At 35.3% G+C, this 101,514-nt stretch overlaps 2 protein-coding genes and 1 pseudogene across 3 annotated transcripts; 2 read left to right on the forward strand and 1 right to left on the reverse strand.

The window, feature by feature from the left end:
- Positions 1–9,862: 9,862 nt before the first annotated feature.
- On the forward strand, positions 9,863–73,941 carry LOC149782872 (RNA cytosine-C(5)-methyltransferase NSUN2-like). 2 transcript variants are annotated; one of them, XM_089934407.1, is made up of 22 exons: positions 9,863–10,051; positions 14,497–14,568; positions 16,459–16,553; positions 18,150–18,251; positions 19,441–19,546; positions 24,882–24,953; positions 28,881–28,965; positions 30,534–30,673; positions 31,636–31,691; positions 35,035–35,109; positions 41,815–41,942; positions 44,969–45,045; positions 45,789–45,916; positions 50,820–50,923; positions 53,031–53,292; positions 53,735–53,827; positions 55,469–55,604; positions 57,375–57,455; positions 62,763–62,901; positions 68,474–68,513; positions 69,083–69,210; positions 73,494–73,941. In XM_089934407.1, the coding sequence occupies exons 1-22, from the start codon at positions 9,995–9,997 to the stop codon at positions 73,697–73,699; spliced, it is 2,382 nt and encodes a 793-aa protein (XP_089790533.1). In that variant the 5' UTR covers positions 9,863–9,994; the 3' UTR covers positions 73,700–73,941. The 2 variants fall into 2 exon arrangements, with proteins under 2 accessions (XP_089790533.1, XP_089790534.1); XM_089934408.1 differs by having other exon boundaries at positions 53,034–53,292.
- A 1,971-nt stretch (positions 73,942–75,912) lies between these two features.
- On the forward strand, positions 75,913–79,908 carry LOC149782873 (uncharacterized). Its single transcript, XM_089934940.1, has 3 exons — positions 75,913–76,501; positions 77,283–77,424; positions 78,577–79,908. Exons 1-3 carry the CDS (start codon positions 76,416–76,418, stop codon positions 78,733–78,735), a joined length of 387 nt encoding a protein of 128 aa, XP_089791066.1. The 5' UTR covers positions 75,913–76,415; the 3' UTR covers positions 78,736–79,908.
- Positions 77,447–78,526, reverse strand: LOC149782874 (uncharacterized; annotated as a pseudogene).
- Positions 79,909–101,514: the final 21,606 nt, after the last annotated feature.

Here is a 101,514-nt window from a genome sequence, read left to right on the forward strand (position 1 = left end):
CTTTATTCTGATTGAGAATATCTGAACAAGATCTCACATGGGATATGTACTTGCAAATAAGTAATCTTGAATTTGATTGGCTGAACTTGTTGACAACATTTGAGACTTTCTGATCTAAGTTTGGGTAAGCTTAGTTAAAATCAGCAAGGTCTTGGATGGGTACAATTATGAGATCAATGTATGTTGATGAGATGTTTTTGCATCTAATTGGCTGAAATTGTCAACACTTTAGTTACTTTTTTTATCAGATTTTTTTTTATCAAACTTTAGTAAATAGGTTAATATCAGGAATATATCCAAGTTTTATTATGTACAAGAATAAAGAATATAAATGTATACTTATAAAATTCAGTGCATCAGGAAATAGTTTGTGATTTGTATGCTGTATAATACATTTTGTTTCAGTCTTTAAGCATCTGACACTCTCTCTCTCTCCGAATGCAGGGGAAGCTGACTGTTGAGAAGTACAGGTTCTCCACTTTGCCCAAATATTCAACTAGATAAGAAAAAAATTAAAAGATGAAAGGCACACAAGCACAATTCAATAGAATAGTTTATACAGATGAGAGTAATAGCACATAATCTTTATAAAATTAATAATTTGTAATTTATAGATAAAGAAGAGGCATTTTAGAAATTAACAGAAAAAGGTAAAGTTGTATGTTAGCATGAACTAATTCAGGATCATTGTTTCTTTGCACAATTGTACATTTTTGTTTGCAAGTAGCTGTTTTTTTCTTAAATATTTGATTTGTTCCATTAAGAACCATGGCTAATTTAAAATGTATACATATATTTGTGGAAAAAATTATTTTTAAAAGATATTATCACATTTGAAATTTTTGGATATTTGAAAGCAATTTTTATAGGTTTGAAATATGTAGAGTTTGACAGTATAGCCATGTAAAAAAGTTCCAGAAACATTTGTCATTTATAAGTAGTCATATGCATTTTGCAATAATTTATTACATTTAATATATTAAATACTCACAAATGCAAACTTATATTTTTCATTGTTGGATTTTACATTAACAGCAAAGCTTTTTATCTGAAACACTTCCAAATTATCAAAAGTAAAGAAGGCAACAGCTTTTAAAAGGACAAACAGTTCAAATTCATGAGAAAGCATGTGACCCTGTAGGCAACAAATTAAAACTTCATCTGTAAATGTAACTTGTAAAGATTTAGGATAATCTCAGTAATTAGGTACACCTTATCTTAGGATTTTTTATATATCAGACTATAGGGAACTGGATGTAAAGTCATCAGTGGTGCCCCAATGACCTCTTGGGTTAAGGGATTGATGATGATGATGATAGTAAAACAGGAAAAATCAACATGATATAAATGTTTCATTTGTTATATAAACTAGGTGAGCAATATTAGGCCCATTTTGACTACTTGTTACACCATTAATACTGGCCGCCATGTATAGCCTATCGTGTGCTGAAAAATGGCGTTAAACCCCACAACAACAACAACAACAACAACTACTTGTTAATTACAATAATAATAATGATGATAACTGTTGTTATCATAGAGGATATTTTGTGTTGCTCATTTCGCTTGACAAACTTTATGAAGATATATAAAAATAGTCATTTTATTAATTTGTTAAGAATTAATTTACTGTAACCAATGTTATTAAAAAATGTGGCATTGGATGAAATTATTATGGGAAAGTATTCTTTCTAATTATTTTACTGTGGTCGAAAATATTGTTGAAATATTTAATAATGTTCATTCAACTGTTTTATTTTTAATTAATTTAAAGTATAACAAAATAAGCATTTAAATTGTGGGGAACATAGCACCCATTCTTCTGTTTGTATACTTGTACATCATCACTAGAAAGTGTGTCAGATCCCACATTGGTGTACTATCATCAAGGTTAAGGCCACAGTTCAATATTTTACTTTTTTTTTAATCACATTTTCCTTCTGCTTGAGCAAAGGGATGAATCTTAGTCTACTTGCATATCATCACTCAGAGGTGTGTCACATACCACAATTTATTTTAAAGTTCACAACTCTGTTTACTATGTTTTCTGTCACACTTTCCCATCTGCTCTTTTAGTTTTTAGCTATTTGAGATGTAGGGATGAAATTTGGTATACTTTTACATCATCATGAAGAACTGCATTATGTACCAGATTGGGGTTTCTGTCTTTAAGGTCAAGGTCACAGCTCAGTATTTTATGTTTTCCATCACACTTTCCCCTCCCTCTATAACTTTAAATCCATTTGAAATGAGGGGTGAAACATGAGAAACTTTTACATAATTACTAAAAGGCGTATCACATGCTACATTGGTGGTCTAGTCTTCAAGGTTATGGTTACAACTCAGTATTTTATGTTTTCCACCACAATTTTTAAAAAATATTTTGTAACTTCTTAGTTATTTGATGGGGCCCCAAGTGGCCGAGTATTCTAAAGCGCTTTCCGCTACAGATCACTGCCATCTCACCTCTGTGTGGGTTCGAGTCTCGGATTCGGCCAATGTGGGTTTGTAAGAAAGCTTGCCAGTAGCTTCTCGTGGGTCGGTGGTTCTTTCCGGGATTTTCCCGGGTTCTTCCTCCACCATTAATACTGGCCACCATGTATAGCCTATAGTGTGCTGAAAAATGGCGTTAAACCCCACAACAACAACAACAAGTTATTTGATATTAAGTGTTGCAACTCTAGTATACATAAATATGTCATAATTAGCAGGTGTGTTGTGTACCAGTTGTGGTCTTTTTGCAGCCAGAGTCATGGTGTTTTTTTGCTGAATTTTTCTGTTACACTTTCATTTCCACTTTATAAATTTAGTGCTAATTGAGATGAAGGGATGAAACGTACCACATGATGGTTCTACCACTAAGGTCAGAGATCAATAGTAAAGTTCAGGGTTACATTGCCCATTGGTGTCTGTTTTAACAGCTGTTTAATATAAATGGATAAAGCTTGGTATACTTTATATTCATATCAAACATTGCATATTTGAGGTTTTATCTTCAAAGATGAGGTCACATGTCAATATTATCAGCTTTCTTTTGGTTCTGCATTATGTCATAAAATCTGAGGTACAGGGATAAACCATGGTATACATATGCTTCTGAGTTTGCTGGTATCTCGTGTATCACATTCATTATCTCCAAGGATATAATCACCAAAGAATTTTTAAAAACCTTTTTCTGCAGTTCCTTTAGTGCTCTTTAGGATAGGGCAGCAAAACTTAGTTATTTTTAATGCCTGCCTGATAACTTGACAGCTCTGCCTCAAAAGTTTAATTTTATAATTGTAAACTTAAGCAGAGGATAAAAGTCACTGAATTTGCTTGTTGGTTTCTTGTTTGGAAATCTTGGTTAACACAAAATATGCTCAGAAATGTAATAAAATTTGTCAAACCCTGACATAGGTGGAAAGCAAGACAAAGATGTAAGTTTTCCAATGACTACATTAGTAGCGGCATCAACAGTTTGTTAATGTTTTTAGCTTTTGCTTATATTTCATAAACCCCTTGATAGGTTCTCATTATCCTTTGCATAAATCATTATGAAGTTGCAGTATAATTAAAATCAGATCTCCAGTGTCCTACGTGCAAATCTAACAGCAACTGCTTAGGGGTCATGTTCTGGTGACTTATATTATTGCCATAATTGCTAATTATATCTGCCAATTAGATGAAGTCTTATATCTTTGAATTTGGAGACTGAGCAGTGTCACTGAAGAGTATAATCTGTGCCACATGATTTGATTCGCTTTAATATTTTTGAAAGATTCATCTTGATTACTGAATTCGAAGGTCACCAGAACATAACCTCAAAGCAGTCATTGTCAGATCTTCATGTAGGACAGTGGAAATCCATTCCAATTTTAATTAGTTTTTTATGAAGCTGACATTTAACTCTACATACTGTTTGCTTGCTCCTTTAACTTTGGGATCAGGGTCATGTTTATATAAATTTTGTTTATGGTTTTGGTTACAGCTTTTTAATTTGCAAATATTTCCTAATCCCATGAAAGGTTTTGCTTATACCTGGGATGAATCTTTATGAAGCTAACACAATTCATTCTGCAACAGACTGACCCACCCATTTTCCTTGGAGTCGAGGTCAGTTATAGAAAATTTACATCACACTCATAGCAACATGTTCACTTAGCCTTTGACCTTTTACTGTAATGCTTTGATCATGATCTTTACATAAAGGTTTTGGACTTCTTGGTATTTAATACAAGTATTGACAAGCAAAGTTTCATGGTAATAAAGAGATATTTAAATGCTGTGAATTTCCAAGGTTCTTCACAAATTTTACGTAAAGTAAATGGTACTATGAAGAAGTGTAGAGTTCTGTGTTAGCAGCACATTGCAACTATATGAAATTAAAATTTAGCACAGTTACACGTAAAGAAAATGAAATGTCTCAGATTACATTGTTCATGACAGCAAAAATGTATTGTAATCAGGCAGGATTGTTGCTGACATGTCATGAAACCCCATGCATACATGCATGCACACACACACGCACACACGCTTAATTGCAAAATTGTACATTGAATTACAGGCAAAGTGAAAATAAATTAAGTGCCACTTTAAAATTAGCAATAGGATTAGAGAGTATCTGAATGACAAATATCAAATTTAAAGGCTGTTATCCAAAGTCATTTAGTAGCAATTATAAAAAATGATTATCAGAGATGCCAACCATTCAAGATTTGCAGAATAATTACAAACATTTAGTGAATTTCTACAATTCAGATATCCTGAAGAAATTACTAAAATCAAAATATTATGGTATAAAATCTTGAACAGGAGTTTCTTTGTTTTTTCATGGACAGGTAAAAATGTAACTAATCACCTGTATGTTTGACCGCTACATAAAGTTCCATCATGCAAAAAACAATGTACAAACTGGAAATCAGACTATAAATAGGTGAAAAATGGGAGCAGACATGAAGAGTAAGAAAGATGGAGATAATTTGTGATGAAAACTAATGTTCATGGTTATTATTTTGCCAAACTTTTTATAGGCTTATATAAAGATGCAATGATATTATGTGGAAGTTTGCCCGTTTCTTTTTACTGGTCTGGATGGGCTGCCTCAGTTCAGAAAAGTTGATGCTATGATTTAATTTGTAGTTCTGATAAGCATGTCCATGTGTTAGCATCTCAGGACATTCCAGTTCATCAAACTTGCTTTATTTTAGTTTTTGAAAAACCATATCAATTCAACAATTTTTTAAATTCAGGCACAGAAAAATTATTTCATTGAATATTTGATTTTCTTGTGTTAAATTCAGTTAAGTAATTCTAGAAAAATGTACAATGCTTGTTCCAGTAATAGTGATTTTTATTGTCATTTGCAAAGACAGTGACGTAAAATTATGAATGTTACAATTCTATACTGTAGATAGTAACATTAAATTATCAATGTTAGTATTATGTCAGTAACATAAAATTATCAGTGTTACTATTATGTACTGTAGTCAGTAACATAAAATTATCAGTGTTACTATTATGTACTGTAGACAGTGACATAAAATTATCAGTCTTACTATTATGTACACTAGACAATGACATAAAATTATCAATGTTGCTATTATGTACTGTAGACAGTGACATAAAATTATCAGTGTTAATATTATGTACAGTAAACAGTGACATAAAATTATCAGTGTTACTATTATGTACAGTAGATTGTGACATACAATTATCAAGGTTACAGTATTATACTGTAGATGTTCAGTTAGAACAAAATGTGAATCAATATTAAAAACAAACACTATCACCAGCAAACAGACACCATTACTTTTGTATTTTGTGTAATTGAAGAAGAAAATAAAGTTATCCCGAATAACTTTATAGTGAATGAAATTGACAAATTATCGAGGTAATATAAAGGTTAAATACGGATTAACAGATTGTCAATAGTTTTCATTTCATTGAAAGAATATCCACTATATCTTACCTTTTTCAGGTCAGGTGTGAAATAAGATATAGTCACCTATTGATTTGGGGATCAGGTGTGAAATAAGATATAGTCACCTATTGATTTGGGGGTCAGAAATAGAAAATATGGTTGCATTCACCCAAACAAGTAAAATGGATTCCACATGGTAACTTCAGTTCTACTAAACATACTGACCTTAACTAAAATTTATATATATGTTGCCTTTTGATTAATTTTCCATTGAAAATACCAAGGGACCTGTTTATGGATTAATTTACATTAATGATACCATGGGAGCGGAAATTGGATGAATTTTAAATTGAAAATACCACTGGACTTGTCTGTTTATTACTTTTACTCTGAAGATACCATGGGAGCTGTATATTGATTAAGTTTGCATTAATGGTACCATGGGACATGTATATTGATTAAGTATGCATTAATGATACCATGGGACCTGCCTGTTAATTAATTTTACATTGAAAATACCATGGGACTTGTTTATTGATTACTTTTACACTGAATATAAAATGGGACCTGTATATTGATTAATTTTACATTAATGATACCATGGGACCTGTCCACTGATTAATTTTACATTAATGATACCATGGGACCTGCCTATTGATTAGTTTTACACTGAAGATACCATAGGAACCTTTCCTTAGATTAATTTTATGTTAATGATACCATGGGACCTGCCTATTGATTACTTTTACACTGAAGATACCATAGGGACCTCTCCATAGATTAATTTTATGTTCATGATACCATAGAACATGCCTATTGATTAATTTTACATTAATAATACCATGGAACCTGCCTATTTATTACTTTTAGATTGATGATTCCATGGGACCTGCCTATTGATTAATTTTACATTCATTATACCATGGAAACTGCCTTTGATTAATTTTACAATAATGATAACATGAAACCTGCCTATTGATTAATTTTACAATAATGATACCATAGGACCTGCCTATTGATTAATTTTACATCAATGATACCATTGAATCTGTCTATTGATTAATTTTACGTTAATAATAATAATGAGGACTTTGTATAGCGCCTAATCTTTAGAAGCTCTAAGTGCTTTACAACATTAGACAACACATATAAGGTAAAAAAACATATAATGATTACAAAAACAAACACCATGAAATTGGAAAACATAATTTAAAAAAACATGCTGAAAATATTTAAGGCAGGAAACATTATTAGGTCTTTAAGTTTGTTCTTGCAGTCGAAATAAGTGAGTTTTGAGAGCACTCTTGAATGGGACCACTGTGTCTTTGTGTCTAAGTTCAGTGGGCAATTCATTCCACGTTGCTGGGCCCTGGTATGCAAAAGAACACTGTCCATATGACTTTGTCTTCATAGTGGGAATAATGAGTATACAATTGTCAGAAGAGGAGCATAAGTATCTTGCTGGTGTGTACACATGGGTGAGGTCGGATAGGTATGTTCAACTAGAGTCCAACAGTGAAATGTTACACAGAGAATAAATTTTGTGTTTGATTCTGGATCGAATGGATAGCCAGTTTAGGGTACAGAGGAGCAGGTAGGTGTGCTCTGATCGTGGTACTCATAGTATGATCTGAGCAGCTGTGTTTTGAACTTTTTGAAGTTTCTGGAGCAGATATTGAGATGAACCAGACAGAATTGAGTTACAATAGTCCAGTCTTGAAAGTACTAGTGAACACACAAGTGTTAAAAATGATATCATGGATCCTGCCTATTGATTAATTTTACATTAATCATACCATGGAACCTGCCTATTGATTCATTTTACATTAATCATACCAGCCCATTGATTCATTTTATATTAACGATACAGTGGGACCTGCCTATTGATTAATTTTATATTAACGATACAGTGGGACCTGCCTGTTGATTAATTTTGCATTAACGATACAGTGGGACCTGTCTGTTGATTAATTTTACATTAACAATACAGTGGGACCTGCTTGTTGATTAATTTTACATTAATGATACCATGAAATCTACCCATTGATTAATTTCATATTAATGATACCATGGGACTTCCCTATAGATTAACTTTACATTCATGATACATGAAACATACCTATGATTAATTTTACATTAATCATACCATGGAACCTACCCACTGATTCATTTTACATGAATGATTCCATGGGACCTGTCTATTGATTAATTCTATATTGATGATACCATGAAACCTGCCCATTGATTAATTTTACATTCATGATACCATGGGACCTGCCTATTGATTAATTATACATTCGTGATACAATGGGACCTGCCTATTGATTAATTGTTTCATCAATGATACTATTGGACCTGCCTATTGATTAATTTTACATTCATGATGCATGGAGCCTGCCTATTGATTAATTATACATTCATGATGCCATGGGACCTGCCTATTGATTAATTTTACATTAATGATACCATGGGACCTGCCTATTGATTAATTATTCATTAATGATGCAATGGGATCTGCTTATTGATAAATTTTACATTAATGATACAGTGGGACCTGCCTATTGATTAATTTTTTCATTAATGATACCATGAAACCTGCCTTTTGTTTACTTTTATATTAATTATTCCATTGAACATGCCCATTGATTAGTTTTACATTAATGATACCATGGGACCTGCCTATTGATTAATTTTACATTAATGATACCATGGGACCTGCCTATTGATTAATTTTGCATTAATGATACCATGGAACCTGTCTATTGATTAATTTTACATTAATGATACCATGGGACCTGCCTATTGATTAATTTTACATTAATGATACCATGGAACCTGCCTGTTGATTAATTTTACATTAATGATACTATTGGACCTGCCTATTGATTAATTATACATTCATGATACATGGAACCTGCCCTTTGATTACTTTTATATTAATTATTCCATGGGACCTGCCTGTTAGCTAATTTTAAAATAATCATACCATGGAACCTGCCTATTGATTACTTTTACAATGATGTTACCATAGAACCTGTAATGATTTCATGGAACTGCCTATTGATTAATTTTGCATTAATGATTCCATGGGACCTGCCCATTGATTAATTTTACATTAATGATACTATTGGACCTGCCTATTGATTAATGGTACATTCATGATACATGGAACCTGTCTATTGATTAATTTTACATTAATGATTCCATGGGACCTGCCTGTTGATTAATTTTACATTAATGATTCAATGGGACCTCCCTGTTGATTAAGTTTTTCATTAATGATACCATGGAACCTGCCTTTTGATTACTTTTACAATGATATTACCATGGTACCTGTAATGATTCCATGGGACCTTCCTGTTAATTAATTTTACATTAGTGATTCCATGAAACCTGCCTAGTGGTTAATTTTACATTAATGATACAATGGGACCTGCCTATTGATTAATTTTAGATTGAAGATACCATAGGAGTGCCTATTGATTACTTTTATATTCAAAGTCTAAAGATCAAGTCAACTGCAATAAAAAAAACAAAAATATTTTTGTGTAATAATTTTGATTCGACTATTTGGTTCTAATATTCACCAGACTTCATGGGTTGGTTGCCCTTGATGAGATCCAAAAAATCTGATAATTTCATTGTTGAAAGATCAAAACCAAAGTCACAATTGCCTTTAGCAAGAAAGGTGGTTGGCATACATATTGTGTATAGTTGATGGTACTCGTCGTGTTCAGTAACAAATAAAAACAATGTTTGGTTTTACTTGCATTGAGTGTTGATATGTATAAATTATCACATATAATTTTATAAATCCTCTAGAGTATTCGTCCTGGATAAATTCCATGATGTCTGGTATGAGCAGCTTTTAGGAAGGAAAATGTGGACATTTTACCGGGGGGGGGGGGGAGCAGGCGGTTTGCGACTTAATAATCCGGATCGGGGCCGTAATTTATTTTTTTACAACGTTTTTATGTTTCCAAAATGGTAGCCACCATGCAGTCAAATTATTTGTGTTAAAGTTTTAGGAGTTGTATTAAATGCTTAGTACCAACAACATATCAGTCAGCTTTTATTAACTTTTTGATCATAATGGGAAGACACAGAAAACGAGTTAGACCACAAAAATTGAAAAGAGGTCCCCGACAGGTAATGTTGTCACTTTATCTTTGGATAATTGGTCGGCGTCATCATCTTTCTTAATTAATTATAACTAAGTATAATTGCATTTGGGAGTAATACTACGTCAGTTTAAAATTCAGATTTATAATGAGTAAAAACAACAATAAAGGAAAGAGTCTATGACATTAAAAACTGAAGGTGGCAAGGACCAGTTGGACTGGCTGATCATGGGTTAGATCACAGGGGCTCGTTACAAAGAAAACTTGTAACATTTGTTACAGGTTAGAACCCCCATCCCTTGATTCAAGGACGGATACTCCAAATTTTCTTTGTAACGAGCCCCTGTGGGTTAGATAGTCCTACAATGTAAGAAGTAGCCTTGAACGCTGTATTATCGCGGTACTTAATGTTGTTATCGGTACATATTTAAACCGATCTCTTATTGCTGCATTGTTACAAATTTTAAATTTTCTCTGACTTTCTCTCTATCTTTTCCCATAAAAATATCTTTGTCAATCCAATCGCATAAGGGGCCATCCATTTAGTACGTATGCAAAAAATCTGGCAAAGCTTGATCCCTTTCTGTACATGTGTCCATTTTTACACACAAAAACCTGCGTATGTACGCTTGATGCCCCCCCCCCCCCCCGAATTCTGTAGAATGGCCTATATTTAATTCACCAGAAACTATAAAGGATTAATAATATTAACGTGTTTAATGAAACAGTCCACCGATGATGAATGTCTGGCTGCATCAAAGAAATAAGTTGTTTAACTTTAAACAGTTTGTGTAGTGTCTGATAAAATTCAAATGCTGACTGAACTCAGGCAAACAGGTTACGTATTAAATTATTATTTAGGTTTCACCCTCCCCATTTCCTATGCATATGTACATTATCAGTATCCCCCCCCCCCATATGCAAGTGTATGCATTTGGGTTACCCCCCTCCCTGCGTACGTACTAAATGGATGGCCCCTAAATAAATAAAACTGCACATGGCAAATGACCCAGATTGCCCTGCTATGTGGGAACAACTATATTATTTTGGTATTTACCTAATTTGAGTATGGTAGCACACACATATTACAATTAAAATAGATTTCAACTTAGTGATAAGATTATGTCCACGCTTTCACTAGCTGAATATTGCTACCAAAATAAAGGATCCAATGACTAAATTGAATACACTAATGCCAGATAAGTTTTAATCCATGATAGCAACAATAGAAATTAAACATAAAAAATACATATTAATTAACTGATCTTTCATTATAATGTGGACCCAATTTTTTTATATGTATACAAATGAATTTATTATTAATATTATTATTAATACAGAAATATTACTGATTTAAAAAACTATTATTGCTTTCCTATTTATGTAGGATAAGTAGAACCATAAGCAATGCAGGTATAGCAAGTTCGACTGGAGTTTTGTATATGAGGATTAATGTAATTGCATGTACTTTGCAAAAAAATTATGTTCTTTCTTTTTCATTGTAAACTATTAAAAAAAAGTTGACATTTTAGAGGAGATTGTGCTACGAGATATTTGTGTCCTTGCTGGTCACACTTTGTGATCCCTGAACACCTCATAGGTCTGGATTGAAAACCTTCTGCCATTTGGACTAGCACTCCTGGAGATTGTCTTGGTTCTTCTGTGGTTTTGTACAGTCCTTTATGGAACAAATGGATATGTACAAGAAGCAATAATCCACAAAGAGTCTGATTGTATAAATAATTTACACTCTGGCAGGTCATTGCTTGGAACAGGATGTGACCTAAAACAGTGAGCAGAGAGACACCTGATATATTGCTCATCGAAAACGGTAGATAGGACCTGGAAATTTTGTTGTTGTTGTGGGGTTTAACACCATTTTTCAGCACATGTTAGGCTATACATGGCATCCAGTATTAATGGTGGAGGAAGAACCCGGGAAAACCCCAGAAAGAACCATCGACATATGAAGCTACTGGCAAGCTTTCTCACATACCCATGTTGGCCGAATCCGAGACTCGAACCAACACAGACAGAGGTGAGATGGCATTGATCCATAACGGAGAGCGCTGTAGACCACTCAGCCACTCAGGGCCCCTCCTGGAAATTTTAATCAACACTATGAAATATCAAATTTAAAAATAGATCATACAATTTTTTACATTTTCTTTCCAAACGACATTCCTAGTACACCGCATTTAACGATATGTAAGGAAAGTTTGATCAATGAAAATGTCACGCCAAGTGGAGGCAGTAATAAATAAATACAAATTTAATAATTTTTTTATCACTTGAAATTTGTGTTTAAAGAAAAGTTAAAAGGACACAACTAGAGCTGATTCTTGCACAAAAAACAATGATGTGTTTAAAAATTATTTCAGTGTATTTAATCAGTGTTTAGTGAACATATAAAAGAAATGAATAACAAGATTTTTTCTTGTTATGGGAATAATTATACAATGAATTTGGCCCATGATACAAGAAATGTTTGTTTTGCAAGCATGGGCTAACTTTGGTATTTTTCATTTCATTTAAATGTGTGTGATACTGTCATGATGCACATCACAATAGAAATGGCTGGCAATACTCAGCTTCACTGCTTGGTCTGAGACTAAATCCCATTATTTCTATATTCAAGTCCAATATACGAATAACTGAACAGCCTTGCCTCACTAAACATGATGTATGCTAATGAAATTTTGTGTACATGTCCTTATGCATCAGCAGATGACCTGATTAGATTTTGAGGCCACTTTTATAGCATTTTTTTCCCTCTTTAATTAGCTTTTTAACATTGTTATTGTGAAAACCTTGTTAGCAGCATTGCATAAAAACCACATGATTAGTAGATTTGATGGGCATGTTGTTATGTTTATTCATAAGACCTAGTTATATTTCATATCACAAAGACAATTATCCTATTTTTTTCATAGATTTTTTCAACTTTTGACTATTTTTTAATGCAGTTTCAGGCATGTTTGTTCTACAAACACAGATACAGTTATAATACAACAGCTTCCAAAGATAACATGTCTGATGTGCCTTCCATCTTTCTACAGCATATGTACCAGTGGACCAACAAGTTTCTCTGCCATTTTATTTTATTATCTGACATTACCAGCCATGATATAGAACAAATGCACTTGGCAGTTTCTTGTTCCTTAAAAGATATCATGACTTGGTACATTTACATTGCCATTATGAAAGGTGGTTCAAAAGGTGTACAACTCTTTGACTTAATAAATATTTCCTGGCATGAGGTTTAACAGAAGGTTTACACATTTTAATGGAATAGCCTTATGATTGTCTTTTAGAACATCTGATAAAGTAACTATAACATGCTTTGTTATAACATCAATTCAGATATAACACTCATGGCTCCATTTTTTTTGTCTTAGAGGTCCCGTCTATCAGATGCTACTCAAAACATTAGCCAGAATGACAAACAAGAGAAGAAAAAACAGTTATGTTTTAGAAAAATATAGCTTACATATCAGAATTAATGTTTAATGATGGCAATGATTATTTTAACTTTCATTGAGCTTTGGGTTATCTTGATATTGATTATTATGTAAATTGGCAAGAAAGTATATGACTGGCATTTTGTTCATTTCCTCCCTCCCCCTTGTCAATGACACTCAGATATGCTTTCACTTAATTTTTGGTGATTCTTACTTTGATGCAGTGCTGTATTTATTTTGTGTTAAGTAGTTATAAACCCCACTACCACATTATAGCAGGGTTCCCATGTATCAGATTTTGTTTTGTAAATGTTTTTGAAAAATGTATACAGTTCATGCAAGTAAAGTTTTCTAAGCAAACATTTTAACATCAATGCTGCGCCTTCTCAATAACTGATTTTTTTCTCCCTTGGATTCCATGTTACATGCATATTTTCTTTGATTCCATGTTACATGCATATTTCCTTGGATTCCATGTTACTTGCATATTTCCTTGGATTCCATGTTACATGCATATTTCCTTAGATTCCTTGTTACTTGCATATTTCCTTGGATTCCATGTTACATGCATATTTCCTTGGATTCCATGTTACTTGCATATTTCATTGGATTCCATGTTATATGTTATTTTAACATCAGTTTAAAGAACCTTCTATAGTACAAAGTGACTTCAGATTTCGCATGGTTCAGATTGTAAATAGATTGTTTGATCATGACAATATGCTGGTTTGTTTTTTTGTGATATTTGGGATATATTTCTTGTAGAATTTAAATTGTCTAATATCAGTATGCCAAGATCTCTTTTCAGTTTTATATGTTTCCAGGTAAGTTCCCTTGCTGAAAGTAATTTGACCCCAGAGAAGCCGTGAGTTTAGACTTTAGATATTTTGTTGCATTGAAATTTAGTATCACTGATTTAATCAAGCTGATGAAATACATGTTGGTCACAGTATTCTCTGGTATGGCTTCATGTCATCTCATTTGCGGATCTTCATTGTGTTATTTTTTGCAGGGAAGGGATAACCGAGATGGTGGATACAAAATGAAACCTTTGGAGAATGCTATGTTTGATAAGTATTATAAGGTAAAATGACATTGTGTTTGAAAATTAGACATAATTTTCTTTCCATTTTCTGTTATTCTCTTTTGTTTTTGTAACTTACTGCTTTTAACTTTACAGAAATTCAGCATGCTTGATCTTTTAATGTAGATAATAATGAAGAATAGTCCCTTAAAGATGTGAACAAAACCAAATACAGTTTCAAATTTGACTTCAGACCTGCATCTTTTATATTTTATTTTGAACTTGACAGGTTGCTGCAAAGATTTGCATTAACATGATTTTATACACATTTTAATTTTTTTTTTTAATGAAGACTAAAACTTAATACCATTATTTGTCTAAAACGAAACAAAATTATGATTTGTAATCGGCTCAAATGAATGGTATTAAAGTTAATTGAATTACATATTTCGAGTTATTTTAACTCCATGATCTTGCTGACAATTGACACCTGTTTGGTTGCATTCTTTGATAGATTTCACAGATAGTGTGATCAAAATTTCACTTACAGAGCCCAAGGTCAGTCTCCACATAAGCACCTGTACATGACAGTAAAAATGAGTAATTGGGGTCTCACAATATCTACTTTGACTAGACGATGGAGGAGGATTTTGTAATTGAACCAGATGACATTAGATTGTGACATTTATAGGATAGTGTGCATGACTTTCAAGGTTTGTAAGACATGTGGAATTAATATATTATGAGATATTGTGAATTGGATCATTATGACCTACTATTTTTATACTGGTATATGATGTATAATAAAATTCATGGATTTATCATATAAATGAATTTAAAATGTCTATATATCAATCATTATGTATGTTGTCAATTTATTTGTGATATTTTCCACTCAATAATATAATTATATTGCACACTGGTTTTGTCATTATGTTCCTGTTTATCTACCTATCTTGTCTGGTCTGTTAATTTTTATAAAGTGCAACTCTTGAGTCACTGATGACAGGTCAAACCTGATCTGACTTGCAAAATACACCCCAATTTGTCGGAGGGTTAATGAGAAATTAGCTTTTCAATCCTAAAAAGTGGGATCTCTTCATAACTGAGTATATATGGTATATTGGTAGCCACCAGTTGGTGGAAAGGGGAGGTAGTTTAGAAGAGTTTCTTCCCTTTTCTTCATGGGTTGTATTGACAGGAAGACAATATTTTGTCTTTCTGTGAGAACTGGATTAGAGAGGTCACAAAATTTGTTTTTCCTCATGTTAGTGTGATCAGGTAAGTATTCTCAGAAAACTTTACTACAGAATGTGTATTTTCTCATCTTTATTAATGATCTCAGTTTTTGCCCTGACTATGCTAATATTTATTTTATTGCAAATGATAACACACTACCAACCTTTAGCTATAAATTATAATGCTAAAACCATAGAAGGAAAACTCAGTGCTGATTTTAAATAATATGCAACAATGATTAAGCAGAATAAAATGATAACTCACAATTGGGGTTAGGAAAAAGCTTGCAGTATCTATTTTTGAATGAAAATGTTCAAGTTTAAAGTCTCTGACTGAAAGAAGAAAATGGTGTGTTCACAAAAATTTTTGTTCTCAATGTAGATTACACATTCATGATATTCTTGTTTCTGATATTTATAATAAATTATTCACATGCAGTGTGAAAATTTTGTTAAAATGCCCTTGATTGATTGATGTCCCATTACTCTAGATTACAGAAAAGAAAAAGATAAATTTTGCACTTATGGTGAACAAACAAATCTCTCTCTCTATCTCTCTCTGTGTCGCTCTCTCTCTCTATGTCTCTCTCTCTCTCTCTCTCTTAAAGAATAAAGAAAAAATAGGCACAGAAAATTACAGAATATTTTCAGACCTCACCATCTTGGATCATGACAATGTCACACTGTTCACATGCAGTATTTTTCCTTTCAGTGCCAAGGTATTATACCGGAGGGTGAATGGGAACTTTTTCACAAGACCCTGAAGAGCTCTCTCCCAGTTACTTTCAGAATTACAGGCACACGAAGGTATGTGAATCAAGATACAAAATCAGCTGAAACAAATAAAATAATTTGAACTTGTCATTCATAAATGAGAGACACATAAGGAAGCCACACAAATGTATATCTTTAATGGCTTATGATAAAAGATGCATTATGGTATTGTGTCATCTGTACACGTGAGTGTCAAGCCATGTCCTACACATCTGTACATGTGTGTGTAAAGTCATGTCTGCACATTCGTGTGGATCAAGTCTTATCCTGCACATCTGCGGATGTGTATAAAGTCCTGTCCTGTCCATTTGTGCATGTGTTTGTGTGTGTAAGGTCATATCCTACCCATCTGCATTTGTGTTTATGTGTATAAAGTTGTGTCCTGCCCCTCATTGCATGTATGAGTGCATGTTAAATTATCTGTACATTTGTGTGTATTTATGTCCTGCCCATCTGTACATGTGTGTTTGTGTTGAAGCATGTCCTGTCCAATTTGTGCATGTGTTTGTTAAGTCATGCAACTGCTTTTACACAATTTAAGGGCACTTTTCCATATTTGTAATTGTATATCAGATGTGTAACGACTTAGAGAATTATGTAATGTCATTTAACTCCTCTTTTACTGTTCAAGATAGAGAATTGAAACTGAAATATGATTGGGGGCCATCTGTAGATGTGTGTAGTGGTTTCAGAATTTTGATCTTTTACGTGGGGATGGCATATGGTGGTGTATAAAATGTGCACTGAGTTCATGAGTTGTGTAATGTCACAGGACTCCCCCATATAAGATGAGATTTGATAGTTGACACCTATTCAGATTTATACGATTGGTAGGTAATGATAAGTAAGTGATTGTGGGAATATGGACACCTATTTGTGTATGTATGATTTGTAGGTGTTGATAAGTAAGTAAATGGGAATGTGGACACCTATTTCATGTATGTATGATTTGTATGTGTTGATAAGTAAGTAAATGGGAATGTGGACACCGATTCATGTATGTATGATTTGTAGGTGTTGATAAGTAAATGGGAATGTGGACACCTATTCATGTATGTATGATTGGTTGGTAATATAAAGTGATTGTGGGAATGTGGACACCTGATCCAGTATTTATGATTGAAAGGTAATGATAAGTAAGTAAGTGGGGGAATGTGGACACCCGATCCTGTATTTATGATTGATGGGTAATGATGGCAACAAAAAAAATCAAGAGGCTCAGACTGCAAATATGAGGATGCTGACTTGCATATATAACCTGTTGAATTTATAAGGGAGAAATGATACTGAGAAAGGTAAACTATTTTTTCAAATCAGAGAAATGAAATTTCAGAGCCACATTTCTTCTAAGAAGTGAGAGTCTGTTGTACCAATACCTTCAGACCAAATTTACAGAACTGTCCAGGAACTGTAGGAAGTATTGACTATCACAGCTACGAGTTCTGAACATGTGTAGTTTGTAGGGCTCTTTGTCACAAAAGACCTACTTAATATTGTGTTGTATTTCCAGCTTTTTTTTGTATATTGATATTAATTTTCTGTTAACAGCCAAGCACAAGAGCTACTCAATACTGTGTAGCAGTTCCAGCTTTTTGGTTGTGTATGTTCATGTTGATTTTATATTTTCAGCCAAGCTCAAGAGCTACTTAAAATCATCAAAGGACAGTATTTCAGTAACCTTGTGGATACTAAAGTTGATGGAAAGTTGATTGAGCCGAAATGTTTGCATTGGTAAAAACAAAATCTCATCCTCTCAATCTCTCTCTCTCAAATTGAATAGTTTTTGGCAAGTAAAGTTTCTAGATCAATCTGTATTTACATGCCTAATTATTTGTTAATCTAAATAAAATATTTGTAAAAGTTATATGCATTTCCAGTTTGCCATTATAGTCCTTCAAATCATAAAATTATTACTTGAAATAATTCTCCTTTGCACAGGAAGTGAAAATTAAATGTCAGTCTTTGGCTTATTGCATCCTGTGAAACAGACATTTTGATGTCAGCTGTAATAAGAAGTATATAGCGATGTACCACTTGAGAAAATCAAGTATTTTTTAGGGAATGTGGTTATTATAACATATTTTGACCATGTTTTTAAAGGATTTTTCATGAATTACCATACCTTTATTTTATGCATATTTTACAGAATTTTAAAATTGTTACCATTTATATTTTATCTTTTTGTGGTTACATTTATATTTATTTGGAAGAGTCTATCTTCCTTGAGTTCTCTGCTATTTATTTTTACATTTTTTAAACATTTACCTTTAAGTGGCACCATAATGTCACCATTGTACTGAATGGCCATTAAGTGCTACCCCACTACACACACACACTGGTGGCCTAAGTGGTTAGAGCACCTGCCTCAGATGCAAGAGGTCACAGGTTCAAACCAAGGCCGAGTCATACCAAAGACTTATAAAAATGGTATGAACTGCTGCCTCACTGTGCGCTCAGCATTAAGAGGTTAGTGTTAGGACTGGTAGGCCTGGTGTCAGGATAATGTGACTGGGTGGGACACGATTCTGTGGCATGATGACCCAGTGCTAGACATCACTTTAAACTGCCACACTGCAGACATTAAAGTGATATGACTGAAAAATTGTTAAAGCTATATTAAAAATCCAAATCTCACAGAACACACACACACACATCAAGCTGATGGGAACTCAACTTGAATTGTAGAAAAGAGAGAATTTAAAAACCATAGAAGAATATGTTTCCCTTTTCTGGAAAATGATGTAAGTTATGCCAATGGGATCTTTGCACATTCTGATCCCATATATGTTTGTCACTTAAAATGGTGAAAGTTCTCAGGTGTAAAATAATTAAGATACCAAAGGTAATTTGCTTGTTTAATTAAGTTAACTCAATGGTACAGCTTTTTACTTTTCCTGTGTTGTTTCTTTACCATTGACAGGTACCCTGATGAACTGGCCTGGGAGGTAGACTTGTCTAGGAAGGAGATCAGACACAATGATACTTTAAAGAGATTGCATGAGTTTCTTATCTCAGAAACAGAAAGTGTAAGTAATATACGCCCTTAGATAGTTTAAATTAGAAATTATTTTCTGAAATAGTTGGATTAGTTTCAAGAGAGTGTAATGTTGTAACTTGTACAGATGCTGTTGTTATAAAACATGTTAGCTAAATTCATTTTTGCGGTATAAATGGGTTTTAGTAACATTTTTGATGTAAGAATTTTTAAAAATCTTTTATCTCCCATTTAAGACATTATGTTAAAGTTGGATAAACAACCAGAATTAACAATTAACAGACTTCTCCATAGGTGGTTAGAGCGTCCACTTGGGTGTGGGAGGTCATGGGCTCGAACCCAGCCAAGTCATACCAAAGACTTGTAAAAATAGTATGAACTGCTGCCTCACTAGGCACTCAGTATCAAGAGGTTAGTGTTAGAACTGGTCAGTCTGGTGTCAGGATAATGTGACTGTCTGGGACATGATGCTATATGTCTGAAGCATGATGCCCCAGTGCTAGACATCACTATAGACTGCCACACTGCAGACATTGTAGCAATATGACTGAACAAATGTTAAAGCTATGTTAAAAATCCAAATCACACACAGAGAAATTTACAACTGTAAATACCATATATATTCATAAGACAAGTCTGGCTGCAAACTATACTGACCCAGATCTGCCATCACATACTGTGCCAGCAAATCTGGGTCTGAGCAGTTTGTTAGGAGTAATCAATAGAAGAAACAATATAGACCCTGATCTGTATGTGCGATGTGATGTGGCAGATAAGGATCTGTTGTTAGTATGTGGTGAATTTGCATATCTAATCAAGCATTTATATATATCTGCTTGTTCATAACAATGATATAATTAAAGACATCTTGTATTAATTTTGGGGTTCCTTAAAGATGAACTTAATGTATTTCTTTGTGAGATTTGTATTTTCTTATGAAGCTTACCATTTACTGATCAAGGAAATAGGCTTTTATACATAAAAAATGTGTGAGCCAAATGTGATACTTAAAATGTCCCAGGCATTGTATTTCTTACCTCTCTTGACTTTGGAGTTAAAGTAGTTTTGTACCTTTTAAGCTTAAATTACAACTATGTAAATTGCTTTTAAAACTTTACAAATAGTATTCATATTATACAATTTCATAACTGTAGAGGGGCCCCGAGTGGTCTAAAGCGCTCTCCATTACAGATCACTGCCATCTCACCTCTGTCTGTGTGTTTTTGAGTCTAGGATTTGGCCAGTGTAGGTATATGAGAAAGCTTGCTAGTAGCTTCTCGTGAGTCAGTGGTTCTTCCCGGGGTTTTCCCGGGTTCTTCCTCCACCATTAATACTGGCCGCCATGCATAGCCTATCGTGTGCTGAAAAATGGCATTAAACCCTACAATAACAACAACATAACTAGATTTATTTTATTGTTTGCATTGGATACAGTATACATGTAGTTTGACTCCTGATTGTTTAAAGTGAATGTTGTTCACTTTTCATACATCCACCATAAGCCAGAGTGTATTGTGAACTGTTTTTGTCTGTCTGTCCATCTGTGTGTTGCCAGTTTAATTTCTACACAAAAATGTGAGTCGTTCACATCTTCAGTTTGCTTGCATTTGGGATAATGAAGATTTCTATTGTTGTTGGGTTCAGAAGCATAAAGGTCAAAGTCACTATGGCTAAAAGATGACATATGATTTCCACACAATAACTCATGTTCTCCATCAACAGTTACAAAACTTTGTTAATGACTTACACAATAAGTGATGAAGAAGGCTAGCAATTCCAAGGTGAAAAGCTCAAGGGTCACAGTCACTGTGACTGAAAGAAGAATTTTTTTTCCACAAAATAACATTAGTTCTACATCATGTACCTTAAATGATGGTATTAATCCATTTTACTTGACTAGGAATGTCGTGTAATGATAATGAATGACACATGCATAACTAATATACACACACAGGGAAGACGTAATCTTGGTTAAGTTAAACAAAAGGATTTAAGCAGACCAGAGTATCTGCAGGTTTTTCATTTTTTTAGAAGGTAATCTTAATAATGAAATGTTATCCAGGTCTTCAGACTGTTGTTGACATGTTAGGTAGACAGGGATACAGGGAAAGTGGGTTTAGGGAAAATTGATTGTGGAAAATGGAAATGCTGGATGAAAGCTCAATATCACTTTTGAAAGTTACACATCTGCCAAAAGCAATATTGAGACTGTTAGAAAAGAAATGCCATGTGGAAAAAGTTTCAAAATGTTTGGTAGTCCCTGGGGAACCAGCTTTGAAAATCTGGTTTCCTAGTATATATTTCCTGTTGGCCAGCAAATTACTGCAGTTACCCCCCAAGATCGCAGTAGTTGCAATTAATTAACAACGTTTGTGTCGTATATATATAATGCTCATTTTTGTCTCCAATAACTTTACATTGTCAGAATAGTGCAGTATTTTATGATACTGAACACCATGATATTTCACGCACATGTACAAAACTTGTGCCTAAAAATAGTATATTGTATTAGAAACTACTTTGTAAACAAACCATGTGCACAAATTTAGTAGATGCTTTAGGTTTTGGTTGATTAGATTTGTTTGTGAATGAACTAAACAAGCTTCTTTGTCCATTTGAAAGTATAGATGATAAAGTTAACCATGTGGATAAGTTCACTGAGTTTAGAAACAAAACTTTTAAACAAGCAAATGAATGAAAATGCTCTTTATCATTGTCAGCAACAAACATGAGAGATGCAATAATAAAATACTGTTCTGATCATTGAAACATTTATTTTGAAGAATATTCATATCTTTTTGCAAATACAATGGTTCATACTTTGACCAGTGCTCTCTAGGGACTATACAAATATAGCATAGAAAAGCATATTGAGGTCAAATTCTACCACGTATCTATCAAGGATGTACCAAAGTACAGGTCTGTCAAAATACTAGATTAAAAAGAAAATGCAGCTGAAGGTTTTGTTAGGAAACTAAGAGTCTCAGAGCCAGTAAGCCAAGATGATGAAAAAGTGTAATTTCCGCTGGTTAAATGGACTGTCACACAATAGCTGCTTTTCAATTTTCCCAGTGTAACTATTTTCACACAGTGTTAAGCTAGTGATAGAAGACACACACTGTATGATAAAGGTCTTAGCTGGGATCCCTCCAACAGTGAGATGCAAGTGACAGGGCATAAACATATTTTCTTTAGCTGGTAATAAGAATGGTAATAAATATACTGACATTTATGCATCTTGAATTTCCTCAAATGTACTTTCTTTGTTAGTTCTTCAAATCAAACCAGCATGTCATGCAAAATCTGATACACACCAAAACTACTGGAATTTCGAGTACATTTCTGGCTGAAATCCATTCTCCTTACTTTACCTAATTGACCCAATAATCCAGTCCATCATAATCAGAAAAGCATACTTTAGTTGGATCAACGTAAAAACAAAATCCATAATCATTCATTCACAATATGATTCTAAATTTCAATTTTAAGTAGTCCAAAATGACAATTATTTTTTAAACTACTATAGAACATGTGATGAAGTTCAGAGGTCAATGGGCGGTGCTATGTATGCATATTGACAAATCTATGGCTGTGTATTTATTTTTTAATGCAGCATAAATTCAATTACTTTTTGTTTCCTGTAGTATTTTTTATACTTAAGCAATAGGTAGAATAAGAAAATGAGCATATAATAAAAAGGTTACTGTATTTGTATGGGAAAATACTGAATACCTCACTCCCAGAGGTCTTGCATTATTAATCTGAAAAACTTGTTCCTATTATCCCATACAGATGTAGTAACATATATATATATATATATATATATATATATATATATATATATATATATATATATATTGTTTGTCCTAATTGCATCTAATTGAATCTATTTGAGATGACCAAGTAAAAGATAAGCAGTTTCCTGTTTTGTTTTTTAACCTAGTCTTGTTGCCTGTCAGCTTTCAGGTATTTTAACACCTCGTCCAAGAAACCTATTATTATTTGATATTTATCTGCAGTAAAATCATTATGGTTAAATTATCAGAAATCAAACCTATGAATCCATGGACTAATCTGTTACTGTACACTTTCCTTACGGGATTTTTGTTTAGCCTTATCCCACAAGCCAGTATAGTAGATTTGCCATATTCCTTTAGATAAAGTTGGCCTGAAGAAACAACTGTTACATGCTCTACAGCAAGTTCTGTTTATTCAACTGGCCAGTGAGAAAGCATAATACAAGATGATAGGCATTCTGTGTATCAGGTCGCTGATGAAAGATTCTGCTACCATATGGTGACAAGAGATTAATATTCTCAAATCATGTTTCTTTAAGGTTTCATCCTGAGGGGCAGGTTGTTTAGACTTGTACTACTTAGATAATGAGTGTGACTTCTTGCCAGTAACTATTACCCAACACTTAATTACAGAAATTATATGGAGTTCATTTTGGGCACCCTGCTGTAGGTTCCCTAAGGGGACAGTTTAATGAGCAAATGTTTGTTGTTGGAAAATATATAAAATATCATTTTAATTTTTAAAAGAATTATTTTTTAAGGCTCATGACATTTAGTTTTTTTACCTCTTGACAGGATTTTGAAAGTAATCCACTAGCCTTGATTTTTGTCAAATTTTGTTGGTTGTATACTGGAAAATTCCCTTTCAATTTCTGCTTTAATATAACCAATACATTAGCAAAATGTTGATGTATAAACAAAGTAAGATAAGAGCAATTGTACTGTCTTATTGGCTTAAATAAAAGACAAAATACTTCTTTCTGTTTATTAGATTTAGCAAATTAACAATATTAAATAAACCACCTCAAACCAATTAGGCTCCAGTGATTGTCACAGCAAGGGGAAGTGAGTAAAATATTTAATTTCAGTGTGAAATCATTTGTTTAGGGCAATTTTAAATCCCCTTTTTAGTATTTAATTGGTTATTAGGTGGTCAAATAACAGTCATGATATGAAAGGAGAAACAAAATTATACTAGTTTATGATAGTGGGATATACTATTTGGAGACCATATTGTAATTTTTTTAAAAACCTGTTGTATATGCATAACTAATAGTGATTTTTTATGTAATTATGAAAAAATTCCATGGAGGCATGGTTTTACTGTTGCAGATATTAGCTTTATTAGCAATGTATCATGACAGTTGGTAATGTGGATATTTGAGTTTTACTAGCAACTCATAAGCAGACCTGGTAAAGGGGATATTTACAACTATTTATGTAATTAAATCATCCAACATGGGACTGTTGTGTAAGATCATCTCATCCCTTATAATAATAATAATAATAATAATAATAATAATAATGATGATGATGAAAGTGGTTCCTTATGTTTTTGTATATTTGCAGGGGAATATCAGCAGACAGGAAGCTGTCAGCATGCTTCCCCCACTTTTGATGGACATCAAGCCTCATCACAAGGTGCAGTTGAGATAAAGTATTATTTACACAAATTCAAAATTATTCCCACATTTTTGTGTCGTACGTTCCAGGCATGTGTGTGCTTAATGTTACACACATACAGTATTCATGACAAAGACTGAAACGTTATGATTTAGTATTGTCTATACATGTGTGTAGTTTCAGAATTTAATCTGACCACTGTCAACAGAGTCATGAATTGAGTACAATTCTGAGTTTTACATGTATTATGCAGCTATCGTGTTATACTACATAACTTATATCCAAGAAATCACCTGTTTATATTTTGTCTTGTAAGCTCTTTTAAAGTTGAAATCACAACATGCAGAGTTTGGACATAATGTGAGAAATTATCTTTGAGATTCTATGATACCTTGTTTGGTTGTGACTTATGTTTTGTTTTTTATGGCACAGAAACACAAGTTGGTTATTTAGTGTCAAGGCAGTTGGAGAAAAGTGGCTTGCCCAAGGACACGCCATTATACCTGACTCAGGCTTGTCCAATGGTAGGATTCAAACCTGCAACCATTTGGTCACAAGTATGGCGTACCAACAACTGAGCCATCACATATCCTTTCTCCATTATATCTGTCATTAAATTATAGCAAGCTATTAAAATGGGTCAGAGGGGGGATAATCCCAACTTCTTCTGTAAACTCTTTGAGCACAATAAAGTTCAAACTCAGAGCCCATGTGACAGTTGGAGTATATCTACATCCAGATCTATTGATATGTGTTTATTGATATGTAATTAATAAATTTAACTCCTGATTCAGAACTAATTTCTTTATGTTTGATGTGGTCTTTTGTAAACACAGCGAAACATGAAATTTCACTGTGTGACTGAAACTTAACCATCAGGATGTTAATCATGCTTTTGTTAGTGCATCAGTTTGATTATGGTATTTGCCTGCACACTATTAGGGAGGTAGGCAAATACTGCGATGACCATGTCTAGTCCAGGATGTGTTTGTTTTGATTACTCTGTTTGATTGAGTGTTCTAAATGAGAATGGTGCTGATAACACCCTGTGTAATGTTTGCTACAGCAGTCAATTGAAAATGGTATCACTGTAGAATATCAGAGATGGTTTCAGAGCAAAAACTGACTTATCTTGGATTCCTTTAAATTCTTTTCAGCCAGCAGTGTGTCAGTCTCATCAAAGAACTGTTGTTTATATGCCCACATTTTGGCTCAGATTATGCCATAACCCTGTCCATCCGTCTGTTAACATTTTCTTTCCAGCACAATTAACTTAAGTTCTACAGCACTAACTATGCCAAGTTAGGTCTTTCTTGATGATAGATTGAAGACTATCAAATTTGTATGACCTAAAAAAGAAAAACATTTTTCACTCGATAAATTTAGTTCTACAAACCCAGAGCAGACTTTGTGATGGCTTGCATGTAGGATATGGAAAAAGCCTATTAATTTTGCTTTTGAAAGGTCAAGTTTACTGTGACTCAAAGAATACAAATGGTTTCCACACAGTAATATTAGTTATGCATTAGGTTCTGTGTGAAAGTCTATGAAAATCATTTTATCTTCTACATCAGTTGTATTTAATTAAAACTTTGAGATGACATTACTATATACCTAAAGTTTGTACCCTGAAATGTAAGGTTTTCCTGTCTTGCTTGCATAAGCAAAAAGCTGTAAGTATAGCTCCATTTACATTTGAGATGCAGCATTCTGTATTTATAAGCCCATTTATAATTGAGTGTACATAAGCCCACTTACAGCTGAGACACAGCATTTTTTTACATATGGCCATTTAAATTTACGACAGCATTCTGTACATAAGCCCATTTACAATTGAGACACTGCACTCTGTTATAAGCCCATTTACAATTGAGACACTGCACTCTGTTATAAGCCCATTTACAACTGAGACACAGCATTCTGTATTTATAAGCCCATTTACAATTGAGACACTGCACTCTGTTATAAGCCCATTTACAACTGAGACACAGCATTCTGTATTTATAAGCCCATTTACAATTGAGTGTACATAAGCCCACTTACAGTTGCAACAGCATTCTTTACATATGACCATTTAAATTTAAGACAGCATTCTGTACATAAGCCCATTTACAGTTGAGACACAGAACTGTTATAAGCCCATTTACAACTCAGACACGGCATTCTGTATTTATAAGCCCATTTACAATTGAGACACTGCACTATATACATAAGCCCATTTACAATTGAGACACAGCATTCTGTACATAAGCCCATTTACAACTGAAATACTGCACTCTGTACATAAGCCCATTTATAACTGAGACACTGCATTCTGTAATTATAAACCCATTACAATTGAGATATTGCATTCTGTAGTTATATGCCAATTTACAGTTGAGACAGGATGATGTAATTGAGATGCTGCATTCTGTAATTATAAGCCCATCAACAGTTGAGACACTAAATTCTGTATTTTAAGCCTGTTTACAATTGTGATAACCCCAGTTACAACTGAGACAGTGCATTCTGCAGATATGAGACCATTTACAAATGAGACTATGTTCTGTAATTATAAGACCATTTACAATAGAGTCTGTATTTTGTAATTATTAGCCCATTTACAATTGAGACACAGCATTCTGTAATTAGGGTGCTGTATTCTAAAATTATAAGCCCATTGATAATTCAGACATTGCATTCTACTGGACACTTGTATACTAAGGATATATATATATATATATATATATATATACCCCCACATATTCATACAATCATAGAAACACACATACAGGCACATGCATGCATGCATGCAAGCACACAAACTGGTTTCACTGATTTTCATGGAATTACAATTTTTGTAGATTGTGTTGCTGCCCCAAACCTTGAATTTAAAGACCCAGTAAAAGAGTTAGATATGATGCAGAAGCTCCCACCCAGGCATAAAACATTATCGAAGATGATCAAAGCTGTTTGATAAATCAATTTCATTACAGTAATCTGGTAATAACATATACGCTCATGATGACTGGGTCATATGAGGCATTTGCCTTTACAGATTGCCTACAGATCTCAACTCTCAGTATGAGTTCAAGTCTTGGCTTGACTAATGTGGGTATATGAGAAAGCTTGTCAGTAACGTCCTGTGGGTTAGTAATTCTTCAAAGTTGAATTTGACAAGTCTTAAGCCACTTGGATAATGCCATGGTCATTAGAATGTACTGATGGACAGTGTTTTAAGTAAGGGATCACACATGTGCTTTAGTACTGGTTGGCTTAGTGTTGTTGGCTTCATTGGCTCCCATTGACACTGTTGTCACTTGTACATAAATGTGGTGTAAGCAATTGATTTTGACAGGTGTTTGATTTGTGCTCATACATTTGGTAGTTTTGTTTTAACCATTCAAATGAATGATGTTGTCAGTATAGTTTTTCTCTTCTTTATTTTAGGTATATTTAGAGATTAATCCACAAAAATGAATACATGCAAAGATGGAAACCAGTGATAAAATCTACAAATTTGAGTACTAAAATGTCTTTTTTTATTTTTACCAAACCACAGATATTGATACCTGTGAAATTTAATGAAACCACTCTGTGTGTGTGTGTGTACATGTATATGAAAAATGAATCTGTCCACGTGTCAGATAATACATAGAAGAATTAGTTAATGTAACAGAAGATCAGAAAAATATCCATGCTTTATGTCTTCGAGTGCTTTCGCGTCATCTTTATAGATGCTCTTCAGGTGAATACATATTTCTTTTACAATATTTTTATTTACAAAAATATTGTAAAGAAATGATGTATTCATATGAAGAGCATCCATAAAGATGATGCGAAAGTACTCGAAGGAATAAAGCGTGGATATTTTTCTGATCTTCTGTTACATTAAATAATTATATATATATATATATATATATATATATATATATATATATATATATATATGGTTTGAAATTTCAGATCCTTGATATGTGTGCAGCTCCAGGTTCCAAAACAGCCCAGCTGATAGAATATCTTCATGCTGATGAATCTGTTCATATTCCAGGTCAGTGTCAGTCAGAAGAGTTAACGTATTATCTCCTCATTATAATATGGAACACGAAGCATCGTTAATATGACATCTTACAATTAAATTGAATATTTATCATATATTACTTGAAAAATATAATTTCATCACAGTTCACAAAGTGCATGCATAAATCATGGCAAAATAAAGATAAACATAAAGACAGAACTGTCCCATTCACTTAAAAATTTGTATTCTCCTTGTCTAGCTTGCATTACCCAAGAACAAGATTCATGGCAGCAGAACCATTGCCTACCTGTGTTTGTATTAAAGTTTTAGCAAATGAAATACAAGGGGGATGCCATCGCACCTCAGTCTGCATGGGTTCAAGTCCAAGGTTTGGCTAGCGTGGGTACATGGGAAAGCCTGCCAGTAGCTTCTCATGGGTTGGTGGTTCTTCCCTGGGTTTTCCAGGGTTCTTCCTCCACCAGTTATACTGGCCACCATGTATAGCCTATCCTGTGCTGAAAAATGACATTATACCCTAGAACAACAACAACAAGGGGGATACTACTTGGCATAGTGCACACATTGGGACATCATGTTCCATGGAAATCGGTTCAATTTGTCACACATATTCAATGAATTTCTTCACTTAATAAATAAAATTTTATATTTGTGTTTTCTGTCATGAAACTTTTTCAGTTATTTCAATTTTTCAGCTTGTTCCTTAAATGTAGAAAATCCTGTAAGATTTCTGAGTAAATTTAAGTATTATCATTACTGCTCCAGCAATTTTGGTTAATTGATGGCCATTTCCAGTGAAATGACAGATTAAAATGATTATAAATTGATGACTTTAGAATGTCAATTACAATATTGAGTTTAGTCAGAAATCAGTTCTGCACCATTTTCTCTCTTTTTGCATTCAATGTTTTATGCTTATAATATAGTCAGCAGCAAGTGATGATTAATCACAAAACTTTGTCCCAGTTCCAAATAGAGGGTTTTTTATAATGCTGTTAATAAGATAATACATCATATCAGGACTGCATAATGCAATTTTGGATTGTGTAAAAGCATCTGTCTTTTTTATGTACATTTTATCAATACTGCACAATGTGATTTTGGAACGTGTAAAACATGTATTTTTTTTATGTATATCTTGTCAGGACTACATAATGTGATTTTGGATCATGTAAAAGTATCTGTCATTTTTATGTACATCTTGTCAGGACTACATAATGTGATTTTGGATCATGTAAAAGCATGTCATTTTTACGTGCATCTTGTCAGGACTACATAATGTGATTTTGGATCATGTAAAAGCATGACATTTTTACGTACATCTTGTCAGGACAACATAATGTGATTTCAGATCATGTAAAAGCATCTGTCATTTTTACGTACATCTTGTCAGGACAACATAATGTGATTTCAGATCATATAAAAGCATCTGTCATTTTTAGGTACATCTTGTCAGGACTACGTAATGTAATTTTTGGATCATTTAAAATCATCTGTCATTTCTATGTACATCTCGTCACGACTACATAATGCAATTTTGAACTGTTGAAAAACATGTCATTTTTGTGTACATTTTTCAGAGGGTTTTGTTGTAGCCAATGACATGGACAACAAGAGATGTTACCTGATGGTGCATCAGGTGAAGAGAATCAACAGCCCCTGTTGTATAATTGTCAACCATGATGCCAGAACACTTCCAAATCTCATAACATCAACACAGGTAGTGTATTTATAATGATTCCCAACTTTAACATTAACATCAGCTGTACAAGTTTACCACCTTATAGGTGAGATTACATTAAACAGGGGTATGATGTTATCAAGGTTTTGTAATAATGGGTATCTTAATGTAAAAAATGCATATGTGATAAGTCTGTTTAATGAAAAATCACATTATATTGCATTATAATAAGATAGGATCTATATTAGGTGTGTAAGTCTATATATTTGGGTTTAACTATAATGGGATCCATGACCCCAGTTATAATGGGATAGCTTATAATGAGGTACCATATCTGGGTAATAGGAGTAACTGGGTTATACTGGGATACCTTATAATGAGGTACCATATCTGGGTCATATGAGTGACTGGGTTATACTGAGATACCTTATACCATATGGTAAGTTGGCACTCTATTCACCGTCTTTTATGGAGTATATAGTTTTATGGCTTCAATTTTTAATGGAATATATTATGCTTTCCTGATCTGTATCTCCTACCAAATTTTTTTCATTTACCTAACTATTCATGAATATGTATCTCATGATATACATATTGCCTGTTAGCAAGAAAAAAAGTTTTATTGTTTTGTGTATTCTGAATTAGGTGAATTGAAATCTGAATGATGTCAGAATATTAAGATTTATTGTATTCACTACACAAACTCGAGATTTGTACTATTTTCACCGAGACACAATGGTTAAGGCTACTCCAACTTGAGTTTGATGAATGTTCAAGTTGTCCAAGGTTGTGAAACAATCCCAGATTTACTCGTGTGTATTCTGTACCCAACTGTGCTCACCATAAACCCTGATCTGCTAGTTAGATATATCTGGGTCTACTTTGTTTGCAGTCTGATGTGCTTTATAAACTAGAAAATATAGTAATATCTAATTTTAATATTTTTATTCAGGGGAATACCAAGAAAATTAGTAATATCTACTTTTATATCTTTTATTCAGGGGAATACCAAGGAGTTCGTTTTATATGACCGAGTTCTCTGTGATGTGCCATGCAGGTAAGACCAGGTTAAATGCATGAAGCCTCCATAAAGCATCTAGATATGCTTTAATCATTCCTTTCTTCCTGCCTTTCTTTGAGCACATAGTTGAGCAGTCAAGAAGTTTTATAATTATTTGAAATAATGCTTTAGGGACAATTAAGATTCACGTAGATGGAACAAATATATACATTAGTACAATTACTGTGCTGGTATACCAGTGTCTTTAAATTTTTTAATTAAACATATTTTTGTATGATCACAATATTTCATGTTGTATGATTGTACTTGCATAGAGAATTTATGCCTAATAGTCATTTAATATAATTAGTATTCTAGCCAGTGGAAAAGGATCTCTTTCCTTGCCTCATTTTCTGTTTTAGTCTGTCTCCTATTTATTTATCTGATGTTTTTTTTCTTCAAATATGTTACCTGATCGTAATACCTTTGGAAAACAGCTACTACCTTTCAAATCCAGCCCTCCCATGCTAAACATTTTAGCTAATAAAGCTACAAGTTACCTGCCCACATTGGTGACAGAGTGATCTCTCCTTGATAAAGAGACTGGTGCCCAAAAATTCTGTGAATACTTCTGCTCCTGTTGTGTAGCATGTTCTCTCTTGATGAGAGGCTTTACAATCCATTTACAAGAATTTTCGAAGTTATAATAACTAAAAGAAAGTTTCTCTCTTGAAGGGAGTAGACTGTATAATTTGCTAGTTTGTCTTGCTCCTTTTCTTGTCTTTTGTAGAATTATAGCTTTGTTCCTACTCACACACATAGGATTCCTTCATGCATGGGTCACTAATGCATCATCTTATATTGGTATCACTTTATTGTGTGTGCAGTAGGAAACTGAAAGTTTTATAATTTCCACTGTGACATTACTTGTATAGGCAGTCAAATTGGCCTTTCCTACAGGTAAGTTTATATTAGAATTTATTTTAAAGCGTCCATTTCGTACGTATTAATAGCAGTGCTTTAGTACCACACACACACACACTGCTGACCAAAAGAGGACCTGTACACAGAAATTCAAAACTGTTGAAATCTTTGAAAAATTGCTGTAGTGAGTGAATCCAAAAGCTGAATGAGAGCATGACCTGGAGTGCTGCGCATTTCCATGGAATTATATGTTAAGATATGTTGATATTTTCACGAGTTAAGTGAGTACTTTATAAAGCATTGATTACAGTTATGAACATCTGCAACTAAGAGATGATAGTACAGTGCAGTCAAGAAAGTTGTGATGGCATAATTCTCAATTATCTACTATTTTTAGCAATGTTGGTGCATTAAGTAGAATCAAATATTTTATTTGTCCCTGTAAAATGATGTGTGACCCCCAGATATTGGAGAACAGGGTACACAGTGTCCTCTGCCTCTGTGGTCCTAGGTGCAACACTACATTTTTGTCATTAGAGTTTTCTGACTCCATGTGACCGCAGTCACAGAAACTGGAAATACTTTATGACAACAAATGAATGACCCACACCCAAACCGGTTCTTGAAACGTTAACATTAGTCATATATCGACCAATCAAGTGTGTTATTCAAATAATTGTACATAGTATTCAGCAGCAATAAAAGTCTATGTGACTTTATGGCAACATTTAAAAGCATCCTGGACTACCCAACTCTCACATTATCTACTTCCAATTTGAGTACTGACATCAAACATGCTTCACTGTATAACACTTATGAATTAATCTCAACAAAACAAATTGAGGATTCATATTATGGTTCCTGACACCAAGTAAACCACATGTACTCTAATAAGTGAGAATACATATGAGTGTTGTGTATTCAGAAAAAAGACTGAATATCCATATGTACATGATTTGGTGTCTCTCATTTTTCAATAACCTTTGTATGTTATCAGAAGTAGTAATCAGTTCACATAAATCTTTTGGGGGGCCCCGAGTGGCCGAATGGTCTAAAGCGCTCTCCGATACGGATCACTGCCATCTCACCTCTGTCTGCGTGGGATCGAGTCTCAGATTCAGCCAATGTGGGTATGTGAGAAAGCTTGCCAGTAGCTTCTCATGGGTTGGTGGTTCTTTCCGGGGTTTTTCCCGGGTTCTTCCTCCGCCATTAATACTGGCCGCCATGTATAGCCTATCGTGTGCTGAAAAATGGCATTAAACCCTACAACAACAACAACACATAAATCTTTTTAAAGGTGTATAATACTAAAAGCATAGTTATAATAGGTTTGTTGGGAAAGGTGTATCATATCTTATAAATGTGTAACATCAGCGGATGGCAATTGACTCATTGCATCTTTTGAGATCCTGTGTAAATGATTCACCTTAGATAGAGCACTACAGTAATAATGTGTACCTGTGTAAATGACACACCTTAAATAATGCACTATGGTAATAATGTGTACCTGTGTAAACGACATACCTTAAATAATACACTATGGTAATAATGTATACATGTGTAAATGACACGCCTTAAATAATGCACTACAATAATAATGTATACATGTGTAAATGATTCACCTTAAATAATGCACTATGGTAATAATGTGTACCTGTGTAAATGACGTACCTTAAATAATACACTATGGTAATAATGTGTACCTGTGTAAATGACATACCTTAAATAATACACTAAAATGATAATGTATACATGTGTAAATGATTCACCTTAAATAATGCACTACAGTAATAATGTTTACCTGTGTAAATGACACACCTTAAATAATACACTAAAATAATAATGTATACATGTGTAAATGACACACCTTAAATAATGCACTACAATAATAATGTATACATGTGTAAATGATTCACCTTAAATAATGCACTACAGTAATAATGTTTACCTGTGTAAATGACACACCTTAAATAATACACAATGGTAATACTGTGTACCTGTGTAAATGACACCTTAAATAATGCACTATGGTAATAATGTATACATGTGTAAATGACATACCTTAAATAATGCACTACATTAATAATGTGTGTCTGTGTAAATGACACACCTTAGATAATGCACTACAGTAATAATGTGTATCTGTGTAAATGACACACCTTAGATAATGCACGACAGTAATAATGTGTACCTGTGTAGACACATAACCCATATTTATCTATGAACACAGTGAGCTTGTCATGGTCCATAATCCAGTGACAGATAAGATTCTATGCTATTGACTGAAAATTATAGGTAGAATGAACAGAGCAGACCCTGTTATTATGCTGCTATTGACTGCAAATTATAGGCAGAATGAACAGAGTAGACCCTGTTCTGCTGGAACATTATGCACTGCCAGATTTGCATCTGCTATTTTGTATTTGGGTGTTTGTTATACTGGAGGAAATAGACATTTTTAAAATTTTCTTTTTAGTGGCGATGGCACCATGAGGAAGAACCCAGATATCTGGCATAAGTGGAATCCACACCTGGGAATGAATCTCCACAAGTAAGAACTAAACTTGTCATCTCAAACAGTGATGCAAAAAATATTTATTAAAGGAGTACCCCTCAGAGCTTGTTTTTCTACAACCTTTAAAAAGCCTTGAGACTGAGTGGCTGCCTTGAAATCTTCTCAGATTTATTAAAAGTTGATTTTATTAGCTCACCATACGGTATGGCTATCATTGTTTTTAATTACAGAATAATGGCTTCTTGTTAAACTCCACTCAACAAAACCTGATAGAAAGCATCCTGGCTTGAACAGTTTCAAATTTGTTAAAATGATGATGATCTACCATCTGATATTATAACAAAACTAAAAATAGAAACACTTTTTAAAACCTCTTCCTTATAAGCTGCTCAACAAAGTTGACCAAATTGGACAGAAAGGACTCCTTATAAGCTGCTCAACAAAGTTTGGACAGAATGGACTCCTCATAAGCTGCTCGACAGAGTTGACCAAATTGGACAGAAAGTCTTCTGGCATGAAAGGCTGTCATGTTTTGTATACATTACTAAAATAAGAAGAAAATTGGAATATAAGATTGGGAGAGAACTGTGTATATATGTATTTTACAAGTTTGTGGAATAGTACAATAACTTAATCAGTTGATAATGTAATAATAATAATAATAATGATATCTGGTGCATGATATTCATAAACAAAATTGTAAAATTTGAGCCTTTTCCCGGGGATGGCCGCTTTTGACAGGTTTACATAATAGTGACGTGTTGCATTTCATTTAGCTTAATTATATAATCAGAATTTTGTATGGCTTCATTAATAATAATAATAATAATAATAATAATAATATTAAAAATAATTAATGACATATTTTATAGATATTGCTCACTAATAGATTTAAAATAGATCTAACAAACCTTTTGTAATTGCTAATATATTGACTATAATAACACTCACTGACTCAAAAACGGCAATAATATTTTCAGTTATAATGACCAGTTATTTTGAACAAGATTAACTCCATTTCCAGAATATGGTGTTTTTTTAGTTTTTTAAAAATATATCTTATCAAGTTGTGGCATTCAGAGTTCATGGATTTCTGTTGATAACTATTCATTTTCATGGATCTCTGAAAATAGGACATTTTCATGGGTACTTAAATTGATGGATTTGTATCTGTCAAAGTTTACTTAATTATAGGTATTTAATTTTGTGGATTAACAAAAGCAAAAATAAAGGAATACAAAATCTATGCTGACAATATAGGATGTTTGCTGTATTGGTTAAAACATTACTACTGCCAGTATGAGTATTTAAAAAAGCAAGCAATGCTACTAGCTGAACTGAAAGACTGTGATATCATTTGTTTGTTGATACCTGTCACATATACAAACTCCATCCATGAGACTTGGCAGTAAACAGACACTACAAAGAAGAAGTGAAGTTACACTTTCGTGACTCACATATGAAACAAGTCATGGAGGTGATTAGGGAAAAGAAAGATATTACATGTAAAGTTTGATGCATGTTATCAATAGTCTTTAAAACATCAACACTCAAGCTGGTTCATGATAAATCGATAATCATGGCTCATGAGAACATGTCTAAAAAATCAGACCTAAATACCCATGACTTTGAGAAAGCAATATTTTTGTAATTTCATGGCTTTGGATATATATATATATATATATATATATATATATATATATATATATATATATATATATATAGTGTTTAATTAGTTCTTGTGTTTCAAGCATTAGTTCTTGTATTTTAAAATCTATTATTCCATTAGATTATAAATGTGTGGATAAATTAAAATGTGGTTTCAGGGCTTATTGAAATTTTAACTGGAAAGTTTGCTGCTTGTAATAAAAAAATTTCAATTTATTTATGCTATAAATAGATTATCCATTCAGATGGATCAAATCTGTAGTTGAATCTAAAATCACAGAAAATCGCAGAGAATAGAGTGCAGTTTCATTGCCCACATAGTTTTGACAGCAATTCCACCTGAATGAAGGAACAATGTAATTAAGCATTGACTAAGGTAGATTATTTCATTAGTCAGTTTTTCATGTTCATTCATACTAGCACTTAAATGCTTCTTTCTCTTTTTCTTACTGATTACACAACACATGTAGATTTAGACAATAAGTAGAGCGGACAGTTACCATATCCTGTATACATAGATGTGTTGAAACACAATCAAATGCTTAATAATTCTTTTGCAGTAAAATAATACAAACACATGTTACAAAAATATTTTTATTCGAGTAGTAGTTAAGTTGAATTAACCAGCAGCTTAGATTTTTGAGTGAGAAAACAGGGAGAGGGGGTTTCTGCACCACATATGACTCATTTATCATTGCGTCTTTAGATCTATGGTTCACAGCAACCACACAATGCATGAAAACTGGTACCCTACAACATAGCTGCCAACCCTCACGAATTTGGTGTGAATTTCACGACTTTTTCAGTGATTCACAGATTCACACCGCAAGCCAAAAATTCCAGAATTCTACAATCCTCAATTATTTTAAATCTTTAATAAAATAACCGATTTCCTGTTAAGCGCTAGTCGTGATATTCGCAGTTGCTGAAACAGTCCGGTACTGCTGGTCATGATATTAGTAGATCTACAGCCGATTAGTACAGTTGGCCCAGTATCAAGCATTTTAGCCTATTTTAATCTATATGTATAAGAGTAGTTTTACAAATGCTTTTGAGAGAAACTGGGGCCTAACTGGAATTTTGCTCCACACATACGTCACCAACACTGATTTGAGTTACCATTCAGCATTGCATGTAAGATCTTGAAAATGTCTTCCCCACCAAGGAAAAAGAAATGTATTGCTCAAAAAGTGAAGTTTAATTTGGAAGATATCAAAAATTGGCCGTGCATTCTGCCATTAAACATTGATATTCATCGTGCTTTTTGCACTCAGTGTGCCATCACAGAGACGATGTGAGGAAGCACGTCGGTTGCAAAAAACACGTAGAAGTTGGGAAAATTAAGAATTCACAGATTTCAGCTCTGGAATATTTTAAGCCATTGGCGGAAGACCTGCAGGCCACCAACGCTGAAGCATTATATCTGAGTTTTCTTGTCGAACACAATCTACCTTTATCAGCTGGAGACCATGCTAAACATTTGTTCTGACAAATGTTCCCGGACTCGAAAATCGCTTCCAAATTTTCCTGTGGAAGAACCAAAAGTGCTGCAGCTTCTGTGCATTCCTCACAGCAACAGTGACAGCAGAAGAGTATTTTCTTTAGTCACCAAGATCAACCAGCAGGCAAGAAGTCTGAACTGTTTAGAAAACAAATTTATGATCAAGCAGTTGAGGAAGTTCAAGTCTGCCACAGTATCATGTCTTGATAAATAAATATTTCTGCATATATGTAGTGTTTTAGTTTTATATTGCGAACTTGATATAATGTAGTATTGACAGTCAGAGTGGATGAAGTGGTCAGAGTGGATGGAGTTATTGTTATGGTATTTTTCACTAATTCATGTCCAAATTTACGGTTTTTTATCCCTATTTTCACTAATTGTGAGCCTGGAAGGTTGGCAGCTATGCTACAACAAAACATGAATTAACATTATACCCATACACAAGTGAATTAACAGTATACCTGTACCAAAGGGAATTTTCAGTATATCCATACCAAAGGGAATTATCAGTATACCCATACAAAAGGGAATTATCAGTATACCCATACAAAAGGGAATTGACAGTATACCTGTACCAAAGGGAATTGACATTATAACCATACAAAGTGAATTAACAGTATACCCATACTAAAGGGAATTATCAGTATACCCATACTAAAGGGAATTATTAGTATATCCATACCAAAGGGAATTGGCTGTATACCCATACCAAAGGGAATTGACCGTATACCCATACCATAGGGAATTAACAGTATACCCATACCAAAGGGAATTATCGGTATATCCATACCAAAGGGAATCGACTGTATACCCATACCAAAGGGAATTGACCGTATACCCATACCAAAGGGAATTGACAGTATACCCATAGCCAAAAGGAATTTACAGTATACCCATACCAAAGGGAATTTACAGTATACCCATACCAAAGTGACTTATCAGTATACCCATACCAAAGGGAATTGACTATACCCATTCCAAAGGGAATTGACAGTATACCTATACCATAGGGAATTGACAGTATATCCATACCAAAGGGAATTGACAGTATACCCATACAAAAGTCAATTATCACTATACCCATACCAAAGGGAATTGACAGTATACCCATACCAAAGTGACTTATCAGTATACCCATACCAAAGGGAATTGACAGTATACCCATACCAAAGTGACTTATCAGTATACCCATACCAAAGGGAATTATCAGTATACCCATGCCAAAGTGACTTATCAGTATACCCATACCAAAGGGAATTGACAGTATACTCATACCAAAGGGAATTGACAGTATACCCATACCAAAGGGAATTGACAGTATACCCATACCAAAGTGAATTATCAGTATACCCATACCAAAGTGAATTGATATTATACCCATACCAAAGTGAATTGATATTATACCCATACCAACGGGAATTAACTGTTTACCCATACCAAAGTGAATTAACGGTATACCCATACAATATATATATATTGTTTAGTCTTTTGTTCCAATCTTCGACAACTTCATTATTAACATCAGCTGATTCTCCACTAAGGGCAGAACACAATATTGTGTCGCATTTGAAATCTGTGCAACCATCCGTTACCTGCGGTAAAGTTGTCATATACCAATTCAACTGACAAAATTGTTGCTTTTTCTTGTCATTCAAATCAAGATACAAACATCTCCTGGCTCAAGCAATCTTCCTTTCTCCATCCATTTCACCTTCCCACTTCTGCAGAATTGTTTCCTTATCTTTCACGATATTGTTTATCTGAGCCTTTCCGACATTAGTTTTCTGCAAGGATCCTCGACCCCCCCCCCTCGGTCAGTTGAATTACTTTCACTTTCTCTTCTAAACTGAGGATTTTTCTTTTCCTCGACGACATGTGGATCTTTTTGCAGTAAGTTATTCATGTTGCCAACTACAATACTGATAAAACAATTTTTTATGCGTCTAAACAAATTGCCATGTGTTTTTAAAGGATGTGATCTTGTCACATGATTCGTTAGTCGCAGTCTGGTACCTTATTGTTTTTACACATTTCTTTACACTAAGTATGAGAAGCCAAAATGACTTTGATATGTACCATAACATCACGCAGATTTGACCTTGCGGCCATTAGGATTTGTAATCTTGACAGTTATTTTTAGTAGTTGTTGTTGTTGTTGTTCTCGGGTTTAACGCCATTTTTCAGCACAAGATAGGCTGTACATGGCGGCCAGTATAACTGGTGGAAGAAGAACCCTGGAAAACCCAGGAAGAACCTACCGACCCACGAGAAGCTACTGGCAGGCTTTCCCACGTACCCACACTAGCCGAACCTTGGACTCGAACCACGCAAGCAGAGGTGAGATGGCAGTGATCCGTAACAGTGAGTGCTTTAGACCACTTGGCCACTCGGGGCCCCATTTTCAGTAGTAATAGCCACTAATTATCAAAGTGAACAAGCTCAACATCTTACTAAGGGAAGCCATACAGGTTATCAAACCATTTTCCTGCTGACTTGTGTATTGTACATTGATACTGTCACTTCTCAGCTGTTACTACTGTTCAATAATTGTAATCTTAACAATTATCAGAGTGACGAAATGGGACATCTTATGATAACACAGCAGTAAGGCTAATTGGATTACATGTACTTACCCTTTTGTATGGATTAAAATTTGAGTCTTTCTTTTCTTTATGGAATAAATGTGGCTTCTCGTGAGGCATAAATGATATAATATTAACCTTAGTGGTACATGTACTTTAGTCAACACTTCTTCCAGTAACAAAAAACTGACATCGGGAAAGAGAAATCGGATTACTTAACACACGCTATGAATAAAATACTGGTTCTGGATACATATTAAAATAAAATGTGGCTGCTTATGAGGGGTAAGTTTTATATTATTGTACTAATATGCTGGCCGCTGGTCACGTTAGCCGGGTGGTCTTTCGTGAGGGGTACTTTTGAACACAAATTTGTCAGTGCCAACGGATTCTGGATAACCTGCCAAAGATGCTTGAGATCATCTGAGATTCAGTTTAGCACATTACTGCAACAACTTGGCTTTTGTCTGTGACATCATCATTTGAGTATGTACGGAGTTTAATAGCACATCAGCACAATCCTGGCTTTTGATGCAGAGTAAGCTTAGGCATCTCCAAGAGGCTAACCAAACCAAGATAATGCAATAAAACGGTAAAATCCTTCTGATGCAAAGTCTGATTTTTTATGTAAAAGCTCTCTTTTAAAAGTCAAAGACCTTATCTGCAATGTTATCTTGGGATGCATTCCAGAGGAATAAGGTTTCTGCCTTTTTTCACCTCTGGCCTGTTCTACAGCCCAAACCTACAGGGGGGCATCCTGTGAGATCGCTTTTGTTATGTTGTGACATAAAATAATGTACATTCATACATGTGAACATAATGTGATAAATGCAGGATATGACATTAAATTAAAGAAATAAGCTTAATATAAGTTGTGACATTGCTAGTTGTTATATCAAAATATATCACATATTTTATATTAACTTATTACGCTAATAAATAAGAACATCAAAAATAATTACTCGTTTCTTTTGTTACCTCACGTAGATTACAGAAGAAGATTTTGCAACGAGGCCTAGAACTGTTGGCTCCTGGAGGAAAACTGGTCTACTCCACTTGTTCCTTGAATCCTGTGGAGAATGAAGCAGTGATCATATCCATGTTGAAAAAGTGTGGTAAGTTGGTACAACCAATTATTATGAAAAATGGTGTTAAACCCTACAACAACAACATTACAGATCTGTGAGTAAAACCAGTAAGTCGTCTTTGTGATTGTCTTCAATTAATTCTGTATACCATCATTGCTCAGACAATAGCCAGCATGTTTCTTCTTTAACTGCATACACAACCAAGCAGCAGGCAATGCGGTGGTTGATAAAATATTCTCACAATTTAATAAACATCAAAAAATGAAAGCCGCCAACATGTTTGCTGGGGTTGGTGTTATTAGACGCAATCAGTTGACCAGTAAATAATGTCCACTTTATTAGCTGGGAATCGAAAGAGTATGAAATTGTACATGCGTTCAGCTTTAAAAAAAATTAAAAGTGACTCGTGACCATTGCAGGCCTACTGCACTTATTCTCAGATTTTACACGTGTATTATGTTTGTTTATGAACTAGTTATTAATTTCCTATGTTTTATAAAAATATTTTCCATTATGGAAAAGCAAGTTTACAAACACAAGTTGTTCTCTGCACTTTGCGCAGTGATGAGTATAGTAGTTTTCATACGTTTCTTTCAGTATTCACAAAATCTGAAGTAAAAGTTATATGCAAGCTGAAAGCATGTGTTGGTTATTAATTATTCAATCTGTAGTCATTCAAACAGATAGGATACAAGCATTAATTATTGGAAATTTGCAGTGGATAAATGTACACGGAAATGCATATGAGAAAATTTTAACAGTATGAAATTTGTACAGACACTGTTCATAGACCCTGGAACGAAATGAATCATACACATGCTTCGTCTTTCTTAACCTAATTTTGCTGTTAATTTTTACCATTGAATTGAGACACATAATGATCTGTGAAAAAATTATTGAATAGTTTAAATGTCTTCAATTTTTGCAATGGAATTACATGTATTGTGGATTAATTGCAAGCTCTGACGGTACAATATCAGATGGCATGTAAACGGTGTTAATACTCTGTTAATGCTGTATATTAGATGTTGAATTGAGACACAATGATCTGGGACAGAATTACTGAAAATTGTAAATCTGTGTGTAATTTTTCAATGAAAATACATGCATTATGGATGAACTGTATGCCATGATGGCACAATAGTAAACGGTGTTGATACCCTATTCATCATATACATTAGACATGAATACACATTTACTGTAAAACTCCACATTAATGCGATCCAATTTATTTTACCACAATTATCGCGTTTTAGTTTTAATACCTTGCTGTGGGGGAGGATAAATTTAATAGTTATTTGAACATATATTTTTGAACAAACATAATATGCTAAAACATTTACTTTCTCCTTTGAATACATTCCCCAATTGCATTAATGTTAGGAAATGATGGCAGTCGGACCTACAGTATGGAAAACTACTAAAAATAAGAAGATCTCTGAAAAGAATGTGACCAAATTTGACAGAAATTATTCTGGCATGAAAGCCTTTTAAATTTATACAAATGATACTGATGCTATCAGATATGGCCATGGTTACTAAAAAATAGACAAACATTTCACTATTTGTAATGAAAGCATCCTCACAAGAAAGCCTTGTACATTTATTTAAATGATACTTTTCTAATATTAACAATTCAAAAAAAAATTCTTCATGATCCCAATTTTTTGAAATTTTATATAAGTTTTATAAGAGATCTATAAATTATATGGCATATAAGAAAGCTGTATAGCATATATCATATAAGATAGCTGTATAACATATGGCTTATAAGAGAGACAGATTAATACAAAGTTAGCTCTTCAGTGCTTGTACACGCATACTTGCATACACCCACCCATAGATCCTAGTATGATTATTTTTATTGACATCATCAATTGGACTTAACCAATTAGAAGTCACCATTATCTCATTTATTTCAATAATTACATGGTATTTGTCCCATAATTCCCTGTATATTCAGTGGTTATGATGATCATGAAATGGCACTAGATTTTGTGTTTGGAGAAATTCATGCTATATTTATGCATTCATTTCCCTGATTTTCATAACATTATATTCAGTGACTTGAAAATTGAGGACAATCCAATCTATTATGAATACACACACACACAATATATATATATATATATATATATATATATATATATATATATATATATATATATATATATATATATATATATATACACACACACATACATACATATTGTGATTTCTCTTTGTTGTAAGTAGTTTATAATCTCAAACCATTTCACCTGAAATAGCACATGATAAAATGACACTGAAATTTTAATTGATATGGTAACATTTTCATTGTGCCAACATGGAGCTAAGCCTTGAAAAGAATTACACCTCTTTTAATATTGTTAAATTAAAATATGAAGCAGGAAAATTAACAAACTTTCAGCTGTGAACAATTTAAATGAGCCAGCTAATGACAAATAGACAACATTAATCATGTAGGCAATTAGGTGAAATCACGTTATTTTAACAAATGATATGCCTTTCATAAAGCTTCTTTCACTCTTCTCTCTCTCTCCCTCTATCACAAACACACACACATACACACACACACACACACACACACACACACACACATACACACATACATACACACACACACACACACAAGTGGATATAAGTAAAATGGACTTAAGGAGACAATGGAATGATAAATAACTAATGAATCGGTGGAATGATAAATAAGAAATGAGCCAGATAATGTCTGACAGACAACATTCATGCTACAAGCAGCCATGTGAAATAATACAGAATGCTTGTAGTTGTTTTAATCTCCTAATTCAAACCTTTAGATAGATAATGGTTTGAGGTATTCATTAAAAATCTCTGACATGAGAAGAAAAGACAGAAATAAAGAAATAGTACAACAGGAATAAGAATGAATCACTAAGGGAAAAATAAATGGAAGCTTATTTACTTGCATGAAAAAAAATGAAGTTAACTGAGAGCCATTCCTCTTATATTTATTTATAATGAAGTGTTAAATGAAAATTGTACTTATAATGATAAGGGTTTACTTGAAATTTCAGAAGATGCAGTGGAACTTGAAGATGTTAGTGATAAATTAAAGAATCTGAAGTACCAAAAAGGGATTTTTTCATGGAAGGTACGATCCTCACATATAAATCAGTATTTCTCCTGTGATAACTGATGTAGCCGGCTTTGGACATGTGCTAAATAAGGGTGTGGGGATTATTAGACCAAACTTTTCTGTATTAACAATGTGCCAAAATTGTTAAGAAATTGGAGATGGGTTTCTCATTGAATATGAAAAGAAGGCAAACGGCCTTCTTTTTTTAAATAGAAAGGTGTTAGAAGAATGTACCCACATGTTATAACAAATATTAATATGGTTGATAGTGTTTCTGCCATATGAGCCAAACCACAATAAAAACATCATTTTGGTTACATTTCCCATCCATTTTTGCCACTTTACAAATGGTCCATTATACAATGTCTTCCATTCCTTATATCACTCTCTTCTACGTAAATTCTTTTTATAAAAATCCATTTATTTTCATTTTGTAGAATGAATGTGACTGGAATTTACAAAGTCAGGTTACATTTTACATGGGTTTTGGTGATGGTTCTATATTCTAATGTACTAGAACTCATTATTTTTTACATTTGGTGGCAATATAAATATTTGTTAAAAATTCTGACAATAATTTTAAGAAATTGGCATCCCTATAAAGAAAATGCAAAAAATTAAATGATAAACCAAAAGAGACCAACAGGCAGAGAGATTGAGAGAAAAGTAGACAAATATATACAAATGATTCACAAATGAGAGAGACAGAGAAAGTATATATTTCTACTACAGTTGATTAATTTGTGTGTTTGCTGTAGGTGATGTCCAGAGACGGCCATTGTTATGAGAAGAAAGAGGAAGCCCCAGAGCAGTTCCAGAAACAATGGGATGATACCATGTATGCACCGTCTGCAGAGGAGGTCACAGAAAGGCATCTAGAAAGATGGTAACTACCAGGATGTTATGAAGAATTATGACTGTATTTAAATGACTATGCATTTGTTTCAGGAATATTGTGATATATTCCATTGGTCCACATCATTCCTCCCATCAGTCAATAACTCCATTCTGTCATAAAATAAGAAGTGAAGAGTCGGCAAACTTGATACAGTAATTTTCATGATTTAACCATCTGCAACAGGGGTTTATCTTTCTCTTCTGCCCATAGGGTTACTGGGAAGAAGTAAAAGTCAAATGTACATAAATTTCAATTGCAGTGAAATTGTAATCAAACTTTATACCTACATGGATCTCTGGTTATGACCCTTGGTCACTATCCTGGGATGAGGTGTGTGGTTGGTGGTAGATTAGATTTAATCTAATGCATGGCAGTATGCGATTTTGACCTTTGAATTGCTGTAAAATTGAGTGGTTGATACAGTTATTTTCAGAGTGGCTCAGCATTTTGTTCTTCCATTCCCCCTTCTCTTTCCTCATGCCTGATCATGACACAGATTAGCTGACCCCATGAAGGTGGATGCTTATGGAAGGAAATAAAGGCATTACTAGACAAAAGGGCAGTAGGGATCATACAAATATTGGCTTCCTCAGGCTTCTATTCGAGACTTTTCATGCTCAAGAAAGCCAACAGGAAGTTGCATCCAATATTAGCAACCTCGGTAAGTTCTTTTAAGCCCTAAAGTTCAAAATGGAAACAGCAAGTACACACTATGCATGAACCTGTCAGATGCATGCTTCTACATTGCTATTCATGCTTCTACATTGCTATTCATGCTTGCACATTACTATTCATGCTTCTACATTGCTATTCATGTTTCTACATTGCTATTCATGCTTCTACATTACTATTCATGCTTCTACATTGCTATTCATGCATCTACATTGCTATTGCTATTCATGCTTCTACATTGCTATTCATGCTTCTACATTGCTATTTCTATTCATGCTTGTACATTGCTATTCATGCAGCATAAAGAAAATATGTTATGTTTTGCCTATGAAGGAGTAGTGTTCCAGTTTTCTGACCATAACCTGAGTCCTTTGGCATTTGCCAGAACATTGGATTTCAAGCTGACTTCCTCATCTGTGACTACAGAATATCTAGATGACATTCTAGAAAAGCACTTGGTAAGCTCAGTTTTGCTTTACAACATGAACATTCTTCTTTACTTCATTCAGTTTAAGGTGAATGGTCAGTCAGTGTGGAGTTGTCATCACTCTTCCTTTCCCAACATTTTGGTTATCTGTGTGTGGAGTTTCTAACCCATACAAACCTAGTTCATCTTCCTCTCAAATGCATAAACTGTATTGTTCTAGTGTCAGAAAAAGCTTCCTCCAAACAATTTATCATGTCATGGGAGTTTCTTCAGCTCCTCAGGCTGTTCATGGTGACAGCAGATCTCTTTAATCTTGGCTGCATCTGTATGCGCCTTTTGCAGTTGGCTCTTCTCCCTCAGTGGCTACGACTTACCTGTCCATTATATCAGCCGATAGTGATCTCAATTGAAAACAGACATTTTCTGATTCCATGGCAGCACAGATGATGGCATGTGCCAGTAGTTCTGTTGGAAGCCCCGCAACCAGAGGTTACAATTTATTCACAGGTTTATCCGGGGCAGGTGGGGGGGGAGGCACTTGCTGCTGGATCATGTGATTTATCAGCAGCAAGTAGACACATCAAGAGAGAGCCCTTTATATCAACTTCTTGGAAATGAAGGCAATTCTAAAGGTTTGTCATGTTTTGCAGGATGGTCTTTATTCGAAAACAGTCCTGATAAACATTATCCAACATGGACAATTCAGTTGTGGTGATTTATCTCTGGAATCAAAGGGGAACAAAGTTGCCACAACTATTTGTGTTGATATGGGAATACCTTCAATGGTGTTCTCAACATTAGGTTGTTGTTGTTGTTGTAGGGTTTAATCCCATTTTTCAGCACACGATAGGCTGTACATGGCGGCCAGTATTAATGGTAGAGGAAGAACCCGGGAAAACCCCGGAAAGAACCACCGACCCACAAGAAGCTACTGGCAAGCTTTCTCACATACCCACATTGGCAGAATCGGAGACTTGAACCCACGCAGACAGATGTGAGATGGCAATAATCTGTAATGGAGACCACTCAGCCACTCGGAGCCCCCTCTCAACATCAGGTAAACATATAGGTGTTACACATTCCAGGCAGACTCTGTCAGGGATGGGACAGCTATTGCACATGGTGGTCTGTCCATCCATCTATCTACCATTGAGTCTGCAACTGGTGAAGTCAACCAATGGTTGACCTGACTTTGACAAAGTAGATCATCAAGCTGCCCACCTTTATCTCCCCTCCTCATTTCAAAACACAAATGTGTAGGCTGTAGACGCCCTTTCAGTCAACTGGGAGGGAGTCTTGGCCTATATTTTACCTCCATCAATTCTGGTTCTAAAGTTAATTCAGAAAATGAGCACAGATTGCAAGATATACCTGTTTGCCCCTCTCTGTTGGGACAAGTTGTGGGTCATTGATTGCCCATCTCTGTTGGGACAAGTCATGGGTCATTGATTGCCCCTCGCTGTTGGGACAAGTCATGGGTCATTGATCTGCTTGAGTTTCCAACAGATGTACTCAGGAAAATCCTAGTGACCCCAGAGTTTCTCAAACAGCCACATTCAAAAATATTTCATCTGTTCCTGGAGAAATTTCTGTTTCATGCATATCTTTTGTCTTGTGCAGGGTTAGTTCAAGTTTTCAATTGTGGAGAGGATATCTGCAGCTAGACAGCCTTCCACAATGAAAGAATATGAGTGGAAATGATGTGGTTTGTGACTGGTTTTGTGCAAATGACATCACATCATTGTCGACCTCCATTTCCAACCTGGCTAACTTGTTCTCTTTGAAAGCAGAAAGCTAGCACCAGTAAGAATCAAGGGATATCACTCCATGACTTCTGATACATTCATAATATCATGGGAAGCATGATATTGGTCACATATTGGATTTTTCGGACTTGTTGACTATGACTTATCCAGACATCAGTCACTGACCCTGTTCACAAATTGGAGTCTCATGGGTTTTGACATGGCTCAACTCTTTTATGTTCGAACTTTTTTCGATGGTCTCATTGAAGCAAGATGTGTTCCATGATAGCCTTGGCTTCAGCATCCAGAAGCAAGTTCCATCAACAGTTTTGTTCTGACGGTTGAGTCATTTTAATGACACAGCAGAGTTTCATCACCAAGAACAGGTTCCTGTCTAGTGGAAACCAAAATATAATTGTATGACCCTCTCTTCGGTAAACCAGAGACTTTTCCTACCACTGAAGCCCAGAAAACAAGATATAACCCCACATGTATTTGTTATTGTTGTTGTTGTTGTTGTGGAGTTTAACGCCATTTTTCAGCACACGATAGGCTATTCATGGCGGCCAGTATTAATGGTGGAGGAAGAACCCGGGAAAGCCCCAGAAAGAACCACTGACCCACGAGAAGCTACTGGCAAGCTTTCTCACATACCCACATAGCCAAATCTGAGACTCGAACCCACGCAGACAGATGTGAGATGGCAGTGATCCGTAATGGAGAGCACTTTAGACCACTCGGCCACTCGGGCCCCCCCCCACATGTATTAACTAAAGGGAGTCTTTCAATTAGTACACTCTGATTTCTTTCAGGAACAGGTATGACTGATGAAAATATCGGCTCATGAAATACAAACTATTTCTATGAGCCTTGCTTTTCAGTGCTTTGTTTCATGGAATCAATGGGTTGGCATGCCTATCCCACTTTATCTAATTCCTGTTTGTATGATATGGCCCTATAGACAACTGAGATGAACCTCACTGGTCCTTTGGTTGTAGCTCAGACAGTCCCAAGCTATACCACTCCAGACACAGCTGCATTCTTGGGTATAACCAGCCAACTTTCTCTGAGTTCACCTGAAGAAAATTTTTGTTAGCAGTCATTTATCAGATGTAGGAACCCATGGAGTATTTTCTTAAACATCTGTATGCACTTATATTCGGTTGTGTCACCTATTGTTGCAAGTATTTCAGCCTTTAAAGTAGAGTTCTTTAGACCCTACAGGGCACTTTTGGATAGAGGTAGGGTTCTCAGCATTTCCTCTTAATCTCATATATTCTCTTAACAGTATTGTGAATCTGTGATGTATATGACAGAGAATGGAATTTGTCTATTAAATTATATTGCTCTGTTTATGTTTTTTATATATAATTCAGACAGTGCTTAAATTTAAACTGGCTTTATTTTGTAAAGAAAAAGAGCCTACTAGTGGGATAAGGGGAGGTAATTTAAAAGTTGTTTCCCTTTGCCTACATGAAATAAGTTGGAGAGATTTGTCAAGTCTGTTGGTAGCAGCGGTTGCAGAAGAAATTCCCCTGTTGCTAATTTGATTGGGTAAGTATTTTGGAAAAACATTAATTCCTACAAAAATCCCTTTTTCAAATATTTTTCTGCAGTTTTGAATGTTTTGGTACTTAGGCTTTTTTTGGTATACTGTATTTGTAGGCTTTTTTGGTATACTGTATTTGTGTTGTGGGCATATGTGTTTTACAAACACAAATATAGTTAATTTTATAAGGTATATACAGATTTAAAATACAAGTCAAATACATTAAGCATACTAAGATCAGCAATCAAAATCATCTTTAAAAATATATGTATATTTGATTACAATTATACAATTTGGCACATATTGACATAAATACAAATCCCTTTTTATGTCAGAAGTGTTCAGAGAGACTAAATTTGTTTTTTGACTTTTTAGTAAAAGTCAAGAGCTATGTTCACAAATACATATATTTGGTTTAATAAGAATTGTGGTCATTGAATTACATCACAATAAAGCATTATTTTTAAAAGCTATTAAACGTGCTATTTGATGTTTCAGTGTACGTGTTCTACCACATATGCAGAATACAGGAGGTTTCTTCATTGCTTTGTTACATAAGAAAGAGGAAGTACCCTGGATAAAGGCTAGAAGGGCACAGCAAGGTAAAGAATAGCACATTATGGAAGCAAATTTTAAATGAATCATTCATCTTGAAAAAGAAAACGTCTTATAGAACTTGCACAAAAGAAAAAGAACAGTGCATGCTGTGAATTCACTAATTTTGGTGTTGTATCAAGTGTTTGGATTTCATGGTTTCTATAAGTCACAAACTAAAAGACAAAAAACAGTGATCCATCTTTTTTATACCATATATAGTCACATAAAAGTTTGGTCCAACTGCAAACTGCACAGACCCAGATTTCACATCACATAGTATGCTAGCAGATCTTAGTCTGTGCAGTTTGTGGGTGACTTGTAGTTTGAGTTAGAAAGAATCCAATCACTTGAGTTTAAGTGTCACTGTGACTGAAAGAAGACAAGTGGTTTACGTACAATAATTATGGGTGACTGCATGAGTTTTTTTTGACAGATATGCATAACCCATTTGAGTGCAGCATCCATCTGAGAAAATGAGTTCGTATTTTCACATACAAGTGCAGTAACCATTTTAGTATATACTCTTATACTACCTAAGGCATAGTTATAAAAATGGACTACAAAGAAACAAAGTAATTGAATTTATGCTGTAATCCAAAATATATACATGACCATAGATTCATCAGTACACAATAACAATATTAATGCACACATAGCACAGCCCATTGACCTTTGAACTTAGTCGCACGCTCTACATTGGTTTAAAAAAAATGTCTTTTTTTTCTACTTAAAATTGAAATTTTGAATCATATTGTGAATTAATGCGCATGGATTTTGTTTCTTTGTGGATCCAATTCAATTCTGCTTTTCTGGTTTTGATGGACTGGATTATTGGGTCAGTTCAGTGCATTAAATAGAATGGATTTCAGTTGGAAATGTAGGCTGCTTGAAATTCCAGTACAGTTTCGGTGTGTATCAGGTTTTGCAGGACATGTTGGTTGGGCATGAAGAACTAAGAAAGATCATTTTGAAGAAAGTCAGGATATATAAATATAAGTATATTTATTACCATTTGTATTACCAGCTAAAGAAAATATTTATGCCATGTCGCTTGCATCTCAATAATGGAGGGACCTCATCTATGACCTGGCCTCAGTATGCTTCTCTATGCTATATTTTTTTAGACCCTAGAGAGCACTGGTTATAATATGAACCATTCTATTTGATAAAGATATGAATATTCTCCTAAATAACTCTTTCAATGATCAGAACATTATTTTCAATTACTGTGTCTCTGACGTTTGTTGTTGACATCGTGAATATCACATTCATTTGTTTGCTTGTTTGAAAGTTATCATTTCTGACTCAGTGAACTTGTCCACATCATTAACTATATCATCTGTTCTTTAAATGGACGAAAGAGCTGGCTTTAGTTCCTTCACAAACAAATTTAATCAACCAAAACATAAAGTGTCTACTACACGAGTGTACATGGTTTGTTTACAAAGTAGTTCCTAATACACTGTACTGTCTTTATTCACACGTGTTGTGCACATGCATGCAGTATGAAGGTGTTCAGTATCATAAAATACTGCACGATTCTGACACTGTAAAGTTAACAGAGTCAAAAATGAGCATATAATAACTAGAGCTATCCACTATCCATTGTTATGAACTTTGTGGACAGTTGGCAAATTAGGCAAGAGAGAACCCAAATGATTTTGGGTCAAAAGGTCAGGGTTGCTGTGCCTGAAGGAAGAAAAATGGTTTCTGCACTATCACTCCAGTTCTCCACCATTTTTTTTGGCCAGACTTCTTGGATAGCTTGCACCTGAGCTAGTGAAGAACCCTGTTGATTTTGGGGCTTAAAAGTTGAAAGCTCAAGGTCACTCTATAAAAAGAAAAAGGTTTCTGCACAAACTTGAGTTCTTTATGGCTACCAAACTGGTATGGCTTGCACTTGGTGAAGGAAGAACCCTATTGATTTCAGGCTCAAATGCTCAGAGGTCAAGGTCACTGTGACTGGAAAAAATGGTGTTTTTGTGTATTCAAATTTACATTTTGCTCCACTACCTTTTTCTTTCTGTTGAAAATACAGCATTAGCTTTATTACCAGTCACTTGTAAAAATGAAAGAATATTAAAATTTTGACTTCAATAATTTATATCAAAGCAGAGAAGATAAAAGCAGAAGTTACAGACGACCAGGTAGACACTAAAAACCAAGCTGCTGGGTCAGCAGAAAAATATGCAGACTCAACTTTACAGAATTCTGCTGAGTCTGAAGAATCTAAAACAGATATTGATAATAAGAATGAGAAAGACCAGGCAAATGGGGATACAGTTGGAGAGAGTGTGGAGTCTGAGAAGAAGGATGACAACAAAACCAGTCAGAAAAGAGAGTTGGAATCTGAAGATTATGAGAATTCCACAGAGTAAGTACTAGCTGTTCTCTTTAAGATGTACTGTGTTTCCATTACTTGAGAAACACATACAAATTTCACTTTGAACTACCTTGTAAATCTGCTTTTTGTACGCTGTAAACTAGTAGCTGAAATGTTATACAAAGAGGGGAGTGTGTGGCATTCATGTTCTATGAACAGATTTCGAGTGTATGAAGTATTTGTGACATTTTTCTCACATTATAACAAAGGTGAATTATGGTATGAGTGAGGTGACTTTATAATGAGGTGCTTCATACAAAGTGTTACTATTGTATAAAAAGGGCTGCATTATACTGGTTTGCATTATGCATAGTTTTACATTTAGTGAGGTGCTTTATAGTGAGGGAACACTATAGTTGCTGCCCCTATCCTATTACTTCAGTAAACTTAATTGAATGATAGACAATAATTTTAAGGATTTTACATGTTACAGCTTTCCATTATGCAAGAAGCAGAGAATGCAGGGTTACAAGGAAGATCCCTTCCTGTTTCTTAGTAAAGATGACCCCCTCTGGCCCTCAATAAAGTAAGTTAATATTTTTATGATTCTTTTCAACTACAGGTTTGTACCCAGAATGAATTTATAATGCTTATTGCAGTGGCGACATGATTTGTACCTGTACATCCATTCGTCAGTACATCCCTAAAATTGTATTGCTCAAGATTGTGTAAAAAGTACTCAGTGTAGACTAATAGAACATAACCTGATTCGATTTTCAGGCCATTTCAGCTATTTTCATTTTTGTAGTTTTTAATCTTTTTGACCAAAACCTCATTTGCAAGATTAACCAAAATGATTTTGAAGCAGACAAATAAAATCATATATGTTGATAATCTCATTCAGTAGATTGTCATGCCATTATAGCATAATCTACCACATCAGATTTTTCTGAATTTTTTTACTTTTGTGGACTTGGACATTTTTGTCTGTACTTATTTTACTGACACAAATCTAGTTGAAATTAATAAAAACTAGCACCACTGTACAGGATGTACTTAAACTGTCATATAAAGAAAATAAATTTGCCTCGTTGGCTCTTAATGCTATGTGAGCAAGTGAAGTTTAACCAAACACTTTTTGTTACAGTTATATGGTATAATTGTGAAAAGTGTTGTTTAGTAGAGTAACTTGGGGCTTATTTTTGTGGTGATGAAAGCTAATTATATGACTTAACTGTCCCATTTCATTCGATGATAAGTACAACTGTCCCATTTTGTTCTATGATGAGTACAACTAAAAGAAAATAATTTAAAAAAAGAACTTTTCTCATGATAAATATATATCAGACTTATTTATATGCCCCAGCCATATCTATTCTATAGCAGGTATATGGCAGGAGGACATAGTATTATTACTAATGACCATCCAACCCATGCTATAAGGTAACATCAAGAATTTCATTTCCTCTAAGTAACTTTTAAAGGAATCACTGGATTGAGGCTTTACATTTAAAAGACCCAGTCCAGGTTTGATATTTATATATTTTTTATTTTCACAAACGTTTACGGAGTTATGGCCCCTGTTCAACTTAGAACTTTATACTTTAATTGAATTATGTTGGCAGAGACATACATGTAATATAGACACATTTCTATTTCTAGTTTGTTCAGTCTCTACTTGTACCCTATTATCATACCAGGGTTAGCAGATGAAGATACTGAGTTATAGTAAAACCTGACTTGAAAGACAACTATTCTGTGAGACCACCTGTCATTCAAGACAAGGACTGGAAGTCATAAAAGTTTGAGCATGAGGTTTTGTTTTGATCAATAAAAAAATTGAAGTAATATTTGAAAGGTTATTTTTTATTGGTTCATAGTGAAACAGTGGAAGATCAATCTCAAACTCAAGCTCCGAGCTCTATCATCTTCAGGCCAGACTCTTAACGCATTCATCACATTCATTATAGCATGTGATGGCCATTGAGAAACCACCTGCCTTGAAAGTCTTTATATTGTTGGAAGAAGGGTGGTCCCTCAAGGCAGATTTTTCTTTTATCACTTTCTGGCAGCAGCAACAAAAACATTATAGTTGTGGTTACCAGGGAAATTTGTCATTTTGTTTTATATAAATTTAAACACAGTACATCATTAGGTGTCTTTCAGGTGGAAATGATATAGATTTCCAGGAAACTGTATTAAAATAATATATTGTTGTTTATTGTAGGAATTTCTTCAAAATATCTGATGTGTTCTCCGAGGAACAGTTTATGTTCCGCTGCGAGGGAGGCAAGAAGAGAACGTTGTACTTTGTTTCCAAGGAAATCAGAAACTTGGTAATTCAGAACAGAGATAGAGTGAAGGTAAATTAAATTAGTGTGCAGTATTTGTGTTAAAAAGAAAGTTATGTCAAATTTGATAACTTGATGTAGGTACAAGGAAGAAAACACCTGCTTTTAACAAAGAAATACTTTTATGCTGTTTCATCACATTTTTGTGTGTGAATGAAGATATGTTACTAATTGTAGGTACAATATTGCTAAAATATTTTCGCTGTCAGATACATTCCTTGATCACATTAATTTTAAAAAATAAACTTGGCTACCTCCTGAATCCAGCAATACCAAAAAGACAAACATTCTGTCTTTCCTGTGTATATGAGATATAGATAAAGGGAACTACTAATGTGTTACCACCACTTGCCACTGCTGGGAATCACCCATCAACCAGCTTAAGCATGCATTCAGTATGATCCACATTGTACTACATGGCTGATTGTTGTGGTATTCAACAATACATAAATGATGATGGTATGGTATGGTATGTAGAAAGGTATTTGCTACATGTTATTATTTTATACTTTTATATTTTATATTTTATGCAGTATTTTACAATACTGAACACCTTGATATTGCACATACATGCAAGACATGTGTGCCTAAAAATAGTATAGCGTATTAGGAACTACTTTGTAAACAAACCATGTACACTCATCCAGTAGACGTTTTAGATTTTTGTTGTCTGGCATATAAAGTCATCCTTTTCAAGCTTTTATCTGCATGAGAAGAATTTAATATGGTGTGTCTGATGGCTACAGCCTAGATGACCTCCAGACCAGTTTGACGTCAGTACAATCTCCTCACAAATATGAGTTCAACACTCTTGCTGAATTTGCATGGAACGTTTTGCTCAGTAAGACGAAGTGGATCATTTCCCTTAGGTGCGTAATGTCATCATGGATTACATGACCATCGGTTTTGTTGCCTTCATTTTAGAAGAGTGGTTTATTGTTCATATAGAGAAACCAGCTATTTTATTCATCAAAGGTTGGACATGGCAAAAATAGGATGTTTTTGCATTTAATCTTTCTGTTACTAATTCTTTTCGTGTTAATGTGATTATGGAATGTATTCAGTGGAGAAGTACATTTTAAAGTAAATGATGTTTCTGTGAGAACTCTTACCCAATCAAATTACCATTAAACCCTCTGTCCTTCTCTGCAAATGTGAGTATCCTTATTGGTGTTTTGGTAAGCCTACACAGGTAAACATCCAGCTGATGGGTAGCCACCTAGAGATAGTAAAGGGAGGTAATGAGTATGGGGTTTTATTTCCTTGTCTATATCTAATATAGATTGGTAAGATGTTATTTTCATCTTTCTGGTATTGTTGTTGTTGTTGTTGTTGTTGTGGGGCTTAACGCCATTTTTCAGCACACGATAGGCTATACATGGCGGCCAGTATTAATGGTGGAGGAAGAACCCGGGAAAACCCCAGAAAGAACCACCGACCCACGAGAAACTACTGGCAAGCTTTTTTTCTGATATTGCTGGATTTGGTAGGTAGTGGAGTTTACTTTCCAACATTAATGTAGTCAGAGTAAAATAATTTGCTAAAAAATTTAATTAACATCCATGAATCATTATATATAATTATATTGCATATTGGAGGACCAAATATGACAGAGAGCATGGTGATGTCAGTGCCTTTCCAAATTTTTCAAATGATGATCTTCTATCAAATAGGCTGGCATTACTATAAGTACTTTACTCAAACACTGTGTACCATATTTCAAAGAATGTATATACAGCACTTGCTGACAAGAATTTAGTTTCTGTCATTTTTTCTTTCCAGTTTGTCAACATGGGTGTGAAGGCCTTAGGACGAAGTCCTTCTCCACTAGTTCCAGACTGTGACTTCAGAATAGCACAGGAGGTATATTTTTCCACCTGTAGTCTGTTGTCTCCATTACTCATTACTTCATGATAGGCTATTTAAAAAAAGTAATTATATTGTTTGGCCTCACTCTGTCATCAGTAGTTACTATGGAATTGTAAATTTCCAGAATAAATTCATTTCTGACACTAAACAAGTGGTAAAAGTGCTACCATGTATTTAAGAGATATGTTTGCCTATGAATAATAAATTATATGATAAGTTTTAGTAATTTTAATTTGGCCTTTGCCTCTGTGACATTTGCTTCACAATAATAAACAGTTATATGACTTGCCAAGACTTGCAAAATTCAGACAATCAGAACAGCTAATTAGATGACTTAACAAGGCTTGCAAAATTCAGACAACCAGAACAGCTAATTAGATGACTTAACAAGGCTTGCAAAATTCAGACAAACAGAACAGCTAATTATATGACTTAGCAAGACTTGCTTAATTCAGACAACCAGAACAGCTAATTATATGACTTAACAAGACTTGCATAATTCAGACAACCAGAACAGCTAATTATATGACTTAACAAGACTTGCATAATTCAGACAACCAGAACAGCTAATTAGATGACTTAACAAGGCTTGCAAAATTCAGACAACCAGAACAACTAATTATATGACTTAACAAGACTTGCAAAATTCAGACAACCAGAACAGCTAATTATATGACTTAACAAGACTTGGATAATTCAGACAACCAGAACAGCTAATTAGATGACTTAACAAGGCTTGCAAAATACAGACAACCAGAACAGCTAATTATGTGACTTAACAAGACTTGCATAATTCAGACAACCGGAACAGCTAATTAGATGACTTAACAAGGCTTGCAAAATTCAGACAACCAGAACAGCTAATTAGATGACTTAACAAGGCTTGCAAAATTCAGACAACCAGAACAGCTAATTATATGACTTAACAAGACTTGCATAATTCAGACAACCAGAACAGCTAATTATATGACTTAACAAGACTTGCAAAATTAAAACAGCCAGAACAGCTGATTATATGACTTGCCAAGACTTGCATAATTCAGACAACCAGAACAGCTAATTATATGACTTGCCAAGACTTGCATAATTCAGACTACCGGAACAGCTAATTATATGACTTGCCAAGACATGCATAATTCAGACAACCAGAACAGCTAATTATATGACTTAACAAGACTTGCATAATTCAGACTACCAGAACAGCTAATTATATGACTTAACATGACTTGCAAAATTCAGACAACCAGAACAGCTAATTATATGACTTAGCAAGACTTGCAAAATGCTCTGTCAGTCAGCTTGCAGTCATGAGAGAATGTGGGCTTATGCCTTCCTTCCATCAGTCCTGATACCAAAAGTGGTTCAGAAAGTGAGTGACACAAGCTGTCAGATAGTTGTGATTGCCACTCTATGATGGGAAGAAATTGATTATTGATCTGATTGCTATGGCAACAGATACACCCATGAAAGCCTTAGTAACCCCGCCCTCAAGAAGCCCAGATTGTCAATGTTCCATCTATGTCCAAAAAAATTAGTCCATCACATCTGACTTTTGTAATGGATGCCTTGCACAAAAAGGAGTTCAGAGCTTCATTTGTGGAGAGGATTGCGGTACCTAGAAGGCACTCAGGAGGCACATGAAGGGAATTGGCAGGTTTTTAATGACTTGTTTAACACCATTTTCTGCCTCCATTCCTTAGCAGGCTGACTTTTCTTTTTCTTTTTGAGGACAATAAATTGTTTGCCTCCTGGGTGTTGTAGTGTTGTCACTCATCCACATTCAAGCCCCTGTCATCCACATTCATCAGTCAGCTATCATATCATGCAGAGTAAGTGAGCTACCCATCCTCTCCATGGACCCAAACTACATGCAGATCCTGACAGATCATTTGTCCTAAAGACACAACCTTATTTTATTATGAAAAACAGGTTGATATCGCTAGGCACTCACCAGCCAAGTATTTATCCCCTCTCAATCAATATGTTGAGAGAGAGACGAAGCTCCAACATCCTGTACTTGCCATCAAATTATTATCTGAAGCGTACAGATAACACCCACAATGTCCATGCACATGTATAAACTTAGGCCTCCCATTGTGCAAAACTAACATTGTGATAATTTCATCCATTAGTAGATCAATCATGCTCATGCTGGCTTATACTGGGTGACACAGGTAGAGACAGGATGCTCAGTAATTCCTCCTCCTTTTACCTATTCTCATTCTGTAATGGGATCAGGTAATACCTTTAACAGAGAAAGCAATTTTTTAAAAGTAAATTATGTTTTTCCTACAATACTTACCTGATCACATTAGAAATAATCCCTCTGATCCTTCCGTGCAGTGCAAGCTACCTTCAAAAGGTAAAGTAAAAATCTCATTTAGACCGAGTATAACATTAGCCAGAAAGTAGTTAAACTGGGGAGTTAACATGTAAGAGTTGCTTCCCTTTGTATATACATGTATATAGATAGATAGAGGGCTGGATTTGCAAAGAAAGTTATTCTAATGTAATGTGATTAGGTAAGTATTACAGGATAATTATAAATGTACTTAAAAATTTGCTTTCCCATTGCCTTTGCCCTTCTTGTTGTTTCAATTACACAGTAACTACAAAGTGCTCCAAGTGCAGGAAATTTAAAGTCAGCAGGGACACACAGAAGGTCAGGGAAAACATGGTCCTTAGTGCTCTGCAAACCTTTGAGAAGTTAGGAAAAACAGGCAGAGTTAACATTTTGCATCTTTACTGTAAGATGCTGTTGTTAGCTGGAGTAGTGTTAATGCTATGATGGTTTCTCGCCCAACCAAAGTCATAAAACCCATACCTGAGGCAATAGTTACATCCAGCCAGATTGATACAGAGGATCAGTACACATTTTAAATACCCACTCAGCACTCATCCCATGCAATGCTGGGGTCATAAATGAGGAGATTAGTGCAGAAACAACATTGCATTTGCTGGCGTCAGGGTGGTTTCTATCGCTTCTTGCGTCACATCTCTCCAATGCAGACATGGAGTTGATGGGAGATAGTTCTTCCATTTTTTGGGCAGTCCATTGGGCATTGACCAGCTTGTTTAAGCATCACCTTAGTATCTGCACTTGTGGGCACATGGGCTTTCTCACCTACCTCACTGGTATGTTATACAAGGAATCTGCTGTACACTGCCACTCCACTTTCTGACTATCAAGTCCATTCATTTTTACTTCCAACCAGAGTTTCATACTAGCCAATAAATCCAATATATGTGGAATCTTTCAGGGATACCTTAATTTGCTGGCCTTTTCTCCTCCCAATCAGTCTATCAAGCCCTCTGGCTGTCCATCCAGGCTTCTGAGCCAACCAACAAACTTTTCCAGCCACCTTTCCAGGCATCCATCCTTGTAAGTTATATGCAGGGACTTGGCAAGATTTGAATCATGCCACTGGAAGTGATTTATGTGGTCAGTAGAAGCAATGCCTGATGAGGAAAACCCCTTCAGTTATTGTTGGGACAACCTCAGTCAGTTGGCTCACTCCAACTCCACCATAAAACATATAGAGTTTTGTTTCAAAGCAGATGTAAGCAATTTATATAATCTTTTTTCCATATGAGTGACCGCTACTGCTGTGTGTGAGCCAGGCCTATAATGTTAATGCTTAACCTGGGTTATCACTACTGCTGTGTGTGAGCCAAGCCTAAAATGTTAATGCTCCAGCATTAATTTCTGTATACATCCCCAGTTGTTGGTGATTAAAGAAATCTTCGTCTGTCTATCAAACATAATCTGAGACCCAGGGAATTTAAATAATTTCTTGTCAGAGAGCCAGTTAACAGTTTCAGTCTCCTCCCACTGATACCGCACACACTCATACTCGTAGAATGCTGATATGCCAATTGGATCAAAGCATTGGAGTGGTGATTAGGTCAACCCTGCAGTTCTGTAAGGTGGATTGCTTTGTGGGTTTTTTTGCATGTGACTTCCAAATTGGTGCAGAATATGGTGGCAACATAATTTATGATTGCTCTGGTATCATTAACAAATTTTTTTCTTGCTAAAAATTTGAGAAGTGAACATGCATGAGAGTGTACTGCTTAAATTGCTGAGGTGGTTAACGAGGCCAGGCATCGCTGAGTGGCCGGTGTCCTGATGGCTTCTTGCAGTTTAGATTTGGTGATGCCTTTCTCCACTCATCTTCACCTAGGCCTCATCATTCATTGGCTTTATGTTCACTGTACTGTGTTACATTATTCCTGTTTAACAGCCATTTTGATGTGGGGGAGGGTGCATCAGATTTCATATATCTTGCCACAAAGATTTTGTCTTCTCCTTTCATGACAATGATTCCAGCCAAACCAGAGAAATATGAAGTGCTGTGGAAGGAGATCTTCACTTTAGGAGTTCATAACCTGACCTATCTAGAGTTGTAATCCAGGCTTTTTCAAGTACCCAAAGCCAACAGGAAGCACAGACTAGTTATAGACCTCAGCCAGCTCAACAGTTACATAGTTATTCTGATGTTCAGAATAAATATGGCATGTCTTTCAGATTTTCAGTAAAATGAGACAAGTCTGCAATCAGTCAGTATCTGACCAATGCATACCTTCATGTCCCAATGCATCTAGCTTAATGCAAGTTCCATTAGTTTGGTTTCCAAGGAATTCTTTATCGGTTTCATGTGCTTCTATTGCTTTCATTTTGTCTGAGAATACTTATCATGTAGTAAGCATTCAGATTTTCGTGTCTGTGTGAGAAAATGCCAGACTGACCTTTAACCTTTACATTTTTTAGAAGGGACAGACTTTGAAGTAAAAGATGAATAATAGATAAATGAAACTGTGGCATTCATGTTGCTGATGAACACTGTACATGTAGTGGTAAATAAGGTGCTGATATATGTACTATAGGTTGCAACGTTTAAAAAGTAGAAAACTTTCAAAACATATAGCATTACAAATTGATTGTGACTGACCTTTAATTTCTTTGTACTACCATGGACAAGCATTTGCAAATTTTTGCTTACTCAAGCCAGATTTGAGCTTATCCAGGTCATCAGACAAGTGGATTTGTTATGTCATGATTTAATTTCCGAAAATAAATCATTGTGTAGAAAGATATATAACAAATGTATATTAATATATTTTTTGTATAGTAAGTTATATAACAAATGTGTATTACAGATAAGTTCTTTTCCACAGCTTTTTTTTTTTTTGTTGCATTAAAGACAGTGTATGGCTTGGCATTATTCTATGTTTTCAGATGGATATTTGTTTAATAATAGTCTATCCCATGGATAAATCTATTTTATCTCTTTTTTTTAGGGTCTACCAGCACTGATTCCCTTTATATCAGGGCGTAAGGTTCGCCTTACAAGGGAGGACATCGTGACAGTCCTAAGTCAAGAGAACCCTTTTATCAGCAAACTCGGTGATCATGCACAAGCAGAGAGCAATAAACTAGGTAAGGCAAGGATTTTACACAAGATAGTGTAAGAAAAAAAGAAATTTGGCATATTTGTGACACTTTATTTCTTGTCATGGTCTGGTAATCTTAGGTTAGTAATCTCTGGTTGTTTTATAAGGCTGATAACATACACAAACTGGAGCAAAGGCTGTAGGCACATGCATGAAAAAAAACTGGTAGTTGGGACATCAGGAAAAGTATAAGTCTCATAGGACTAATGATAGTTGGGTCTTCAGGCATTATGTATTGGATTAATGATAATTAGGAAATCAGGCAGTAAAATCCCCATAGGACTAATGATAGTTGGGGCATCAGGCAGTATAACCCTTTCAAGTCTTGGGCTCGGCCAGTGTAGGTACATGAGAAAGCTTGCCTATAGCTTCTTGTGGGTCAGTGGTTCTTTCTGGGGTTTTCCCAAGTTCTTCCTCCACTATTTATACTGCCCACCATGTATAGCCTATCTTGTGCTGAAAAATAGCATTAAACCCTATAAATACAACAACGATAACAACAGGATTATCCCCAAAGGATTAATGATAATTAGGAAATCAAGCAGTATAACTCCCATAGGACTAATGATAGTTTGGACATCAGGAAGTATAAGTCCCATAGGACTAATGCTAATTGGGACATAAGGAAGTGTAACCCCCATAGGACTAATGATAGTTGGGACATCAGGAAGTATAAGTCCCATAGTACTGATGATAGTTTTGACATCTGGCATTATAACCCCCATAGGACTAATGCTAATTGGGACATCAGGAAGTTTAACCCCCATAGGACTCATGATAGTTGGGACATCAGGAAGTGTAAGTCCCATAGTAATAATGATAGTTGGGACATCTGGCATTATAACCCACATAGGACTAATGCTAATTGGGACAACAGGAAGTGTAACCCCTATAGGACTTATGATAGTTGGGACACCAGGAAGTATAAGTCCCATAGGACTAATGCTAATTGGGACATCAGGAATTGTAATCCCCATAGGACTAATGATAGTTGGATCATCAGAAAGTATAACTCCCATAGGACTAATGATAGTTGGGACATTAGGCAGTATAACATAGTTTCCAAATTAGATGTCTTTATTTATCTGCTCTGGCTTGCTGATCAATGGTACTTCCAGTTTTTTGTGCCAATATATGATATGCAGCAATTATTTGCAAAAGGTTTGAGTCTTTACCTATAATGTTAAAACTTTGCTAGAATAACAAGAAGTCGTTATGCCTTGACACTGTAAAGGTAAGCCTATAAGGTACCTTAATGGGGCAGCATATCTGTAGTTTTTAACAGTAACAGCAGACTAACTGCTGTATATACTCACTTATAAGCTGAGTTCAACTGCAAACAACACAGACCCTGATCTGCCTTCCTTAATGCACTGGCAGATCATGGTCTGTTTTGTTTGTTCTACTGATTACTTCTAACAAACTGCATACACCCAGATCTGCTAGTGCAGTGTGCAATGGTAGATTGAGGTCTGTGCAGTTTTGCAGTTTGACTTGACTTATAAGTAATTATATGGTATGGTATGGTAAATGTAACATAATGATAAACAAGACTTAACGGTTTGCATGTAAGCGATTTGATGTGATGCAACAAAAATAGTCTGTCTATTTCTCTTCTGCTGTTATGAAAAGCAAATTGGTGTACACAAAATGGATTCAGGGGTTGGTACTAAGACAGAGCAACCCCAACCAGAATTACATCATTGTTCCCCACCCACCAATCCAGTCTTCATAGAAAATGGGTGATTTTAAATTGGGCCTGTCAGTTTTGTCCAGCTGATTTGTAATCAACATATTGGTAGGTCCTTTGCTGATTTTATTATCAGCATTCAGTGTCATTATTTATTTTATAGTTCCAGGACCCATTCACTCCATTATATAGTTCCAGGACCCATTCATTTTATTATATAGTTTCAGGACCCATTCATTTTATTATATAGTTCCAGGACCCATTCACTTTATTATATAGTTCCAGGGCCCATTCACTTTATTATATAGCTCCAGGACCCATTCACTCCATTATATAGTTCCAGGACCCATTCATTTTATTATATAGTTTCAGGACCCATTCATTTTATTATATAGTTCCAGGACCCATTCACTTTATTATATAGTTCCAGGGCCCATTCACTTTATTATATAGCTCCAGGACCCATTCACTTTATTATATAATTCCAGCACCCATTCACTTTATTATATAGCTCCAGCACCCATTCACTTTATTATATAGTTCCAGGGCCCATTCACTTTATTATATAGCTCCAGGACCCATTCACTTTATTATATAATTCCAGCACCCATTCACTTTATTATATAATTCCAGCACCCATTCACTTTATTATATAGCTCCAGCACCCATTCACTTTATTATATAGCTCCAGGACTTTATTTCTGCACAGTGACTCTCGTGATTGTCAACATTCTGTGTCATCATTCAGAGTTAAGTGTCTGATGTTCAGACCCACCTAATTTAATTTCCGTAAAAATAACTACCATATATACTCACTTGTAAGTTGGGTCCAACTAAATACAGTATAGACCATGATCTACTATCATATAAGGCACTGACAGATCAGGGGCTTTGCTGTTTGTTCTACTAATTATTCCTAACAAACTGCATAGATCCAGATCTGTCAGCATATTATGTGATGGTACTTCTGGGTCCATGCAGTTTGCACTTGGAAACAACTTGTAAGCTAGTATATCTGTTTCTTTCTCATTATTGGAGTTCTCACAGATTAGTACTCAGCATGATATTAATATGGATAAGACCTTATTTGATTTTAGTTGTAAGTGTTGCTGAATTAGATTTTCAGCATACTACATCATATCTTAGCAGAGTTATGACTCCTGTTTACCAGACTCACCCACTTACCTTTCTGCATAACAACACCCCCTTTCATTTGCTATCCCACCAACATCACACAGGATTCCCACAATCATGGAATATCCTTGAAAATAAAATTATCATGGAAAATAATGGAAAAGTAATGGAAAATAACCAAAAGTCATGGAAAATAATGAAAACGTCATGGAAAATGTAGGTGGGTTGGATGGTATTAAGGGGAGGATGAGGCCATTTTTACAAAAAAGAACAAATTATTTGGTTATCTTTCCCGTCATGTTGATCAATATTAATATTATCTCTAGTTCAATGTCCAACTTTCTGGTATTTTCTTCATTAACATTAAAGAATTTAGTAATGGAAAAAAAGAAATTTGTCATTAAGAAGTTGTGGAAAAATCATGGGAAAAAATCAAATTGACTAGTGACCCTGATCACCTAGCCCCTGCCTGAACAAAACAACACTCCCAATATAGCAGTGAAAAGTCAAATGGGATGATTCCATTAATTAGCAGCCCCAGTCTACCACAGACAAGATAACAGTTTACCTGGAAATCTGATGAAACTATTGACCAAGTGTAGAATTTTCATTGCAGCATCAATATATGTCATCTGATTGCAACACATTTTATATATTATAAAAGCTAATAAAATTATCTATAATGGGCATTTTTTCTTTTGATATTTGACACTATATTAATGGAATTATTACTTTATAATCACCGAAAGTAACAGATTTCACAAATCATTGGAAATGAGCACCGATCATGCTACAGATGCATGACACCTCTCTTCTTTGTTACAAAATGTGAGTTATTAAAACTTCATGAATATTCATGAAATTTTCAGTCCAATCAGAGGAGATGTAAACAATTTGATCAGTGGTTGTAGCATGTTTCTATGGTATTCCTGCACAAAGAAATAATCCCTCAGACTTTATGCAGATTTTACCAAACTTTTGGCAGTTTAAATAAATGCATCATATATCATCAAAATCAGCATATTCCAACCTTTTTTTTGCTACCAAATTTATATTTCAGAAATGTTTATAATACCAACCGCAATGAGCATTGAATTTGTAAAACATTTGAATCTCCCTGTGTTGACAATATCTGCCATATCTGAATTTTCTAACAGCTGATAAGGATTTTAACTTATACACAACTGATGTTTCAAAACTAGACTTATTATTAATTTCATACAAATTGGTGTGCCAGAAGAACATGCTAAGATGATTTTTAAAAAATAGTTTTTATCGTATTAATGCTTGTTTTATGGTTAGACAGTAGGGAATCACAAAATGAATACGTAAAGCGTAGATTTTCATCCACTATAAATAGGCTCAAGTTGTCGATGCTGTAAATAATTGAACTGACAAATGGTTATCCGTTTTAAAATATGTTCAACCTTATATTCATTATGTTATTGCATTTGTTTAAATTTTGTAATGGGACATTGTCTGATGAAAAAATGATTAAAAAAATCACTTCACTATCAGACAAATGCAAAGTTTTTGTATGACAATTTTTTTTTTACTTTGACGAGCATAGCAGAGTAACTGCATGCACACTTAAAGTGGGTTCTTAAATTTCCAATGCATCGATAACATTTGTTTGGATCAATAATGTTTTCAAAATAATTATGAAAAACACAAAAGTCTGAAAGTGATGATTTATTTTACAGGTATATGATATTGAAATGTTAGTTCTAAGTGAAAGATGGCAGCATTTACTGGTCCATTCTGCAAGGAGCTAAATATGACAAATAAGGATTTAGAAGATGAAACCAACTTGAATCCTATTCATGAAATTAGGTCTTGCAACATTGTTTCAGTGACAATTATGAATAAACATTGCATTTTTTTGGTTTGTTTTCAAAGTTGTTTTACATACATATGAACAATTTCTGATGTGATATATTTGCATTAAGTTAAATGTCATAAAAGTTGTGAAGTGTTTATATGGTTTTCATTTATAAATGAAAATATTGAAGTCAGATAACATGTTTAATGAGAGCAATGAATTCAGCAGGAAAAATGCAATCAGATTATCAACTTTCTCAACAAAAAAAGAAAGTTATAACATGTTGTATGGAAAGAACATTTTACTGCGGTTCTATGACTGCCATATAATCTGAATACATTTATATAAGACACAATTCTAGAAATTTGTAAATATTTTGGAACTTAAAAGTCATGTAACTTTTTGTTTAGAGATATTTTAAAAAAATTAAATTATTTTGGAATGTTGTTAAACAGATCTATATGAAGAAATAAAGTGTTTGCAGTTATTTCAATACATGTATCAGAAAAATGACTGGGGTTGCTACATTAATACAGTTTAAGGGCCCAGGCCATTGAATTGGGAAAGCTGAATGGTATGAATCCAGTAATAAAATTGCAGGGGTCAGTCCTTAGATTTGGGAAATTTCTGTTGCAAAACAGGTACCTTTGGGAATCATTAACACATAAGCTTCTGATGCATCAAACCTACTATCTTTCATCATTCCTGTAATTTTTCTGCAATTTTTTTCATATGTCCCTTTATATCCAAAATAGAAATTAATGTTGTGAAGCTTTGTATATAGTATAAACCATTACTCTTTAAAGATAATGCAAGTACAGAAAGTTTCAGACATTATGTTTGGACTTGAGCAGCAGTGTTTCAGTTATTTTACAATCACTAATATGGAAATATTTCCTTTGCCTTTGACAGATCCAGGCAGCACCATTTTCTATTTCCAGCCTACGTCCAGGTATGTTGGTGTGTATTGTAACTATTTAAATATATTGTTCAGAAAGTAATGTTTGCACAAGCTTTATTTGGAAATATTTTTTTGTAACATTCATTAGTGACCTATGAGAGAAAATACTTGAAATATGAGTGTGTGTTTAAATATTATTTTAATCTTTATAGCAAAATTCTATTTTTCAACAGGGAAATCTTTTCATACATAATTTTAGTAATTTTATCATTGACCACATACCTACATTTGTGAAACTGTTGAAAAAAATAAGTTCCTGGAATAAACTTTAGACATTTTTTGTCATAAGTTCATGAACAGCTAGTTTTGAAATGTAGGATAACATATTCCTGGAATGGACTTCAGAAGTCTTTGCCATAAGTTCATGAACAGCTAGTTTTGAGACTGTCATGTAGGATAACATATTCCTGTAATGGACTTCAGAAGTCTTTGCCATAAGTTCATGAACAGCAAGTTTTGAAACTGTCATGTAGGATAACATATTCCTGGAATGGACTTCAAAAGTCTTTGCCATAAGTTCATGAACAGACAGTTTTAAACTAATCTTCATCTCATTGTAGTGACCCAGAACCAGCCTGTGATATTCTCTTCTCTGGTTGGAGGGGAAAAACATCAGTGAGATCTTTTGTTGGAAAGAATGAACGATCTCACTATCTGCGTCTTTGTGGTGTGGAACTTTCAGATATTCGTAAGTATTCAGTGACCCTCTCTGTCCACTTACTGGTCTTTTTCTGCATGATAACTTCATTTCTGCAGAATGTACCTCCACCAAACTTTGTGGATAGCTTGCACTTGTGGTAAGGAGAATCTTATAAATTTTGGAATGAAAATGATAAAGGCCGATGTCACTGTGACTGAAAGATGTATATGCAAAATAAAGTTGGTTCTTCTTACAGCCCTGGACCAAACTTTGTGGGTGCCTTCCACTTAATGTAAGGAAGAACCTCTCAGTTTTTGGAGAAAAAAAGTCAAAGGTTACAGTGACTATGACTGAAATAAGACACATAGTTTCTGCAAAATAACTCGGCCTCCACAATCTACAGTTACCAAACCTTGTAGATGATTTTCATTTGGATTAAGAAACAAGCCCATCATTTTCATGGCCAAAATGTCAAAGGTTGAGATCACATTCATCGAGTGATTGAAAATTGTTTCTGTACATTAACCCCTGGAGGTTTTTGTTGTTTTCGTCTGAAATTCGAGTAGGAAGCACATTTTGAGAGCTATTTCTGAATACATCCTAAAACATCAACTTCCAGGTGATCTTCCAATAACATGCCTAGTTGTGTTAGAAACATCATTTTTCATTGGTTATTTGGCTGGCGCATGAGCAGAAGGGTAAAGGTTGGAGTTCTTTTTTATTTTTTATTTTTTATTTTTTTGCTTAACGGACCCATTATTTTCGTATCGAGACCACTCTTTATTCCAAATGCCCCTCTTATCCTACTTTTTGCAAAGGTTCATCTGTCTGTTTGCAGTTCATACCGGACTGCCTTAGATCTGAGACCAAAAAGTCTAAAATCAGATTCTGGCCATGGACGAATTTTGGGTAGAAAAAGATCGGGTCCAAAAAATGAGGTTTTTACCTCTGTATTTTGTAGTGCAACTAGAAATTCCAGGTTATTTGGTATCATTGTAGAGCTACATCTGTCTACCTTTCACTGTAGGCTACTACCTCCTGCCACGTAAACTTGTCGCCAGGGGTTAATGTGTTAACATTAGTTTTATGTCACATGCCTGGACCAGATGTTATGGATCGCTTGCACTTGGGGTAAGGAAGAAACCTATAAATTTCAGAGTCAAAAGGATTAAGATCAGAGTCACTGTGACTGAAAGGCGACATAGTTTAGCCAAAAATGTCAGTTATCAACCATGTACCTTCATCAGAATTTGTGGAAAACTTTTACATTTATTAAGAAAGGAGCATTTGATTTTAGCTCAAAAGGTCAAGGTTACTGAAACTGAAAGAAAAAAAATGTTTTTTTTTACATAATCACTAGTTCTAGACAAGTACTTTTCCCGAGTTTGTGAAGTGCATGCACTTAAGGTGTAGAAGAGGTCTGTTGTTTTGGAGGGTCAAAAGGTCAGATAGCAAGATTATTGTGGCTCAAAGAAAAATGAGATTTTGCAAAATAACTTTTGTTCCTTGACCAGACTTTGTGGATGGCTTGCATTTAGGGTAATAAAAACATCCATCAATTCTGGTGTGTGTGTCTAAAGGTCACCTGTCATGGCCATGGTCATTCAGTCAAGAAAATAATGGTTGCTGCACATTAAGGTTGTGTTCTGGGGAAGGCCCTTTACTCCAGTTGCCTCAGCACAAAATAACCTAATTGTGTTGCTGTGCCATAAAGCACCAACCCAGACCAAACTAATTTGGTCAGTGTTAACCATAACTTACTATTGATTACATAAAGGACTGTTAAACACAGGGTATATGTTGTGCTGACCTTGTGGTCTTACATACATCTGCAAATACGTAGAGATTGGTATCACTTTTGTAGCACTGATCATCATAATTCTCTTCATTGATACCGTAATAAGATTTTCTGTTAATGTTTTGTGTACAGGGTTTTAGCAGAGTCTATTTGCTGAGTTTGCTCTAACACTTAATAAGATGTAGCCTCAGAGTGTTTCATGAAAAGTGATGAAGAAACTGATTGAACTAGGCATAATATTATTGTGATGAGAAATATTTTGGTAATGATGCTCTGTGACCTTTTGACTGGTACTGACTGATAACATCACCATCCATGCACCTCATTGTTAGACTTTGGTATCAGACTTTGCAGAATAACCAATATTGACATTATATAAGGATTACAAGACTGTGATGTACACTTAAAATAAATACTAGATCAACTTTCCTACATGGTTGGCTGTTACCATGTGAGTGATTATAGGTCCATTTGGGACCCATATTTGTAGTCCCATCAAGGTTGTCATCAGAATAATTATGGGTCCATTTGGGGCCTTTATTAAATAGGGCTGTACCGAATAGTGGTTTGAACTGTTCAGCTGAATACGAATAGAGACTCATAACTATTCAACCAAATACGAATAGTAACTGAATGCTCTGAAATAATTTTTTCAGTGGGTCTAATGACATTTTAATTAATTATAAAGTAACTAACAATGAACTCATGAAAGTTCAAAGTAACCATGGCATTACCAAAATATCAAAGTGCTACAGTTAATCGTCATGAGTACCAAAATATCAGAGTGCTACAGTTAATCGTCATGAGTACCAAAATATCAAAGTGCTACAGTTAATTGTCATGAGTACCAAAATATCAAAGTGCTACAGTTAATCGTCATGAGTACCAAAATATCAAAGCGCTACAGTTAATCGTCATGAGTACCAAGATATCAAAGTGCTACACTTAATTGTCATGAGTACCAAAATATCAAAGAGCTACAGTTAATAGTCATGAGTACCAAAATATCAAAGTGCTATAGTTAATCGTCATGAGTACCAAAATATCAAAGTGCTACAGTTAAACGTCTTGATGATGCTTTATACATTAACTAATGAATAGCAAGATTCAAATTTTCAAAAGCAGTCTAACAGTTACTGCTGTATGAAGAATATGTTAGCTTTAAAAATAAAAAATGAGTCTCTTGACAACGTCTGCCAGTAGACAACATCTGTTGTCTGACAAGGTCTTACTGGCAGCACTGAATAGAATTTCAATTACTTGAGATGCTTGTTGGAAGCACTGCTAGATAATGTTTGGGTGCAAGAATGGAGTAAAGGAAACCTGTCAGCATTGGTCTGCCACCATGACACTGGATCACTATCCCTCAGGATACAAAGCTCATTGGGAAATTTGTTCAATTGGTTGTTGATAGGAATTAAGGTACTCTTTTCTGATTACAATGAGTCTGCTGTTCATGAAGATTGACCTAATTGTACTATTCATATTTGGCACATCATATTCAGCTGAATACGAATACCTCATTTAATTAACTATTTGGGGCCAAAGTGAATATAAAGCAAATATTTGGTACAGGCATGTTAAATAGTCCCACCAAGGTTGCCATACAAGTGACTATAGGTCCATTTTGACCCTCTTTATAGTCCCAGTCCATTCAAGGTTACCATAAATGTTATATGTTCATTTGGGATCCTATTTATGGTCCCAGTCCCATCAAGGTAGCCATAAGAGTTATTATAGGTCCATTTGGAACCCTTATTAATATTCCAATCAAATTTGCCATGTGTGTGATTATAGGTCCTTTTGAGATCGTTATTAATAGTCCCATCAAGGTTCATATTGCAGAATATGTTTCTTATATTATTTATACCACTTCAGTAGCCTAGTGGTTAGAGCGTCCACCTCAGATACAGGAGGTCGTGGGTTTGATCCCTGGCTAAGTCATACCAAAGACTTATAAAAATGGTACTAACAGCTGCCTCGCTGGGCGTTCAGCATTAAGAGGTTAGTGTTAGGACTGGTTGGCCTGGTGTCAAGATAATGTGACTGGTGCTAGACATCACTGTAAACTGCTGCATTGCAGACATCGTAGCGATATGACTGAAAAATTGTTAAAGCTACATTAAAAATCCAAATCACATCACACATATTATTTATTTTATGTTTTATTTAAAGCTGCTTTTATTTTTCTCAAAAAAGAATAGTTTCAGTTTGACAAAAATAGAAATTTTGTTGAATGCCAGATAATGTTTTTGGAAATTTAGAAACTAAAAGTATCAATTCTTCATTGTACTTCTTAAATGTATCAGTGTTTTATATTTTATGATTATTGCAAATATTGACATCTGAAACATACAAGTTTAATATCATTTTACAAAATGTGCCATTAATTTGATGTATATTGTCCTAGCTAAAAGAGTCATAAATTTTGGATTGGCATCCATTTGTGAAGAAGATTGATATCTTGGACAGTTGAAGACACTTTGATGGCTGTTTAAAATTCTTAAAGCTTTTTGTATTGTGATAATTTCAGAGAAAAAAGTGGCAGATATGAAGGCAGCAAGGCAAGCGGAAGGCATCAAGGAAAACTCTGATGTCCTAGATTTGGATCAGGAATTGAAAGATAACATAGAATCAGGCAATGTAGATGACATTGTTGATGAAAATGATGATGTAGAGTTGAAAGATGATGTGGGTGAAAATATTGATGATGAAGAGAAGGAAATGGTGAAAATCTGATTTTCTTCATTTCTGTTCATTCTGTACAAGGTAGAGATAAGAACATGGAGCATGCAAATCGTACAGGCCAATTGAAACAAGACATTGTGGAAGGGAAGTGCTGTGTTCATTCAATTTTATATGAAACACTGTGTTCATTCAATTTTATCTGAAGGACTGTGATCATTCAGTTTTATCATCTTCATACAGTTTGATTGAAAGCTTACATGTGAATACTCTCCCAAATAAATGATTCAAATATCTGTGTTGTCACCTTTTTGACCTCCATTGAGTTTTGAAATTCAGACTAACTACTGGTCTCGAATATTTATTACTATATATCAGTCACTTGTTGCCATCTGTTGGTAGAATAAGCCAAATTATGCCTTCCCAGGTATCAAAAGAGAAGACCCATGGAAGCAACCTTCTTTCCTTTGGATGCGTCCCATGATCATATGCCAGCTACAAAGGTCTTGGACACTTTCAAACAGTGTGGTGTATATCAAGAATTTTGATTTAATCATTTTTGCCTTTACTTTCTTTCCTTTTGGGGATAAAATAAACTGTAGTCGGCAGTCTGGCCAGAAGTGTGCTGATGTGCACTTAAGCCCTGTACATACTTATGTGCATGTGCACACACACACACACACCCTCCCTACCTACATACACACACACACACACACTCCCAGTATGGAGGCTATTGGTTTAGTGCTTTCTGTCTCTCCATCCTTTCACACCTGTAAGCATCATATCTACCAAAATATAGAGCCAAATGAGCCTAGACTAGATATTTAGATACCTTAAGGTGGTCACAAGACCTGTGTTTGTGAGCTTACTTTTAAGGTTATAGGATAATACTTTGGGGTAAAGTGTTGGTTGGTAAAAGGGGTGAGACACCTTTTTGCTTTGAAAAACAAATCTCTTCTGATTTAAATTTTATTTTAGGTTAATAGTACAGCAGTTCTAATTTATGTAACATCCTTGGCAGCTCATATCGTGGAAGAAGTGGCTTTGATCATGGCTGGGTAAGCATTTACCCATGTATGTCTAGAGTAGAAAGTTTTCACCTCCAGGGATCAACACCTGCCAAAATGATTCACTAGCCCACAGGATTAGTGTAAGTTCATCAACTACCAGATGTAGGTTCAAAAACTGTTAGATATAGGGAGATTATAGTAGTTCCAGAAAAGACAGTACCTTGAAATTTGTGGTACATTCTGGCCATTTTTTTTCTTTGTGGCACAAGAATCTGACGTTCAGTTCATAAAATGGGTCAAGAATTTAAAGCAATACTGTTAAATGCCAAGGAGGTTAGGGCAACTAACAACATTTATTTAATAAAGTTTAATTGCAGACTCATATTAAAGATACAGCTCCTTTAATCACAGTCACAACACAAGATGTGTCTTTTGAGTACTGACATTTGTACTACTCACTGGACAATCTAGTCTAGGCTATTAAGACTCTGACCATAACATATATGCACAAAAGTCAAGTTGCTGTGATGGCTAAGAACATAGTTGGTTATATCGTATTATGTTGTGATTCAGCATTTCGTTATGAATTTAATGATTTCATCATATACATTATATAATCATAATATATTAAGAGTATTTCAGCTACCTCACAAATCCATTCCTCAAAAGCAAGAAAATCCAGTGGTGCTAAAAGGTCATCTTGCTTTAAATATATCTTGGACAAGAGTAGTCTCCCCTTTAATAATGGACTTTGTGCCAAAAACACTACTCATCTGTTGCCACTTTAGCTCATGCTGGAGTTCATGCTTTTTATGTTTACCCCGTAAATTCCACTTTTTACCCTTATCCACTGTTGGAGTGAATTTTTTGAGTAATTTAACTTTAGCAAAGTATATTCCACAAGTTTTTTGTTTTCCTTTCTTTCACTTCACTTTCATTCTGATGAATATATATCACCCTGTTTGATCTTCATCATGTAGTGATTAAACCTGTGTCATCTTAGTTGTTTGCAAGATTGTCGTTAATACTTAATACCCAATTTTTAGTACTGAACCTTTGTTTTTGTTACATTTAACTCATTTTTCATACTTCAGTAACTGGGCAGTTTTATTTGTTTACTCAAAATATTACATTGATGTTAACATCTCCACGGTAGCTTACACAACACTTGACTGAATTTCACCTGTATATGCCTTTGTTTTTGCCCTCTATAATTGTAGGTGATATGATTAGGTGTTGTGATTTCAAGCTTTTCAGGCTGGCTGATGATTTTCAGCCAGCTTGCAATTTATTGTACTGGGTGCAATTGGGGACATGTATATAACATTTATACACGGTGGGCTTGGGATATATAGGCAACTATACAACTTTTCATGAGAGGGTGAAGAAATATCTATTAGAGTCTTGATGACTTTAGTCGACAACGTTCCCTTTGCCAAGGCTGGAAAGGAAGAAGTTCTTCAATCAAGACAAGTAATGCATAGATCCGTAATGAGTAGATAAGACCTACCCCCTTAGAGACTGTTAAGCCCAAGCTTCCCTTTAAAATGGCTGAATCATCACAGAATAAAGGCACCATGTCAGATTCTCTCTCGTGTATTCCCGATAACATTTCACTTAAATACCTTCCTGATCAAGAGAAACTTTCCAGTAAAGTGTTGCAGAAGGGTTTGAACTACTTTAAGCAAGGATATATACACGAGATCAAAGTTTTGGAGTTTGAAAATAAGATTTGAATAGAAGCGAGATGCTGGCCATCTATGAAGAAGAACAAGCCTCTGCACCATCTGCACATCAAAATTATGGAGGAAAAGTGTGAAGATGCATACTGTTTATGTAAAGCAGGGTAAGATTTAATGTTTTGTTGTTGTTGTTGTTGTTGTGGGGTTTAACACCATTTTTCAGCACACTATAGACTATACATGGCGGCCAGTATTAATGGTGGAGGAAGAACCCGGGAAAACCCCGGAAAGAACCACCGACCCTTGAGAAGCTACTGGCAAGCTTTCTCACATACCCACATTGGCTGAATCTTAGACTCGAACAATGTCCGTGGGCATTTCTCCCATGTAGCAGGGCTAATTATGTCCCTACAGGGTTTCCACCTACACAACTTCACCACTGTTCCTGACCAGTTGAGCAGCACAAGCATACCTCAGCAATGGCATGTGCCACGGGGATCGAAAATAAAACCAGTCCACTTAACCTTGTTGTGGTTGCTATACTGACAGAGTAGGAAAAGGAAACCAGTAGTTTGCCAGACAGATATAAACAAAAAGTATGAATTTAAAATAGAAATTTGCCAACAGAAATACTTGTTTAAAATCTTATTGTGGATGTAGCATAGAGTTAACTATTACTCCCAGATTAAAATAAACATAACAAACAATAAAGCTTTAATACTTTGTTTTTATTCATCATGCTGATGCAACATACTTGAATTGATACGTATTAGAAAAATATTCATGTAAATGTAAATACAATGTCATCAAACAGAACAAGTAATAAGGTGTGCATTGAGAATATGTGCAAAAATTATAGATGCCTAAAATAGACACTGATATGAAGTAAACACAGAAACATCATTGTTTAACACAATTATCTCATTACATTTCTTTTACATTTAGAGTAACGAAAGTGGATGAAAAGAATATGTCTCATCTCTCTAGTCTGAAGGGAACACCACTAGAGTGCAGAATTGCACCAAACATTCCTAAACTATCAACACCTTTAGGAGATGTGCAGATCGGGTCAATATTATTGTATCAGGTACTATCCAATCATAGTATATTCAGTGTTCATCCTTAACAAATACATCTTGAAAAAGTGTTAGTAGACACCATACTGTCCATATTTTGTTGGCCGTTTGAAACAAAGATGTTGGAATACAGTGTGATAAAAGTTTGTACACTTTAACTTTACTTATGAGACATTCTATATGTACCCTATGTTTGGCAATTTTGTTAGTCAAAAGTGTCTCAGAAGCTGTAATTTGCCTACGTCCTGATGCAAATGGTGGAATGTTTATTTTCAAACCAGGTTCATTTTTTTTTCTTTTACAATGTTAAAACCTTTGTCTATCATTACAGCATCTCCTTCTTTATTATAGTCAATTGATTTTAGTGTTTTAAGCATATCATAAAAACCAGATTGTTCTGTGATAGATTTATCTGAAATTGATCCTGTAAATAATTCTGAGCCAACCATTATACAACCATTAGGATCACAACCTATCAACCCCTTTAGAGTTGTTGCAGATTTATAATCACTATATAACTGGCTCTGTAGGCAAAGTGCACTTGGAATTTGAGTTTTAACTTCAGTTCCATCTATAATAATAATGGAAGTGGGAAAATATTCAGATGGCATGTTTTTTATTATAGTATCTCTATGTGGCCAAATTGAAAGCTGGCCAAGTTTTAAATACAAAAGATTGAGCCATGTGTTAAACACAATACTAACTGACTGTGCTGAGAGTCCAAACCATGTGGCTAAATCTTTTAAACCAAAACCATGCCAAAGCCTACATATTGTTAAAAACAGTCCATCTTCCTGGCTAAAGCTTTTTGTATCCCTTCATCCTGGTCCATATTTGACTGGACACTCTGTAGGGGCTAGAAAGGCCAATAAAGCTAAAAATCTTATGTATGTGATTCCTGTATAGTATTTAAACAAATTTTTCAATGTGTTTTCTTTATACTTCACAATTGCTACACTTGTACGTTTGTTTCTTAGCAATTATTTTCTTCAGATGTTGAATTTCTTTATCTTTTGATGACACTTTAAGTTGAAGGTCTTCTGTCTCTCTCTCACTATTTGACAATTTGAGCCTTAGATCCTGATTCTCAGCTGCAACTGCTAACATATCCATTGCTGATATCCCTGAAAAAATAAGAAAAATATTTCTTTTCTTCATTTCAGACAAAGTACCTGAGAGAAACTATAGAAATAATTCAGGACTGTGGTAATACATCTGGGACAAGGGCTTCTCCAGTGTGTTTACCAAATGAGTTCACACCTCTCAATGGGAACACAAAGTGCATAAATCCATTTGACACTGAGTTACAGACAAGAAATTAGGCCTTATCGGATCACTGGTTTTGTGAGAGAAAAAACAATTACAGTATCTAATTTTGGAAAAGTAATATCAAGGAAATCTAAACCCAGTGAAAAGTTTATTAACAGTTTATTTTCAAAAAATGATGTGAAACCCAAAGCTCTTGAATATGGTAAAAGACACAAGAAAACTACTAAAGAAAAGTATCTTGAACTGTATCCTTCTAGGTATTTCTATGAATGTGGCTTTGTGGACAATAATTAGTTTTCATTTTTGGGTGCCTCGCCCGATGGGAAATTATGTGAAATGGTAGTAGGTGGCATTGTGGAAATTGAATGCCCCTTCTCTGCTAGAAAAATAACCATCGAAAAAGCATGCAATGATATACCAGATTTCTATTTACAGAAGGATGAGCATGTATCATTAAAGAAAACATATAGTTATTATGCACAGATTCAAGGCCAATTTATGGTTACGGGTTGTGAATTAACAGGAGGATATGTATGTGGAAAGAATTAAATCAGACATTCCATTTATGACTTCAATGTTACAAAAATTAGCAGAATTTTACAATTATGGTAATTCCATATAAGCAATCTTCAGAATAAGTGTTTAAAATACTTACATGGCAGGTGTTCAGTCTGTGTAGACACCCCTGACTGACAATTTTTATATGGACTGTTCAATTGTGAAGTATAAGCAATATAATTGAAACATTTTTCAAACAGTATCAGTTCATTAACTTGCTAGCATTGCATATTTACTTTAAGATTAGTGTCTGAATTTATACTGAAATTAAACTTCTTAAATTTCAGATGTAAAAGATTAATAAAGCTAGACATTATGTGAGTTACTTGGCCCTTACGTATTTGTGTTTTCTTCCAAATGCAGGCATTTGCATTTATGTTGACTGGTTTCATTTTGTTGTGTAGAAGCTCTCTTCACTGGAAGTTTTCTTGCTGACATAGTATGTGAACCAACAGCTTGAACCGTGTCTAGGTAGTTCTCATTTGGTCCATTTCCTCCAACAAAGTGCTGAAAAATATGTATATTTACAAAACAATGCATTATATGAGAATCAAAAATAGCAAAGTAAATCTGACATTTTATATTAATATCAGCAAAGAAACATTTTATATCTATATTTTAATTTAGATGTATGGACAATGTAGTCTGAAATAAAGAATTCTTATTCATGTCCTAGTCATAACAAATATATGGTCCATTATATATGCACTGAGAGAATAACCCAACGTATTAACCTGTTGTTAATTCCTTCAATACAAGATACAAATATCAAGAGGGCTGCTATGGGATAAATGTATACTTGTAATTAAAGCACTAATATTACAGGGTGACCTGGATGCCCAAGTGGTCAAAGGCTCTCACCTTTACTGGTCACTGCCATCTCAACTACGTCCGCATAGGTTCCGATCTCTGGCTCGGCCAATGTGGGTATGTGAAAAAGCTTTTTAGTAGCTTCCTGTGAGTCTGTGGTTCTTCCCGGGCTTTTCATCTGCCAGATAAACCTGGCCACCATGTATAGCTTACAATGTACTGAAACAATGTAGTTAACCCATGATAACAACAATTATATAAACCAGCCTTACGAAATGTGTATTAGATATTTTTCTATTTAACAGTACTTTCTAAAATACTACATATGCTTATTTACCATAATGAAATCTAAATTGAATTACCTTTGAGCGAACGGCCTTGTGTTGGTTTGTTCTGGTGATATTATGCCATTTGTACAGTCAACCACATGCTTTGAACCATCATTTCACCTTTTCCAAATCATGTTTTGGAGTCAGAAAATATATAAAACAGCCTCCGTCCAACCTTTCTGGATATCTCTCATCTGCACTGCATGTTCCCCATGCACATCGAAGCACCATTTTGTCAATATATCGCAAAAATCACGAAAGTCGGTAATGCAGCTGTATTCTCACCTCATGTTTTTTTGTGGGTAAAACATGGTGGATGTTACCGTAGCACCGGACACTCTTATCCAATTGCTCAGTATTTGTGGATTTGATTGACAGGTCATATCTGTGCATCATTCTGTGCAGTCATCATGAACCTATGTACCTGTCCCACAGCTCCAACGCAATCAGCACCAAAACCAGACCTGTATCTCACAGCACAACCCTTTGGACCATTTTTGATGTGGTATTGAGGCCCATCTGACTTGACATGTTCCAGATATTAGCTGAAGTGACATTTCCTATTATCAGACATCGTCTCTGGACATCATGTAGTCCTCGACTGCCCAGATATGGTTGCCAACTACAGAGGCAGTACGGGCTATAGTGATCTTGCCCAATTTAGTCAGTTCCATTCTATTTTGAACTCTTATTAGACGTGGAACAGCTCAGTACCAGTGCAGTTTTACCAATCACATTCAAATTCTGGGACCAGGTACAGTGATCATTGCTTAAGGTATATTCAGTCATGACTTCTAAACATGAATGGTGCCTGGGCAACCAGTAACAGTGACACCAATCCAGTGATGCCCAAGACATAATAGCTGCCCCAGCCATCATGTCCTTGCCCAAAGAACAGCAATGGACAGGTCTCTTACTGGTCCTGGCTTCACCACAAACCAGTACTAGCTATGGCACAACTCCTGTTCATTATGCTTAGTACCGACTCAGGATGATGGAAGATGTTTGAGTGAATATCTTTCTTGGGCTGTTTCACCAAGAAACTTTGCATCCATCATGGAAAATATCCGATGAGATGTAGTACCTGTCCTATTAAAGGATAGTGGGCATGCACTGGACAGCTTCATAATCCCAGTTCCATCACAACCCTGTATGACTACAGCAACAGCCCATTTCCAGACACCCATACAAGTCTCGGATTGTAGGTGATGCACACAGTGAACAACTGATGATATCTGTAGGTCAACTATGAATGACTCCCAGGCTTTTTTCTCTGGCACACACAACTTTTGTCACCTGCTAACTAACTGCACCCGTCACAGGAAACTCCTATTGCCTCTTTGTTACTTTACAAAGATCAATCTTTCTGTTTTTTTATCCAGTGATGTCCAGAGAATACTTAGCCTTCTGCACATTTTGATAGTGAGGTTTTCCACCTTTTCCTCTACAGATCTGGCTACTTGCTAAGGCACCTATAATCATACAACATCACACATCCACTGACTGCTTAGTCAAGAAATTCCAGCTGTCATTCAAACAATTGCCATGTTGGTCGAGTTGTGTGCATGCGTTATTGTGCTGAAAGTCTCTTTCGGACACAAGTGTCTACATGCCTTATTTTTCACCAGCAATTTCTTGTAATTTTTAAACCAGCGTGCACCTTGCTTCTCTCATAGATTTTTCGAGCCCCTCATTGTGCTGCTGGGACAGCCCTACCACAGTGCATATGGACCAGAAACCCTTCCTCAACACACAATAGCTGCTTGAAAATGTATTTGCAATAGGATCCAGGTAAGTCTTAGCTCCCAGGGCAATTTTTCAACAATCTGAATACAGCCGAACTGTTTGGTCAAGAACTCTTTTGCTAGTCATGTTCAGGAGTTAGTCTCTTGTACGACATTGTGCTAACTGCAACTCACTACTCATTTCTAAGCTGTAGATTCATTCCTTAATGTTCACATTGCTGGTTCACAGTATGATACCAAAGAAAGGAACTTCACACTGGCATGGCAACTCTGAGCCCTTCCTTTCATTTTCTCAACAAGAATCAAGTTCCGACTGACCCACAACAACAAAACATGGGGAAAAACAATGACTAATTGTACTTCAGCTTCTCTCCCCATCAACCCTAGTGGGAATAATTTTATGTTTTCACTACCCTTTTCTCACTTTCCAGTGAGTTGTATTATTCAGCACTTTTGAAGGAATGGAAGAGACACTTCCTCTCTGTCCTTTGGGTGTTTTAAGTTGTTTCAGAGGGCCTTCAGAGCAATTTAATGCTCCTTTATCATGGGCTTCCTTCAATGCAGATATCTCAAAAGGGCAGTAGTGATTATTCACATTGTAAACTCATTTACTGCCGATCATTTCCTGCTCTTAAAGGCAATGGTAAGCTTCATTGGCATAAAGGTCGAACTCTCATCCATTTTATTCAGACACCACATTCAGAATGGCAATACAGTGATGGGTTCTCAGCACTGTTAAGGAAACTAGTCATAGATACTCTAGACTTCCGAGACGCATACCTTCGCATTCCCATTCACGGATCCTACTGGAATTTATAAGACTTGCGTACAGGTCCGCCCTCTACCTTCCTGAAATTTGTGGACAATGTGGTGTTGTACTTAGTAATGTTTTCCAGGTTGTTAAGTCCAACTGCCTCGTCGTCATTTTACAAAAATATCAGTTGTATCACAGCTCCATTTGGATTAGATGCCTTGTTAACAATGTATAGTCCAACTTTATCCCATCCCAGTATTTCATTAATTTAGGAAGGAAGTTTTCAATCCGCATGAACCATGTCGACCTCGGAAATGCATCTTGAATCATTTCGTGGTTCCTACTTTTGCTACAAGAATCGCATATCATCCCTTGAATTTTTCTACATCTTGGATATCCTAAATGCGACAACAGGTCCCTTCATCTTGAAGCCGTTTGTTCAGAATAATATGCACATGCTCCCCGAATCGTAGTGGCTGTCGAACTTGTCTCTTTGCCCTCTAGACCTTTGGCCAAGTTTTGGACTTCATGACGCCCCATGTCAGAGAGGGGACTACCTACTTAGCTTGCGACTGGTATCCCGCTGCTGGAGCAAGAGCCGGAAACTTCAGTCTCTGCACACACGCCTGTTGACCCACCTCTGTCCTTTTTAATGAAAGTGAACGGGATATGACACCTTGGATTCATTCCACATATCAGTCTACTGGAGATGAAAACTATCGCGAATGTCTTTCATTCGTGGCGGGAATGTCGTCTGGAAAGAGTGGTCACATTCTATAAGACGTTTCAACTGTCATGATCTACATCAGGTGGCAAAACGTGAACGATGGTTTCAGACCTCTGTTTTCTGACATGTTGTCACTGACCACAAATCCACCTTCAAGTATACCACATCACAGCCAGACATAAAATCCATACATGACTTGCAGAGTCAGTCATTTCATGTTAAACGATCCATTCACCCATCGGTCGTCAGCAAACTCTGCGCCCGCTGGAGTCGACCTCTGCTTGACTTGTTTGTGACAAGCTGGAAATGCCAAGCTCAAGACCCATGCCGGAGTTTCCACTAATTCTCTTTGGTCTCCTCATATGAGAAAAAAGGTAATGCTTCATCGAATCGACCTTTTGAATTGAACGGCTTTGATTTGCAGGAAGATCCTGTCCTCTCCTCCAGAACAATTTCAAATGCAGTGGGCTTTTTCCTCCCGAATCAGGAGAGGCTGAATCTACATGCATTGCACACTTCAGGTATAATCCATAGAAAGATGCCTTCACAGAATGATATACATTCGTCCAGTAATGTATGTTTTTATTGCTATTATTATAAGCATGCAAGTCCTCTGTTCCTGTAATATGTTTATATCCTAATAATGATCTTATATGTCGTATCATCCTTGTGATATGTTACTCTCGTATTTTGCTTTTCTTAGGAGGAAATAAAGTCGACTAATTAATAAATCCCCGAGCAAGTGATGAACAAGACTGTACTGTCAAGAAGGTCGCCATTTCAGAAATATATCAAGGCTAGTGGATACTTTATTGCAGCGGTGAGAGCAAAGCCCATTAAAAGCCTCAGTACCACAAATAGCCAACTAACTCGTCTCCTGATTGGACGAGAGGAAGTTTACTACTTTCATCACAATGACTATTGTGTCACGATCTAATACACTCTTTGGCATGACGAAAGGTGGAACATGTTCCAAATAAGGACTTCTTGACGTCTAGCCGCCAGTCTAAAACTTTGGCCTTCGGTCCAGTTGCATCCGACTATGGGTTCTGATGTTGCCGAACAATGCCCTATTTGAACTCCTGTCTGAACTTAGTGACTCGCCTCTTGTGCAAGACTCCTTTCTAGTCGCCCTGAGCAGCAGAGGGGGCGAACAGACCGACTTTTGGAAGCGTCCAAAAACCGAAATAAGCCTTCCTAAAAAAAAGGAATTAATAACTTTAAAAATCAAAATAACTAACTACAGAGGCTCTCTCAGAGTTTTCATCTGGGTTAGTCCACGTTATTTCTCCAGCTAAAAACTTGTCGATGGCGAGTACATTACAAAAAAAAAAGAACCAACTTGAGGTCCCGCCCCCTCTGCTGCTATAATTAAATCATTATGTTATAATAAAATAGTACATCCGGAATCTTATACTGCAAGGATAGCTCGAGAACGATTAGAAACAATCAAAAAATTTCTTTCTGTTAGAGATTCATTCAGAAACATACTACAAGCGCAACAGGAAGCACAAGTTGAGTAAGAAAAAGACACTAAAAAGTTATTTAAACCCGTCACTACAGCTACTGAGAATGTTACAACTGTCATCAAAGAAGATCTTCTTCCGGTATCAAAACAAACAGCAGAACAAACTGAAAAAATAGCAAGAAGAACTAAACAAACAAAAAAGATTTTACGAGATCTTCCAGTTGATATAGCTGAGGCTCAACCTCCACCTGTCGATGAAGAAATACTTGAGGGTATTGGACAACTTCGTACTGAGGTCGCCGATGTGGAAAAAAAAAAAAACTTGCACCTAAACCCAAACCAGTAAAAGAAAATATTGAACTGATTGCAAGATTTAAGGAAGGGGTTGTCGAAGATATTAGAAATACTAAAAGTGAAGAACTACCTGAAAAAATATTAATTAGTATATTTAATAAATCTAGTATTTTAAAACCCGGTCATGAAAAAGTAAGTGATTATTAAATGGATATATCGCGTATATAGAAATAAAAAACAAGCTGGAGATGATGATTTAGAATACAGAAATCTTGATGAAAAAATAAAAAGAATGTATAGAGAGATACTGAAACAAATAGAACAACAGCAGGAACCGTCTTATCAATCTTCTCTACCGCAGCGACATATAGAACAACAACAATCTTTTTCACCGCAGCAAAAGTTGATGTCGGAACTTAAAAGGTCTGAAGAGCTACTTAAAAAAAAACAAAAGAAGAAAGATCACCCTTAAGACCATTTAAGAAAACAACAGAAGAAGGAGCAACCGGAAGTGGTTTGGGAAATAATTTTGTTTGTCCTGATAATATCCTCAATGACGTGTCACGGTTAGAAGTTCTCATAGGGGGAAAACGTGCCGGAAATAATTCACTAGAAATAATTAATGAAGCAGCGATTATTTCTCGGCGGCATCATGGATATCGGCGTTTACTGGGAACTTATTGATGAGCTCGTTGATGATTAGTCACCGCGATTAGATAAATGGTAAATAAAATAAGATGATCGTACACAATAATCATCGTAAATCCGTACAGGTCAGAGCGGTAAACTCACGATTACCAATCTATAGAGCAACTTACGGAGATGGACTTGGTGATGTTATTCAGGGATTATTTACAAGGTTAGCCCCAAAAGCAGCGCCTATTGCAAAACAATTATCGATGAAAGCTTTTGATTTTATTCGTGAAAAAACTCCTGGTGCAATTGTCAATGTTGCTGGTAAGGTGTTCTCGGCGATCAAAGGTAGACTAGCACGATTAATAAGACGAAAACGACAACCAGTAAAATTACCAAGTACTGAAATTATGCCCGCAGATGTCAGCAAAATAATAAATCAAGCTGCAAATCAAAAACTAGCAGCGTTAGCAGATCAGGGACTCGGTGAATCGGGAAATAATATCTCAAGTTTAATATCCGGAAGTGGAACTTCCCGAAGTGGAATTTCCCGAACGCGGTAATCAACGTGTTAGACGAAAATAATTACAATAAAATGTTCAAGCGCATGTCCAACACAGCATTTGACATGGAAGCACCTGTCCTTAAAGATGAATCGGTACGTGATTATCAGTTTTATTCTTATGATGCACGAATACCAGATCAACGTGGAAGAATTGAACTACAAGTTCATGACACAAGTAGATATTTTCTACCCGCGGAGGCTTTTATTGAGGTAGAAGGTACAATTATAAGAACAAATGATGCTAATTACGCAGATGCAGTAAACGTTGGTTTTGTCAACATCGGGATCATGGCATTATTTGATAGCGCCACATATATGATCGATGGAAAAAATATTGAATCAATTCAGAAAGATGTCGATGTTGCTACAACAATAATGGGGTTGGCAAGATATTCTGATGATTATACAAGATCAGCAGGTCCCACAATGATGTTTGTGAAAGATAATTCTGGTCACCCTGAAAGCGATCCGTATAATATAAGACGACCAAGAAATTTTGCCGGAAACGCTGATGCTGATGTGACGCCAGTAGTTCATGGTGCTAACCCAGATTTCAACTTGGGATTTGCAACGCGTAAAAATATGTTGCAGGAGCCAATAGAAGTTTTTCATGTACAATTCCATTATCGCATATTTTTGGATTTTGTAGGAGTGCTAAAAAGGTTATTTTTTGGAGCTAGACACACGGTTGTTTTTGTAAGAAAGGGTATGATAGCGATGCTCTGTGGAGACCTATTGGTGATGCTGGTAAAGTAGTATTATCGAAACTCACTGTGGATGCCGGTAATGACTCCAACGATCGCAGAAGAACAAAAATTTATTTCTTTCATGGACACAGGTGGTAAATCCTTGTTGTCATGGTTAACAACAAGCACAGATAGTATACAAACTGACGTTAACGGTCAGTTTGCATGGCATATAGCATCACAACAAGGTGTTTCTGCACTACGGCATATTTTTATTGCGTTTCAGAACCATGATCGTTTAAACTCACAAACTCACTCTCATATGATATTTGATAAGCTAGGTATCACATATATTTCTTTACTGATAAACGGACAACAAGAACCAACAGAGAATATACAACTAAATTATGAACAGAATCGTATAGGACGTGCATATCATCGTTTAATGTCATTCATGGGACGTGATCAAAATGTAGATACTGGGTTGCAAATATCACAATATGATTTCAGAATTTTGTATCCGATTTATTATTTTTCACTGGAGCATCTTGATCTATCAAAACAATCTGTCGTTGATATACATCTTAAGGCAACGTTAAATACAGGTGATGTTAATTATAGAGCAATCGCAGTTATACTCAGTGATAAAGCCATGTTACTTGAAGATGGTAGTGGTCGAATGAGAGTCGTTGATGCACCAGTGGAAAATCTTTAATCATTATTTGGAGCGTGGCAAGTATTTATCATAAAATGCCATATCATCACGTTAGTGTCAGTCTGACTCCTGGTCAGATTAAAAACTTCAATCAAATTCAGCAAAAAAAACTGCGGAATGAAAATATCACTAAAGCGAGATCAGATCACGGGTGGTCAAAATAAATTATCATTATCAGAACGTCAACTTAAACATTTCAACGGCGCTAAACAATCAAAAACAGGAGGCAAATTTAATCTCTCTGCGGGTGCGATTAAGGACTCAGTTAAAACCGGTGGTATTTTTCCACTTCTCGCGGCTATTCCAGAGTTAATAGCTGCTGCTGCTCCAGCCGTAGCAAAAGCAGCCGCATTAGGTGCTGTTGGAACCGTTGCTGGAATGGCTCTAAAGAAAGCAACAGGAAATGGATATAAAAAAAGGGACGCGGCCTAAGATTGCCGGGATTTTGTTGGGGAAGAGGTCTGAGGCTTCCAGGATCACTTCGTTAGACGCTCCAGCATCAAATTTTGATTTACTTGATGCTGCTAAACGATTAAAAATAAAAAACGTCAGAGGTGTTTTTATGCGAAATCAATTACCGAAACAACCGAATGAATTCGAAACAGGTATTATTAATCTTGACTCGAATTCAGGACCCGGTACTCATTGGATATCATACGCGCGGCAGCTATTATTGAGCAGCTCGATGATAGAAGTTATCTTTTCAGAATAAAATTTGTCGTGTTAACAGAAACAGATAACTGGACTATCCGTGACAAATATGATCCTGTCCAGCGACGATAACAGGAGAGATTTTGTATGAATCAAAATATAAATCAAAAGGAGCTTCGATTGAAACTATTGATCATAACGCACACGAGTGGACTAGCGCAGTAACAATATTTCCACGAAATCGAACTGTTAAATTTTATGATGATAACATGTTTGATTTTATTAACGAAATAAGTAAAAACGATCCCGTGTCAGTATGGTTATTTCAGAGTTCTAACGACGAATCAGATATGGAAGAAAAAAATAAATTTGATCAGTTTGTAAGACCAAATGGCGTTATTTATCGAACAGATCTTCTTCACGAGAAAATGACAAATCTTGCACTGCAATATACTGTTGATACTGACGAACTATTGAGCAACTGTTTTACTGTTCCGTCAGTTGCGGTTCATTTTGCTAGAAAGAAAAATTCATGGAAGCCAACTCAGTCTGATTTTCTTGATGATATAATACTGAGTTGTGTCGAATACGGACACGGCGGACTATGGAATACTAAATACGATCATAAAGATGTTATTTTAGTTGATATGGTTGCATGTTATCCTGGAAGTTTTCTTGGATACGGAGATTGTTCTGTGTACTTTGAGCGATTCGGTCATCCGGCGTACGAGATGACACGAGTATCGATAAATGGACCATTACCGGATTTTGACCTGACTGGATTTGCTTGTATCAAGTCATTTGAAATGTCTAAAGAGCTCCATGCGATTTGTTATACCTGGTTTGGAAAACATTTTTCAGAAAAAATGTGGGCACCAATAGTACTGTTGCGGTATATGCTCGATTGTGCGATGTTAACACTATTGATTGTAAGTGAAGCAATTATATCATACCGGAAACAAACCGAAGTTTGGTTACAACAACAAAAGAAATATTCTGATGATGAAAATCCCGACATAACCGATTACGAGAATAAAATTACAAAAGATCTTGGTAGTAAAATAATCGGCAAGTTTACCCAAGGAGGAGCATATGATCACAGACGACATTGTAAGATTGATTATGGATGATGCTGAGTTAGATTTTATAATCGCTGATACAACGAACAGAAATACGTTTATAAGTCAAGAAATAGCTTTCTTGTCAAATGGAACTAAATTAGGTACAATTGTAAGTTATATGGACGGTGAGTCACCGCAGTATACTCATTTAAGATCTTCAATGCTCGCGTACGTTTCAATAAATCTATTATCGATGATAAATAAAGTTTCTACACTCGCTGTCAGAGTTGCTACGGATTCGTTTTATATAAGTAAAAAATATTCAATACTGTTAGAAAAATTAAGCATAGGCACTTGTGCATCGTGGGGTTCGTGGAGAATAAAAAAGGAGAGTATGCTCGATTATTCCGAATCCGCTGATGTTGCGGTTAAAGATATTTACCTGATAAAATCAGGTAGAAATAATCAGATATCTTCTGCACCATCGGTATACGATCCAATAACTAGAAATAAAACGGTTTATCTAAACGGACCTGGAGGTTCTGGTAAAATCACTCGAGTGATCGAACTATTTCAGAACTCAGATATGATCTTGCTGACACCTACACACAGACTCGCGCGAGAGATGAAACAACGAGAAGTACAATCATGTACTTATCATAGCTTCTTCCGATGGAAGGGTGATGCATGAACATCTTTAAGGATGGAAAAAAATATATTCCGAGGAGTATAATATGGGATGAAATATGCACGGTGCCGTTAGAAACATTAAAAACATTTCTAGATTGGTTGTTAACAAGAAATATTGCTGTGATAATGTGCGGCGATCAACCATCACCGTTTGTTGGACTATCTCTACACGGATGGCTAAAAAATTTCGTTGATTACTATGAAGAAATAAATGATGATCATAGAGCCCTTGATGCAGAAATAAAACAGTTTAAAAAATTAATCAGACTACAACCGAATAAAATTCAGTGTGAAGTAATGCGTGGAATAATTCCAGAAACACCCATGAACGACTTTCTACAAACGTGGCGACCAAATGATCTCATAGTTGCAAGTAGAAAGATAGTTCGTAATACACTTCAACGGGAGTTGTTTCAGTTACAACGAGAAAAGTTTCCAACGTTGCCAGTTCCGTTATGTTATCGACCAGCAGATACGCGACGGCAAAATATTAACGTTGATATACCAGGACAGATCGAGTCAAGGAATCAGAATCTTGTGTTGAATGATATTGTTGCAGTTGATGTTGATGTTGTTGAAGATGCTGTACGTGCTGATAAATCTCCGTGGACGCTTGGATACGCGATGACGATTCATTCATTTCAGGGATTAACTATTACTGATACAGTTGTTTGGATCGTTGATGATCGTATCGAATGGTCGAACTTAGTTTATCTTGCAGTGTCTCGAGTTTAGAAAAATATCTCAACTGCGGAGAATCGTCATGGACTCGTCAGTGATCAATGATGATATTGACGAATGTCAAAATGATATAATAAGAAAAAAATTATCTGGTTATAAACAAAGTGACCAAAATAAAAAAAAAGAGATTTTGATCTTGATGTTGATTTTATTAATGCGCTGAAACAGCAACAGAATAATAATTGCGCAAGTTGTAATTGTATAATGTTATGGCGGTATCTGAAAAATGATCCAAGACAATTTACCGTAGATAGAAAAAATAACAATCTTGGTCATACACGAGAAAATATCATGTTGACCTGTCTTGAATGTAACCGACGTAGAGGTGCTAGTTAAGTGATTTGGGTGGTAATTGTGTGTCATCGGGAATTATCTGTAATTGTTCACGTACAAATCCACGTTGAGGAGCAGTTGAATCCAGTCTGTAGATTGCGGGTCTACCAGTTGATCTTGTCACGGTGGATATCTTGTGCGTCGTAATACTCCAAATAGAATCAGTCGCTGTTTTTTTTTTACCACCTTCAAGTTCACCGGGCTCATATAAATATCTTACAGCGATATTACCTAATACTGGCTGTGTTGAAAAATCACGTCGTTGTATTGGTATATGCGCTTTTGTAATTGCATGAATAGGTTTCATGTTGGTCGTTCGAGTTGTTTCATTATTTAATGCAGTTATCACATTTGGTAATCTTGCCACCCATTCACGAGATCTCGTATCCTGAATAAATTCCTTCGCATATTGATATCCAAATAACCGCTCAGCGAGTGTTCGATTAAATCGTTCAACAATTGCCTGATCACGATGAATTGCAGTGTGTCCTCGTCTGATAGTGACATTATGTTGCTTCATCAACGATGATACTGGACCAAGAAATTCCTTGCCAGGATCAACCTGTAGCAGCTGTGGCCATCGTAAACGACCTCGTTGATACATTCGTTCAAACGCAGAAGCTACCTCAGATGCTGTTTTCGTTGATAGCTGTTCTGCATCTTTGTATCTACTTGCAACATCAACAACAGTTAGCGCATATTTATGTGTTATTTGACGTCGACCAATTTTAACGGTATCATGTGGTAGAAATAATATATCAGCTTGATGAACTTCATTAGGAACACTAACATCAAATTGTGCAAATTAAATTTGCTTAGGTGGTGGTAAATAAATTTGCCATATTGCTTGTTTGGATAACCACGCTTTAGCAGTAGAATGTTCAACCGCTGCTGCATCAGCAAGTTTACTAATTATTGCTTTACCTTTCCAGTATCCTCTTGGAGAATAATAAATCGATTCCATTTTATATATTACCAGCCCCTAGCGCTAATTTACCTTTCATCGCGGATCTTACTAACCATTTAGCTAATTTTTCTTTGATATTTTTATTTTTTATAGAATTTAACGCATGAATTAATTTCACACCTGCAATATGCCTATGTTGTAGAGCATTGCTTTTATACGCAACATCATGAACATGACATGCTTTATCAATAGCGTTTATTGGTTCCTCGCCTGGCTTTGGTTGATCCTAATTGTCAAGCCTGATATCGAGTCGAGTACCAGGACCGCAATAATTATATCCTGGTAGGTGTTTTTCTCCTGCCTGGGTATTTAGCCCACGGAGTTCCCGGTAATTTTCCTAATTTTGCTGCAATATCACCTCCTCGTTTTTTTTTTGTTTCTTTTTTAACGTTGACTTTGTCCTGAATTATCACCGGGAATAAATTTAAATTTTTTTGTACCACACCGCGTACACTTACCCGTAACCGCTGATCTGTTATTTTTTGTAGTAATAGTTGTTAGTGTATCCGTCGGGGTACGCGTCCTGCACTTCACACAATATAAATCCATGGATATTTTATACAGCATGGATATAACTGATTTCTCAGCGACAAGAAAACGAGAACCTGTCAAGCACCATCCTGCGTTACCGAATTCCATCAGAATGATAATAATAGGACCATCTGGAAGTGGAAAGACATAGTTGTTACTTAATCTTATAATGAGATGGTTAAAGTGGGATAAATTGTATTTGGTAGCCCCGTCAGTTGATGATCAACGATGTTATGATGTGCTCAAGGATTTTAATGAAAACGCGCGAATAGATAAAGATAACGATGTTATCGAGTTTATAACCGATATTGATGAAGCACCATCAGTTGATTCCATAGACGGATTTATTGATAATTTAGTTGTATATGATGATATGATGCTGGATAAACAATCAAATCCAGCTAGGATTTTTTTTTCGAGGTAGACATAAAAACACCGATGTCGTTTATGTTACTCAACAATACACACAAATACCAAAAGTGATCAGAGATAACTGTAATATTTTAGTTGTGTTTAATGGAGTTGATACACATACGTTGAGAAATATTCATCAAACTTGGTTCAGCGGTGACATGGATATAATTAAATTTAGAAATTTCTTTTCACGAGCGCAAGCTACTCCGCATGGATTTATAACAATAGCACTACATGATCCCAGAACAAGATATCGTGTAGGTCTTGATAAAATATTTGGATAAATTAATAGCAGCAGAGGGGGCGGGACCTCAAGTTGGTTCGTTTTTTGTAATGTACTCGCCATAGACAAGTTTTTAGTTGGAGAAATAACGTGGACTAACCCAGAGGAAAACTTTTTGAGAGAGCCTCTGTAGTGTTAGTTATTTTGATTTTTAAAGTTATTAATCCCTTTTTTTTAGGAAGGCTTATTTCGGTTTTTGGACGCTTCCAAAATTCGGTCTGTTCGCCCCCTCTGCTGCTCCCTTGCTCCAAAATTCTGAATAAGTAAGCTAGGTACCATATCGGTCGACAAGAACCATCTATAGCTTTGTCAAGATGGCTAAGTTTCTCATATGATAGCCCCTGACTGTTTTGCATAAAAAGATCTTTTGCTCATGAGCAACCAATCAGATGTATTAAAACCACTTTCTGAGATCCTTTATCCCAAGGGCGTCTTGAATATCTTGTCAGGATTCTCAAATGACCAGAAAAGTGCAATCTGCATTATTTTCTCAAATAGGTAGAAACAACTTTTCCACACAATCACTGTCGTCCGACATAAGGTGTTTTATCTCCTTAGCACATTGGGAACTAATTCAATATCAGATGAGATTAATACGTATTTTGGCTGGCGAGGTTAGAGTAGTCGCTACGACATTGCTTTCGAAGGAGCCTGCTTCCCTACTCCATCGGCTGGAGGTCAAGCTTCCAGCTCAGAAGCCTCTCATCGCATTGGCACTGTTCAAGCGGGTGGGACCGGTATTGGCAACGCAAACAGGGTACAGACCGGAACCCCTCAGCAGCGAATCACTTTATTTCCTCAAGATTTGCGGTCGCAAGTATTTTTTTTCCAGTATCACTTGACCCGCGAGTCAGTATGCCAAGTGCTAACCCACTCTTGTAGTTGCTTCACAAGGAAGCTGACAGTCGTGCATGGAGACTGGACCATGAACTAGCTACAGACAATGTTCTACTTCTCCGCCAATATTTTCAACAGCCACTTGATCAGCGTAAATGTCGAACTCTTGCCTCAGTCTATATACCAAATTCATTTATTCGCATCTTCATCTTCTTTCTTCCAATGCTGATGACATTCTCTTAGCAAACCCATTTTTGCTACATAAAATTCATAGTAATGTTTAAAAAATCTTTTTGATTTGGAGGAAAATGCATTGCTTCTAGCTTCGGTTAGTTGTCTTGGCCGTAGCGTGGTTCAATAAGACACCAAACATTTTATGATGCCGACATATACACCATCCCTTTGGAAACCTTTTAGGTGAAAGCAAAACAAAACAACAACAACAAAAAACAACAAATAACTTGTACTATGAATACGAAAATTGATTTCATCACAAGCTTCGGTGATTGCTCAATGAATTGGGGCTGGAGGTGGGTGTCTGCTCATTTATGTACAACTTAGCATGAACATACATGTATATTGCATTATCTTCATATATTCTATATACCTGGTGTTCATATGTTTATATAACAATTTCATCCATTCAAGATGAACTTTGTGAAGTGAGTAAGCCGATTTTATTAGGCAATATACATTGTCCTGTCGTTGTTTTGGCGAGGCCATATTTGATTACTTTAACCTGTCATGTAGCGAGCGTTCTGATTGGATGCTACACACTGTTGCTTGGATGGCGAATATAAAAACCGTGCGACGCATTACCATGCGCGGCAGATTCATTCTGACATCATACGAGTTAAGCTAGACATGTCAGTTTTCGATTTTTATTTGCACCTTCTGAAAATTTACCATAGCTCGGAACGTTGTTGTAATGAGGATGGAAAATCCTGAGACAGTAACATAGTTTGGAAATAATATTTTAAAAAGAGATGTGTTTATCTCCAGAGAATGTTGTGATCGTTACAGCGAATCCTCAATGCACCTTTGAAACTTGCCTACTTTTACAGTGTATGCATCTTCGGGTCTAGTACTTGCGATTTCGGAGGTCGAAATACGTGCACCTTGTGCTCTTGCAACTTCGTCGTGTAGTATCGTGCATCTTCAGCACCTTTTATCTTCGGCAACAATATACGGTGGACGTTAGTGTGGCAAGCTTTCAGTGCACATTCACTTGCGTATCTTCTGTTTGCACCTTCTGCCATGGTCTTCGCTAGTGTTTGGGCGGTGAACCTTAAACATTATTGATGGTGAAGATCATAATCGCACAATCCATTCTCTGAAAGAAAAAAAACACCTTCTATCTGAAGTCATGTAATCGATAAAACCTCATCTACATCGGCTTTAGAATCTTAGGATTAGAATATCTCTACTTAACAAATTATTCAATTATTCTTTTGTAATTTTATTTACACCTACATTATGATATTTTGAATTGTGCAAAAATATATTTATTAACATAACTGAATTATATCTATATCTATCAGCAACTGATAGCGGCCATAATAATTTTATTTTTGTGTTGACAGTTTCTGTATTTTTAGTTGTCTTATCTTATGACCAGAAGTAGGGGACCCACAACTATGTAAGCGCCATTTGAGTCTGCTCAAAGTAGACCCTGACTGGCGTGTGTTACAATATGTTTTGTTCTGCATAGATCTCTTTTGAAAATTTGTATCCGGTTTTTTTTTTCTTCCCTTTTCGTTCTTTCTAATATCTTTTTAGGAAGTTCATTCAAGTTTGTACTAGCGACAATTATTTGCCATCAAGTATACCAATCCTTACTAACTGAATGCGACACTTTTAAACAAGCATGGGCATTTTGATCACAGTTTCACGGATAATTCTTTATGAACATTTTCATTACACAGAGCCTCAAAGAAAAGCGTTGAAACGTTTTATTTACGTAATTACTCGGACAGTGGCAAATATATGTCTCGCCGACAGGTAAGGAGCAAACCTCGATGTCTCAAGTTGTAATGTATGCGATGAAAGATCATGTATTAAAAATACAGGCTTTAACGTGTCATTAGAACGTTATCTAGAGAAGAAGAAAAAACGTGTGAGCATGTGGTGTCGCACCGTCTGTTACATTTTCAAACATCTACGTACGCGCTGACAAACACATGCACACAAGTGTATGATGAAGAATTCAGACATTCAGTATATTATAGCCTTGTAAATATTCGAATTGAAATTGTATCTTGGTCGGAAAAAGTTTTGTATGTGTGTACGTTAGTAGTATACCTGTTTCCTGTGGGAAATCAAATTGAAGATAAAGGAGGGTTCAAATTACACGTACTGGGTCGTTATAACGTGCCGAATTCTCGTAGAATTTTGACAGAGTTACTAAAGTTGTAGAGACTTGCTACATTTAATCGATGGTTATGATTGTGTTAGGATTGAAAATTTTGACATACTTTATTCATTGTACGATGAAATAGTTTTTCGCCTATTCTAGCTTACCTCCGTCACTGTTATTCACTTTATTGTTTGTTCATTAGCTTGTTGTTTAGTCTGTCTTTATATCCGTATCTTCTCATGCATTCGAATCCATATCTTTCATATCTTTTTGTATTTTTAAATGAAGTACTATTACTTAAGACAAACTGGATTATTCTGTAAGGTAAATTAATCCATGTCTCTGGTACAAAATGTTGGCTGTTACATCCATGTCTCATTTGAGATTTATATTTTTATCCGGCGCCTTTAAAACTGAGGAGATATTGTGTTGAAGCTTATTATGTACATCTACCAAGTCCTTGATCACCTCCTGCACTGGCAGAGCTAGGCACGTGAAACCAGGTCAACGATAGCCTTTCAGTATAGAGTGTGCCAATACATATAGAATGGGGATAGTGGGATGAGGGTGATTTTGCATAACTACCTAATTTTGTGTTGAACATGTTTTAGAATTGATATATGTTTTAGAATCGATATATGTGATCAACGACCCAACTGACATTTCAGACTGGGGCCTCTGGATGATACCCTATGGTATATCCCTACTCGAAATAACGTAACACATATACATTAACTTCGAAACTAAATTTTCCCGCCCTATAACCATATTTACACTCATTAGGCATGAAACGAAACAATTTTTGCTTGCTACTGGTTAAAGCCGTTTTATATTTTGTCAAGTTCTTGCCTTAGGAATCCAGAAAAGCAGCATCGATATATTTGTCAAATTCATCGCACAATTGTACACTCATTGTTACACTAATGTATTATGTGTTTTATTTTGTTATATCACATCATGACAATAATAGGGGCATGTAATATAACCCTTGTTCGTCTGTCTGTCCGTCCGCCACGCCATAGTTGGATTTTGCGCTTCTGTCAGTTTTCAGTTACTATGGTGAAGCATCCGTGTTCAATAAACGTATTACGTTATTAAACCAACCGAGTTGAATTTTCATGCTTCTCCATACCTATCGATCCAAAATTAAGGTGTCCGATGGCAAAACGTAGACAAACTTTCAAGCATAGTTTTTGAAGTAGTGCAGCTCCGATCGGGAAATGACCAAATATCCAATTAATCAATTTAGAGTTTAGTCAATATTCATTTCTGAGTCACTACCGCTTTTTCAGACTTAAATCTGTTAAAAAGATAATAGTCATTTGACAAAATATAATATGGATAAATCAGTATATCACTGGGCGATCAGCAGAAACTGATGATTGATCAAATATTTTTTATCCAATTCCCAGTATTAGTAGCTGGTATATTAGACATGATCCTGATTTATCATTATTGAAGCATGTTTTCAGCATGTTCGAGCTCAAGTTGAAAATTTTATATTGACACAGAGTAATTCGTCAAAATTTGGTGTAAAAGAAGTGCCAGTGTTAACGAAATCCATAGAGTTCTACAAATATAACTTTATTTTTTGTAAAGTTAGAGTCTGTCAGCATTTTTTATTTTGAATTTTGTGTTAAAACATATAGACTAATGCAAAGCGTGAACTTTAAAGAGTGTTCATCTCATGTCGTATCTATGCAGTTGGCCGTTTTACGTTTGGCGTGGACAATGACTGTATGACGTCATAAGGTCAGCATTTTCGCAAATCTAAACTACTTAATAGATCTCTGAATTAGGTCCAGCTCTATAAAGGTCTGTCGTAAAGGTCTGAGTTAAAACATGAGATGGTATAGTATTCTTTTGGGACCTATGTTTGCTGAAATCTTCACAACAATTTAGTACTTCCTGTAAAGAGGCATGGAACCACTGAACTTGTAAGCGTTGAGAACTCTCTCTCTCTCTCTCTCAAATGCACGTAGTAATGAATGATGATTTTTATTGTTTGAACCGTAGTTGAGAAATATCAATCTAAATCTTCAAATTAACTGATTTAGGCACAGTCGTCTTTGTTACTGTAAAACTTGTTTTTCACAATCTCGCCTGAACTTTGTTTTCGATATCTTTCGGTTTTCATTTTATCGGTTTATCTACACCATTTTGAAATTTAAGACGATTATAGTCAATTTTGATCCGGGACTCTCTCTCTCTCTCTCTCTCTCTCTCTCTCTCTGTCTCTCTCTGTCTCTCTCTCTCTCTCTCTCTCTGTTTGAAAAGCACGCAGTGATGATGACGCTTTTGTTGTTTTAGGCTCAGTTGTCTTATTCAGTAACTGCACCTCTCGTTTTCACAATCTAGTCTGAATATTTGTTTCTCATCATCTTTATAGACGGAATATCATTCGGATTTTTGTTTGATTGGTTTTAGGACACCACTTTGAGGTTTAAGACGGTTAAAGCCTGATTTGCCCGGGCCTAAAACCTCAGTCCCCTATCCTGTCCAGACAGTCTGTATTGTGGTGTTACTCTTATTATCGATAATACGGACACTTTTTTGTATGTCTAATACAGTGTTTAATGTAGTTTCCACAAACGAAGCAGGAAAAAGATGATCATCAGTGGGGAAGCAATCGCCCATGCGCACCCAGTGGAGGCCAAAATTCCCATCAAGCAACTTTGTTTTATTGGGATGATTTCTCTCTCTCGCTCTCTCTCTCTCTCTCTCTCTCTCTCTCAGTTAGTATATTTACTGGAAACTTTTGCCTTTAAGTACAATGATAGTTATTTCCAGTGTCTGAAATGCTTTCTTCCATACGAGGAGACGGAGAGAAGGCAGTAAATTTCCTAATAATAATAAGAATATGACTTCGACAGAACCTGCTGTGAAATACTTTTAGGTAAGAGGTCGTGATGTTGATTTTATGACCTAAAATTAAAATAGACATGCCCCCACGCTCCAATTTTAAGAAGTTAAATGCAGGAAATGTCATTTACCAGTAAATACTGAAAGAAATAACCTTACAGGTAATATTTTATCTTTCAATCTTGACCTTCACATGACTGAATTACTGCAGAGGTCACAGACATTGAAGTCATTGCACGAGATTTTTAAATAGTGAGGTTAGGTATCGGACAAAGATAACTATCGTGAAATTAGTTCAAAGCGTTTAACGTAGGTAAATGGAAGACAATAGTGACAAAACACAATTAAGAAGAGGCAAAGGCTTGTTAGCCTGCAGCATATATATATATATATATATATATATATATATATATATATATATATATATATATATATAGATACATACATACATACATACATATATATACATACATATATATATATAAACCTTTCAAACTTTTGTCAGGGAAGTACTAAATTATGAAAGAATAAAGAATAAAATATTAGATGAATAAGAGTCTAAATGTGCAAACTACATTCCTATTTTGTCTCGGGGTCAGACATGTTTGGGTTGTAGATATACATGTTTATCCATACTTATTCGCTTTGATACTTTGAGTATTCTGTCTCATCTTGCATATACATAATGCATTACTAAACTCGATGATAATAACTTTTTTGCTGTGTTTTATAATCGTTTACATATTGCTCGTCCATCTTTACCGTGCCTAGAGTGACACATCTTTTGGTATTTTTCATACGTGCTAATTTGTGATAGAACTTTTAGAACTATTTTGGATTTAATTCACAATACTGTAAGTTCATTTATATTTCCATTTTTTATTCAAGGGAAATGAATTATTTTCTGAATTTTACAAAACTTGTTGGTTTTCGTTCTTTTCTTTTACTTGGTTTAAGACCGTGGAGACGTAACAATGTTTAGCTTGACGGTTTGTGAATTTGAGTTGTGTTGTTCTTGTTATTGTTGTTTTGTTTGAAGATCGATTAATATAAGTGCGATTATCGCATTGGTTTATAAATCAGATCTTTTGTTTTATGCACTTTGTATACCTGCAAGTGTTTGAAATAAATATAATTTAAGGTAAATATACAAATTATGACAAAAACTTATTCATAACTTCTTGTCCTTAACAGAGCGTGTTGTCCCATGGACTGTAATGAATATTTTTTTATCTGATAAGTTACATTCTATGGGCTCTATATACATGCGTGGGTAACTAGGTGTTGAAATCCGTCAGCTGTTTTCACACGTGTGGTTCGATGTCCGTCAGTTGTTTCTACATGTGTGGGTGACCAGGTATTGAAATCCGTCAGCTGTTTGTACATGTGTGGTTGACTAGGTATAGAAAGAAAACCGACAAAATAATCAATACTGACTTAATATTTCCCTTGTGAAAGTGGTCGTAGGGATCTTCATCGATCGAAAAGGGTGAACAACACTGGTGAAAGTAATTATGGTTATCTTCAGTGATGGACAATGAAGATCACTCTTGTGAAAGAGGTCGTGATTATCTTCAGTGATGGACAATGGAGCATCACTCTTGTGAAAAGGTCGTGACTATCTTCAACGGTGGACAAGGCTGAATCACGGTGGTGAAAGTGATCGTGGGTATCTTGAGCGATGAGCAAGAGTGAAGTACATTGGTGAAAGTGATCGTGGGTGGCTTCAGCGATCGACCAGGGCGCGTTACACGGGCGAGAGTAATCATGGGATTTTTTCAGCAATGGACAAGCGTTTACTTGTGAAAGTGATTGTGTGTAT

This window comes from Sinohyriopsis cumingii, chromosome 15, assembly GCF_028554795.1.
Source record: "Sinohyriopsis cumingii isolate HCF-2022 chromosome 15, ASM2855479v2, whole genome shotgun sequence".
Classification (NCBI taxonomy): Eukaryota; Metazoa; Mollusca; class Bivalvia; order Unionida; family Unionidae; genus Sinohyriopsis; species Sinohyriopsis cumingii.

Bases quoted from the DNA above. Each gene is read 5' to 3' on its own strand.
- LOC149782872 (XM_089934407.1), top strand. From the start codon at position 9,995: ATGGGAAGACACAGAAAACGAGTTAGACCACAAAAATTGAAAAGAGGT. The intron at 19,547-24,881 runs GTAAGTAATATA...GTATATTTGCAG, and splicing joins TTATCTCAGAAACAGAAAGT to GGGAATATCAGCAGACAGGA. The intron at 45,046-45,788 runs GTACGATCCTCA...TGTTTGCTGTAG, and splicing joins AAGGGATTTTTTCATGGAAG to GTGATGTCCAGAGACGGCCA.
- LOC149782873 (XM_089934940.1), top strand. From the start codon at position 76,416: ATGAAGAAGAACAAGCCTCTGCACCATCTGCACATCAAAATTATGGAG. The intron at 76,502-77,282 runs GTAAGATTTAAT...TTTTACATTTAG, and splicing joins TACTGTTTATGTAAAGCAGG to AGTAACGAAAGTGGATGAAA. The intron at 77,425-78,576 runs GTACTATCCAAT...TCTTCATTTCAG, and splicing joins GGTCAATATTATTGTATCAG to ACAAAGTACCTGAGAGAAAC.